This window comes from Misgurnus anguillicaudatus, chromosome 16 (assembly GCF_027580225.2).
Source record: "Misgurnus anguillicaudatus chromosome 16, ASM2758022v2, whole genome shotgun sequence".
NCBI lineage: Eukaryota > Metazoa > Chordata > Actinopteri > Cypriniformes > Cobitidae > Misgurnus > Misgurnus anguillicaudatus.
In genome coordinates, this window is record NC_073352.2 from 30,831,681 (window position 1) to 30,953,067 (window position 121,387).

Genomic DNA, 121,387 nt, shown 5'->3' on the forward strand with positions numbered 1-121,387 from the left:
GACGTGTCGTGTACTGTATTGCTGGTGATCACGCTGCTTCTTTCAGACTATGACAACTTTACAATAACTTTCATGGCATTTTATGTCTTAAATAATAAGCATGAATACAATTTGGAGGATTTCTTGAAGAGTTTTAATTTATGTTACAATTAACACAATAGTAAACAGTGTGGCGTAGATGAAACAGTGAAAACCACACACTTTTTTAGTATTCAACTTTACTATAGTGAATCTTAAAGTATAGGCCTAGATTTTCATGTGGGAATCAAAAAGTGTATTTAACTAGAGTTTGGTACTACTAATAAATCTACAGATGTGCCTCTTTAAATAGGCCTAACTGGAGAAAAACGAAAAAGTTTTTACAAAATTGTTTTAAACAAAGCGTTACTTTAATAATGTAGCTATCAAGTGCTACAATGAGCCTTTAGGCTTAACGCAGTATTACTTCCTTCCAAAACTTAACGAAGCCGCAAATTTCCTTAATTTGGGTGTAAACCCCTAAATTAGACTCGGAGTGACAACTTGGGTACAAAGAAGTGCGTCCGTACCTCAGGGTGGATCGGAATAATTACATGGAGCTGAGATCAAGGGCTGTTTTCAGATATGCACCGCGATTTTCACCGTTTCTCTGTGATATTGTCCATTGTGTGAAAAGTGGAAGCGGTCGATCACTGCGGGTCTTTAATTAACTAGAGCAACAACAAAAAAAGAACACAGCCGAGCCATGCGCACCCCGGGTCAGATGCGCATCACTCACCCGCGCTTGAGTGACCTCTGAAGAAAGAAGCCATCGTTTCAGCCTCACCCACCAAAACAAGAGCACCACGACACATCATTTAACGGAGACGTAGCTTAAAAATAATAAGTGGAAGAATGCCATTTTTTATTACCTTTTAGTCAAAGCAATGTTGTTCTGGATGTTAAAGGTTCTTATGGAACCATTACTAGCCGACAAACTTATCAAGAACTTTAATTTTTACTAAAAAGTGTTTATTTAAGAGTAAATATCTGACCCTAAAATAAGCTAAGCGTGGATAAATGCGCACCAATTTGTTGAATTTGTACAAATATTTCCAAAAATGGATAAAAAACAGCATTTTTATAGAGAGAGTGCCGTTATTCACAATCTGCAAATGTGCGCTTTTTAACAATTAGCATTTTTCGGTCGCAAAATCCTCTCTGTACGATTACAAAGACTGTTATTCACTTATCACCATTCAGCATTTTTGGCAGAAACGTGCGTAAATAGTGCATCAATTATCACGACGCCATGGGATCTCATAAATTGACCTTTGATATGCTCGCAACACGTTCCTCGGTTCTCCTCCGACATGACAGTCTCAGTCTACAGCAGATGGAGAGTGCGCGGCTGTCTTCTCAGGGCTGCAGGCTGTTGCGCTGGCAGTAGGGTAGCGACAATTAAATATTCATGTACAGAAATGAATGGAGAACCCCTGGACGGAGAGCGTGCCCGTTTATTCAACTCAAGCAAGCCTCATTAACCCGATGACTGGATAGCAGGTCACGCTGATTTTCTTACCAACATTTAACATCTACCGCCTGTCCCCAAACACATACACCAACACAGAAGGGGGGGATATAAGACTTTCTATTCGAGTTTTAGAAAATAATGAGCCTCTCCAAATCTTCAAAGAAAAGTTTCACCGTTGATGCTTATTGTCTGCACAAATATATGTTATTGACCTTAAAGAGATAGTTCACCAAAAACATAAACATTTTGTCATCATTTAATCACAAACCTGTATACATTTCTTTGCTCTACTGAACACAAAGATATTTTGAGGAATGTTTGAAACCAAACCGATCATGAAGCCCATTCACTTCCATTGCAGGCCTATTGTTTATCCTACTGTGGAAGTCAATGGGGTTCATGATCTCATAAGTAAATGATGACCGAATTTTCATTTTTTGGTGAACTATCTTTTTAATTTAGTTATTGTAAAAATTATTCTTCAGCATTTTTATAATTTTGATTTGGTGTAAAGCAGCTTTACAGAAAATATATATTAAGAACAACCTATAGCCTACTTTATTTACAGTAAATTGTATTGAATGGTATAGCTGTAATTATGCAGCTGTTGCCAGTAACTTACTGTAGACGATAAAGACTGAAAATGTTTCATGTTCATTTAACTTTTAACAAACCGTTGCCAGTAATTAACATAAATGTAAAATCTACAGTAAGTTACTGGCAGCTAGTTGCCCAGTAATACTGTAATTTCTACAGAAATATTTTACAGTGAACAAACTCTTGCCAGTAAATGACATACAAAGTTAAATAAATTTTAAATATTAACAAGTCTTTATCTTTACAAAATAAAACTATATAATAACAGCCTCATGCAAAGCATTCTGGAAACCAGAAATCATCTTCAAACTTTTTCTGTTTTTGCTTCAGATTTTGTTTCCCAGAATGCTTTGCTTGATGCTGTTGTTTTAGTTTTATTCTGTAAAGACAAAGACTTGTTAATGTTTATGTTCATTTAACTTTGAACAAAATGTTGTCATTAAATAACATAAATGTAAATCTACAGTAAGTTACCGGCAACCAGCTGCAAGTAATCACTGTAAAAAAAAATTGCTGTAATTATGCAGCTGGTTGCCAGTATTTACTGTAGAAGATAAAGACTGTAAATGTTTCATGTTCATTTAACTTTGAACAAACTGTTGCCAGTAAAAAACATAAATGTAAAATCTACAGTAAGTTACCGGCAGTTAGTTGCCAGTAATATCCAGTAATACTGTAATTTCTACAGAAATCTTTTACAGTGTATGTCATTTACTGGCAAGAGTTTGTTCAAAGTTAAATGCATTTTAAATATTAACAAGTCTTTATCTTTACAGAATAAAACTATACAATAACAGCATCACGCAAAGCATTCTGCGAACCAGAAATAATCATCTAACTTTTTCTGTTTTTGCTTCAGATTTTGTTTCCCAGAATGTTTTGCTTGATGCTGTTATTTTAGTTTTACTCTGTAAAGCCAAAGACTTGTTAATGTTTAATGTTCATTTAACTTTGAACAAAATGTTGCCAGTAAATAACATAAATGAAACACTGTAATTTCTATGAATTTTTTTTACAGTGCACTGTAAAAAAATTGCTGTAATTATGCAGCTGTTTGTCATTAACTAACTGTAGAAGATAAAGACTGAAAATGTTTCATGTTCATTTACTTTGAACAAAATGTTGCCTGTAAATAACATAAATGTAAATCTACGGTAAGTTACCGGCAACCAGCTGCAAGTAACACTGTAATTTTATTTTTTTACAGTGTAGTATTTTACATTGTAGTAGCCTAGAATATAGACTACTAGAGACTACTAAGCCTATTAACTAGTGAATTGACAAACTGTAATATTTGTCATTGTAAGGTTCAAAAACACTACAACTACAATTTTACTACAGTTTACTAAAGTAAATATTTGAATATACTAAATAATTTTCATGTAAAACAGTATGACATAAGAGAAAAAAAAACATATAAATATTATAAATATATAATGTACTGTCAAAAATAAAAATTATAAATAATGTACTGTCAAAAATAAAGCCGCAAAAGATGTCATTTAGGTACAGCTATCTAGCTTTGAGGTACTAATATGCAACTTTTAGGTACAAAACTGTACTTTTTTTGAAGTGCTACATTATAAAAGAATTGGTGCTAATTAGCTAGCACAAACAGCTCATAATCATAGAGAAACCATATATAGCACCTATGAAGAACCATATAGCACCACTTTAGCACCATTTTTGGTTCTATTGAGCACAATATGGTTCTGCGCAGATGCTATATGACACTTAAAATGGTTTCCCAATTATGATTACGAGCAAGTGAACCAATTTTAGTGCTATTTAGCACCGTTTGTTTTAGCTTTTGTATTTTTATATGAGGGTACATCTCCAACCTAAATTTGAACTTGCACTGTAAAAAAAAATCTTCAGAAATTACAGTATTACTGAGTATTATTGGCAACTAGCTGCCAGTAACTACTGTTGATTTTACATTTATGTTATATACTGGCAACAGTTCGTTCGAATTTAAATAAACATGAAACATTTTCAGTCTTTATCTTCTACAGTAAGTTACTGGCAACCAGTTGCATAATTACAACCATTTTTTTACAGTGAAATGTATTTACACTGATTAGCATCGCCCAAACAAAGGTAGGCTTCACTCTTATTTGTTATATTTTGACAGAAGTGGGCCTATCAGTTCTGTAGCAAGCAGAAACGTTACCACAGTAAACCGAAGTGAAGATGCTGCACGATGATGAAAGTGCGAAAGTTAAACGATCCCGGGACGCGTCGCGGCATATGGGAGACGATAGCGCGGGGCTCTGACTGTGAGACGGGTGCCAGGGGACAACAGCTGACCGGGCTGAAGTTTGCTACTCTATTCAAGCTTCATTAGGTGCAGTCTCACATGGGGCCGCCACTGTCATAATGCTCTCTCTTCTCAACACCCCCGAGCTCCCAACAAAGCAGTCTCGTGTCCAAAAGACGTCGAATTGGCTGTCAGGTTTATGTTGTTGAAGCTACTGAAAAGAAGTAAACGAAGAAAATGTAGATCACGATGTTCCCATAGTCCTGCTGTTCGAAACAGGCATGCAGTTTTTAGGGCGGGCTTTAAATGTATCTGTGAACTGACTGAATTGTATCATTGAAAAAAAGTGCAACACTTTAACAAAAGCATTTTCTTCCACATGAATAACTTTGACGTTATTTAAATTAGTATAGGCCTAGTATAGAAATAATTGCATGTAGACGCGATTAAAATAAATTATTTAAATAGGTTTAAGTTTGTAAACAAATAAACATTAAACTTTGTTCCTATAATAATAATAAAATAATAATAATATACTATGATCATTAAAAACAAGCAATTCAACAACAACATCAAAATAATAACGTTATTTTGGTTTAGGTTCGTCGTCTGAATCTCAATAAATGTCTCTACTTATGATTTGACCAAATATTGTTTTGCTTCATTGCTAAATGATTTATGGCAAGACTAAAGACACTTATCAGCTTTCCTGGACCTCTTTGACGACAGGTGCGACCCAGGACGTGCTTTCCACCTGCTCGTTTTATTACCGCAAATTTTACAGTTTATTTGAGAAGTTTATATGACGCTGCTATGCAAGTTTCTCGCTAGATTTTATTGGTTGGCAATTCCGTTGCTTATCTTGAATAAAGTGGATAAGGATGTTGGATTAAATCCTCTGAGGTTTGAGATTTACATATTATATTTTTAAAATGTATAAGAGTGGTCATTATGGTTCCAAACCACAAAAAAATAAACTAAATTTTTTTTAACCTTTGTTTTTTTCCAGGAAAGTCCCATTAAGAGTAAGAGGATTTTTTTCTTCCTGTGAGTCGTGGTCAATAAAAAATATACTATACTTAATAAATAATAATATTTAAAAAAAAACGCTCCCATAACTTACAATAATTACTGAAATGTTCATTAAATCTTTAATTTTATAAATGCTAGATATTTGTATATAATATTTTGGCATTTGATATTAAAATAAAAATGGGTTTGAATTGATAAATGCTAATCTATGTTTTGATCAGTTTAAAAGAGCATCCATCACTCTGTCATATCATGAAGAAAAAGGCCTCTTTAGTCTATGGGAGTTTAAGGTAGATTTTCTATTGGCTGTAAACATTAAGGGGAGGAGAGAGGAGAGGTGAAGCCACTATAAGGTCAAGAAGGATCCAGGTTGAAGTAAAAAGTCTAAGCAAGACAACCAGCTCCAGTCTCCACAAAGCTGAACCAGGACATTAATTAAATTTTTTACTTAACAAATCTATTTTTACTACTTTTATTTTTGTTACTACCCTAAAGCAATGACTGCAAAAACGAGACAACTGCACTGGTCAGATGGGAAATTTCGGGAAAGACTGGAGGATTTTACTCTTTCTGAACACCCGAGGCTGACCCGCAGTGACCCGCGGGCGTGGATGACCTCTGCGACCCCCGCGTACCCATCCACAGGTGAGCACTACGCTCGCATGTCAGTGGATGTCGCCATGGACGCGTACATCTCCGGATCCAACAGTCCTCTAACAGCGCAATCCGAATTGGAAAAAAACAAACAAAATCTCACCGGTCCTCAAAAACACAGACGCGTGGCTGCCAATGCCAGGGAACGGCGCAGGATGCACGGACTAAACCGAGCTTTTGACAAACTGAGGAGCGTCATTCCCTCCCTAGAGAACGAGAAAAAACTGTCGAAATATGACACACTCCAGATGGCGCAGATATACATCACAGAGTTGTCCGAGTTGCTGCAAGGTGTTGTGCAGTCCGAATGCATAAGTTTGAGGGATGGATGCTGCGCATCCGGTAACCACGGTAACCAGAGGAGTTCGTCTGCAATGAGGACCAGCGCATCTTACCCAGTGGACGCAACATCGCCAAACTTTGTTTCGGATAAAAGCGACGTGACCTCATCATCTCACGCCAGCGACGGGGAATCGTCTCATTTCAGTGACATTGAAGAGGGGCAGACCGCTGGACGCTAATGGATCGGGACTGTAATACTAAGACCATTAATAATCTTAATTTATTTGTCTGTGTTTTAGTAGACACTAAAAGAACCAAATAGATAGACACTATTGGTTAGTTTTTCTAGATATTGATTAGGCTACGCTTAACATTTATGAAAGCTTACAAAAAGGGAAAGAAAATTGTACACGCCCTTTAGTTGCACTTTATTGACAGATCCTTGCCTAACTTTGGATTTTTTCATATCATATGTCCATTAATAACAGACTGTGCTATTTATCTGATTTTTATTACCTCAAAAATTTTAATAAAGAGTTGTTTTTCATACATTTTTTCAAATTATTTATTTTTTGGTTAAAATAATAATAAAATAATTTAGAAACATAAAAATAGGGTACAGTTCGGAAAAGTATCTGATTTGCTGAAAGTGTTGGAACATACACTTACAAATACGCACATTATTTACATAAAAAATCAGAGCCCTGATTTTTTTTTAAATATATAACTATATATATAACTATATATATATTCAACCTAGTGTTGGGGCAAAAGGGATGAACCCAACCTGTTGGGTTTTAATTTAACCTATGCTGAGTTGTTTTAACACAAAATACTGGGTTGTTGGGTCAAATATAAATATTTTCTGGGTCATTATGACCTAACGACTGGGTTTGTCTCTTTTTGATCCAGCTTTGGGTTGAAAATAACCCAGCATATTTTAGTGTATACATTTTAATGTTGGGTTATTTTCAACCCAGCGTTGGGTCAAAAAAGGGAGGAGCCCAGCAGCTGGGTTAAAATGAATCCAGAAAACTTTAATATTTGACCCAACAAATCAAATTACAACCCAGGGGGCTGGCCTCTTCTCTTTTTGACCCAGTGCTGGGTTGAAAATAACCCAGTATGTTTTATATTTCAAACATTTTTGCATGTATACATTTTCATTTGGCAGACTTTTATACCAAGCGACTTGTGTGCTATATATTTTATCAGTATGTGTGATCATTGGAATTGAGCCAACGACCTTTGCATTGTTAACACAACAAACTAAGCTACAGGAACACCATTTTAATCATTCTTAGGTACTATAAAAATGTGTCCCTGTGTATTTAAGCAACACCCTGGCCACAAGTTTAAAAAACAAAAAAATTTAATGAGTCATCTCATCGTCTTTTCTATCTAAGCCATCAGAACTTCCTCCAAGTGACCTGCCAGGATATGATGATGGTTTTTTACACTGCTCTTTCAACAAGATGTTGGACAAAGTCTGTTTAAAGTCGACAGGGATTTCAAAGTCAATGGTGGAATTGATAACAGAAGACTGCTGGTCGACGTTAAAACGCTCTTGACCATCAATATCAGCATTTTTATTCTTAACCTTTGCTGCGTAATTCACAGTGCTGTATATAACATCAGTATGAGGTTGGTCCTGTTCGGCATTGGTCTTAACCATCCAGTTCATGTAGGGATTGTCCTCATCTTTGTTCTCGGATGGTTCCTTTTGATCAATTCTTACATCTGTATCCTCATTGGTGTAAACTCTAAAGTGTGCTGTTGGACTAGGAGGTGTTGGAACCTTCGGGAGATTCGTATTTGATCTTGGTGTTGGGTTTATGCTGGCATACAAGACATCACCTTGGCAGTTCAGAGGGGTATTGATACAAGGAACAGCTGGCAAGGAGAACTTTCTTCTTGAAACGGGCACACAGGGTAGGGAACGAGGGTCGGATTGTGCCTGAGGTTCTTGGACATTGCTGTATATGTGAGCATTTTCATCTGAGCTGTTCGTCAGTTGCGTTTGTGTCTGCATTACCGGTGGGCATAGTCTTTCCTGTTTCGGTGGATGATAAGTTACCATAGGTTTGTCCTTACGTCTGTCTTGTGTTCTGGGTTTGGCTGAGGGTGGTGGAGGTAGAGGATCTTTTTTATGAGTAGTGGATGGTGCCGGCAGGTTTGCGGCACTTTGGTTTGTGAGAGCATCTTCAATGGCTTTATGTATTCTTTGCCCTTTTTTGCGTGGCACTGCCTGGCACGGTCTGTTCTGGTTAGTTTTGATTGGAGGAAGCTTATTCACTTTAGATCTGTCCTGTGTTATCTTATTAGGGGGGGGCGGCTGGGGCGCAGGCTCTTGTGGAGGAGCAGAGGCTTCTGCCAACAGTTCCTGGACGCTGTGGTGCATGACGGCCTCTTCAATGGTCTTGTGAATGTGTGAACTCTGATTGGACAAAAAAACAAAATGACCCGCCCCCGTGTGACACTGACGACCGACCTCAAATGCAATCCCTCCCTGGAAAGATATAAAAAATAGAGGTTATTAAAAGAAAATAATATACTTGATTAAAAGATTCAGTTTCAATAATATATTCAGAAAATTTCAGCAAGAATGTAATACTTTTAATAATTAAAACTTCAGAGAAGTACCTTGACTTGGCCAAATCTCCTGAGAACCCTATAGGACCAGCTGTGGATGGCCTGTCCCGTCTTGAGATCCAGCAAGGAAATAACATCTTTCTTAACAGAAAGCAGGTATGAGCCAGACAACCCGCACCTCTGAGATGCATCTGTGCTCTGTACCTTTACCTGGAACTGGCCTGTGGGTGGTAATAATAATAATAACATTATAATAACAATTAAATATTAGTTTTTAATAATAAACTGAAAAAATGTGCGTGAAATAGACCTTTTGCATGTTTGCAAACAGAGATGACGTTTTTTGTGGGCGGAGCCCAACGGGTGGCAGAACGTGACAGGGGTGTGATGTGTTTTAGCGTTAAACTGTGATTTTTATGGATCCGGTTTTCTGTAGAAGTCTGTTTCCCTTATATGTCTCTTTAGTGTAATGTTTCTTATAACGTTTTCACCAAGTTACGCTTATTTTTTACATAAATTAAAAGTTTAAATGGCTTGGCTACTGATATGTGTGCATGTATGTAATGAATATTTATTGTTCTTTATTGGTAAATCAATTATTTTTAGAGTATGAATCGCTGAAGTAATTATAAGAACAATACTATCATGTATTCTGTATAATATAATGTATTAAATATTTCATAATTTTCCTGTTTTCAATTTCTTCCTTATATTTATAGCCTACGTGTTTTTTCTAAAACTATTATGTTTACATACAAATTAATAGGTATAGGCCTGTTTATATATTATTAACACTTTACATCGTGTGGGTGTGTGTGCTGGTGCTATGTATATATTTATTAGTAAACACCATAATTTAGAACAAACAGGAAGAAGACATAGGCTAAGATAGAAGGTAAAAGGAAGTAATAGAAAACGAAAAAAATATGAAAACTTTAATAAATGGTAATATTATTGATATTATGAACTCATTCAAATATTTAATCTTTCTAAATAAATTATAAACGTAACGTGATAAAAACACTATAAGAGACACATAGAGGGAACAGACTTCAACAGAACACCGGATATCTTCTCTAATTATTTTCTATTCTAATTATTAAAAGATTTCTAAATGATTTCATCACTCCAGTCTGTTCGGTTGAGGGCTTATTTCAACCATAAACACCTACGTTTATCTTCAAATGGTGTCTTCGACGACGGTATACTATAAAAATGAAGGTCATCTATTTTGGCATTCCTATTCTGACACTCAACAGCACAACAAGACATTTTCTAGTAAGTTATATTGTTTGTTTCACTCGTGTCTCATTCATTTCCACTGTTTTTCTGCCACCACATTGCGCGCGTGACGTAACTGTGACGTCGACTCGCAGGACAATACTATAAGAATTTAACTATAAGATTTGGGGAAACAAATGTAATATTTTGCAATGCAATTTTCTGGAGTATTTATGAGGTGGCTAATTCATATTCATTCGTATTAAAATACTCTTTAATATTTTGTATGATTTTCGCCCTTGTGGGTTTGGGGTGGGGACCAATTATTATTATTTTTTTAATAATAATCACTTCACATCATACAAATTAGCCAACTTGTAAAATATGTACAAATTCCCATGAGATCAGGCTGAATAACATTGTAATAATGTTCATAATTTTAAGGGAAAAAATGCTATCTGTTAAACATTTCTGTAGAAATTACAGTATTACTGTCAACTAGCTGCCAGTAACTTACTGTAGATTTTACATTTACGTTATTTACTGGTAACAGTTTGTTCAACATGAAACATTTTTAGTCTTTATCTTCTAAAGTAAGTAACTGGCAACCAGCTGCATAATTACAGCATTTTTTTACAGTGTACGTTAAAAACCTGTTAATTGGCTAACTCTAAAAAACTACATTTAATTTTACTGTGAAATAAAGTAAATTGTAAGCTTTTTGAAAATAAAAGGTTTTAATTACCATATATTTTATGGTAAAAATCTCTATAAAATTCAACTGGATTATACATTCAGTATTACAGTAAAATATTGTTAAAATTATGGTTTCTGTAGATTACAAAAAATCAATATAAAGTTAAAAAAACGGTAAAAAGGCATTCCCACCATTCCCTGCGTCACATTTGATGATTTTTCATTTAATTTGTTTCCTCTCATTTTTATCAGTTACACATATTCGGGGGCTTATATAATATCAGTTAATTAAAATCACAATTATAAATAATACAGTTAAGGGGGACATTTTACAAGACTTTTTTAAGATGTAAAAGAAATCTTTGGTTTCCACAGAGTACGTATACTCATATAGACGTTTCGTCTGACGCACTTGCGCGTCTGGACAGAACTTTACTACCGATTTCTGTTTGTTTATTGGTCTGACTAGTTGCTAAATTGAACTCTTAAACAAATACCTCATCGAAAATAAAAAAAATTGGTTTCCTAGGTAATCTACATTGTTGTTGTTTATTTTGCTTGTTATATAAATAAACTACTTTAAAAGGACTTTGTTGTTATTTATTCTTAGGGGAGTTTACCGGAAGTTACACGATGACCATGAAAGCCGCTTGTTTATGTTGTTACTTCTGTCATTTTTGGGTGTGTCCTTTAAATGCAAATAAGCTGATGAAATGCAAACAAACACTGATCGCAATGATGATGGTTTGTGGAAATTGAAACTCAATTGTGCTGTCAATAACCTTTTCTATCTCTCTCTCTCTCTGCACTAAATGACAGTGCCGTGGTTGGATAGTTGCAGATTAGTATAATAAGATCCATTTCTGAGAGAGACGCCACTAAGAGTGGAAAAAGTTTCGATGATTCAAAGGGCCCACGCACTTTTGGGGCCCCCAAAGATTATTTTTTAGTATAAGTAGTATTATTAGTAACAGTAAAAGTAGTAATGCAATGATATTACAAATAAATGTATTTAAAAAAGAATTACCAATAAAAGAAACGTATGGCTTGTATCTGCATTTCCAGCAAACCTCCCCCCCTTCACTGGATGGTTTCGTCCAGTCTTAAGTAGCCTGAAGACTTGAGGCACGTCCTCAGACACACGCGGGTAATCAGCTGAGACTCGTTTCATGGTGCGGAGCAAAGCACAAGTAATCAATGTTGCGTTCACACCAAACCCAAATAGTGTCTGGCGACTGATTTCAATGTTAAAGAGCCAGTAAGATGCCAATTTTAAGCGTCTTATCACTGTTTATAAGTTTCAGTAGCCTACTCTGCTCTGATTGGTTAACTGACAGAGTCTCCGCACAGACCACAGATCAGTGGCACAGACCAACAATAGTGCAACATGTATTGACCTAGTGCTAACATGATTTACTGAGAAGACATTATCGACATCAATACATATCATTAATCATTAATCCAAGCAATAAAAACGATGATAGAAACTAACATTATACACTTATTTAAGCATTTATGTATGCTAACTGAGTTAGCCGCTTGCTAACGTGACACTCTGACAGTATATTAAGAGTTTTTAAAAAATATTCATACAAATCATTCATCATTAGTCCAGGTTATAAAAACGACGACAGACATTAATATTTTTACACTCATTTAAGCAAGTATGTAGCTATAATCATACTTACAGGTTGTGGTTAGGAGATGCATGTTGTTCCAAATAAAGTGGGTACTGAACCATCTTTCATTGCCAAACGTTTAGTTAATCCCTCCATGAAAAAGTCATTTTAACCACTGATTCTTCACAGTCAAACATCTAGTAAATCCCTCTGTGAAAAAGTAATTTTAACCACTGATTCTTCACAGTCAAACGTCTAATAAATCCTTCAGTAAAAAAGTAATTTTAACCACTGATTCTTCATAGCCAAACGTTTATATCCCTCCGTGAAAAAGTAATTTTAACCACTGATTCTTCATAGCCAAACGTTTAGTATATCCCTCCATGAAAAAGTAATTTTAACCACTGATTCTTCACAGTCAAACGTCTAGTAAATCCCTCTGTGAAAAAGTAACTTTAACCACAGATTCTACACAGCCTAACGTCTAATAAATCCCTCAGTAAAAAAGTAATTTCAACCACTGATTCTTCATAGCCAAACGTTTAGTATATCCCTCCGTGAAAAAGTAATTTTAACCACTGATTCTTCATAGCCAAACGTTTAGTATATCCCTCCATGAAAAAGTAATTTTAACCACTGATTCTTCATAGCCAAACATTTAGTATATCCCTCCGTGAAAAAGTAATTTTAACCACTGATTCTTCATAGCCAAACGTTTAGTATATCCCTCAGTAAAAAAGTAATTTTAACCACTGATTTTTCATAGCCAAACGTTTAGTATATCCCTCCTTGAAAAAGTAATTTTAACCACAGATTCTTCATAGCCAAATGTTTAGTATATCCCTCCGTGAAAAAGTAATTTTAACCACTGATTTTACACAGCCTAACGTCTAATAAATCCCTCAGTAAAAAAGTAATTTTAACCACTGATTCTTCATAGCCAAACGTTTAGTATATCCCTCCTTGAAAAAGTAATTTTAACCACAGATTCTTCATATATCCTCATCCTTTGGTAGTGAGAACAACACAAACTAAAACTCAGCTTGATAAGACGTTTACACACTAACTAGCTGAAGTCTCTGTGTGCAGGTTATAGTTTTCGTTTCTGGGGCAAGGCTGTAGGCGGAGATTATTATGCAAAGTGTTGGTATTACGTGGATAAAGACAGGCAGGAGTTTCAATTCATATAACGACTCGTTTCAGCGATTCAGAGTCGACTCCCTACTTTAGAAACCAATAACTTTATTAATCGTGAACTTTTTGGTTCAACTACTTTGCACATTGTTTACATTGATGGACAGCTACATGACACACTGCAATACAGGTCATTTTCGTTTACATGCGTCTGGAAGTCTCGCGGCGCGAATTATGCGTTTACCGTGGCGCGGTAGACACGAATTCGCCTCATTCGCGTGTCCAGTTCGCGCAAATTTGACCGCATGGTCCATTCGCATTTGGTGTGAACGCATCATTATAAACAAAGCTTAGAATAGGTCTGGACATCAGAAACTAAAAAAGAGACTGCAGAGGACAGAGAGAGAGAGGGAGAGAGAGAAAATGTGCTGACAATTACACAATATTTTTTAAATAAAGGTAACTTATGTTTAATTTTTTTCGTGGAGCTTCCTTTTGGAGTAATGTTAGCTTCAGTTTTATAGGCAAACCTAATGGTCAGTTCAATAGGTTATGTTTATCACCGCTAAAAAGGAAAAGGATATAATTTTGTCCAGATATAGATCTTAATTTTTTGCCACTTGCCAGCATTCTCCTGTTAACACATATTGCTAGCGGACATCTAAACATGTGAGACTCTGCCTGTGAAAACCAGACTAATCTAAGTGTGAGAGAAAGTACATCACAGTTGGATTTCAAACATCTATTTCACTCTGATTTTAATTGCTGACATACACTTACTCAGACAATGTTAAAGATATCAAGTTTATATTTTCAGAGAATGTTCTTTACATTATGTAGGATAATGTTATGCAGAAAACAGTAAATTAAAAATAAATACTTCAGCTGGGTTTTCACAGGAAGGCTCATAATTATCTAGCAGATGAAGCTAAAGGTTTTTGGGTTATGGTTCATACAAACCATATTATGTTTGTTTAATCTTTGTTTAAGAATGTTGCATTTTCTCTGAATATTTGATTACTGTTCTGTATTTTTCTGTAAAATTTGCATTTTCACAATAAATCATCTTATAGCTATACATGGTAGGTTTCTGACTAAACACTGATTATAGTGGTCAAAAACAATAGCAAACGTTATAGGTATTCTTTCATTGGGCCCAGAATTGCTAGTGGCGCTTCTGACATCACAAGGGGAGCCAAATTTCAATGATTTATTTTTTCACATGCTTTACCAAAACTAAGTTACTGTGTTGATCTTTTACACATTTTTTAGGTTAATAGAAGCACTAGGGACCCAATTATACCACTTAAACATGGAAAAAGTCAATCCAGTTTAAAACTGTCGTTTCGACGCAGCTTCTAAAGACGATCCAAAACGAGGCAGAAAGGGTTTTATCTAGCAAAATGATCATCATTTTCGGCACGAAAAATAAAAAAATATGTTCTTTCAAACCACAACTTCTCGTCTTGCACAAATCCGGTGACTCGGCAGCGTGACCTTACATAATACACAAGCACGTCGAAAGGTCATGCATGATGTATGCAAAACTAGCGCCCCAGTGTTTACAAGTATGGAGAAAGAGTAGCGTTCAGCCTTCGTTGTATGTGGAATGATTCTTATTAATGTCTTTGTGTCAGTTTATTGTTTTTAAAATGGTCCGCAAGTCATTGTGCGTTTCACATTTGTGATGCATGACCTTTCGACGCCATTACGCATTACGTAAGGTCGCGCTGATGCGTCACACAGCTGGTGCAAGATGAGAATTGCAATTGGTTTAAAAGTGCATTTTTTTTTTTCTTGCAGAACATGACAATCATTTTGCTAGCTGCATTGAAACTGCAATTTTGAACTGCGTACTGTAAACTGTTGGGTTTCAATAAAGTCTATTAAATTGAGAAAAATCCTGAAATGTTTTCCTCAAAAACTTAATTTCTTTTCGACTGAACAAAGAAAGACATCAACATTTTGGATGTCATTAGGGTGAGTAAATTATCAGTATTTTTTTTAAGAAAGTGGAATAATCCTTTAATGACGATGCGATAGAAGAACTATTTTAGGTCCTCCAAAGAACCATTCCTAACCTTTGGACAGCTCTTACATTTATTTTAGTCTAGGACTAGGAAATTGCCTCAATATATTTTTGTCTTTTCTGATAAACTTTGCCTTATGTAATTAGACATTGCATGCAACAGTAACTTTAAGAAGAATATTCTTATGAATTCACCAACTCATAAAAAATGTTCGAATTCTCGTGAGACAGCTTTGGTCCATACAGTAATAGCCGACAGAGTGACTGTCTGAACTTCTCATACATAGAGGAACTCAAACATTTCCGTAATAAAAACCATAAGTAATGGTAACACATATTAAGACATTTCCTCTTATTCAACCACACCAAACATTTGGCAACAACATCTTTTTTACAGCAGATAAGAGTTATAACAGATCAGTCTGTGTTAGGAGTATTTTTGGAAATGTGTTTGAAATGTTCTCACCTGCACCCCAGCTGGAATACAGTTCATTGTCAGCCAGAGGCATGCATTTATCTCTCTGGGATTCCCCTGTATCTTCATCCCTCCTCTAAAAATACAAGACATGATCGATTGTAAACGAGCATTTCCTCTTTACGGTGTAATTTTGAAGAAGGGTGCTCTTGTGCAAATTCAAGAAAATTCTTATCAGCACTTCCTCTGTTAAGATGGGTGTGTTGTTTTATAAAAAAATGAAAAATTTGAAGTGTGTCAAACTAAAAAAGAGCAAAAATGGTTACAAACATATTCACTTGTGATTTACACCTTCCCAAAATTCTCACTACAAATCAGATTGTAAATATAAGGAACGGCTTACTGTGGGTTTACACCAGATGCGAGTTCAGCGTTTTGGGCGAGTAGATTACATACAAAGTCAATGCAAAGACGCAATCAAACGCGTCCTCGCGTGGGCCGATGCGAATGACGGGACATGGGCAGTGCGTTTGCTGCAAAAACATGCGCTTTACCTTAAACGCTTCTTCGCCCAAGTTGAAAATATTCAACAAGAGCGAAAAATTAGCATGACACGAAATTAAATCCCTTGAGTAACACGATGACCTGTGTTTGGTGTGTACGCGCATTAGCATTGGGAAAAGAAGCTTAAAAGGGGATATATCATGAACTTTTTCCATGTTTTAAGGAACAGTATGTAGGATTGTGGCCAAAACTGGTATTGCAATCACAAAACTTGTGGCTAAAACTGGTACTGCAATCACACAACTGGTGGCCAATACACAAAATGTCAACATAAACATCAGTTGAGGGATGCAACTTTACTTTTTAAATGACAATATCCTGGCCAGATAAGTATTTGAAATGAAAATGATTTCTTAATGTCTAGTGACATATCAGGGCCATTTTATGATTAATTGATATACATTTCTTACATACTGTTCCTTTAAGTGCTATGATTGTGCATTCTCCGCAAGGATGTGAAAAAAATAAGTAATTGAAATTTGACTCCCCTCGTGATGTCAAATGGGGATAATAGCGCCCCCTTAGGGGCCAATTACACCAAACGCGCTTTAAACGCTTGTAAACGCAAGGCGGGCTTTGGTCACTTTAAAAACGAGCAGTGCAGCGTGACTTTTTATATTGCTAGGCAACCACAGAGTCAGATGTCTTGTCAATCAAATATTGACGTGTAAGCTCTTTTTGTCTGTTATCTGTCATATTAGCAGAAACTCAAAAAAAGAGGACACTTGCTCTGACCTTGATCAAGGGGTGCACAAACACACAGGAGAGAGTAAATAAGTGCAGTCCGGTTGTTCCAAATTACTGTAAACCTCCTTCACCACAACGTAAAGCGCACCTCTCCCCTTATTCGATTGGACAATGGAAAAATGCCAATGACGTCGAGCACTTTTTCACTCTCACACTCCTTTAAAAACAGGTGCTGCAGCAGGTGTCAAAAAAACGCAATGTGTTTGGCATGCATAACCAGCGCATGCCCATAGAAAATCATTTAAAAAAGGCGCCTGCAACTGCCAGAAATGCGTTTGGTGTGATCGGCCCCTTAATCTGCACTATCCAACCACGGCACTGTCATTTAGTGCAAAAAAGTGGCAAAACCTACAAAGTGGCAATTTTAATATTATAATAAATTATCTATACGTTTTTACCAAGGAGAAACCAAAGATTTTTTTGACACCTTAAAAAAGTCCCCTTTAAACAAAATTTTGATTAACCAATCGTTTTCTTCTAATTTTAGGGCTACTTTGTTTGTAGAATACTAAAACAAAGGCAACACATCCTACTATGCAACATCACATTCACCCCGTCTCCATACCTGGAATGCCAGCTGGCACAGAGCCGACATCCAGCCCTCTTTGGTGGGTGCAGCGAAGGTGTAGGTGCGCGAGATGGTGTTTAAAAAGAAGGCGGAGCAATCAACAGGACAGCTTTCATCTGGGGCCGGGGTAATGCTCAGACAGTCCGAAAGGCGAATCATCCGTTTATCCGTCTTCTTGAGTCCGGCAGGTCTCGAAGTGCCAGACCCCAAAAGTCCCCTTGCCTCACGCGTGTCATACAACTCTATTCGACCAGTCCCAGGAGCGCTGGGGTCAAATAAAATCAACCAAGTTTTCCTCCATACCTTCTGCAGGAATGAGAAGAGAAGTGCGTTATAACTGAGACATTATGTGGAAGGGCTTAACATCAAACTGTTTGGTTCCACTGAGACCGGTTAGACATCTTGTAGAGTATGCAAAAGAAAGAAGTTCTGTAACTAGCCATCGATTTATCTCCAATACATGATTCATGAGCAATAAACACCCATATATGAAATCGGAGACACCTCAGGTGCTTAACCATCTGCTGCTTTCTCTCTTTTACAGTTGAGGATTTCTCTGAACTCATTACACTCAGGGCAGGACGTTAATAATTTAGGAATAGTTTGATGCTTTTATAACTAAGCAATGTGTAGATACACCCCATGGTAGAGTGTGACTTTAAACAATAAGCACATTACTTACTGTAAAATCATTCATAATTTTCCCATAAAACGCATTAAAGAGACAATACGCCATTATTTACTCACCCTTATGTCATTGGAAACGCAAAGACAGTTTTTTTGACGGGTCACTATATAGGCCACTATATGGTGACCACCTCGGTCACCATACTCCTATACACTCTAAAAACAAACGGTGCTAAATAGCACTAAAATTGGTTCTTGGCTTGTAATCATAAAGGAACCATTTTAAATGCCATATAGTACCGATTTAGTACATATTGTGCTATGTAGAACCATATGTGGTGCTACAGTGGTGCTATATGACCCCCGTATGGTTCTTCATAGGTGCTATATAGCACTAAAAATGGTTCCTCTATGGCTACGAGCCAAGAACCACTTTTAGTGCTATTTAGCACCGTTTGTTTATATTAGAGTGTAGTAACCAAAACTTCAAAATTAGATAAAATGTTAAATAACTCCACTCGACCATATATCTTAAGCAAGGCTTCGAACCGGTTCACGGAACGAAAATGAAAACCAGAAACATCTGATGTTTTGCAAGGAACTGAAACGAAACCAGAAACTTTCAAAAATATATATGAAAAGTTTAGTTGCATTTTTAAAATTTTTGTCAAAACATGTTTATGTTATCATGTTATTATTTTGTTTTATGGTGCTACTTAGCTGTATTTTTTAAGTTATGACGGTTTAAATCAAAACAAACCAACTGCAGTTGAACGTATATTAATTGGAATGCACAACCAAAAAACGAGATTTCTGTAAAATTAAAATAACGGAGTTATCTCATTTTGCAACGAAACTCTTCATATGTTCCATGAATGAATCATTTATTTAAAATAATGGTAACCAGTTAATACAGTTTTTTGTTCTTTGACAAGATTTCTGTGCAATATGACTCAGTGATGTTCACTTCCGGTCGTTGTTAACTCATCGTAGAAATGAGAAGTTTGCCACCAGCAAGTAGCCTACTCAAGCCCAAGTCTCTAATGCTCAAGAGGCAAATATTGTAGTTTACCAAGTATCTGAAGATGTGTGTGTTTTTTAAAGCTAATTAGTGGTGTATCCGATCGCAGTTGATTCGTAGAGATCACGACCCACATTTCTCCTCGCATGCGATTCGCGGATTAATACGCAAATTTAAATAGGGTGAAAGTTGATCATTTGCATGTGTTTTAAAGGCTTGCAAATGTTAGCACATAAGTGATTTTACACAATTTAACCACAAAAGGCGCTAAAGTGAGCAATTTTCTGTACGCACCGACGCACATGCGTTGAATGTGTCCGGCAGAGTCTTGCAACGGGTCGGGTACCGGCGGATACCCGGATAAAAGTGTCTAAAACGTAATATTCACTTTATGGAGAGCGACTGTTTATGCTGCATCTTCTTCCCGAAGCGCCATTTGGAATTTGTCCTCCGTGTGTCTGTGTGCGCATGATTAAGTGCACTCAAAAGTGCATACACGTAGAGACGCATTTCAAAAAGCAAGCAAACAATCTTTCTGTTCTTGACAGGACACATACAAACAAAATGATCTCAAAATGCCACAGTATTTTTTTTCTAATAAAAACATTTAAGTTGTTTGCCAATAAACGACATGCAGAAATTGTCCTTGTCTTAATTCATGTATAATGCTGAAACAAATGTAAGCATGTCAGAATTACAGCTTTGCCGCTTACATAATGTAGCCTTTTGTTTGATGATAATGTAGAGAAAATTATGTAGACTAATAATTAAGTTTATTACACGGCTCTCTGGAATGCTTGATTCTGATTGGTCAGTTGAGACATTTGCAGGTTCGTTCTTTTCAAATAATAACCGCTCCAAAGTAATAACGCATAGCCGGTACTACTTGTACGATTAAAATAGCTCCGCGCCAATAAAGATTACTGTTTGGCGCCATCTTGTGACAAACACTGGACAACCACAATTAAGAATGGAAAATTTTGACATTAATTTTAACATGTACGGACAAAACATTTAAACAGTGGATAGAAGAACGAACAACGACAAGACACAGAGAGCTTACTGAGACTGAACTTGACAAAACAGAGCATGACATCTACGAAGCCAACACACAACAAATACATTATGTGCATTAAAACTTCTAAAAGACTGGCTATAAGAGAAAAAAATGGAGACAGACAAGTATGAATCAGAGGATCTTAATAAGTTATTACGATCATTTTATGCATCTGTGCAAAGTTTTGCTGAAGGATGAAAATGTTAATTTAAAACAAGTATGCCAATAAAATGTTTAAAATTCATTTTCATGTCCAGTTTTTTTCTTATGTGGCAAGTAGCCGTGTAATAAGCGGGATAATGTAGAGGCAGCCGGTAGTTATCGGGAAATAAGCCCCTTCAGTGTGATACAAGACCCTCCGCTTCGTGTCGGGTCCTGATCACACTGTTCGTGGCTTATTTCCCCAAAAACTACCGACTGCCTCTACATTATCCCTTACTTAATGTCCTAATGATCAGCCTACTTATTTGTATGTCCCACAGCTGACATGGAACGTTATTAACCAGTTCTGGAACTTGGTTCTTTTTTTCTAACTGGTTCAGGAACCTCAATTTTAGGGTTGAACCAAAAACCAGAAACGTTAAAATACTGTTTCTGTTCGGACCAAACCAATTGGGAAAAAATCTGGTTCAAAGCCCTGATTTTAAGTTTCCTGAAGACATTTTCTTCTCTTACTTGCACAGTTGTTTCAGTTTTTGCACATTCATTAAAAAAGTAAACATCCTAAAGACACAGAGGATGCTAAAAGAGAAGTAACACTTAAAAAAAAAAAAAAAAACATTTGGGCTCTTACGAACAAAGAAAAACATTGGGGGTTCAAACGACATGAGGGTGAGTAAATAATAAAAAGTTCATTTCTGGTATTTCCTTTAATCATCACAAGTAATAAATGCAGCAAAAAAGCATTTAAACACAAAAAAACAAAAAAAAAAATCTTTTAAAATACAACAAACAAAGTTATTCACATGCGATTAAAAACTCACCTTCCCAAACTTGACTCCTTGTAAGTAAAGCGCACCCTCTTTAGTGATCACATCCATTGCGCTTGTCTGTTTCAAAGATGAGGTTGTAATAGTTCCTCTGTTTCACAAAAGTAATACTAGAGGGGGAGGTGTGCAGGATGTCAAACCTTATATTAGACAAGTTTCCGTCGAACTGCATGCAGTCATTTGACTAAAAATGGTTCAGGTTGTTTTCTACAAACATTGAAAAGTTCAACACTGATGCTTACTGTATTAATCACTTAAACATGGCTGTAAAGATCAGAGATAATCTCAAGACAAGATTTTATTGTATCATAAAACAAACAGGAGTTGTAGTTCACCTTCACATTTATTTACACTGGATGTGAAGCAAACAAGTTATCAAAAAACGCATGGGTGTGATTCAGAAGAAAATGTCAAACAAAGCGCATCGGTAGGAATTATCACCTGTTACAAACTTTGCATTTAATATATATATAAATGTTTGACCTGCATTATTTTAAGCAGTATTTTGAAACATACAGGCAGCATATGTCATTCCCCAAGACAATTTCACTGAAATCAATGAAAAAAATAACACTGTACACTTTTCACATTAAAATACATTTTGTATAAAATAAAATGACAGTGGATTCGGGCAGGTATGTAGACAGCATTAGAAGTCCATCGAGCTGTTGGCCAAGTAGTCTTTGCGGCCAATATTGGTGACCTGTTTCGTCTGCATGGCCTCCAACTTGGGACAATCTGTAATCCTGTGACCCAAACCGCCACAAAATGTACAGCCTCTCTCTCCTTGCATGAGGAAAAAATAAACAAAATATGTTTAATTTCACAGCAGAACCCAAAAAAAAGTTGCAAAACATTTATGTCATTTGTACCTCCAATATCCAACATCGTCTCATCACCCGTCTGGAGGACCTGCAGTACAGGAGGAACTTTCTGCTTGGCTTCCACCAACAAAGCTTTGAGATCCATCAGCACCGACTCATCTGAAAAGAAATCAGGGACATTTAGACTTTTAATTACAACTTTATATGCTCTAAACATGATTTATATTGTGTGCAGTCATTTTATTTTTGGAAAAGAAAAACTTTATAGGGTGGTACGGAGACCCTAAGGGGACATTAAATAAATTACTAATTAAATAAAGTCTAGTTTCGCGTGCGCACGTGAAACTATCACATGCACACGTAAAACTATTGTTTCACGTGCGCACGCAATAGTTTCACGTGAGCACGTGAAACTAAACATTTAAAAAAAAATTCTGCACAATTCTAAAACTATCGCGTGCACATGTAAAACTATTGCGTTTAGTTTCGCGTGCACACGTGAATGTATCGCGTACACAAGTGAAACTTTCACGTGCGCACGCAATAGTTTCGCGTGAGCACATGAAACTAAACTTTTGATTTTTTTACTCCAATTTAGGGATGGGACTAGGGCTGGAACGACGCGTCGACGTAGTCGATTACGTCGATTACGTAATTACGTCGATTTGCCGGAAATGCGTCGATGCGTCGCATTGTTTACGTTTTCAAATGAAGGCGGCTTCAGCTCCGACCGGATAATACAAGTGTTATACCAAACAGCCAGAACGTGATCAAAAGTGTGGGAATACTTTAAGCAGAGACCAAATAAAACACATACTGTGTAAAACTGAAATGGCATACCACAGCAGCGCAACATCTGTGCATGATCATCTTAAAAGAAAACAACCTGGAGCTCTCCGACCTCAGAATGACGCGACGGCAGCGTAAGTATTTGAATTTTTACAGTAAGTTTTTATACAACAATAGAATCAATGCAGGCATATATGGTGCTTAATACAGCTGTGTGATTACATCTTAGTTTAATACGAGCTGCGAGACGCCTGACAGACACGACATTGCATCGCGTCTGGGCAGTATGTTGAAACAGTAAATAAAGAGCGGGACATGTTTAACTTTTTATATTAAGAAGTTATGAAATAATAAGTTACTGTGTTACACTGAGATAGGCATGTGCCCGCGTGCACTGAAAGCCAGCTGGCAGCGCGGAGTTCCCATAGCTTATTTTTTTGCTATGTGCGCAGATATTATAAAAGCTCGTCTCGTTAGGTATTCCTGACATGCGTTTATTTAAAGTAACAGCAGCGTAAACCCCGTTTATAAAATATTAGAAGATCATGCTAACTAAATTTGTCTTTACCCGAGACTTAAGAAAAGTAAAATGTTAAAGTTGATGCTAAATGAGAATGCAGTAACGTTACTACTGATAGTAATAATATTAACAGTAATAATATAATGGTTACATTTTATAATAAGGGTTCATGAATCACAATGAACTTATTTTTTACTTCAGTCTGAACTAATGCTGAGTAAATGCATGTACTAATCATAAACTAATGAAGAGTCATCATTAAGTACAACATGACATGTTTTTTAGTTAATGTATTAATAAACAATGATTTCATGTGAGTCATTTTGTAGTTAATGATGACTCTTCATTAGTTTATGATTAGCACTAGGGCTGGAACAATAAAGAGCGGGAGATGTTTTTATATTAATAAGGAGTTATTATTCAGTTTGATTTATTTTTATTTTACTTCTTTAATATTAATATATTTTATTTGTTTAAGGTGAATAATGCCCCTTTTGCACTGTTTATGTTAGGCTGAATTAATGTTGGACTTGTTTTTATGTGATTTGTTATATTTTCCTTGGCACTGGCACTGTTTGTGTATTTGTTTAATTGAGAAAATGCTTCAATAAAATGTTGGCATTAATAGCAGATGTTACATTTATTATTTGTAAAAAAAAATCTTTAGACTATTCGATTAATCGAAAAAATAATCGATAGACTAATCGGTTGAAAAAATAGTCGAAATTTGCAGCTCTAGATGGGACGGTAGGAAAATTTCATATCATGATTATAGTGACCCACGGTTATCAATATTATCATGGTTTTGTTAAAATGAGATGGAAATGTTCAAAAAGAGCTGTTACACACTGAAAGTTTTATTTTTGAAAATCACATTTTAATATTTCATGTCCTTGAAATTATTTCTGTGGTAAAAAAATAAAATAAATTGTCTAATAAGTTTACCGTGAATGAATACAATACATTAAATGCCTTCTTGTGCAAAAAACTATGTTGCATGTGCGCGCCTGCGTCAAACTGATTCTAGCTGGACAGGATTTACCGCGAGATTACAATATCTAGAGGTTGCAGCAGAATTGCTTCGCGTTGCTTCAGCCATTGTCTCAGTGTATATTGTCTATTGTGCTTCATTCACATTGAAGCTTTCTTGCTTTGAAAGACATCACAACTAAAACACGAGTTTTACTTGCATGGTCAAATAAGTCCGTTGCTGCCATAAGTATATATTATGAAACATTTATACATGCTAGCACAAAGTATCACATAATACGCAAATTTTGTAAAACTTCAAAGGTCCTGAGCAACCTTTAAATATTAATTAATATTGAAAAATATTTTATAAATAAAATTATTTATTCAAACATATTGGTATGAACTTTTAAAAGTTGAAAAATAAGGACCACCCTAAACCATAAGCTATGAAATCACTTAATTAATCATTTTAAATACTTACCACATCCTTTGTTGATAAATGTTGTGGCTATTCCAGTCTTTCCTGATCGACCTGTTCTTCCTATTCTGTGAACTGTAAATAACAAACCGGACATTACAAACCAGGACCCTAAAATACATTTAGTAGAAACACCTATAGTTTATCACATGATGTATAAACAAGAAAATAAACACACACCATAGTTCTCGATCTCCTCTGGCATGTCGTAATTGACCACGTGTTGGATAGCTGGGAAATCCAGACCCTTCGAAGCAACATCAGTAGCTACCAAAACATCCTTCTTTCCCCCTTTAAATGCCTCGATGGCTTTGGTTCGCTCTTCCTGGTCTAAAAAAAAAGCACAGCTGGAGTTTAGCATCATCATAACAAAAAACCCTATAGACTTCATTCACACTGCAAACATTAATGCTCAAATTCAGATTTTTTTGTTTGACTGTTCACATTGCGTGGCTAAAATCGGAAAGCTGTGTGAACTATTCGTGGTCCTGAACCGCAAAAGAACAATAATGGGTGATTTTCGCAAAATTAGACTTATGAGGTGTCATGAAACATTTTGATAAAAAAATAAATGCTATAAAAAATAAGCAGCATACAGTTATAAACATCTCTTCGTGTACTATTTTGCACATGATTTCAAATGACATCATACAAATTTTGTTGTTTTTCCACATTTAAGGAAAACATTTTCATTACCGCAACGTGTGCATGACTGGATTTGCGTTCTTTGACATGGAAATATTTATAATTAAAAAATCTAAAAAATAAAAAGCTTCAGTGCATGTTATACTATAAACATTTACAGTAAAGAAACATGTGGTATTTGGTGATCATTGGTCAATGTAGAGACAATAATAAGGAATATAAAAATGTGTCCAAAAAAAATTTCTCAACCTCTGCAACAATTTTCAATTCATTGTTTAAGTTCTCAAGGAACTAACATTTTCAAAAAAAACAAAAAAAAATGTTGCAAGGGACATAATTGACTGTGACACTCAAGATGGCTACCAGGTAAGCAATTCTTATTTTTCTCTCCAGATAAAAGTTGAAATTTTGTTTGTCATAGTACCTGACAACTTTTTAGTTCTCATTACCGAAACATGAGTTTATAAATGCATATATTTATGTAATGATATTTTTTGATAATGATAATCTAAAAAATGTAAATAATTCTATAGGAAATATTTTTTAAATCCTTTCAAAATAATGGTTATAGTAAGTTCAGACCTTTATCTTATATGTGCCAAAAAAATTGGCTTTAAGGGCTTTTTAAAAAAATCTGATGCTGGACACCTTCTAATGCTGAGTTTACACCAAACGCGTTTTGGGCGTCAAAATCGCGTCTACCGCGCATAGTTTGCCGCTTGAACACTTTGAATGCATTCGCGCGTGTAGAGCGGAGTAGACGCGCGGAAAAAGCAAGCATTTGACGCGCGTCCGAAGCAAAATCCACTTCTTGTGGGAGGGGCAACTGCTGTGCGAGTGTCTGTTTGCAAGATGACTGATGTTGATTGTGCATTTATCAAGAGAGTTACCAGTTTGTATTGGGTAACCTTACTATAGGGGGAAATAAACGGCGCGGGTCGATAAACGTCACGTGACTCAAAAGTGAAGTGTGTATTACAACTTACCAGGTTGCCCAAAGTCCTTACTGACACTCTTCCAAGCGAGGTCCTTTTTATTCCTGTCTCCTCTATAGAAATAACAACTTGTGTCATATAGCTTCGAGTGACTGCTTGAGTGAGTGACTCCGGGCGGGGCTGCCACCACAGCAGCAAGCAGGCTCCTGATTGGTTAACGCGGCGTGAAATTCCGCCACTTTTCAAATGTTTCAACTCGGGCGCCAGCCGCAAATTCGCGTGAAGCGCAAAATGCACAAAAAAGCACTATTCGCGCGTACCGCGCACAACGATCAATTCGCGCCTTTCGCGCGAGCTTCACGCGCGAATGAGGCGGAAACGCATCTTCCACTCCGCGCCGAACGCCTCTTCCGCGCCGTGGGACCTCCTGACGCGCGTCAACGCGTCTGCACATTGACTTAACATTGAAATCACTCGCGCTTCACGCCTCTACCGCGGTTGGTGTAAACGCACCATTAGTCTGGATTTCGTGAGAATCACCCTAATACGTCACTTGCAGCACGCGGGAACGTGCAGACTACCGAGCGGGTGTGGTGGACCATAGATATGTATAAAGGCTAGATGTCTCGCCCGCGCTGCTGGCCAATTGAGTGGAAAGTCTGCATTTTGGCGGCCATCTTACCACAGGGCGCTCGCTCACTCGTAGCATTGAGTTTTAATGATGCAGGTCCTTTTAAATGACCATAACTTGCTTAATTTTTTACCGATTTTCAAACGGTTTGGTTTGTTATAAACGTCAAAGATGTACTTATGACACTGCATACTTATACTAAAAATAAATAAAAAATTCATGAAACATTATAAAGCATTTGTTAAAAAACCAAACCGTTTGAAAATCGGTAGAAAATTGGGCACGTTATGGTCATTTAAAAGTACCTGCACCATTAAACTCAATGCTACTAGTGAGCGAGTTGTCTGAGGAAAGATGGCCGCCAGGTGATGACGTTAGAGACTACGCCGTAACACATCTAGCCTTTATACATATCTATGTGGTGGACCAGCCAGTTGACGCGTTTTTTTCCATAAACTGTAATAAAATATGGACATAGTGTCCATTATGTCACCCATAGGTTTCTGAAGATCATTTTTGAAGCCAATTTGATGAATTTAGGGATGGGACGGTATGACAATTTTATATCATGATTATAGTGACCAAAGTTATCACGGTTATCAATATTATCATGGTTTTGTTAAAGCAACACTATGTAGTTTCCATGTAAAAATTACTTACAGCTCCCCCATGTGGTTGAAAAGCAACACCAGTGCCTGTATCAGACACTCTTCTGCAGGCAGGGGGAGGGGCGGGGCTGTGTGCTCTACCCTCCACCGCCACTTTCAGAGTTTGCTTGTAGCAGCTAGGAGGCTGCTCAGGTTGCAGCAACAGTACAATTTGTCCAGTTAAAAGTTGTTCTATCACTGAAATAATTTTAGAGACATTATTTAAAGGTAAAAAAAACTACATAGTGTTGCTTTAAAATAAGATGTTCAAAAAGAACTGATACACACACTAAAAACATTTAAACAAGTTTTATTTTTGAAAATCACAATATAATATTCATTGTCCCTGAAATTATTTCTGTGGTAAAAAAATAAATAAATCTGTCTAATAAGTTTACCATGAATGAATACAATATATTATCCTTTAAATGCATTTTTGTGCAAAAAACTATGTTGCATGTGCGCAACAGGATTTACCGCGAGTTTTAAAAATCACGGTAATCAAACGCGGTTGTTTAGATAATTACATTTTAAACAATAATACTAACTGTCAGGACATTTTATCGCAGTTAATCGTGAAACTGGTATCATCCCATCCCTAGATGAATTGCAGTTTATATCACTTCTGTATTGGCTTTATCAGAGAGGTCGTAAGGTTACCCTCGGTTTTATCTCAATTCCGTGGGAGCCAGCGATACGAGAGCATACGAGCCGAGGCGGTCTTCAGGTCACGTGCGGGTCGGTCATATGATTTAGAACCACATATGGAAGTGGCTCAAATCAGAATCGAAAAGATCAGATTCCATGTGGTTTGTGCTGTTCACACGGTCAGACATGGGTCACATATGAACAGAAAATTGGATTTTAATGGCAGCGTGAACGTAGTCTATGATCAGAAAAACATTACAAGATGACACCCAGTGGATAACTTGGGGGATTCAGCCCGTACGAGGCTGACTGATGATGTTTGTACTACAAAAAGACTGAGATGAATGAGGAAGTACCTTTTCCTCCATGTATAGCCACGGCCTCCACACCTTTAAGCAGCAGATACTCATGTATTGCGTCCACATCTGCTTTCTTCTCAGCAAATATTAACACCTAGTATGCAATGTGGAAAGTGTGAGAAATTAGATATTCCAAAGAGATTGTGATGAAGTGAAAATGAGATGAAAGGTCTACGCACTGGAGGTGTGGTCTTCTGGAGACACTCCAGCAGATAAACCATTTTGGCCTCTTCTTTGACATACTCCACTTCCTAAAAACACACAACTTATCGGTATCACATCAATATCCTTTAATCTGTCCTTTCAGAAAAAAAGTTTGTTGTGATTGTTGCAGGCAAAAAACCTTGATCTTGCGGCACGCTTTCTTAAAAAATGCGATGGAATATGCGAGATATTTATGCAATAAAATTGCAAAAACTTGCAAAAATTGCTTGCAGCTTTTCAATGATGTTGACATAATCACGTCACTTCATAACGTTCCCATGGCAACAGGGGACATGGCTGTGCTTGTGTGAAGTAAATGCAACATTTTTCTGCTAAGATATAAGTGACTTTTTGCTACGAAAATGCGGGATTATGAAATCATGCAAGCCCCATATTTTGCGCACGGAAATCTGCAATTTATGGTGCAAAAGTGTGGCGTATTTGAAAAAATGTGCCCCCCGCATAAATATGCGGACTTTGGTTGATCATGCGTTGAATTATGCGATCGCATAATCGCGTTGTTCTGGAGGGACTGTGAAACGGAGTGGTTTAATGATTTTACTTAAAAAATAATATGTAGCATGTTAAGCATGTTTTCTAAAAGCAACAAGGCTCTTAAAGGGGCCATGGCACAAGACTTTTTTAAGATGTCAAATAAATCTTTGGTGTCCCCAGAGCACATATGTGAAGTTTTAGCTCAAAATACCATATAAATAATTTATTATAACATGTTAAAATTGCCACTTTGAAGGTGTGTGCAAAAATGTGTCGTTTTGGGTGTGTCCTTTAAAATGCAAATGACCTGATGAAATTCAAACACTGATCACAATGATGGTGGTTTGTTGCAATTAAAACTCAATTATGTTTTTCTCTGCACTAAATGGGAGTGCTGTGATTGGATAGTGCAGAAGGGGTGGTATTATTATAATAAGCGCTCCTTATGACATCATAAGAAGAGTCAAATTTCAACAACTTATTTTTTCATGTGCTTGTAGAGAATGGTTTACCAAAACTAAGTTACTGGGTTGTTATTTTTCACATTTTCTAGGTTGATAGAAGCACTGTGGACCCAATCATAGCACTTAACCCTTTAACTGGCGCAGCCCTTTTTGAGTGGGGGGTTGGTGAAAAGGTGATATACACCTTTAAATTAATATAACTCTGGCAATTTTTTTTTTTTTGGTCTAGAAGCCTAATTTTGGTTTTAATTTTGGTAATTTTTGTTTTAAAGAAGACACTTCACATTTTTGTGTCTGGAGGTGAATATATTCATTTTTTTTTAAAGCAGTTTACATTTATTTGTAATAAATACAAATGCAATATAGTATTATTTTTAAAGGTTTGTGCTGGTTTGCTTTGAGGTTTGCTGCATACTTGTGTCACAAATGAATAAATTACAGTTACTGCATTATTATTACTGCTAAAAGGTTTTGAAATATGAAAAATACATTTTTAGACCTTTCCAACAATATATAGTTTGCCGTGATAGATTAACATTTACATAGAAAATACTGAAATAAACGTAGGTGTCCCGCTCACGGGACAGCGCCAATTAACGGGTTAAACATGGAAAAAGTCAGATTTTCATGCCATGGCCCCTTTAAAATGAATCGTAATGTTTTACCTGGATGACGTCCAAGCTTGCAGCTCCTGCTCTGCCAACATTAATAGTGATGGGCTTAACTAAAGCACTCTTGGCAAAGTTCTGGATCTTCTTGGGCATAGTGGCACTGAACAGCAGCGTTTGTCTTTGACCCTAAACAAAACCATCATAATGAGAAAAGGTTGCTCACCTGCAGGTAGAAAATCCTGAATTCATAAAGATCTCATTTATCCAAACTTTCATAAAATGTAAAAAAACTATTTTTATGTGAAGTCTCCCTGTAGTGCATAATTTAAATAATTGTATCACTTAAAACTCTTTAAGCATCATAATAGGGTGTAAAAGTTTTCCCTTGACAGTAATTTCTACATGCTTTAAAATCACTTGAATGTAATTGCCTTATTTATGTGGATCTATGAATATTCAAACTAGTATCTGCCTCTACTCAAATTGCATAGAGACAGAGCGCAGTTATGCAAATTTGAAAACCACGCCCACCGGGGGGGGACGCAATCCAACCATCTCCATTGACTTTGTATTGCGAGAAGCCGCCTCCTTGTCATTTCTGGCTTATAACAAAAAACTGAATAATGCCTAAAAGCTGCTGTGTGACAATATGTACAGCTAACAAGCCAAAGAACCCAGAAATACGTTTTTATAAGCTGTCGAGACGTAAAACTCAGCCTTTAAGGAGAAAAAAGTGGATCTCTGACTACGTTTCCCCCTATTGGGCGCAGTTTTAGTAATAGAAGTACTATGAAAAGTTGCCTGTATCCATTTTTGTGTCTTTAAACGCTCGTTTTTTGGGGTCGACAGCTTATAAAAACGTATTTACATATTAAACTTAAAAACAGAATAATACCTAAAAGCTGCTGTGTGACAAGGTGTACATCTAACAATCCAAAAAAAACAAATACGTTTTTATAAGCTTTCGACTTCAAAAAACGAGCGTTTAAAGACACAGAAATGGATTTCCGGAGGGGAAAACAATCCAACCGTCTCCATTGACTTTGTATTGCGAGAGGCTGCCTCCTTGTCATTTTTGGCTTACAACAAAAAACAGAATAATGCCTAAAAGCTGCTGTGTGACAATATGTACAGCTAACAAGCCAAAAACCCCAGAAATAAGTTTTTATAAGCTGTCGACCTCAAAAAACGAGCGTTTAAAGACACAAAAGTGGAAAACAGGCAACTTTTCATAGTACTCATATTAACTGCGTCCACTAGGGGGAAACCCTAGTGAATATTTTCATTAGAAGTTAATCTATTTATGCCTTTCTAGCATGTTTTTATGCACCTAAATATATGATATGATCTATACTGATATTACCAGCTAAATAATGTAGTCTTAATTTGGGTGCATTTAAAGGTCAATCGCATCTAATCTAGCTAAATCGAGTACAATTACTCAAATTAAAGTCATTTTAGGATGCCAAAGTCAAATTTAATCATATAAAATGTATTTTACCAGCAACAAAATTGTGGCCAGTGAAAATGCTGAGTGGCTAGTAACTTTGGAAAACAACTAGCCACTTTGGTTGCTGAGCAAAAAAGTTAATGTCAATCCCTGCACCTCCTAATTGAAAATAACAGTATGAGATGTGCAAGAAAAATTACCTTGAAGTAAGAGAAGATGGTCCTGATGTCTTCCTCAAAACCCATATCAATCATCCTGTCAGCCTCATCGAGAGCCAAATAACGGCAGATGTCCAGACTCACCATTTTCTTGTTCAACAGATCCATCAGTCTGCCTGGAGTGGCCACCATCATATGCACCCCGCTGCAGTGACATGATCACAAGTATGAAAAACAAGCATGTCAAATGTGTTTTTTAAATATGCAAAAAACTGACTTACTGTTTCACCACCTCCATCTGCTCTTTGACTGACATTCCCCCAATACACAAAGCACACCGCAACTGTGGAGCCCCCTCATCTTCCAGCAATTTACAGTAGTACTCAATTATAGTATGAGTCTGTCTCGCCAGCTCCCTCTACAGGCGGAAAGAAAAATGCAACAAATCTTCACACGTTGCTGGCTGTTTGGAGCATTGTGAATAACAGAAGCTCAAAAATCTGTAAAAAAAAACTTACAGAAGGGCAGATGATGAGGCCGTAGGGTCCCTCTCTCTTACAGAAAGGCAATCTTTTCTCCTGCTCCAGACAGAACATGATGATGGGCAAAGTGAACACGAGGGTCTTTCCTGAGCCGGTGAAGGCGATACCGATCATGTCTCGTCCAGAGAGACTGGACGTAGCAACAAAGAGAATACATTTCAATTACAATTCCAAACAAAAGTAAAACCCTAGCACCGTATGACAAAGATTCTAGCAAAACACCCCCACAGGCAGACTTACATCGTCGGTATCCCCTGAATCTGAATGGGTGTCGGGTGAAGGATTCCTTTCTTCTTCAAACCTTTCAGAATGGCTGCAAGAGACCATTAAGAGAAGGCTATTAGCGTGGTGCTGTGAATGAAGTGTCGCATGTAAACCAGCTAAGATGAATCTTACCCTGAGGAAACTTCATCTCTCTGAAGCTCTTAATGGGAGCTGGAATGCCTTCACCCTCCACGAGAATATGGTACTTTTTCCGGACTCGCTCGTGGCGCGCCGGTGGCATGCCGAGAATGTAACGCGGTGGTTTCCAGCTGGAGAGAAGAAAAGGAAGCTTGTTTATACTGGAAAACAAACAAGGCTGCGGACGATCTAGCGGGCATTGAAAGTCACTCACTATGTTTTAATCGGGTCTTCGTATGTGATGCCTTTGGCCATTTCCTTTACGGACATCAAAGCTGATAAAGACAATTAAAAAGCAGAATTATTTTTTAAAAAAAATGACATACTGCTTATTACATACAGTATAAACAAAAACTTGTTTGATTCTGCGTTTGCTTACCTCTGCCTTCAGCCACGCTCTCCAGAATCTTTTCTTCCTCTTTTAACTGTTTCTCTTTAGCTGACTCCTTACGAGCTATAAATGTTAATGAAAATATAAATACAGGGTGTTTTTATTAAAATAAGGAAAGTGAAGAACAAACAGGAAATTGTTGGCAAGAGAGAGGGAGAGTCGGATCAGACAGCACATATCGACCACCAAAAGCACCAATGGCTATTACACCACAGTCATTACATCAACATGGTGCCTGCGGGCACCAGGTTGCCCACATGGAGCCTGTAAGTTCCCGCCAAACCACATTCTACTAATAGCCTCAATTTTAATAGCCTCAATTTTAATATTTTTTATTACATATTTTTTATATTAGCTTGGCTTTTTTATGAATGTTAACATTTTAAACAATGATAAAACACATTAGCATGTAAAATAAAATAAAATCAATAAGTAAAACAAAAAAGTTTTGAGTAGACTACCCTACTGGAAAATCCAGCTAAGACCAGCATAAGCTGGTAGCTGGCTTAAAGTGGCAGTAGCTGGTTTAAGCTGGTCCTCCCAGCCTGACAAAGCTGGTGGGTCAGCTGGTCTTCCAGCCTGACCAGCTAAGTCCAGCTAGACCAGCTTAAAAACTGACCAAAACACAGCTAGATCAGCTTGCTACACCAGCTAAAACCAGCGCACCAGATTATGCTGGTCATAGCTGGATTTTCCAGTAGGGTATATAAAAAAGTAGCCCTTCAGATTGTTTTATCCATTGTGGTAGCTAACAAAAAAGTTGAAGACCCCTGCACTAAACACTAAGCAAAAAAACAGGTTATACATTGTATACACTGTGATGTAAAGGACAAAGACCTTCAGCTTTTTCCTTGAGGTGTTGGTGCTGGTCCAGTAAACTGACATTGGATCGTGGACCAAGACCTTCATCCTCATCTTTCTGCTCTCCTCCACTGTCTTTCTGTTCCTCCTCCGTGAGCCCTTTTCCTCGCAGTCGCATCATCTTCTGAAACTGTTGTGGGACACATCACACAATGAACTTTATTTCCATTACAAGGTAAATACTCATATATTTGATCAAAGAGCAAACATTAGGAAGAGAAAGAGTTCATCCAGAATGACTGTGACAGTGTGACATTTAATATTGGCAGACACAGAAAAACACAATTTGTTTAAGTGAGCGTTAATGTTGAAATTTAAGAAGGGGTTACTTACCATCTGCTGTTTTCTGATCTTAACAGGAACATACGGTACATAGTCATCATCCTCTGACCCCTCGGATCCAGACCTCTCCTCACTGTTGCTTCTCTGAGAATTTGCATGGGGGGGTTATGTAATTGCAGGTACATTTGGTGTCTAATGTCTATTTTTCAAATGGTTATTTATGGCTGGGAAAAGATTAATCGCATACAAAATAAAAGTGATTTTTGGCATAATATACGAGTGTGTGTTGTGTGTAATTATTATGTACATATAAATACAAACACACATTCATGTATGTAAGAAACATTTATATGAGTATATATTTATTTATATTTTTATATATTCTATATTAAATATAAATTGATATATAAATAAAAAAATCTGACATGAATATATGTATGTGTGTGTGGTTAAATATAGACCATAATTACACATAGTACACACACATATATTATGCAAAAAAAAAACCTTTTATTTTGTATGTGATTAATCGCGATTAATCTTTTCCCAGCCCTATTTTTAATATTTAAATAATTTTCACAAGATGTTAGAGGTCGTAATATATATAATACTTTCTGCGAACAGACTTTTATATAGCTAAAAATTATGATTTCCTGTTGTCATTTCTGGTACTGCCAAACTTGATTTTGTCTTGATTTTCTACTATACAAGACACTTTTTACAGAAAATATTATACTGTTATGATCTGTTGTGACCTCTTGTGTGTACCATGAATAAGTATTACTTTAATTATTACAAATAACAATTTGCATAAAATGACTTATTTGACAATAAATGTTCCTGCATTTATATAATCATCGATAAACATTAAAACAATCGCCCAAATTACACAAATACAGCATTAAAACACTTACAAATGACATACAAGTTATATAGCAGTTTAAAAAATACAAATATTGTTCTTATGTGGTTGTAGTGAAATACCGAAAACAGATTCGTATCCATTTGAATTCATTGTAACTTACTTGGGTATAAATATAACGTCTTCATGTTTTCTTTATCAACATCAAGACTTTACACAAATATATGACAGAAGGTGTCTTCATAATTTTTTATTTACGTTTACCCTTACAAGTTAACTCTAAATGATCGTACTGTGTGATAGTTAATTTTAAAAAGTACAAGTATGCCAGTGTCATAAAAGTTGCACATGTAAACTTATGGACATGTAATACGTTTGTTGGATTCGTACACGTTTTGCTAGTTAACGTATATAAACATCTAAAACGATAATCTATATTGAATAAACATATAACATTTACTACACAAAAATAATTATAAACACAATAAAAATATAAGGTTTGAACAGGAATGTCGCTCGAATGTGTTTTACTGTATTTCAAGCTAACTGTTACGTTAACATGTTTATTTACGAGCTACGACCAAGTAACACTCACCTTTCTGGATCGGTTTTCTGCGTCCATGGTGGTCGAGTCAATTAAATACTTCTAGGATTATAATTTAGAGATAATGATTAGTAAAAAATAACGTTACAAATAGACGTTACATTAATTTAAACCCAGCATTGTTTATACTAGCTAGCATGCGACGCTGCTACTGTGAACAACGGAAGAGTGACGTACAGATTACGTAGACTACGGTGGCCCAAAAGGACGTAACGAAACAAAGCGTTCGGCGATTGTTTAACCTTGAAAACAATGTAAACTACTAACTTGCGTTTAAGCCGAAAATGTCAATCTTTTGTGGTCAGAATTGTTTCTCATTTGTCTTGGAAATTTTAATTCCTGTTAATGCCTCATTTACACATCATTTAATCAAAATTCAAGATTAGAAAGCAAACAAAACACATCAGATTTTTTTTTTTCAAAATTGTCATGTTTTAATCTTTCGTTCATGAAAGATTTTCACAGTATCAAAAGTGAATAATAATAATTATAATAATAAAAAACAAAAACAGGAAGCCAACATACACTTGGCCGATAATGGTAAGTATAAATCTACATTCCAATGTTTAAGATGTTTCTAGTTTAATATAACCTGGATAGAGTCAAAGATGTCGAGAAAAATGAAAACAAAAGCTCAAACTGGTTAAAAAGGATCATCATTTCATCTGAATCCTTCAAAGTAAATGTACGTTGTCAATCACATACCCTACCCAGACCCTCATTAGCAACAAAATGTCAATTTTAGTTTGGCCTTTAACCAGAAGGGGCTGAACTCCAGGGGTACACATTTAAAAAAAGCAGCAGACATACAAAGCAATGTTATAAAGGGGCAAAAATGTGTGAGTGCTTGTACCACTGTGGTAAAAATTTTAAGCCCCTAAAATCATAAGAAATAGCCAATGTAACAGACACTGAAATGGATAAAATAAAGACAGGTCTGAAACTTTACACACCAGTTGACTCAAAAGTGTCTGGATGTCTGATAGCATCATGCAGCTGAAACAAGGGTGATGCTGAAAACGTACAAACTGAAACTTACAACAACAGCATTGATAATGTGGTCACAGCACAGAACTACATCCAAACCACCACATGTGAGAATAGGCAGGGATATTACCATAAGACTTCAGTCAAGGAATCAGGGAATTTCGGTCTTCGACAGCATTCCATACAAAGTGAAAAATCATGGGAGATTTGTAGTAGCCTATACTTGTCAGTTTTAAGCATCATGCAAGGAAAATCACAACCTCCTCAGTTTTCTTGTAGAAAAGTGATAACGGATACAGGTCTTAAAAATCAATTTTAGTGTTGTATCTTTTTTTAAAAACATCCAAAATTCTTTTCACAAGCAACTGTTCTTGCACTAACGGACCACAAAATCCACGTGCACAGTCATCTAAACCATCACAGGTGCAACTTAAGCACAGCCTTACACAGTCGGCTGTGAAATGACATGGGTGTAACATAATTTCCAGATCTGTTTAGCTCACACAGACATTTGACAGTTCTACAAACTAAAACACAACAGTCTTTGCTGACTTTACCTCCATTATGAATATCAGACATAATACAGCAATTTGAATTTCGTATAAAATGTTTTCTTTGCATCTATTCTAAGACTACAGTATATTTGCAAGGTGGATGACTTTACGTGGAGAAGTACCTTTAAAACACACATGAGCAGTTTAAAAGAGGGTTGACAGGGTCAAATCTCACCACTGTTGTGAATAAAAACTTTTTTTATTGTAAAATAACAGTTAACATACCACATATAAAGCATATAGATGGACTGGACCGGTACCCAAATGTGTTTTGCGATAACAAGATGCAGATTTTAGGACTGAGGTCACGACGCTGTGTAATCCCTCGCCGACAAGGTAAAAGAAAAGATGTTTGATGATGGTGATCAAAACCCATGGCTTAGAGGCAGAAATGGCTGTGAGAGGGACAACAACCTTTGAGTGTTAAGTACAGTAACCAAAGGCCAAACTGGTTTTTAGTACAGTCTTGCTGAGGGAAGGGGCGGGGTCTCTTTACCATCACCCATCTGTTACTGAGCTGCATTTGAGGGCGTCTTTTTGAGGCTGAAGTTGGACCAGTTCACAGCCACCTTCTGACGGGTTTGTTTAGCTGAGTCAAGGCAAAACCTAAGAATATGAAGAAATTAAAGACACAATTAAGCAACAAACTCTATTATTCAAATATTCCCAATACAGCGGAAGCATTGATCCTTGCCTTTTATTTTTTAAAGTCCCCCTGTGGTGAAAATCAAGTTTTTGTTCAGGGCTCGAAATTGCGACCGAAATTTAATATGTGCGACCTTAAAATATATTTGGGAGCATTTGTGCGACTGCCCATTTTGTTGTGACGCGAGTTGATTGTGATCCTGCGTGCTGGCGCTGTCCCAGGTTCAGTGTTCTCTCCAACGATACATAACCAATTAAATTTCACCATTAAGTTCTTGCGTTTAATGAAGACCACAGATTGGCTAATATCAGTGTCAGTCATTCCTTGTTGCTGTGAAGGGCGGAAATGTGAAAAGACGAACGCGTCGCGAGCATGAAGAGAGCGAGCCGATTACAGCCAAGGTTATTACTGTATTTTTTGCAGACGATCCGAATTCAAATGTAACTCCACCACCGGAAAATACGAGTTGACGTTAAACCTTTCAGAGAGAGTGGCTTAAAGATTTCGAGTGTCTCCGCTATGAAAATGTAACTTACTGTGTTTACTGTAAATCCTGTAAAATGGCGTTAATGGCGGAATCAAAACATTTTAAGCGCCAGACGTACCTTGCTTAAACATGGCGAAAGTGCCAAAAACACGTGTCATGACAAATGTGTTTATTATTGATGGATACGCCGACCTGTCTGTCAAAGTGTGTTTGATGGTGTATGTGCGCATGCGCTGGTGAATGGACATTCGACAAACATCCTTGTGGTCCATGTTGCTGTGGAATACGACAATGCTGATGGTATGTTTTTGTTGTAATTTTTAAAACATTGCCTATTTAGTAGTAAAAGCATCCTGGTAATGCAGTTATCAATACCAATATATATTAGCCTTCTATATTAGGGTCACTTTTGTAATGTCACAATTAATCAGTGTTTTACGTGTTTGCTAGATTTTCTATGTAATCTTAATCATGTTACCTGTAATTGTTAAATTATTATTGCTGCTATACTATTTCAACAGCATTAATTAAGGAATTTATGCAGCAAAAAATAAAATAAAATAGAAGACCAACTTTTAAATACTGGCCATAGGATGTGTAAAGCCCGGTGGTGGTGTTTTATTTTTAATAAAATAAATCTATTAACATTTACATTGTAGTTGTGGTGCTTTTTAATTTTTGGATGGATGCGCCTAAATTTTTGCTGGTGCTCCTAACTCTTTAAAGTTGGGAGCACCAGTGCTACCAAATAAAAAAGTAAATTTTGAGCCCTGTTTGTTGTTGTTGTTGATGTCTATGTAGTGTTTTTAATATGCTTAAATAAGATAAACCATGTGCAGTCTGATTCCCAAAGTGTTTGAAATCACGTCACAAACACGCAACCAAATCACATCATCACAGTTGAACAAGTGGATAAGGCAGTCCGAGCCATAGACATGGATGCCGCTTTAACGGCTGCGGCACTGCTGCTTTAGCTTTGCGTCATCGACATGCAGTATGAATGCTCTTACAAGTTAACATCAGCCTAGAAAAAAATAAGTGCTGCAATGCGCAACTCACGTATGCAGGGTTTGAAATGAACTTTTTGCTCAGCCAAGGTGGTCGTTTATTATCTCAGATGAAATAAAACTACTATTAAAAAAAAAATTACATTCAACTCACCAAAGTGGCTAGTGGGAGTGGCGGTCTTACCCGCCAGAGATGAAATCTACCCGCATTTGGCGGATTATAATTTCAAACCCTGCACGTATGCATTGTAAAACCATCAGCTACTTGTCTGGCACTGCCAATGTGGCATCTATGTACATATATATCTATGGTCTGAGCTGTTGCACGTGAAAAAAAGGCAGGAACTAATTTGCATATTCAAATCCATGGTCAGGCATGAAAAAATTACTGTCACATGAAAAACGTTTACATATGCAAAGATGAGTTTTAAGTGAAAAATTGTCAACTACAGAGGGAGTTTAAAGGGGCACTCCACTTTTTCTGAAAATATCATTTTCCAGCTCCCCCATAGCCAAACATTTGAGTTTTTCCTTTTTAGAATCCATTCAGCTGATCTCCAGGTCTTGTGCTACCACTTTTAGCATTGCTTAGCAAAATCCATTAAAGGAATAGTCTACTAATTTTCAATATTAAAATATGTTATTACCTTAACTAAGAATTGTTGATACATCCCTCTATCATCTGTGTGCATGCACGTAAGCGCTGGAGCGCGCTGCGACGCTTCGATAGCATTTAGCTTAGCCCCATTCATTCAATGGTACCATTTAGAAATAAAGTTAGAAGTGACCAAACACATCAACGTTTTTCCTATTTAAGACGAATAGTTATACGAGCAAGTTTGGTGGTACAAAATAAAACGTATCGCTTTTCTAAGCGGATTTAAAAGAGGAACTATATTTTATGGCGTAATAGCACTTTTGGGAGTACTTCGACTCGCCTGAAAAGTCCGCTCCCCTTCTCACTCTCATAATGGGAGAGGGAGGGTGTTACTGCGCCGAGTCGAAGTACTCCCAAAAGTGCTATTATGCCATAAAATATAGTTCCTCTTTTAAATCCGCTTAGAAAAGCGCTACGTTTTATTTTGTACCACCAAACTTGCTCGTATAACTACTCGTCTTAAATAGGAAAAACGTTGATGTGTTTGGTCACTTCTAACTTTATCTCTAAATGGTACCATTGAATGAATGGGGCTAAGCTAAATGCTATCGAAGCGTCGCAGCGTGCTCCGGCGCTTGCGTGCACGCGCACGGATGGTGGAGGGATGTGTCAGCTCTTCTTGGTTGGGGTGGTAACATAGTTTGATGTTGAAAATGAGTAGACTATTCCTTTAATTCTGATTAGACCATTAGCATCGCACTAAAAATTAACCAAAGCGTTTTGATATTTTGATGTAGTTACATCGTGTACTATTTTCGGGTGCTGCGTAACATCACTGCGCCTCCTGCAGCCATGCTACAGCAGCAAAGTCCTTGATTATTACGCCAGAATGAGAGTATAGCTCCTAGCCATATAGGCCTAGAAAATCGAAACTTTTAATTTTCTGTTGGTCTTAGTACACAATGTAACTACAGAAGAGTCAAGTTTTTAATAGGAAAAATATCAAAACTCTTTGGTTATTTTTAAGCACAAGCTAATGGTCTAATCAGATTCAATGGATTGTGTTAACCTATGATAAAAGTGGTAGCGCCAGACCCAGAGATCGGCTGAATGGATTCCAAAACGATTTCAATATTTAACTCTAGAGGAGCTGGAAAATGTGCATATTTTCAAACAAAGTAGAGTGTCCCTTTAAGTAAATCTTTTATTTGTTAAAAACGTAATAAAAGAGCAGATCACTGATCCATACCTCTTGAAATACTCAACCTCGCGATCAATCTCATCCATTTCTGTCGGGTCAAGGTCTTTGGGAAGGAATACGTCATCTATCATGGATAAAATAAAAATTAGATATTGTCAAGATCATGAAACAGAACAAGACACCTACAGTAGCATCAAGTTGCTAGCGGCTAGTTCACGTTATTGTAATGGTCACTTACCAATTGCGCTTTTCGATTTCTCCGTCTTGTTTTTGTTTTTATTTTTAGTCTTTCCCTTCGGTTGCTGTGTCTGCTGCTGTGCACTGGGAGTATTTGTGGTTTTAGTGTCTACGTCAGGCTCCGACCTGTTACCCCGTGTGTCCAAGAGGTCGTTTTTCGATCTCTGTGTGTTGGACCCTGTGTTATGGTGACCGTTTGAGGCTCCATTGGATGACTGCTTGCACGTTTTACCCTCTTCTGCCCTTTTATTTCCCGGTTTTTGTGAGTCTGCCTGTTGCTGTGTCTGGTGGTTCTGTTTCAATCCACCTTTCGACCTTTTGTCCGCATCTGCCACCCTTGTTTCAGGCGCTTTCTGCGTCTCGGACGGATTCCTCGTGCTTTTCGTACCCGTCACTTGCTCCGAAATCAACTGGTCCTGCTGTTTCTGATTCTGCTGTTTCTTAGCTTTCTTAGTCTTGGATCCAGCTCCAGCTGAGGCCTTGGTTTCAGGGATTTCATCCTTGGGTTTAGGTGTAGAAGCGGGGCTGGGTGGAGCGGACTCCGAACCCGCTGCCGGGCATCTTTCCGGGGAGCGGACACGGATGAGCTTGGACAGACTGGGCGTTGTGTGAAGCCTCTGAATGTCTTTGGCCGCAGTGGTGGTATTCTCCCAGCCGTTGACGATATCCAGATCTTTCTTGAAGTTCCTCAGCGAGAGCGGTGCCAGGTCCAAGTCTATCTGCTGTAGATCCGAAGATCCGTTGAGATGAGACAGCAGGTGGTTTCCTTCGAGCGTGGCCGCCTTCTTGGGGAAGTCATTGACGTCCAGGTTGAGGTCGTACATGCTGAAGGAGGCACGGATGGAGTCTTTAATGGTGTTTTTGATCTCCTCCAGACGGCTGGTCAGGAAGCTGTTGACCCTCTCCAGTTCCAGCTGAGGCCACTCCAAAAGTCTGTTGGCTTCTCCGTCCGAAGTGGAATCTTCTAAAAGGTCGGGAGGCGATGCGGAGCGAGGTTCACAGTTGGCTACCTCCACGCCACCCTGAAGAGCCCTCTCCTTCTCCTGATGAAAACCAGTGGAAATCAGTCACCGTCATGTAATTTGGTTATTTCTGACAAGACTATAACAAGCAAGATGACTATTTTTGGATATCAAACAAGCGCCAGAACTTCAAAAGGTACAATCTGTATAAAGAAGCTCTGGTCATAAATTATTTGATTCTGAACAGAAAAAATTCTCAGTTATTATCATCAAGTTTTCTTTGCCTCATTTAGGGATGGGCGGTATTGAACTAACTTTGTATCTTGGTTATTTGGAGACGAATTATGGTATTTAATAACCATCTTGGTATTTTCTACAAATAAATGGAATAAATGTTTACATGCAAGTCAAAGTATCATGTGAGATGTCACATTCAGATTTATTAAAACAGCAATATGAAGTAAATAAAAAACTGTTTAACAATATACTGCTGCACAACATGCGAGCTGGTTGGAAAGCTTACGTCTGAGCTTTTGTTGCAAAGAACAAGAGCCATATCAGACCATACTGATATAAATGGTATTGTCTCATCCGATATCATGTATCCCGTTGGGGAAAATACTGATATTTTACCAAAACTTGATATGCCACCCAGCCCTACATTCAATTTCTGAAGATTTTTTAAAAATATAAACATTCACACAACATGACGGCTGGAGGCAGGTGCACTGGACAAAGGAGCTATTATGAAAAAAATCCAGCACACTAATTATTGATTTTATCATTGATTATCGTTTTATCATTAAAACGGCGAGATACTGGTCCTATTTGTCAGGCAAATTTTGCCCTTATAGCCACTGGTAAGTAACATGAGGATTACAGTTTAAAGGTTAAATTTGGGTTACTCAATTTAACCAAAATTACCTGTATTCATTTAACCCAACCCAACTAAACAATTTGGATTTTTGATTGGCTATTTACACAGCATGATGCATGCATTCATGTAAAACACAACTGCTGCACAAATAAAATTACCATGGAGGATTAGGGCCAAGCTAAAAAACATCTCAAGATTTAAGTAATTATAATACAAGATATAACTAGTAGTTTCTACTTTAGAAAAAAGTGAAAATAAGTAAAATCACGAGAATAGTGTCAACATAGCGAGAATAAGGGCAACATATCGAGAATAAAGTCAATATAACGTGAATAAAGTCGTAATATTTCGAAAATAAAATATTACGCCTTCATTCTCCAAATATCACAAATTTATTTCTGCAATATTAAGACTTTTATTCTAATTATATTGACTTTTATTTTCGTTATATTGACTTTATTCTCGCAATACCATGTCTTTTATTTGCGTTATATTGGCTTTATTATCGCAATATAACAACTTTTATTCTCGTTATATTGACTTTTATTTTTGTTATATTGACTTTATTCTCAGAATATTACGACTTTTATTTTTTAAATATTACAACTTTATTACCATAAAAAATTCCCCCAAAAACTACAAGTTAAATCTTGTATAATAAATGATTTTAATCTCGAGATGTTTTTTATTTTAGCTTGGCCCTAATCCTCCTTGGTATAAAACACTCAAACACACCCAAATTATGTTTCAAATGACTTAAAATTGCCAAACAAACAACATCGTCTTACTTTAGAAAAAAAGTGAAAATAAGTTAAACCATGAGAATAAAGGCAACATACCGAGAATAAAGTCAACATACCGAGAATAAGGTCAGCATACCGAGAATAAAGTAAATATAATGCAAATAAGATTATAATATTTCGAAAATAAAATATTACGCCTTTATTCTCTAAATATTATGAAATTATTTTTGCAATATTATGACTTTTATTCTTGTTATATTGACTTTATTCTCACAAAATTACGACTTTTATTCTCGTTATATTGACATTATTTTTATTATATTGACTTTATTCTCACAATACCATGATTTTTTTTTATTTTCGTTATATCGACTTTTATTTTCATTATTTTGACTTTATTCTCAGAATATTACTACTTTTATTCTTGAAATATTACAACTTTATTCCCATATAAAAAATTCCCCCCAAAACTACAAGTTAAATCTTGTATAATAAATTATTTTAATCTCGAGATGTTTTTTTATTTTAGCTTGGCCCTTATCCTCCTTGGTATAAAACACTCAAACACACCAAAAATGTTTCAAATGACTTAAAACTCCCAAACAAACAACATCATCTTAAAAAGCATAGTACCTTTTTCTTCTGTTTGTGTCTGGCACGCTTGGCAGCCTTGGCACTGTTGACGGGTTTGGGTTCTGTGCTGTTGATGAAGTCCAAAAGCTCGTCCACATCTCGATGGTCTATGGCACTGGGCGCTGTCGGGTCCAGGTCCTGTCGCTGAGGAAGCTCCTCTTTACGTCGGGTCAATCTGGTCCGAAGCTTCTCCCTAATCTCAGCATAGTTCCGACTGGTGGGTGCGGCTGGCGGCTGAAAAGCATAGAACAGTATTAATTACAACATGCACGTGTGCACATACAAATGTACAATAAAGCCAAACATTAAGACAAACTAACCGCATTATGGCCGAAGAATTCGCAGTAGCAACAGTCACAGTATTTCCCGTCCTTCTGATTGGTGGAGGAGGATGCACAGGAGCTTCGCTCTGAGCTGCTGTCCTCATCATCTCCATCTTCAAGCTCACAGGGCGGGGCGTGACACAACGACCCATTGGACATCTTGTGCCCTTTACATGCCTGGTCCCTGCTCATACAGAATAACACAACTTAATACAACCATACAGCCTAAATACAGAAGTCTGTAAGTTAACTGAAGCCATGCTTACCTGCATGACCCGGGCGTTAGATGTCCAGCATTAGGGGATGCTACAGAGCTGCCGTTACTGTGCCCGTTGCAGGGGTGACTGCAGCTTACGAGCGAGTTGCTGAGTTTACCGTGTTGCGTGTTTACAGCAGGAATGTGGGAATTCTTGCAGGCGCTGGGTTTGTGAAGGGCAGCCGGACTGTCGGCCCCATTTGAGTGCTTGACTGTGGGAGCGTGAATGTTTGGTACCAGGGGGGAAAAGGGTGCGTGTGACGGCAGGCCCGTGCCAGGGGAGTTGACGTGAACGTGCTGACTGGAGTTTTGTTTGGGGGGCAGCAGCGAGGAATGCTGGGAGGAGAGACCTGTGGGACTGTTGGGTGGCACGGAGAGGTCTGCAGCTTGGTGGTGATCGCCTGGGTGGAACGCTTCACCTGTTGAAAATACAAAAAACACAATTTTTATTGATCTTTTTATGATGGGAGTTTTAAAGCGATGTACCCTTAAAGATTAACATAAGCAATTTTGTCACTTGGTTTCCTTTTCATTAAGGACTTTTGGAAAGACAGACAAAAACAAGCCTAGTCTCACGAAATTTCGTTGTATACAGCAAAAAATGATTTTCAAGAAAAAAATTCTTAGTATTTTTTGTCTTATTTTCAGTAAAAATATCTAAAAATTCTTAAATTAAGATGAGCAAAACGACCCAAGAAAATAAGTCTAGTTTTTAGACCAAAAATATAGATTTTAAGTGATTTTGTGCATAAAACAAGCAAAAAAAATCTGCCAATGGGGTAAGCAAAAAAATCTTGAACATTTTCCTTAAACCCTAAATTCGAGAAAAATTAGCTTACCCCATTGGCAGATTTTTTGCTTGTTTATGCACATCATTGAAAATCATTTTTTGCAGTGAAGTCACATAATTTTTATTCTTTATTCGTGATATTATCATGAATTTCCACGTTTTTTCGTTATCGTATAGCAAATTCGTGCTTTCGTGTGATTATCACATATTGGTTACTCAACTGTTTTGTCCTATTTTCTTACCATTGTCGCTTCGATTTAGGGTTAGATTTACATAAAACGACATCCCTACCCAAACCCAACTCTAACCCTAACGCCAGGCGACATATAAAAAAATAAATCAGAAAAAAATAGTATAAACCAATATATAAAGTGACATTCTAATGCAAGCGCCAAATCTAACCCTAAACCGAAGCGACAATGCTTTAAAAATAGGAAAAAGCAGTTTAGTAACCACGTGATAATCACACGAAAACAGGAATTCGTTATACAATCATGAAAAAACGTGGAAATTCGGGATAATATCACAAAAAAGAATCACAAATTTACGTGACTATATCACGAAACCTCGTGAGACTGGGTAGCAAAAACAAACCGTGTCATGTTTTATGATTACAGCCATGTGTCTCACATTCAATAATTGGATGCAATATGCAGTGCAATATGATCATGTGATAAATATTGCATAAATATTGTTCACATTAAAACGATAGCACATATTCCATCAACATTTTATCTACTAAAACTGTGTTTCTAAAATTAGAACAAACGCTTCATCTTTCAAGATAAAAAACATTTAATGCTTCTATTAACTAGCACAGTATTTGAACACATCTACACAAAGTAATAAAACACATACGTAACCCAGTCTGTGAAATTCCAGCTAAAGTAATTTACTGTTTTCTACATAAATTCATCCTGCATAATGTAAAGAACAGTCTGTGAAAATAAAACCTTGATATCTTTATTATTGACTGATTCAGATCATAAGCAAGTTCAATCCTTTCACAGACAGGGTCACGCGTTTCATATTGTCTTCTGACCTGGAGGTGTTGGTCGTCGACACATTGTCTTGAAGTGCTTGGGGTTGGTCTTACATAGATCAGATGAAGCAGAAAGTGACCCAGGAGACGCACTGGAATTCTGGGATGCGGGGTGACTGTAGGGACAGACTTTGGTCCCGAACGTTTTAGCAGCCTTCCCAGGAGCGTCATGAGAAGATCTTTTCTCATGGCAAGATGGTCCCAAGGTCCCACCTGTCATGATGAGAAATATTATTCTTATGTTGTACAGTTACCCATTACAGAATATCCATTGCTAACCTAAAAAGTTACAAAAACCAAAGCGAAGAACGTACCATCAGCCAATTACAGATCATTTACTCTGTCTGACTGACACGCGTGAAATAATGAATGCGTTTACGGAGGTAAAATTATTTTGCTACGACTGACCAATCAGAATCTAGTATTCCAGAGATCAGAGAAATAAACGCAGGGTTTCTTAACAGGGGGCCTCAACAAACTTCTAATATTCAACATAAGACAAAACAACAAAAAATATAGATATTTCTTACTGCTTGATGATTTGTAAAGAATGCATATCTATGAAGTTATGTCAAATTGTGAGTTGGGGGCCTACAAATACTGTTGTGGACAATAGGGGGCCTTGAAGTGATAATACCTGAGAACCCCTGAAAAAGAGGATACACAGGGTTCACCTTAGCTAACTTCAAATTCAAGGACCTTTCAAGGACGTTCCAGTTCCAATACCCTCAAATTCAAAGATTAAATATAGGGACACATTTCAAGTGAGAGCAAGGTTACATTGTGTTGCCTTTAAAGATACATTAAAGATACATTACAGTTCCATTTCGAGGGAACTTGTGCTGCGTCACTGCAGTGACACTTTGGGGACGCCTCCAGTGTTAAGTGCGTCTGAATATGTATATCAAATTCAACCAATGGTGAAGCTTAACAAGAAAGAGAGGATGTCTGAAGTATATCGCTATCTGAAATATTGCCAAAGACAGCGTCTTTTGACAACCTTCTCATGGAACAACAGTTACATACGTAACCCTAAATGTTTTCATGTGTCAAACACAACTATGCAAAAAAGCATTTTGGTATGAATCAACATTCGCATACAGAAGATATAAGCATCTAAAGTGAACAGTTTAGCATGTGTGCTTAATAAGTCTAGAATTTTATGATATTATCCTACACTACACAGGGAATAATATGGATTTTTTTCCAGAAATCTTTCAAGCACTTTCAATGACCTGTATCCAAGTATGTATATTTTCAAAAACTTCCCAGGGCCTTGAATTTTTTCCCCCAGATTCACAAACTTTTAAGGATCCGTGGGAACCCTGGATACAGGAATCAGAGGTCCGTACCTTGTTAAATCGTAGATGTGCTGTGGTTACAGTGAGATCCTCCGTTCGAATGAGCAGAATTCCACAAGCCGGAAAGTTTGCGTGCCGACAGGAAGGAGCTCGGGTCCCAATCCACTGAGCTATGCTCTGGATAACCATTACCACAGTTCTGAGACTTACACGAGGAGGAGTGGGACAGTGGTACCTGGATAACAAAACAAATCCATCGCTTTAGATGTCAATCAAACTGTAAGCCTGTGAAATTCTCAAACTATACAACCAGAAAGGAGATTATATAAAAGTAAGATCTCTTTGTATGAACATGAACTGTTTGCCCTGAGCTAAAGCTTACTGTACTGGACATGTCAGCTGTATCAGACTGTTTTGTGTGTGGTGTACACAGGATTGCCCTCAATGAGACACTGAGCTGAGCTCTGGAACTAAATATGAGGAGTTTCGGCCACAAACAGAGTCTAATAAAAGATCAGAAGCCCAATCTAAATATTAACAAACATGAATGAGGATTACGCAACATTGCTACCAACTTTATACATTACATTTGCACCTTTCTGCATGTCTGGTTAAATTTAAGCCCTTTTTACATGGAGATAAGGAAAATGCGGGATCGTTTGATCTTTGGTTCATGCCAATGATTTTCCGTAATCTGTGTGTGCATTCACACACATACCGTAAAGATCCCGTAAAAGACACGTGACGTATATAAAGTCCTGCACTTGGTTGTTTTTTTCACAGCGTGTAAAGTTAGCAAATTATCCACGATTTATCTCTCGAGAAACCACACGCATGCATTTGTTTATGACAATGTTATGAGGAGCGCGTGATGCGCTGTTTTGTTATGCTGGTGAATGATCTCAGCTTCAGCACAGATAGTGACGAGCTTCCTGATCCCTGCTTCAGTCCAGTTTGCCGACATTTTTTGATGTGAATGTTGATCTGCGTTTAAATCCCTGTGTGAAGCTGACCTACACTGCAAAAAAATGATTTTCAAGAAAAAAAACTCCCAGCACCTCTGTCTTGTTTTCAGGAAAAACATCCAAAAAATTCTTAAATTAAGATGCTTTTCCTTGATGAGCAAAACAACCCAAGAAAACAAGTCTAGTCATCAGACCAAAAATATCGGGTTTGGGTGATTTTGTGCATAAAACAAGCAAAAAAATCTGCCAATGGGGTAAGCAAATTTTTCTTGAATTTAGTGTTTAAGTAAATGTTAAAGATTTTTTTGCTTTGCCCATTGGCAGATAGCGTTTTATGCACAAAATTACTTAAATTTGATATTTTTGGTATTGAAGTTTACAAAACTAGACTTATTTTCTTGGGTCGTTTTGCTCATTAAGAATAAGCATCTTAATTTAAGATCTTTTTGATATTTTTACTGAACACAAGACAAAAATACTAAGATTTTTTTTTTTGAAAATCATTTTTTGCAGTGTATAACTTCTTGTTGCGATGACACGTGTATCCTCACTATGGCATAATTTCTGCGTCTTGTTCACACAAAATGCTTTCCATGAATGTTACGGCAATGTTACTAGGTCCTCTTCATGGGATCGATCCCAGAACGTCTGACAATTTTACAGAAATTTTCCGGGAACAAAGTGCTGTGTGAATGCGGTTTTACATAAGCTATTTGAAACCCACGACCTTGGCAATCACAGCACAAGCACATTTTGAAACCCAGACAAAAACAAGTTGTTGACATTATAAATTTAAAAATAATTGGACACATACGTGAACTTGGGAGATAACTGATTTCATACGTTTAATGAAAATTATCTTGATCCCCGTTTGTAAAAAAGCTAATTGCAATGGCTAAGATAAATGGTTAGTTGGTTTGCACACTTGGTTTGATAATGCACTAACATGCATACATTTTTAATTGTGGCCTAAGTGTCTAAACACATTTGCTAGCACAGTGTACCCTATTTTAAAAATTGCAACTATTTTAGTGCACTTATTTAAAACCAATGCTACTTGTAAATAAAGATCTTGGCCTTAGCATCACTTTAAAAACATTCAACTCATAAAGCTTTGATCAAACAAACGTTTTCTATGCTTGATCCACACACACATATGCATCGGTTTTCCTGCTTTACCTGTGTGGCCTGCTCTTGAACAGTTCTCCTCTCCTCCTCTTCCACACTTTTCCTGCAGCTCTGACAGATCCAAAGCGGCACTTCGCCCAACAGCGACTGGGACAGCGAAGGCACGGCGTCTGCCAGCTTGCGACCCGGAACCTCCCTCAGCAGGGCCTGGGAAAGCGCCGGCACGGCCTCTGCCAGTTTGGAGCCGTGACCGGGGAGCCCGTTCACCTGGCCTGCCCCCCAGTCCTTAAATTCCCGATGGCACAGCAAACAGCAGGTGTGCATGGACTGCAAGATAACAGCAAAATATTAAATGAACGAACATACCTGCAAACAGTAATGAGTGCTTTGAAACAGGATGGTGGACACATAAACAGGCGACGTGAGTGGATTCATTTATAGCAAATAAACAGGCTAGACACGGACATGAATGCATTTGGCATTTTTGGAACAAATAAGAGTTGTGCTACCAAAACTGTGCCTTTTTGGCTAATAAGAAATGAGGTTTTCCAAAATCACCACATGCACGTTTTCTATTGTCAAATATATTTAGTAAATGCATTAGAAAAATGAATGACAAAAAAGCATGATGCATAGTAAATAAAACTGTCACGTGACTTTCTACATTAGAAACGTTATTTTGCATTAGCAAAGCTGTTAAAGTGATTTAAGCTGTTATAATGATTATACATGTTTGCCTCTACAGCAAACAATACACACTGATACTGCAACCTACACAATCCAAAATAAATGTTTAGGTTTCCAACAAAAGTTTCCATTTCAACAGTATTGGATGACGTTGTACACTGTAAACGCATACAGTGTACAACGTAACGATAAACATAACATTTACAGATATGCAACAATGTTAGCAACTGGTCAACCTGACACACAGGAATAATGATTTTTAAGTCATGGGGTGCACCAGCACATGGTGGTCACCATATCTGTGCACACAGTCTAGTCGGGTAAGTAGCTCCGATCAGCCCAGGCAAGAATAATTTAGTAGCCAAGCAGCCATCGCTAGCTTTGTGCTCGCCCGTGGACTTTTCGTTTCGCTTTCTTTAATCCGAACGATCAGTGTCACACAAACATCCAATAGTGACACAATGCCTTATTAGTGCCCACGAGAGTGCTTTAAGGGGGATGCGTTTCTTTATTTATATCGTTGCATAGGTGGAGAGCGAGCTGATGCCGCTCCGCCCGCACAGCGATAGTACAGACGCATTAAAAACGCGAGATCAGAACGTAAAATAAGCGCGAGAACACAAACTACCACACGCGCCACATAAACCAAGTGGAATCGACGGTTTAAATGGTTACGAATCCAATCGCCCGGGGCGCGAAACAGGTCCAGAAGTCGACCGCGGATGGAAGCGTTAGCATTAGCTACCTGATTGGTCCTGCTCGCTCCTGCATCTCCTCCACCGCCAGCGTTACCGCCGCCTGCCGCCGCTGCTCCCGCATCGCCGGGCTTCTTCGACAGACTCTGCTGCTGCTGCTGTCCCGACGTTAAATCCTTGACCGCGACGCCCTGCTGCTTGCTCTTTTTCCTCGCCATCGCTTCGGTCCGCGTTATGCCCGTCGGACGGTTCCCAAGTCGCGTGTAAAAACACAGTTTCGGTTCTAGTCGCGAACGCTCTGTGTGCTCGTTCTCAAGGCGAGACAACAGTGAATATGGCGGAGGGCTGGCACGCGCGCACGCACACACTCACAGACAGACAGACTCGCAGTCGAGCAGCAGCAGGTTCAGGGGTCACGCGTACTGATGGCAAACGGATTCAGTGAAGTTGTGAGGACTCGTCGTGTTTAATGAGGTAACGGTGCGGTGGAGTACAGTATATCAAAGTACAGTACTGCAGAGAAATGTCAACAGAGTAAACACGTGGAGATTAAATACATCATTCACGCGTGTTAATAGTAACACCTATGAAGCTATTCATAGTTTCTGGGCTTGTTTTCGATTTTTGGGGGTTCAAATATTATTGTATTTTAATTTTTAATTTAAATATACAATCTTTAATTGATAAATAAAATAAACTTACGTTAAACAATAATGATTTATAACCACCAATGTTTTATGTTTATGGAATATTGCGTTATATTCTAATTATTTACAAACAAACTAAACATTCTGTTAATTTCTTAAATTCTACGAGCATAATGTAAACTGACTAGATAGATAGATAGATATGCGCGCACACACAATTGAGGAGCTCAGATGCAAAAGCCTCTAAATGCCCTCTCTGTCAATAATGATATAATAACCAAATGGTCTCTGCACGTCAAATACTTTCGCTTACAATCTGCTTAATTACAGTCTCAGGTCATTCAGAAATACTGGTTTACTGGCGCAATTTTTATTTATTTATTCTTATTTATAAGTATACACTTCAGATGCACTTTGAGGGTTTTGCATCTGACCTAATCAATTCATTATCAGATTAATACATGTACCGATAACCCGAATTTAGACAATTAGTCAATCAAAATAACAATGGTTTGACTAATACCTTACTAAAAGGTGCTTCTCTGTAGAAATGGGACAATTATCTTCCTCCCCTGTTTCTGTTACTTGTGGGGTGCCGCAAGGCTCCATCTTAGGTTCAGTTTTATTTGCTTTCTATATGCTTCCGCTCTGCTCCATTTCTAAATTTCACAAGGTTCTTCATCACATTTACGCTGATGACACTCAATTCTGATGGTTGGTTTTTATCATGCCCTATATGTTGGTGTCCATCACCTTTCTTTATCACACCTGCAACTGTTTCAAAATACCATAGATTGTTCCTTGACGAAAACAGAGATCACCCCATTTTAAAACATCTGCACTGGTTCCAGGAAAGATTTGAATCTTTGTGTTTAAAGCATTGCATGGCCTGGCTCCAGCTTAGAACAAATTAGTTATTAACTGTCCCATTGTGATGCCTGAAGTTCAAAGGTGATAGGAGCCTTTTCAGTATTGGCCCCTAAAGCTATGAATCTCCGCTTTATTGCCTGCATTCAAATCATCTTTGAAATTATACCTTTTTCTCAGGACTTTTTATAATTTGGCTATGTTAGTTTTAGGTTTTATTAATTGTATTACTTATTATGGGTTTAAATTTTAGTCTTAAGATTTTTATTTATTTTTTTGCTTGAAGCACCTTGGTCAGCCTTCATTTTGGGTAAAGATGTCATATAAATGACTTTGAATAAAATACGACAATCTCAATATTTAGATATTTATTATTATGTTAGGGTGGATAAAAAGAAAAATTAATACCTCATGATGAATACAGTAAACACATGATGGACCAGAGACATATATGTAGTATGACACTTAATGTTTCAGTCTTTAAACTGGTTATTGATGCATTTGGCAGTGATTAAGTAGATTGAGAGATAACATAAGGCATGAATTATGAAGGATGTAGTTTCACAGAGAAGTATCTGAATTAAGTCTATTTCTTGCCACAGATTCAGATTCTGTGAGGATTATGTAAACTGACCTGATAGATATGCATAGTATTACAGACCATGTAATACTAATTTCTCAAGATTCAAGTAATTAAAATATCTGACTTTATCCCCTTTAATAGAAGATGACTAACCATTTCACTGATGCAGCGTTTTATAAAAACAAGCCAAATTTTACTGTTCTCTTCATTTTCTTAAAAATTAACATTGTGTTCTAAAAATAATGACATTTTATGTTTGTGAAACAAAAACATGGATTGCAACAGTTTGGAAGCTGTTCAGGAAATACACAAAAGGTTAAAACAATAAACATGTACTGGTGATCGTATACATTAATTTGTCCTACAATTCAAAACACAAATTTTATTCTTTAACTAAATGCTAGTTAAATAAATTAAAGACACCTCGATGTGTGAGTGAATTATGGTTGTGGAGGCACATCTTTGTCTCAAGTTTTGATAATTATGTTTCAATCATGTTATACATAATCAAAGACAGTAAAGTTAGGAAGACGGGGTTTGTATAGTTTAGGTACAAGTGTGCATTGCCTTTAGGTCAGTTTGAATATTGAGATGAACTTTACAGGTCTGTCATTACACAAACACCCTTAAGTGCCTCTCTTTGGTAGCACCAGGTTGTTAGTTTCAGTGCATAAAAATCATGACCATCATATTCAATTAATTTTTTCGTCTCCACCTCATACATTACAATTCGTGTTGGTAAATCCATGGCTATAAGCTGGAATACTTCTGAAGAAACCGGTCGTATGCATCATAAATTGCTCGCCTGGGGAGTGTACACACATTATAAATAAAATGAATGTCAATGCATACATCCAGAATTCATGGATCAAACTATTTATTTACTTTATTAATAGTAGTAAGCATGTCCTAAAATTTGAGCTTACCGAAACAGTCCTTGTTTGAAAAGGTAGGCGCTGATATGACCTCCATTGAGGTAGCGAACCTCACAGCCAGGCCAGATTTCCTGTAAGCTGCGAACTCCAGTGCGGGGAATGTAAGCATCTTCTTTCGCTTGGACTATAATGATCAGACCGGGATCTACAGGCACTGGAGGTACGAGAGAGACGGTCAAGCCCATTTATTGAACAAAAAGTCAAAAATGTATCCAAAAGCAAATTCTCACATGAAAAATTAGCGATGTGTGTGCATTCATCCATAACTCCCTTCATGAAGCACAAAGATTCCCTCTGTAGTGACTGTCGTTGACCTGATTCATAGGTGATGTTCTTAGCATGTAGCATGTCCAAATGAGGCCCGCTGCTGCTTACCGCAGACAGCATCTGATCAAGTCCATCTCTTTCTCTCCGCCCCATCAACAGGGATGAGTCCGAGCCGTGACCTCCAGCTGCGGTCCGGAGCTCCATCTGGTCACCCGCGGGTGAGTGGAGGTTAAGCAGGTCGTGGGTGAGATCCAGGTCTGAGAGGTTGTCGAAGCTGCCTGGGGCATTTTTTACAAACTCCTGGCCCATCCGGAAAGAGTCTGTCTGAAAATCAAGGGCGTGTGTGTTGTGAGTTATCTTTGAAAAATGTTGCACCTTCGACATTTATAATAGTCACGTGACAAAACAAATTCAATGTGTCGTGTTGGTTTTGTGTATTTCTAACTATAAAGTCATGAGAAATGACAGTGCCTGCAGAATAGCAAACCTACCCCACAATACTCCAACATATTGATGATTTCTTCTTCATACACTGTATGTGCAGCATACTGCTTTTCAAGTTCTCTCCAATTCACAGCTCTACTTAAAACACCCTGTGGACAAGTAAAGATTCACATGTATTGCATATGTAAAGTTTAAAGTTATTAATACGAATATGAAACTGAGTCACTTGACACAGTTAGTCACATGACTGAACAATGGCTTTTGTGTTGAAAGTTTTAATGGCTCCCAGTCATCTGACGAAGGAATGAAGGTATTGTGGGTAAAGTTATTAATAGCTACAGTGAAGCTGAACGATTAAGAGTAACAAATGCTGCCCGAGTCCACCAGGAAGTTTCTATTTATAGGTTTATGACATAATGAGCGTAATTCTGATGTCAAATGTGAAGTCATTTTAAAACATTTGAAATTAAATGTTTAATTAAGTGTACACAATGCAAAAAATTCTTAGTATTTTTGTCTTGTTTTCAGTAAAAATATCTAAAAAATCTTTAATTAAGAAGTGATTATGTGCATAAAACAAGCAAAAAATCTGCCAATGGGGTAAGCAAAAAATCTTTAAAATTTTTCTTAAACACTAAATTCAAGAAAAATTTACTTACCTCATTGGCAGATTCTTAATTAAAGAATTTTTAGATATATACACACTGCAAAAAATGACTTTCTTACTTCATATTTTTGTCTTGTTTTCAGTACAAAAAAAAAATAAAATTCTTAAATCAATATGTATTTTCTTGATGACCAAAATGACCTATGAATATAAGATTTTTTTTCTCACCCCATTGGCAGATATTTTTGCTTGTTTTAAGCACAAATTTACTTAAATTGTATATTTTTGTCTAAAAACTAGACTATTTCTTAGGTCATTTTGCTCATCAAGAGAAAGCATCTTAATTTAATAATTTTTTTATATATTTCTACTGGAAACAAGACAAAAATACTAAGAAACTCATTTTGCAGTGTATTAGTATATTTTTATTATTATATGTTATAAGTTATGTTGTTGTTGTTATAGGATATATATTAAAAAGCATCCATTTTCAAAAAAAAAAACTTCTTGCATCCAGTATTTTGTATATTTTAATTAATGAAAACTCATAATTTCTTTTCTAAATTTAAAAACAATTGCAGTTTTACATAGCCAAATGTTAAAAGTTAAATTATGAACGCTGCACAAAAAAGTGCAAGTGTAAATAAAGAGTTTGGTTCCAAAACGCAATAAATCCATTTTGAAAAATTTTGGTAAAAACGTGTTTTCTATACCAAGAAAGTGACGAGATGGAAACAACTATTTTCTGTTACAAACTTTCACACAGCATCTTTAGGTTATAAAATCATAAAAAATTCAAATCCATAAGTTGATTTTCAAAGATTTATTATAAAAACGGATAATTTTTTCCACAAAATGCAATAAATCCATGACAAGTTTTTATTCAAAATGCTATAAATCTATTGAATCAATAGCCTATATAAATGTGCATTCATCTTTGCCATGTTATATTCATTTAGTTGACTAGTTGTACACACTAATTAAAAATATAAACATTAATGTCATTAATCAAAACACTTACTTTGTCATATTAAGATCACTGTCATTGCGGTTACTTGACGTCCTCGCTTAACGTCTTTCACAGAGATCAGCTGTAAAATGTTTTTGGTCCTGCTCGATTTTCGTTGACTTTGAGTAAAATAATGGAAAGTTTTTCATAAGATCCTCTGGGGTCAATGTGTTAGCATGAGAAGCTTGATGCTGTCGGGAGAACAAGCACCCGTCTCCCGAGTGCCTCTCAGGGAAAATATTAGATGCTGATGGCTTACGTTTCTTTCCCATCACAGAAAACCATCACAGGTTTAGCGATGCAATTAAAGTATTATTTTGTTTTGTTTGTTGATCACGAAGTACAAAGTAGATGAGGAAAACTAGGGCTCCGTGGACTCAGCACGTCCGCCATTGTTTGTTTACATTGCGTGAACGGTGGGCTGTAATATCAGAAATGGATTTATTGCGTTCTGTAAAAAAGGAGCAGTGGCGTTTATCGCATTTTGGGAAAAAAGGGAGAAAAGATGACAGAATAACACGGCGGATATTGGATTTTGCGTAAAATTAATTATTTACTTTTAACTACTGACCTGATATAATACTGATTTTGGCAGTAACTCATTTTTTTCAAAAATGGCGTTTATCGCGTTTTAGAACCAAACTCTTCAAATAATCAACACATGTACTTTTGTATAGCACTATCCAGAGCTCTTAAACTACTTTTGTTTATAACTGTTTAAATTTCATTAATTTTTACACTTTAAGTATTTACAACATATAGCCAGTCTTCTCATAATGACTAAAATTACACTTAATGTTTTCTTTTTTTAATATTTTAAAGATATATAGCCTAAACCGCCGTTCTATTGTACACTACATGCGGATGCGACTGTAGGACTTCGCCCCCTAGTGGTAAATTTCAGTTTATTCGTAAATCTGTGCCACATGGGAGAGAAGCTCATTCCAGTGCAAGAGCCTTTAATCTAGGAATATATTTATAGTTAATAATTTCTTTATCAGTAATCAACCGCTTTTAAATGATTCAAGCGTTACTGATAAAGTTAAACCAAAAAGAAATAATAATTTTCACCTTGCACAGTGTTTTGATTGAAACACACAGAAATACATGTGGTTTTGATTCTCTTGTTAATGTGATGTCACACAAACAAACCCCTCCTACGGCCACTGACTGACTGGTTAATTTAGCTTTCTAAATGTGTTTGTTAGCACGTTGTAGCACTAATGCTGCTAAATATACTATTGTCTGTTGGAAGGGAGTGAGGGTAGAAGGTAATTTGCATTTAAAGAGACACACATGAAAACAGAACTTTTTGCTTCTACCCAAATATGTGCATTTTGGACATGCTGTAAAAAATGAACTGTGGGGTACTTTAAGCTGGACTTATTTTACGTCTTGTAAAAATGTACACTTATGCATTTGGCAGATGCTTTTATCCAAAGCATTACAAGCTATACATTTTATAAATATGTGTGCGTTTACTGGGTTCAAACCAATGACCTTTTCAACTGCTAACGCAGTGCTCTACAACTGAGCTGCACAGACGCACAATCATTTAAGGAAAATGTCGAAATCTTACTGTGGTAAAAACACTTGAGGCGGTCGTCCAGGACAAACAAGGAATCAGAGGAATTGGTTTGGGCCAGTTAGTTACAGCTAACGATGCCATCTAGAAAGCCAATAACAGATTTCAGATTAGGACAAACGACAGGTTCTTGTAAACACAATGACCTGTAAATGACATGAACATTACAGCCGAATTAAACCTACATGTCCTCCCATAGAAATGCCAGTCATCCCCAGAGGCCAGAAACCCTCCCGCTCCAGCCAGTGTAACAAAACTGCTGATTCCAGAATAAGAGCTCCACCCATCACAAACAGGTCTGATACGTTCTTCAGGCTGGAGCGTCTAAATAAAACCACAGGTCACGCATACCGTAAATATACTCAAATGTTTTGTTCACGCCATGTAGACATTGTTATAACAATGTGTGTCTATATGGTATATCATATACAGTAGAAGGAAAATATAAATAATAAAGAATATAACATGTAATGATATCAGGTACACTTACAGTTGGTCTTTAGGTTTCCTGTATCCATGTACAGCTCAGAGTCAAGGAAGTGTCAGATGATGAGATCTACAAGTATTGAAGTAATACTTCACAAAGTGACAGGTTTATTTATTTGGTAAGGATATAATATGGATTTTCCAACAGAAGAGAAGCCATCCCAGATTCTTTAATCATTGGTCTGGCCATAAGGGTTCTCCTTCTCCAGAAAAACTGAAAATTAAAGTCAAAACAATGATGGTGACATGTTTATCCATTCTGACATCACACTCACAGAGATGAGATTATCTACATCTTGACACACTTACGTGATCTCCTGTTCCTGCCAAGTGGATACAGACCGGCCTGTGCCTCTTCCATTTCTTTGGTACAATGAATTGGAATCTATAAGACAAAAATCATACATAAAGTATGATTTTTTTTATTTAAAAAAAATCTTTGAATGCACAGGTTACACAGTGAGTAGCATTTATTCATTGTGGGTGATTGTTTCGGTTACCGGGCTTTGATGGACTCCGCCGGCAAGATGCCTGGGACATAGTGCTCAAGCGGTGATATGAAATGACCGTTGTGAATTTTGCAGTCAGTCTCATCTTCTACCTGCAGATACAGTATTAACACATCTACTGGGTTATTCTCTGATTTCTTTTGGAAAATGTGCATACTGATAAAACCATAAAACCTATTTGCATTTATTTTTCATGTTTATACAAATAAATTGTAGATAATATTAAGCTTTACACAAGAATCTCTTACTTTGTCAATAAATATTGGGTAATCCTTTGGGACCAGATCCTTGCATCTCTCCCTGTTACCAATGATTTTACGAAACTCAAATATTCTGTAAATCACAACAAAATTCAAATTAAACAGACACATTTAAGAAACACAAAACCAGATATAATTTATTTATTATATCATTCTTGAACCCCATTCACTTACACAGTAGGAAAAAGAATACTATGGAAGTGAACAGGGCTCATAAACTGTTTGATTATGAATATTCCTTTCATTCGTGTTTCTAACAGAGCAAAGCCATTTGGTCTGTAACCACATGAGGGTGAGTAGATCAGTCGATCACTTTTAGTCTTAACTTAAGACATTCTTCTTTAACAAAGTATTCACATAAAATGTCGAGTAAATGTACCTATACCGCAATAGTTAGTTTGTCCAGAACAAAGCATTCACATAACTCATCTGGGTAATATACTTATGCCGCAATAGTTAGCCTGTCTGGAACCGAGCAGATTTTAAACCACAATACTGTATGACACTTGCATTACATGTGAACGGCCCCTACGCTAATAGGATTCTGTTTTTCTCTCCCTGTCTCATCCTCGACCCCGAGGACAATGCGACAAACAGACCCAGTTCCTGATGCTGTGAAGGTCATCACACCACTGATCTACTGGCTGCCCTTCACCGTGATGCCCAACCAATGCCTCACCAGCGACCACTGGCTGTACCAGTTTAATCCGCCAACCAGTTTCAATATCTCTATCGTGTTTTATATATATGAATATATATCTCTCTCAAGGGTTTTTCTCCTTCTAGGAGTTTTCCCACAGGGTTTTTCTCCTAGGGAGAGTCAGCCAACATTAGCTTAACTTAGCACTTTACTGTATACTTTACATTATTACTACGCTCGCTTGTACGGTTTATTATTAGCCGCTGTATTCTGCTTCTTATATTATCTATCAATTTTTCTGTGTTTTCCCCTACATCTATTCATGTAAAGCTGCTTTGAAACAATTAACAATTGTGAAAAGCGCTATATAAATAAAATGTAATTTTTCGGGTGAACTATCCCTTTAACCTCCTAAAACCTGGTGGGTCCACATACATAATACTTGTGTAACTGGAATCTGTTGTACACAAACGTGGACACTAACACTGCTTCATGCTCAAAGAAAAATATTTGGTAATTATATTTATTGGTTCGTTCTAACCCAAAATAGCTGGAAGAAATCTAAAAATGCAAGCCAAACCAAAGCTTGGGTCTTTAAAGGTTAATGTCAATATGATGCAGTGCCTCTATTCCCATAACTGAATGTGATGAAACCAGATGATGGACTAAAATTTGTTTATTGATTTCAATCACAGTTTATGTGTTTTTATTGTACAATTTACCTTTTCAGGTCCTCTGGCTTCCCCCATCCTTGGATAAAGAGTTTGGTTAGGAGAAGCCTTCTATAAAGAACATCAAGCCGGCTCACACCCATTGACAATAAACATTCTCCTTTAAATCACAAAATAAATCATAACAACCTGTTAGAAATTAACAACTGACTAAACAAACAACCTTTTGTTGTCACTTTGTTGTATGGTTTTCCACATTAAAACAACAAGCCTCTTGGACTCAAAATGTTTAATACTTAGAAAATTATTTTTAATAGAACATCTTACAAAAAGTAACTCATTTAAAATAACATTTTAAAACTTGTTTTGAATGATTTATGGACATTTTGAAGGCCAATAAGCATTTCAAATATCCTCTTTCGCAATATTTTAGGATATTTGACTCACCAGCACAGTTAAAGCTGAGTAAGCTGAACGCACACGGAAACACCTAACGTTAAAGGAAACTAACTGTACACCTGCAATGTAATGCAAATGTGATATCTGTGTGGACATGTAAGTGTAGAGGGCGCATTTCACCTTAAATACACAAAACAATCATTTTCGGTATCCTTGTCAGAAATGTATTTTATTAAAGATCATGTTTTAGTTCTGAAAACACAAAAACTAACATTAAACACAAGTTACGTCAAGTTTGAAAAGGTACTTCGATGAGTTTGTTAACGAAACCCTGTTTTTGTTTAATGTTGACTTCAACATGATCCTCCTTACTTCGTGCTTTAATTTGAATGTGCATTCACTGTATAAATAAGTTACATCTTATCAACTGTCAATGATTGACCAGCATTAATGTCACGGTATCTAAACTGCTGCACGCCTCTCAAAATTTAAAAAACAATATGTAAACAAGGTACAGATAAATGATCACACAAGAATAAGTTTATACCTCAGACTAAACAGACGAAGATATGGGTGTTTTAGAAGTCAGCACACATGACAGAGGGCGAATTCCGAATGCGGCTTCAGCGCCATCCCAGCGTTCACTGAACACCGGAAGTCTTCTTCTTCTTCTTCGCTTATGATCGCAAGCCATGCTGTACACGGGTGAGCCAGCAGATGGCAGTGTTGGACAACTTACTACTTGTTTATTTTTTTGTATAAAAAATCACAAATCAATGTAACAATGACATAAACCATGGTAATTATCTGTACAAAAGGTCAGATGTAGCTTTATTAATTAAAGCATACAAAATGTTATGTGAAACATTTCTAAATAGCTATTACATACATAGATCGCGTCACGTTTTGCAGAAATTACTTCAGTCATGTCACCTCGAATGGATGCTATAGCAGAGACACTATAATTATTTTAATTATTTCTTAAAATGTATAATAAATACATTCAAACGAATTGTTTAATTGTTGTATTAAATAATTATAAATTAATTGTATATTAGTTGCTGTTCGAATGTATAGGGTCACGTGACTAAATTGTTTCTCATGGTTTTAAATATCTTTTAATCTGAAGGTGTATGCTTACAAAATTATTTTAAAGAAAAAATATAATTGTGCCAAACATGCTCCATTGCAAAACTAAAATGTTACGTAAAATGTTTTTGAAATGGGCTTGGGATGAGGCAGCCAATAAGAGCCCAGCATATAGATAGAACTCCTTCAATACTGTTTAAAAACATATCAGGGTGAGACCTCAAGAAGCTGCTTGATAAAATGCATTACAATACTTTCTTTCTTTTTTAGGCAAAGGGTGTCTTAAGATGCTAAATATAATATATAGTTTGATTTATTTTGGATGCTACATAATTCCCAAAGTTACATTTGTGTAGTTTTGAGTTTACTTTTATTCTAAATATGACCAAAATATTATTATAAAAAAATTAGTAAGTGTGCTTAATTGTGTACGGTGTTGTATATCGTTTGTAAGGAAAAGTATTATAAGTATTTGACATTTTGCATTTATGTTCACTAAAACTGAGACTGAATAGTGCAATAAAGCATTGTCATTTGCAGACTCCGCCCCTTCCTTCATTCATAAAATAAGCAATAAATTATAAATGATTAAAATCCGGTTGGGGTCAAGCACTAAGCATTGCCATAAACGACAATTGAAGTTTAGGCCCTGTTATTCTTTATTTCCCCCACAAATTATGTACATTGTATCATTTCAGTTAGTAACATCTGTATAAACGTATACTGGGCAATGTAACCTGTAAAATAACAAATAAAAGTCTTTTTGCATTGTATAAAAAGCCATGAAATTGTTTGCTCGGACTTGTTTGTGTTTCATAAAAGTTTTTCAACAATGTTACTGGTTGGATTGTTTGTTTGTTTGTTCATAGATTGATTGATTTATTTGTGTGTGTGAAAACGAGCATTAGTGAACTGTGTGAGGAGAATGGAGGGTGGATATTTGCCCTGACACCGCCAATACTAATAATACTGAAGAAATAATTAACCTTTTTAAACAGCTCTTATCTTTTTTCTTAAGATGCAACTTTCCTTGTGTTTCTATCGTGTTAAGTTCAGTCCCGTGGAGTCGCGCGCTGTTTCTCTGATCTTGATAATCTCGTGACGGACGGGGCATTAAAAACTTTCCCCTGTTTGTGCTTCATTGGGGTCTCTTGCGATAGAGACGCGTGCTCTGTAAGCATGGCCGGCATTTGCAAATCCTTGACTCAAGTTTTTATAGTTTTTCTAGCGACTGTAATCTCAGGATTTACAACCAAGTCGCCGCAGAAAGACTTCTTGGAGAATATCGTTGCGGTTTATGGAGAAAACGGTTCGCTGAATCTCAATGGCATTAACAGTTTATTGGATGCAATACAGAAAAAACCGGCGGATTTAAACATTCCTGTGAATGCGCAGGTAAAATCTGTTTAGTTTATTTCTTTGACATTTTAAATGTTATTTACAAGCATTTCTGTGTCAGCCATACAGTAGATCGGGATTTCCCAACAGGCTTATTTCTTTGCCTTTTTAACTGTGTGACAGTGTTTATCCGGAGAAGAGATCCTGGTCCACTATGGGCTTAAGAACCTCACTTATCTAACAGAAGATCACCTGGTCCAGATCTGTCCAGCCTTGCTCAACCAGGCGGTATTGCCACCCTGTCCTCCAGAAACATCAGGACTCAATGACATAAAACCTCACGGTGAGTCTAAAAAACAGATCTGATCATGCAATAGGCTACTCAATGAACTTTCTCCTTATTTAAACAAACACTTTAGACTTTATCCTGTTTCCATACAAAGCAAAGTATTGCAGAATGGGAATGTATTGTATTTCAACAATATTATCATCAATCAATAATCCCTGCTTTATATTAGATTAGTCATGAAAATAATAATTTGCCAAAAATATAAACATGGCCAAATATAGTCTGCTATTGGATAAATATTGAAGTCTGTAACACAACAGTGCTACAAATCATTTAAATAAACTAGCATAGACGAAAAGCTGATTTAACTAAAGACAGATGGAAAATCCTTAAAAACCCAGTGTTAAAGCTAATAATTTCAAATAAAGAGTCAAAATACTATTAATATATTGTTTTTAATTTATAAGACTATCAAAAATTATTTACAACTGTAAAGGGAAGGGAAGGAGTTCATATGGGAAGATTATAACATATATATAATGTATAGAATAAATCAATTAGTATAACTATGCACGGTAATTGTGATCAATGAGTCATATCGATATATATTTTATGTTATTTTAAACTGATCAAATTAGGTTAAGCAATTTTAACTTGTTCTGTAGGTTACATTAATGCTTCACAATCCCAATATATTAAAATAGTAAGTTGAAATGACTTTAACAACCAGCTGATTAACTTAAAAAATAAGGAAGCAAGGTTTTTTTTTACACTGTTAAGGTTAATGTTGGACATATCACATGGGTTTGTGGATCTAAATTATGTTGAATGAACATATATTTTTGTTATTTTAACTTAGAAAAAATAATTGAAACCATTTCAACTTGTTATGCCAACGAATCACAAGTCAAAACTTGTTGAATTGACATGCAAAACCAAGTTGTAACTTCATGAGTTGTTTTAACTATGTGCTGCATTTTTTACAGTGCAAATTTTACAGTAAACAATTTAAACTTAATTTTATAAGTTTTGTCAACTTTTCACAAACCAAAACTTAAAAAAGTAGGTTGTATTGACTTGCAAAACCAAATTGTTTTAACTTCATGCTGCATTTTTATGATTATGGATGTATAATTTTTATGATGAATCTTTTTCTTTCTACACAGTATGGGGATATGGCTTTCTGGCTGTAACTATTATTAATCTGGCTTCACTGCTGGGCCTGGCTCTCATTCCCTTGACTAAAAAGTCCTACTTTCCCAAAGTGCTTACATACTTCATTGGTCTGGCTATTGGCACGCTCTTCTCCAATTCTGCTCTCCAACTTATACCTGAGGTGAAAAGTTTCTTTCATAAGCTTATAAATTTCTCCCCATAAGCTTCGTGCCATCTGTAGGATTTTTCCACCATATGACCTTGTTGAAGGTCACACAAGACTGTGAGCTCGGTAACTTACACTGGCAAGTTCTTCATTCATAAATGCAATGAGATCACGATTTACATCATTTTAAATGTAAAAGATCACAGCTTTACAGTTTTACCAGCATGATACTGGTGCAGATGTTCAGTTTGCACCATAAACTGTAAGTTAAATGCAATGTTTTCTTTGGACTGGACTCCCATGCAGAGATATTATATATTGTGAATGCTGTATATGTTGTGGTATACAGTGCTTGTGCTAGAGTTTTAAGCTTGAACATGCATTGTGCATGTGCGCACATGTCTCAATTGAAACTATGGGAGTCTCCCACTAATAAATGAATATATGACTATACTCAAACAGGCCCTCGGGTTCGACCCAAAAGTGGATAATTACGTTCCTCAAGCCATCGGGATTTTTGGCGGATTCTACCTCCTGTACTTCACTGAGAAGATACTGAAGATAATTCTTAAAACAGATGAGGTGGGATTCATTTTAAAATCATATTGCATTAGACATCAAAATGCTTTATAAATATATAATAATACCATTATTGTACATTATTGAATAGCTAATAACTAAATAAATGTGTTGGATGCTTTCTTGGTGTATAGTAAATTTGTTTTGTTTTTTACATAAAATGATTTTAATCCTGTCCATTTTAGCATGGTCACGAACACAGTCACTTCCACCCCACAAAGAGTGTTCAACAAAATGGTGTTACCATTATTGCAGAGACGGACTTCAGGTTTACCACCAACGATAAGAACGGCATAACCACCGAAGCTCAAGAAAAACAGGTATAGCTGCTTCAGCCCACAAGAAAAATAATCTCAATTTATGAGATGTGGGCTAGAATATCCATGGGATAGATATATCCATTATTTGGAGTATGAATGATATAAATACAGCAAACTGTTTTAAAGAAGATATAAATTAAATGCCTTTATGCACTGTAAAGTAAAGATACAAAATATTTGTTCGGGTCAACAAGGTTATTAATCTGAATAATAATAGAGACTCTTAATATGACGTCACTTGCATATGCGACTAAATCTTCACTCTGGGCGACGAAATAATGTCTAACATTACCCATAAATTCCTACATTTTACTGGTCAGTGTGTGAGTTGGAGGCTATGTATAAGTTTAGCAAAGATACAGTTTCACTACTATCTAACTTGTGTCAAACGATCAGTACCATCTGTACAGGATGGGTGCGCACGCGCACATGTAGGCTATTTGTCTACCGTAAACTCCAGTGTTAAGGCGCACGCCGCCGTCACTTTGTTGAGTGCGCTGTTTCTCACACACGTAGAGAGAGAGACCAGAATGACACACCACGCAGAATTGTAACGATATCCTTTGTTGTCTCTTCCTGTCAAAATAGCGTAGATCATTTGGGATTATTCTGCTTTTAAGAACGAGCTTACGATACTACCGGGTTCGCCGGTAGTGGGCGGAGCTAATGCGTAAACGGCAATCTCATTGGTTGGCGCTCTTTTGTTTCCGCCACTGTTTTATTTTCAGCAAATCAGTACGAGCAACAACAGACAGCCTGATTAATATTCATGAACCCCGCAGCTCATTAATCCTTAGTGCGTTTAAAGTGGTTATTATTATCTTATCAATATTGTTATTATATGTATTTATTTTAGAGAAGCGGAATAACCAACAATATCTTAAGCGCAATCAAGTAAAGTGTGCTTTATTAAATCCAGTTAAGACCACATGGTGAGCTGGTTTTATCTGGTCCCCCAGCTTGGTTTTAGCTGGGTTTGCTGGCGTAGCAAGCTGGTCTAGCTGTGTTTTGGTCACTTTTTAAGCTGGTCTAGCTGGACTTAGCCGGTCAGGCTGGGAGGACCAGCTTAAACCAGCTTTACTACCACCTTAAACCAGCTAAAACCTTAAACCAGCGTATGCTGGATTTTTTAGTAGGGTTGTTATTCCACTACATGTAGAAACAAACGAAATGTTGCATCTCTTAGGACCACTGTGTTTACAAATAGTGAATAAACAACGTATAAAACAGTCTAAACTAATACTACACTGCAAAAAAATATTTTTAAGAAAAAAAATCTTAGTATTTTTGTCTTGTTTTCAGTAAAAATATCAAAAAATTCTTAAATGAAGATCCTTTTTCTTGATGAGCAAAACGACCCAAGAAAATAAGTCTAGTTTTAGACCAAAAATATCAAATTTAAGTGATTTTGGGCATAAAACAAGCAAAAAATCTTGAAAAAATTTCTCAAACACTAAATTCAAGAAAAATTTGCGTACCCCATTGGCAGATTATTTTTGCTTGTTTTATGCACAAAATCACTTAAATTTGATATTTTTGGTCTATAAACTGGACTTGTTTTCTTGGGTTATTTTGCTCATTAGGAAGGAGCATCTTAATGTAGGAATTTTTGGATATTTTTACTGAAAACAAGTTTTTCTTGAAAATCATTTTTTGCAGTGTAATACTACTATAATTCACAGGCTACATAAAAACTGTACATATATTCAAGACATTTGAATAAGACATTGTGCATAAAAATGGTGTGTAAAATAAGGACGTAAGGGCGACATAAACAGGGAGTCGTGCAACTTGAGTTAACTTTTAAAGCTTAACTTTAAAGTGTCCGAGAGAAGAGTATTACCACAGGTGGATGGTTTGTACAGCCAACTTATCCACTTTCATACATTCAGTATTGCACGTAAGAGTTGTAAACATGAGGACATAGTGTATTGTGTGCATAAAATACATACAAGGCAGATGGCATAAATAAAAAAATCTGCAGCCTGTGTAAATTCCTCAACCTGACTCAAGGTGAACAGTGCGCATAATGAGAAAGGAGTGTTACCACACGTAAGATAATGAGAGAGGACTGTGTTACTACACGTTAATGGTTTGTACAGCACATTCATCCACTGTGGCACGTAGAGTTTGGGAAGGACGGAAGTGATTTGTGTCCTGAGGTGAGAGGGTTTTCAGAGACGGGAGGGCGATGCTGAGGCTTTGCGGGAGCAGCGTGAAATACATGTCCAGGATGAAGGGAAGAGTCCTAAGTTCAGTCACACTCTTCTTCGGACTATCACCAGTCCTAAGTTCAATTAAAATGCCAAATATGCATTCATACATGGCCATACTAAAGTTCTAACATTGCTTCATATAAAATCATACTCTAGCCAACGGAAATTGCATTGCTAAGGTAGAGATTGTGAATATAGTCAATGGTTAAACTAATAACCTTGGATGACATGGTTGGCCTTCAGCCAGATCAAAAACCAAATATATTCCTTTCAATATGCCAATGCCAACCAACCAGCTGCTTAATTCACACTACAAGCAACATGATAACCACTTATTTCAAATTTTAAAAGGAATATCATAATAAAAACCCCATCAGTCTGACAATGCTGTTTTTGAGTACAAAGTGAAGCACGCAGTGTTCATGTCACCTCGACCTGTCATACACAGCTGTGTTTACTTTCATCCGTCACAGCTGCCAGCAGAAACAAGATTATCGTCTGACCATTGACCTAAATCACCAGCATCCTGTCATTTCGACCCTATAACAATAAAAGTTGAATGTCTTGGGGGTCAAAGGGCTTCATATGTGAAGTTTATAGTATTGGCACTTAAATTGGTTTTAAATATGTTTTTAAGATCTATTTGGTGGTTCAGGGTTTTATTGTTGTTGTTGCTGCAGGGGTCCTGCAAATGGCTCAAAGGAAAACAGCTGGCCAAGGTCAAGACGGTGGCATGGATGATCTCGCTGAGTGATTCTCTACACAACTTCATAGATGGACTGGCTATTGGAGCCTCGTTCACCGTGTCTATTCTCAATGGCTTTAGTACCTCTATCGCAATCGTCTGCGAGGAGTTTCCGCATGAGCTGGGTAAGACAAATACATGAGTACTGGTTCCAGGTCTGCCCAAATTGGATCACAAACAGAGAGAGAAACAATGCTAAATGTTTATAATAATATAATAATATGCGACAAATCATATGATCGTAAGCAAAATTCAAATGCATGTCATTGTATTTTGCAATAATAACATAAGCCTCTTTTTATATAGGCTTGTGCTAATATGTATTTACGGTAAAGCTGCTTTGGTACAATGGAACATTGTGAAAAGCAAAAATAATTTTGTATTGAACGGGAATTTGGTAAACTTTAAAAAGGCTTAAACTTATCGCAAATCCCTGTAAATATATGTGACCCCATCTGTGCAATCCAGGCTAAAGTCTCATGAGCATCAAAGTTTGACTTGCTCCATCAGGTTATATTTCCCCAAAATTTTCTTTACAGTAAATCACAAAGAAATGACTTTAGCTGGATTTTCCCAGACTGGGTCACAGTTAAGCAAATACGCTAATCCTTAAAATACATGGTTTGTGCGGTAAGGAATTTTCTGAATGCCAAGAAACCAAATCCTTAAATCATCTACACACACATAAACTATAATTTACACTTCATCCAAAGCAACATTAAATGTTTGCATAGTTGACAGAAAGGACTGCTTCACACGGTTTTTGTTTGATACAACCTCTTTTCTCTATCTTTCTCTGTAGGTGACTTTGTTATCCTGCTGAATTCGGGCTTGAGCGTTCCACAGGCCATTTTCTTCAACCTGCTGTCTGCAATGTCCTGCTACGTGGGTCTGGTTTTTGGCATCCTGCTGGGCAGCACTTTTGCCCCCAATGTGATCTTTGCCCTTGCCGGCGGCATGTTCCTCTACATTTCCTTAGCAGATATGGTGAGATGCGGTCAACAAAATAAACGTTCAGAGCCCTGCGGTTGTCATTAAAAAAAAGTGTTGTCCTGTCCCAGCTTAATATACAGAGACAGCTACAACCTTCACTTCAAAAAATGATTTTCAAGATAAACTTTTCTCAGTATTTCTGTCTTGTTTTTAGTAAAAATGTCTAAAAATTCTTAGATTTAGATGCTTTTTCTTGATGAGCAAAACGACGAAGAAAAATTTTCAAGATTTTTTGCTTACCCCATTGGCAGATTTTTTTGCTTGTTTTATGCACATAATTACTTAAATTTGATATTTTTGGTCTAAAGACTAGACCTATTTTCTTGATTCGTTTTGCTCATCAAGAAAAAGCATCTTAATTTAAGGAGTTTTAGATATTTTTACTGAAAACCAGACCAAAATACTAAAAGTTTTTTTCTTAAAAATCATTTTTTGAAGTGCACTCTTAACACTGCAAAAAATGACTTTCTTACTTAGTATTTTTGTTTTGTTTTCAGTTCAAATATCTAGGACTTCTTAGGATGCATTTTCTTGATGAGCAAAATGACCTAGGAAAGTCTAGATTTAAGGAAAATTTTGCTTAAAACAAACAAAGAAATCTGCCAAAAATCTTAAACTTATTTCTTAAACAGTTCACTGCAAAAAAAAAAATGATCAAGATTTTTTTGCTTACCCCATTGGCAGATTTTTTTGCTTGTTTTATTCACAAAATCACTTAAATTTTATATTTTTGATCTAAAAACACTGAAAAAAAATGATTCATTCAATTTACTCAATTTTTTAAGGTAAGTGGTCGCAATCAATTTATTTAAGCTACATTTAAACAAAACAAAACATTTTTGTTTAAATGTAGATAAAAAAATTGATTGCAACCGCTTACCTTAAAAAAATGAGTAAATTGAATGAAAAAAAATTTTTCAATGAACTAGATTTGTTTTCTTGGGTCGTTTTGCTCGTCAAGAGGGGGCATCTTCATTTGAGAATTTTTGGATATTTTTACTGAAAAAAATAAAAAAATTTTAAGATTTTTTTTCCCTAAAAATCATTTTTGGCCGTGTAATTCAAGAAAAATTTGCTAACCCCATTGGCAGGTTTTTTGCTTGTACAATTCACTTAAATTGTATATTTTTTGTCTAAAACTAGACTTTTTTTCTTAGGTCATTTTGCTCATAAATAATGCATCTTGATTTAAGAATTTTTTGATATTTGTACTTAATACAAGACAAAAATAGTCATTTTTGTAGTGAAAAAGAAAGGTGCCCAAATGGTTCTTCGGAGCAATAGAAGCACCATTCACATAGAAGAACCATTTCACAAGACTTTTTAAAGATGTCAAATGAATCTTTAATGTCCCCAGAGTACCTACTTAAAGTTTTAGCTTAAAACTTGCTGTGGTTGGATAGTGCAGATTAAGGGGCGGTATTATCCCCTTCTGACATCACAAGGGGAGCCAAATTTCAATGACCTATTATTTCACATGCTTGCAGAGAATGGTTTACCAAAACTAAGTTACTGGGTTGATTGTTTTTATGTTTTCTAGGTTGATAGAAGCACTGGGAACCCAATTATAGCACTTAAACATGGAAAAGTCAGATTTTCATATGTCCCCTTTAAAGAAACAGAAAGGTTCCTTGCACTGCAGGATGTGATTTTCAGGAGAAGAATTCTTGGTTTTTTGCCTTGTTTTCAGTAAATATCTAAAAATTCTTAAATTAAGATGCTTTTTCTTCATGAGCAAAACGACCCAAGAAAATAAGTCTAGTTTTTAGACCAACAGAATCAAATTTAAGTGATTTTATGCATAAAACAAGCAAAAAAATATTTTTTCTTAAACACTAAATTCAAGAAAAAATTGCTTACCCCATTGGCAGATTTGTTTTTGCTTGTTTTATGCACAAAATCACTTAAATAATTTGATAAAGACTTATATAGGTTGTTTTGCTCATCAAGAAAAAGCATCTTGATTTGGGAATTTTTGGATATTTTTGCTGAAAACAAGACAAAAATACTAGGAATTTTTTTCTTGAAAATCATTTTTTGCAGTGTGGATGTTAATGGAAACAGTCAGCCAAAAAAAGTTCTTCTATGGCATCGGGAAGCACCTTTATTTTTAACAGTGTATACAAGTGAGCTATTAGTCAGCTGACCCGGTTCACTCCCATGACTTAAACATGATATCAAAGGTGTGCTGGTGGACTCAAAACTGACCTTTCTCTTTTCTCTCATGCAGTTTCCAGAAATGAACATGATCGCCAGAGAACAAGTAAAAAACACGAAGGGAGCTATCATTTATTTCATGATTCAAAACGCTGGACTTCTGACAGGATTTTCTATCATTCTCCTCATCACCATGTATGCAGGAGATATAAACCTAGGCTGATTTCCTCAACATCAGCAGTTTTCAACTGGTTTTGCCTCAGGATCCAAAGTTTACATTGGGCATCAAGTGGCGACCCAGAAAAATCAAAAGTAAACAAAATGTATTAGTATTAGCATAAACTGCATTGATCTAAAATGCAGAAGTATTAACATGACGCAGGCTGAATAGATAAATTGATTTTGTACATGCATACATATGAAATAAAAAGTGTGATTTAGCAGCCTGACAAACGGATGAAATCATGTCAATGAATTTGGGCCAAAAGAGTTGCATAGCATAGACAATGCATAGCATTCGTCAATGACAAAGAAAGGGGACCCCACCCTTTTAAAAATAGCCAAGCTTATTTATTTTGCTTTCTGAACTATGCACCATTATATTGTTGAATTGCATTATTTGCATTGAAGCAGGCCCATTTTTTGGGTCAATTACCACACAAAAATATTGAATTATGTGCCTATTCCATTCTTAAAGATACTCTCATATAAGTTATTTATTTGAGAAAAAACTACTTCATTTCATTTTTTATAAATCATTTGTATGGAAAAAACTTGAAATCATTAGATGTAAAATAATTATTAAGATTGTTGATGTGAAGTTGATTATTTTAACATTCTGTACTGTTGTAAATAAACTGAATGGACCTATTAAACTAGGTTATGTAGAAGGCACAATGTGTGTTGTATTTATTGCTGCTTACTAAGAGGAATACAAGATGAAGTGTTTTACAAACCTGTAAAAATCATGCAAAATAAACAGAAACCAGACATGTATTAAAAAGTCTAAATTTATGTATATATATATTGGACACATCCATCTGTTATACAGCTTACTGATATATCTATACATTTAGTTATTTAATATTCATTATACATATAATGTACACTTATAATGCATCTTGGAAACAGTACAGTCAGTGCAATATTCTTTACAGCCTAAATTAAAAACAACATTTCTCTTAAAAAATATACATCTATATAGTTGTCAGAACATTAATACTACATTATATATATAAGTAAAAATAAACTTCAATTACACCAGGAGATTACATTTAAACAAACAGTTTTGACCAAATAAAGCTATTGGGTGAATCTCACAAAACCTCAAGAATACGTCTGGGTCGCATCCCCACTCAAAATCATAGATTAGAAAGTTTTCCTTAAAAATGTATATGTTTTGCATTGCAATTGTTCTTTGAAACATTTAAATGATCATGCAAGAGATGCACTGATATATCGGCCAATAATCGGTACTGGATGTTAAAAGTGTATTTTTTTTAATTGGCCGATTATTTCTGTCAATAAAAGGGGGCCACGAAACGCATCAAAGTTTGCTGTGTGAAAGGAAATGTTAAAGTCGCCATGAAACGGAGGTATTGATTACCTTATTTGTCCCGTGGTGACGTATATCCGCCGAGTGAAACCGGCTTCTGAAATGAAATAAGACTAAGGGCTGGATTGGAATTTTTCAAACATTGTGCACTCTGCCTTTAACCCGTTAATTGGCGCTGTCCCGTGAGCGGGACACCTACGTTTATTTCAATATTTTCTATGTAAATGTTAATCTATCATGACAAACTATATATTGTTGGAATAATGCAGTAACTGTAATTTATTCATTTGTGACACAAGTATGCAGCAAACCTCAAAGCAAACCAGCACAAACCTCGGTTTTTTGACAATTTTATGTATTAAAAATTATACTATATTGCATTTTTATTTATTACAAATAAATGTAAACTGCTTTAAAAAAAAAGTAATATTTTCACCTCCAGACACTTCCCTAAAAAACGTTGAAGTGTCTTCTTTAAAACAAAAAATTACCAAAATTAAAACCAAAATTAGGCTTCTAGACCAAAAAAAAAAAAAATGCCAGAGTTATAATAATTTAAAGGTGTATATCACCTTTTCACCAACCCCCCACTCAAAAAGGGCTGCGCCAGTTAAAGGGTTAAAATAAGATGCTTTTAAGTATTGTTTTTAGACCAAAAATTACGGAGCCCCTAAGGGGACATGGAGCGTGAAACCATGGTGCGCGCACGTGAAACTATCGCGTGCGCACGTGACACTTTCGCTTTCACATGTGCGCGAAAGTTTCACGTGAGCAAGCGAAACTAAACTTAAAAAAAAATCTTAGGGGCTTTTTAGTGATTTTTGTGCAAAAAAATCTGCCAGTGGGGCAAAAAAAAAATTCTTGAATTTTTCTGGAATTAAGTGTTTAAGAAAAATGTTCAAGATTTTTTTGCTTACCCCATTGACAGATTCTTTGTTTTTTGTCTTGTTTTATGCACAAAATCACCTAAATTAGACACATTTTCTTGGGTCGTTTTGCTCATCAAGAAAAAGCATCTTAATTTAAGAATCTTTAGATATTTTTACTGAAAACAAGACAAAATTACTAAGAAATTTTTTTCTTGAAAATCATTTTTTTGCAGTGTGAATATTATTAATTCGTAAAATTTAAGAAATACTATTTTAATATTCAGAATTTAGTCCATGCGATTTAAGAATGATAATTTGAGGAACAACTAACATCAGTTACTTTGAAACAAGTCGTTTTTATTTGCATTTCTTACAGAATTGTGTTATTAATTATCACTATTTTCAAAGAAAGTATGAAAGGTAAAACAACCAAACTTATTATAATCGGTATCGTGGTTATTAGAGAAATTTAGTATCGGTGCATTTCTAATTTATATGTAATGCGAAGCTTTATACAATTCTGAATAGTCCTAAAGCAGACCTTCTTTAAAATCTATCGTTTGCTATAATGTGTTGGAATGAAACAAGACCTAGATGTCTTTTTGAGAGATTCACTCTTTTAGGAGGCACATAAACGATCAGAACAGCACAGTTTTACTTTATACTGAATCAGCAGACGAATAGAAGGGAATGGACGCAGATAGCACAGAAGATCCAAAAGCACTTTTATGAGGCACTGCACGCAGAGCTCGGGCTAAAACACAGAACGGCACGTTAGCTCGAGGTGTTGTCATGGCAACAGGCACAACCGATGCAAAAAGTCATTATCGTACACGTCACTTGCAAATACGACAACAGGAAGGGTTCATAAGACTAAAGATACTTTGCAGTGTTTTAGTCAAGACCAGAGACCAAGTGTGGAATGGAGCTCTGTCTCGAACACTGATACTTTACATCTTCTGATCTGTCACCGAACCAAAGCACAACGACAGTGTGACCTAAACCATCGAACGAACTCACATCATCATGCTTTAGACATGATCACAAACTCTCTATTTGTTCAGAAAGATATCCATCTATGTTACAAAATAATAAACTGGGTACATCCTCTGGGGCTCTCCTTTTTGTTAACCCACCATATTTCAAGTTTTTGGGATAACTTGGCAGAACTTTATTCGTAAAGCGATGTGTTCAGATGATGAGGTAGATGAGCTCAGACAGCTGCCCCATAGGTTACCATTGTAAAAGCCTCCCAATACTGAATGCCCGACAGGGAACGATGCATCTAACTGATCAAACATATATATACACAGATCTATAAGGCCAGCCTCAAAAATCCATATTGCTGAAGCAGGGCTGACCAGTCACTGTACAGATACATCACATGCGCTATTTAAGATGATTTACTAGCCAAATATTATAGCACTACTACGCTCGCCTCTAAAGTAAGGCGAGTAGCTTTACAGTACATGACTGGCTATTATGTCACATATAAGACAAACATATATTTAACGAATTATTTCAAATTGTAACACGATTCACGATTGAAACTCTTGACCTAAAGAATCATGTAAACATGACTAGTCAATGAAGATAAATGATTGATGTGACCAGTTAAACATACTGGCAATTTGACAATGATAAATGCCGCAACTGGCTACATGATCACGGCAGGAATGTCTATATTATTTATACAAAAAAAAAAAAAAAACACAAAGTGGTTAATCTGTGCCAATACACATTGTCATTTACAAACATTCATCTTCTGTGAATTGTGCTGAAATCCACATCTGTTCATGTTTTCACAGTATTTATCGGTAACCTATGTTTCGAAAAGCTTTTGTTATTTAATCTTGCTTAACTAGTACTTTCTTTATCTCGTATAAACATACATACATACATCGTGTGCATTGTTTTGGTGTTAATACTTGTATAAAGCTACTAAGGGACTTCTATTGCAAACAGACGTTAACGCCAACCGTCAAGCATTACTTTTCTCTAAAAAGGCAGTCATCATTTGCGAGATAACAATACCAGACAGTCCAATCTCACATATTGATGCATTGTCAATACTACACGTGCATTTGATGTTACAGTGATGGACTACTTTAAAAATAAGATAGCAAAAATAAACTATCAACACATCTAAGGCAAAAACAGGCCGTGGGCAGCTGAAGTCCTGAGAAACTGCAGTGCTGTTAGCCTTTGAACTTTACAGACTCTGGAGATGGCAATAAAACATTAACGTTACATTCTACCTGTAACATTTAACACTGTCCATTTAGGAGAACCTGTTAATAAAGCGGATGAAGTTATGGTGCGCCTGCAGGGATTTGTTATGGTACGTCACCGCACCCCTCACTGGGAGCCGGACTCTCCGACCGGACTTCCTTCAAACTGCCCGATTGTTTCTTCTGCTTGGTTTTGGCCTTTCTCAGCATGCACACCTAACACAGGAAACAAAACTAATGTAAACCTACAGAATACCGCGGTGAAGGAGAATAGTCAAGATGTACATTAATGTATATGCTTATGTAGTCTTTATATTTAAAGTATGTGTCAGAGAATGGTTTCGATACACATTATATGATAGAAATGTATTGCTGAAACACGTTACACGTCTTGGGGTTAACCAAATACCGTAAAAAAGATGGACGTAGTGTCCGTGACGTCACCCATAGGTTTCTGAAGATGATTTTTGAAGTTTAAAGTAGGCATTGCCTGCCATCGCCATCTTGGCCGCGCGTCACTGCGCATCACGTGGGATATGTGAAAATGGGTAACGAGGCGGGACGTGGGTGAAGCTGAGGTGACTGGTTGCTGAAACCACGCCCGCCTAGCTCGACTCTAGTGATGGCAGTGGCTGTTCAACCGCCACTCAAGTGGCCACGCCCTTAATTATGCAGAACTTTAAGACTTAATATAATTTAAACGGATGAGTCACCCCCCTCACAGTTGTCATGAAGGGCAAAATTAGCTATACCGACCAAAAACACAGTTTTCTACTGTAAAGTTGGGCGTTTTTAACATGGAGGTCTATGGGAATTGACTCTCTTTTGGAGCATGCCTCTAGCGGCCAGTCGATGAATTGCAGTTTAAATCACTTCCGTATTGGCTTCATCAGAGAGATCTGAAGGTTGCCCCTCGGGGTTAACGCATTACAAGTAGCTTGCATTATGTAATAATATTACTTTTCTGAAGTAACAAATAAAGTAAAGCATTACTTTTTAAATGTACACATTAATATTTAAGTTACTTTTTTAAAAAAGTAATGCAAGTTACTTTTCCGTTTAATTAATTTGATTAAAAAAAGAATGTACTGAATTAAACTGAACTCATACCTTGGGTCTGTGAATGCTTTATTCTGATTGGTTAAGAAATATTCCATGGGTGTTGATTATTTTTCTGTAAACCGCACACCTAACCTGTCAAATGTCTTAAAAATAGGCACCAGAGCGATGTTTGTGGTAACTGTGGTGTAAGAGGAATAATTGACTCTGGTCCTTTAAATAAGTAAGAAAAAGTAACGCAAAAGTAACTTAAGCATTACTTTCCATGAGAAGTAACTAAGTAACGCAATTAGTTACTTTTTGGGGGGAGTAACTTAATATCATAATGCATTACTTTGCAAAAGTAACTTTCCCCAACACTGCTGAATTGTGGAGGTACACCGTTAAACAATTTTTATACCTTTCTGTGTTCAGGATTATTTGGGCAGGGTTAATAATACTGTGGCTTGATGACGCACCGGAACCACCAAGCATGGCCCCGCCCCTAACACAATCGTGAGCATCCATTCAAGTTGTAGCGGTACTTAAAAGTTAAAAGAGATGGTTCAGTGCCAAAAACCCCCAGCGTTTGAGAGCAGAGATTCTGGTAAACCCCAAAAATACCAAATATCCCCACAAAGAAAGTAATTCCAGTAATTTTTGACATTTCTTGCTTCCTATGAGGAAAACTAAATGATGTTCATTTGAAAATGTAAAGTGTAAAAGGGTTTAGGGGTTTGGACAGTATAAAAGTCATTATGTCTATAGAAAGTCCCCATAAAATATATAAAAACTGTGTTTGTGTATGTGTGTGCGTGCGTATGTGACCTTTGGTCCTGCGGCTGAGATGATGATCTGTCCTGGTGACTGAATCCAAGGTTCTCCGTCCACCTGCACTGGAATGGGTTTCATCATAGTAATGCGAATGTAACTGCCCTGAGCGATACGAATCCCAGAGCGAAGCCCACTTTGAACCTGACCCTGATGCACAAACACAAAAGAGAGTTTAAAAAAAACACATACTTGTGAAAAGTTTAAGGCCACTTGACTGAAAAGTTTTTTATGATCTTAAAACTGAAGATGAATGCTTAGAAATTTGAAAATGTTTTGTAGACAAAATTATAATTGCAGCAAGATTTTATTTTACAATTTTATTTATTTATTACAGGGCAGTCAATAATAAAGAGTCCAGAACAAATGTGAAATCCTTCAATAATCTTTAAAAAGTCATCTCAGGGCGAAACCACAAGAAGCTGGCTTTATACAATAACAAGATAAGCAATACTACACAAAGCTTGACTACGCTGACGTTGCTAAACTACAATCCTATAGGTTTATGTTATGCTATAGTGTATAGTACACACACACATATATATATATGTATATGTATATGTATGTGTGTGTGTGTGTGTGTGTGTGTGTGTGTGTGTGTGTGTGTGTGTGTATAAATGTGTATATATATATAAATGTATATAATATATATATATATATATATATATATATATATATATATATATATATATATATATATATATATATATAAATGTATATAATATATATATATATATATATATATATATATATATATATATATATATATATATATGTAATGTGTATATATATATATATATATATATATATATATATATATATATATATATATGTATATATATGTATATGTATATGTATATGTATATATATATATATATATATATATATATATATATATATCTCAAAATATGATACATTATTGTAAGAAATGTTGGGATGTTACACTTCAGTGCATGCACAAATAATTTTCACTAATTACCATTTTACGAGAATATTTGACCAAAAATGTATATTTCCAATACATTGAACACACATAAGTAAGGTGGGCAGTGCTTAGCAAAGGTTCAATTATCATGTTTGAACAGTTGAGTGAACATAGGAAGAAAGATAAAGAGATAGAAAGATTATCGAGACTCACCATATGTACCACGCCCGTCACACCCACAACCTCCAACATACCATCATCGATCCTGGGCCGCCCGAAACGAGAGTCACTGTCTGAGCCCCATAGATCAGCACCAGAACCCCAGCTAAACGCGCACACACACATACAAAACAACTGTGCTTATTGGTTGTAACAAAGGAAGTCAATGACATCTCTCTGGTGTGCTACATTATTTATCAAAACGCAATCTTATGGTTTATATCTCACTGGGGCCGGACAGGGCTTGTCCCGGTCTCAGACTTAAATGTATGTTTGAGCTGCCTTAATTTGAAAACACCCTGTACCGACATATCTTATCATATATCAGCGTCATTGTTTTGTTTCAAGATGCACACAAGCATAAGGTATGCTTGTAAAAACTATTTAAATGTCCTAATATGACTAAGGCCTAGTCCTCCTGGATTAATCCAAACCGTGTCCGGGAAACCACCCCATATTGTGCATTATAAGGACATTTAAAGATTTAATTTCATAAACAAGAGCAGTATTTGTTCATGTAGCTTGTGTTTACCTGGGAATGTTGAGGAATATTAGTCCCTCTATACTGGGAAGCTCCACGTCTTGTTTGTCCACCTGCAGTCGGATGTCTTTATGAAGGTTTCGCGTGTGACTCAGCTTCTGTAGGCCCACCTTCACATACACACCTTTATTGTGAAACCTGAAAGAGAACAACAACACAATAAATGCACATTGTGGTGCACGCGTTGCCGTGCGCTCTCCACGTGACCGATGCTGCTAACCTGCTGTTAAACTTGTCCGGCTCCTCCTCACGTGCGTGATGAAAGTCAAGACTCAGTTCAGCGTCGATGCCCAGGCCAAAATAGTTATTCATCTGCACAATCTGTACACAAACGTAGACATTTTTGTAACATGGACTATGACTTCGTATCACACAAACACAGAACAGCATTATTAACTTTTTGATTGTTGAAAAAAAAAATTAAGAATTTAGTATAGACGTCTTGCTGTGTTTGCTGGGTACAGTTTAGAGTCAAAAGGACTGATGGGGACGTACCTTGGGTGGCTCCCGAAAGCCGTTCTCCGTGCCATCCTCTGTCATTTCCTGTGCGTCCAGAAGAATGGTCCAGCGGTCAATCTGCACTTCATCTGCTTCATCCACCGACACCAGGATATTGTGGGGATCCTCGCCACTGTAACCCGCCCCCCAACGCAACACCCGAGCCAGATCGTTCCCTGACAACACACATGAACATATATAACTGATCATAGTAGACATTTCATGCCAACAAATTGAATATCATCACACACTCACAATAACAGAATGATCTCACAAAGTCAAGTTGTGACAAAGTGCTTGTTTTCACTCACCGGTGCCCAGCGGTACGATGCTGATCGCTGGCTCAGGACAGACGATTTTGTGCCGAATGGACTCCAGAACGCCCAGCACCCATCCCACCGTGCCATCGCCTCCACAGACCAGAATACGAAACCGGGGGACATCCCTGAACGTGTGCAGCCTGTATAAAAAAAGGGAAATCTACACTAGCCCACCTCTCGGTTAAAGTTCATGCAAATATGAATATTTTCTCATGGTTTATGCCATCCAAGATGTATAGGAAATTCACAACACAAACAAATCATTTTATATGAAAGTACAGTCATGTTATTGTATGCAAAAGCTACTTGTATATGAAAGCACAATCATCCATCTTTAAATGATCCAATTGACTCCAATGGGTTAATATATCACCTTAACCGTAAATGTGCGAAACAATACATTTGTGACCCTGGACCACAAAAGTAGCATGATATACTATTTGTAGCAATAGTCAAAAAATACATTGTAGGTGTCAAAATTATAGATTTTTTAATGCCAAAAATTATTAGGATATTACACTGCAAAAAATGATTTTCAAGAAAAAAATTCTTAGTATTTTTGTCTTGTTTTCAGTAAAAATATCAAAAAATTCTTAAATTAAGATGCTTTTTCTTGATGAGCAAAACGACCCAAGAAAATGTGTCTAATTTAGGTGATTTTGTGCATAAAACAAGACAAAAAACAAAGAATCTGTCAGTGGGGTAAGCAAAGAAATCTTGAACATTTTTCTTAAACACTTAATTCCAGAAAAATTTGCTTACCCCCATTGGCAGATTTTATTGCTTGTTTCATGCACAAATCACTTAAATTTGATATTTTTGGTCTAAAAACTAGACTTATTTTCTTGGGGCATTTTGCTTATCAAGAAAAAGCATCTCCATTTAAAAATTTCTAGATATTTTTCACTGAAAACAAGACAAAAATACCAAGAATTTTTTTCTTGAAAATCATTTTTTGTAGTTTAATAGGAGGGCTTGTCTAACCCAGGTAATGGTCCTCCACTGCTGAGTTCAAACACTTGGTGAGGGTTTAGTAGTTTCCGGAAACTGTATAAGATCTCTCTGCCCTTTAGTCCTCCACTTTTATGGTTGACAAAGACCAACAGAGGACAACTTCCTTTAGGCAGCGTGCTTTCCTGCAGGGACACAACAGGACATCAGAGAGAATGGTAAAGTAAATGCACATTGATGTACTGCAGTTTCTTTACTGACCACTAGAGGGCAGTGGCATCTAAAGCTTGGACCAGGATGAAAAGTCCTCTATTGTTAATGCATTGCACATCATTAAACAGCAGTTAAACACACTGAAACATTTATACAGTTGTCAAAATTGAATAAACCCACTTGAGACCTCAAACATTTATTCTTTGGTAGATATTCAAACCCAGTTGCATCTATTGTAACACACAATGTAGCACAAGCACTTACTTTACAATGTATTAGACAAGGTGACCAGATTTTTTAAATAAAAACCGGGTACATTACCTAGTTCAATGGTCAAAATATCATTAAAATCTCATTTGTTGTTATCTATGAATTAAAAAATGGTGATATTTGTGGTTTCAAGGCAAAAAATATCTTTCTTGCTTAGTATTTTTATCTTGTTTTCAGTACAAATATCAAAAAATTCTTAAATCAAGATGCATTTTCTTGATGAGCAAAATCACCTTAGAAAAAAAATCTTGTTTTAAGACAAAAAATTAGATTTAAGTGATTTTGTGCATAAAACAAGAAAAAAATCTGCCAATGGGGTAAGCAAAAAAATCTTGAACATTTTTCTTAAATGCTAAATTCAAGAAAAATTCACTTAAATTTGATATTTTTTGGTCTAAAAACTAGACTTATTTTTTTGCTCATCAAGAAAATGCATCTTAATTTAGGAAATGTTTAGATATTTTAACTGACAACATACGGAGCCCCTAAGGGGAACTGGAGCAAAAATTAAATAAAGTTTAGTTTCATGTGCTCAAGTGAAACTTTCATGTGCAGAATTTTTGTTACGTGCTCACGTGAAGCTATCGCGCGAGCATGTGAAACTATTGCGCGCGCACGTGAAAGCAAAAGTTTCATGTGCGCGCGCGAAAGTTTTACGTGCGCGCGCGATAGTTTCACATGAGCATGCGAAACTAAACTTTGAAAAAAATTCTGCACATGAAGGTTTTGAGTGAGCACATGAAACCAAACTCTAGATTCCTTTTACTCCAATGTCACCTTAGGGGCATGGTCAAAACAAGACAGACACAAATACTAAGAAATGTTTTTCTTGAAAAAAATCTTAAATCAAGATTTTCTTGACGAGCAAAATCAACTTAGAAAAAAATCTTGTTTTAAGACAAAAATATAAAATGTTAGTGAATAAAAAAACTGCCAATGGGGTAAGAACTTTTTTCTTGAATTAATTTTGCTTGTTTTAATCACAAATTTTATATTATGGTTTAAAAACTCGACCGATTATCTTGGGTCATTTTGCTCATCAAGAAAATGAATACTGATTTAAGATTTTTTTACTTAAAACAAGGCAAAAATACTAAGTAAGATTTTTTTTTGCAGTGTTTTTAATTCAATTAACTAAACAATTTCTATAGCCTAAATTTATTTTGTCATATCCACAGATACGACATACCTCATTAAAGTTACTTTTAAGGTACTACTTCAGCTGATTTCATAGCATTGTAAACGTGAAGAACAGAAGGAATAATGCAAAATGTAAACATTTACACAAAACAAATGCTCAGTTACACTGGTTGGTTTATTACTTTAATTTAACATGAGTTGTAATATCTTATCCACCACTAACTTTGACTGTTTTCATATCTTATGATAACTTAATCAACTTGATGGACGCACTTTCACGCATGTTGTAGTAAATTCTTCATAGCTAAATCAGTGGCGCGCAACTTAGTAATCAGGTTAGCTCGCGGTCCCCTCTGCTGGTGAAAATAATCATTACATGATTGCTCGGGTCTGGGACTCCAAAGGCTAAATGTTGTTTGGGTTTTTCAGTGTATTTGCTTGTTGTTTTGGACGTGCTGTAAAACTGGAACAGAACACCAAAAACGGGACTGTCCCCCTTGGAAAATGGAGACGTCTGGTCACCTTAGTATTAGAGAAAGTATGTATGATTGACAAGGTGTTGTACCGTGATCTCGGGTATAACCAGTGAACAGAGCTGTTTGCCATCGATGCTGATGTCTTTAGCAAGCATGTAGATCCTCTCCGCCTCTGAGAAACAGCTGATCTGCAAAACCACCGCACCTGAAAACAACACAAACATCAAAAAAACACTTGCGTACACATCGAAAGCAATAGCCATATGAAATTAGCTAAGCATACAAAAATCTTACTTAAAATGTCATCTGTCAGTACATTTCTGTAGCATTTAGTTAGCAGCGCAAAACGTTGCAAAACACACATGCTACACTGCAAAAAATGACTTTCTTACGTAGTATTTTTGTCTCGTTTTCAGTATAAATATTAAAAAATTCTTAAATTAAGTTGCTTTTTCTTGATGAGCAAAATGACCCAAGAAAATTAGTCTAGTTTTTAGACCAAAAATATAAAATTTAAGTGATTTTGTGCATAAAACAAGCAATAAAATCTGCCAATGTGGTAACCAAATTTTTCTTGAATTTAGTGTTTAAGAAAAATGATCAGGATTGTTTTGCTCGCCCCATTGGCTGAGTTTTTTGCTTGTTTTATGCACAAATTCACTTAAATGTGGTATTTTTGGTCTGAAAACACGGCTTGTTTTTTTGGGTCGTTTTGCTCATCAAGAAAAGCATCTAAATGTAAGAAGTTTTAGATAATTTTATTGAAAAAAGACAGATTTTTTTCCTTGAAAATAATTTTTTGCAGTGTACTACTGTAAAAAGTCACTGTAGTTAAAAGTGTCTGCAAAATGCATGAATGCAAATGCATTTATTTACAATACTAAGTTCAGAAAATGATGGGAACAAGACTTGAAAATTGCGAGCCAGATTCAAAGCTGCACAGTCCATGTGATCAACGAACAATTATACCAACAAATAAGAGCATTATAGCAACATCCAGAGCATTAAGGTGATCAAATCGGTAGGGACGTTGGTGACTGAGGACAACAGTCGGATCAAAAGCGCTCGTGTGTGCGAAACAACGGCTCTCATTTACAAAACACTGCGAGTAGGCCAGGACTTCAGCGGGTGAGCACACAGCGAGCGGTTTGTTCTCATGCATTAACCACCTTCAGCATTATCAAATAAACTCCTGCAGTCAATGCTGTGCTATGTGCCCAAAACAAAAACTGCCTTTCTGAAGCAAAAGTATTAACAATTTCTGCAACAAACCCCATCATTTACAAAGCCCTTACCTTGATCGGCATAAAGGTGAGTGATTGTGACCAGGTGACCTGCAAGACAGAGAGAGAGAGAGAGAGAGAGAGAGAGAGAGAGAGAATCAGTGTTAACCCTTCAATTGCATTTCACTGGTATGATAGTTTAAAGCAAGTGATACAGTGTTGCAATAACCACATTTTTCATCAGTCCAATAAGAATGATGTCATCTTAGTGTCTTTATGGATTGCTTCTTGATAATACAAATAAAAGCCCAAAGCTTGATGGGTTGAGCAGTAAAAACCTCCTAATCTAAACAGTAAGAAAATCTTTATGGGCTTACTCTTTATGGTGAGATGTTCAGATAGCAGGTTTGTGTACTCGTCTTGGCCGAGTTGTGTTGGAAGACCTCCTAACAACAGATTGACCTGCACCACTCCATTCCTGCGCTCCTCGATGTAAAACCGTGTTTGGTTCATCTGCCGCAAGGACGTCTGAAAGTCAGAATTCACAAACGTCAGTTCACACCAAACAAAAAACGAAACACAAACAAATTACTGTATATCTACATCCCTGGACCATATGGGTCAATTTAAGGGAATTTGGATTAAGGGAAGTTGAGATTTATACATCATCTGAAGGCTAAATAAATAAGTTTTCCTTGATGTATTAGGACAATGTTGGTTTGTATTGGATAATATTTGTCTGACTATTTGAAAATCTGGAATCTGAGGGTGCAAAAAAAATCTACATTTTGAGAAAATCTACTTTAAAGTTGGCCAAATGAAGTTTTTAGCAGCTGCATCCACTCACAAAAATATTTTTTTTATATATTTATGGTAGGAAATGTATTAAATATCTTAATGGAACATAATCTTTACCAGTGGCGGCTGTTTTTTTTCGAGGGCGCTCGATGCAAAGTTCGTCACAACATGTATGTAAGCCCGTCATTTGTGTGGTTTGTTACTTTTTAAAAATATGTGTTCTGCGCATCGAGTGATCCTATGCATAATGTGTTTTGTCAAAATAAGTGCCTGCTGCTGATGCGTCTAAAGGGTTTATGATAAAAAAAGATGCTCGCGTTTGCCAGATACTCGCATAATCTCATGCGTAATCAGAGTTTACTGTTAAGGGAGTGTCTTGCGTGTATTTTGTGAACGTGAGCGTATCTTTTATCATAAACGGTTTTGATGCGTGTGCAGCAGGCACTTATTTTGACAAAACTCATGATGCACATGGTTTACATGACGCAACAAACACATATGAAGAGTTTCGTTGCAAAACGAGATAAATCCATTTTTTTACATTTTTGTCAAAACATGTTTATTATTATGTTATCATGTTATTATTTTGTTTTATGGTGCTGCTTAGCTGTATTTTTTAAGTTATGAAGGTTTCAATCAAAACAAACCAACTGCAGTTTGCATTGAAATTAATTGGAATGCACAACCAAAAAACGTGATTTCTGAACAATTAACAAAATGGTGGATATCTCGTTTTGCAACGAAACTCTTCATATATTGAAAACGCAAGCAACACACATGACACTCCAAACACATATTTTGAATTAGCGCCCCTCGGATGAGCAGATGAGCAGTCACAAGCCGCCACTGATCTTTACATAATATCCTAATGATTTATAAAAATCTGTAATTTTTGGCTTTTGCTACAAATATAACCGTGCTACTTATGACTGGTTTTGTGGTCCATGGTCACACATATGCACTACCAGTCAAAAGTTTGGAAACATGTATTCAATCTACATTTAAGTATGAAAGTAAACACATCAGAACTATGACATAATTCAGATGTGACTATAGGAATTATGTAAGACACCTAAAAATATGTAAACTCAAAGCACGCGTGGCATTGTATCAAGAAGTGGATACTGAAGAATGTTTTTAAGAATACTGAAGTGAATATCGTTCACATCTATTCTGGGCTATTTTTAGCTATTACATAATTCATCTATTTAAAAAAAATTACACATTTTTGTTTTCGAATGTAAGAAATGACATCAGTATGACCCTACATACTTTCCGTATCTCCTGCAGTTTGTCCAGAAGAAGTTCCTGACCGTCGAGAACTTGCCGTTGAACTGAAGAAACATCAGATGAGCATCACACACATGCACACAAACCCATTTCTAGAATCACATGTTGAAATGGTTCACAATAAAATAACTGTAATTATCCTTAACTTATTAAAAGATGATCAAAATAGGCTATTCAACTTTCCCTTTTATTTATATTTAGTCAACAATTTATAAATACATTTACATTATATATACACACATTATTTATTTATATATTTTGTTATGCCCAAATAACACATCCTCATCCAGGTACTGTGAGGTGTTCAGGTAACTGTGCAATTTAATACTTACAAAATAAACGAAATATAAACACGTATAGTTAATAACATTTATAAGATTGCATTTACAAATGATTAGATCGAATGCATGTTTATCTTGTTTGTATCTTGGCTTAAAACCACTAGGAAACATTTTTGTTACACAACAGCTAACTCCTGTGTCGAGAAGTTGTTTAAAAGTGTATATTTGTTATTTTTATTGTCAAAAATGACAATCATTTCGCTAGATAAGACCCTTATGCCTCGTTTGGGATCGTTTATAGTCCTTTGAAACTCCATTGAAAAAAACTGTTATGTGTTGAGTTAAGTGTTAATTGTTGGTGTCCATTAAAGTCCATTAAAATGAGAAAAATCCTGCAATGTTTTCCTCAAAAAACATCATTTCTTCTGGACTGAACCAAGAAAGACATCAACATTTTGGATGACATGGTGGTGAGTAAATTATCTGGATTTTTCTTTTAAGAAAATGGAATATTCCTTTAAGATGCCTTTTCTTGATGAGCAAAACGACCCAAGAAAATAAGTCTAGTTATTAGATCAAAAATATCAAAGCAAAAAAATCTGCCAATGGGGTAAGCAATTTTTTCTTGAATTTGTCTTGAATTTAGTGTTTATGAAAAATGATCAAGATTTTTTTGCTTACCCCATTAGCAAATTTTTTTGCTTGTTTTATGCACAAAATCACTTAAATTTGATATTTTTGGTATAAAAACTAGACATATTTTCTTGGGTCGTTTTGCTCATCAAGAAAAAGCATCTTAATTTAAGAATTTTTGGATATTTTTACTAAAAACAAGACAAAAATACTAAGATTTTTTTTTTCTTGAAAATCATTTTTTGCAGTGCATAACCTAAAGATGATTTCAGTAAATGTGATCTCACCTTGTTTGCTGCTCATCCAAACTTCCACAAGTTGGAAATCACCAGAGTTTTCATTCTGAAAATAAAAGAAGAAATCAGAAGTATTAATAACACGATCTACATTGCTCAATAATGTACAGTATAGGTTTGTTGCTAAAGTGCAAGTGTTGTGGGGGATTGCCAGTGATTTTCTATGGTATTCTGTCAGATGTCATGCGCGTTCCTGTGGGTGTTTTGGGGGTTGTTTACTGCTCCATTTGATAAAGTATCATTGATATAAAGTTCCCAATTTATGACTCAGATCCCTCCTTTAATGTAAATCTATGGGAATATGGTAACACTTTACAATAAGGTTGTACTTGTTAACATTAGTGTATGCATTTAGCCTGGGTGCCAGCCCATCTTAGCCCCGCCCACAAGATTTTGTAAACGGGAAGATGGGTCTGGGGTTTCTCCGTTGAGGAGCTACTATGCTAGAACAAACACTGGTCGAACCAATCAAATTGTCAGGGCGGGCTTTATACGATGATGGACAGATAATCAACAGTAACGTAATGAACCACGTCACCAAAGAGCGCGTGTGTTGAATGGCTGCCGCTGTAGAGTTCAGATGTGTGGATTCTGACATTGAGTCTGTTCTAAAAGATATCAACAGAGCATTGATTTTAAAAGAGGAACAGAGAAACGCAAGCAGGGCATTTGTTGATGTTTTTGCCATCCTTCCTATTCGGCAAAAGTTGGTCGCAACTGAAATGGCTAACGTTATCACGGCGATGCAACTCAGCGTGCACGACGAGATGGATATAATTAGCGGTCGTTGCCAGTTTCTTTTCGGAAGCCCGGAATTGTGGTTGCTGAATAAGTGGAGGGACATGCTAGGCTCCAATATTTTCAAGCAAACGTAATGGGTGTCGTCGTGGATGAAGTTCACCTAACGTACAAATGGTAAGAGATAGTCTTACTCTATGACTTAGTAAATACTTCATGTTGTGATATAAACGAAATGTTGTAAACATAATAGGTGTTGATGTACATTCGCTAACTCAGTATAATCACAATGTTAGTGTCATTGTAGCGAAATAACTATCAGTTCGGTCAGGCTGCAAAGACGTAATTTCAACATTCGTCACACACTCCGTTGCTCTGATTGGTCGTAGGTCTATCCAATTGAGTGCAGAGGCATTTTTCGGTTGAGACACGCCTCATAATTATAGCTCAATGGAGCGGTATCAGACTCAAATTCTGACTAGAATTGAGTATGACAACGTCAGGCTAGTATGCATTAGCTAATGAATATAAATATAAATATAAATGTATGTATATTGGCATTAACTAACATTAACGTTAATACATGATGACAAACTACATTGCTTATTGTTAGTTCATAGTATTCGCGGGCTGTGCCCCCCCAAACATGTTGTTGTGCCCCCTACATAGTTTTTTACTAATTTAATATATATCAAGAATAATTAAAATAAATTAAACATTGAATGTTTCATGACTTTTAATGTAATCAAATGAGGAAAATATAGTTGATATACGTTTTCTTTAATTCAAATAGACCAGTTTCTCTGATTGGTTGTATTGCAGCGTCTTATGTGTCTTTACGTCTTTATTTGTTACTTGATACTAGCAACGTGTTTTTTTTGGGCATTTTATGGATCGTGTGAAATATGGATATTAGAACTAGGGATGCACCGAATCCAGATTTTTTGGGTTCGGCTGAATACCGAATTCCACTGTTTAAGAAACCGAATACCGAATCCTACTCGCATCCTTATTCCATTAACACAGTAAAACACATTAATGAAGTAAACAACAACCACAGCAGTGGATTTTTCATTTTATTGAAGGAAAAAAAAGGATAGGATAACATTATGCCAGGATGACAAGTGGGAAAAACTATTTTGACAATTACAATAAGCCTACGCATAATGAAAGCGATGCGGTGTGATGCGCTAGTTTTTTTCCAGGTGCGTCCACGAAATGTGAACCACCCCTAAGGCTCACCGAAAAAAAAGTTTATCTCCGTCAGCACCCGATGTGTGTAATCAACGGCCGCGTAATGTCAACCAGCGTAGCACAAGCCTAGGATTCGGTTCGGTGGAAAAAAAATCTAAGATTCGGCCGAACCCGAACCCCGTCAAAAAGCCCAGTATTCGGCGAAATCCGAATCCTGGATTCGGTGCATCCCCAGAACATTTAGAATGAACCAGCACCGCCTGCTTCATCTGACTTCATGCAAACACCGATTGGCTCAAACTCGGAGATTAGAGGTCGAGGTGGAATTTTCAAATCTACAGGACACTGTTTTAAGGAAGTTCGTACACGTCGGCTTCAGCTTTTTTAAAGGTAAGTTAGCATTGTTTTAATTTACGTAAGCTTAAATGTGAAGTGTGGCTATGGACCGTTAACAGAATTGCGACGTGATTATGGTAAAGCGGCTTTTAGAACGCGGTGTGGGCTGCGCTATGAAACCCATTCATTTCAATGGCTTGCGCCGCACGAGGGCGGTTTGTTATTGCGTCGAGCCTCCGCTCACGCCGCGATCAAAGTTCAAAATAGTTTAACTTTTGCGCATAGTTTGTGATCTTCTGCACTTTATACAGGAAATGAGCTGACAGTCTGTACTAGTTGTATGAGTGTGTGCTTGCACTGTATTTGTTGTTTTAATGCCTTGTTTTTGCAAGTTATTGTTGCTAATTGCGTGCCCCCCCATTGAAAGCCACGTGCCCCCCTGTTAGTTATGGTCTGGCGCCAGCTCTGAGTGCAACACAGTGATATGTAAAGTTAGGGGTCTGTTTAAATGCCTAAACTCCAAGTATAATCTATTGTCAATTTTTTTAAAGCCATTGCAAGGACCACTAAAAGCCCTTCATTGTGTCTGAAGAAGCAAACTCTCAAGATACCTGTTTTCCGAGCTGTGAAAGCACTTCCTTTATGACCGAATCTACTGTGCTGCTTTTCCCGGCAGTAATTGAGATGTAGTTAACACCAACCCTAAAAACATACAAGGCAGACAATATCACAATATCATTAGAAAATGTAAAGCATCAAACAACTTCCCACCCCATGATTCACACTCATCTCCCACCAAAACTTCAAATTTATGATATACCATAGTCAAATATTATATACGGAAATCAGTGCGTAACAAATATGACAATGAAACAAAATCCTTAAAACTAAATATAATATATTCGTGGCACCATTAAACATTAAAAGTCTCCTGGTGAGTTTTGGGAGGAACCGAGACTCCATCAGCATTTATGATCGGTTTTCGTGTTACCATGGCAACAACGTCTAAGGTAAACTACGGATGCTGTCGCTTTATCTCTGTGGCAACCGGACACACACAAGCTTGGCATCAGAGACGAGTGTTTTATATAAACACTTGCCCACACAACAGGACTATCGTCTATCCCGGTTTGGAAATGATACATGGTTTGTTTGGAGAGAAGAACAAATATCCTAATAAATCCTTCATTAAGTAAACATGAAGATCACCCGGCTGTGCTGACTCAAGTACTGTATGTATTTGAGAGTCGGCCTTTAAAAGGATAGTTCACCAATAAATTCTGCAAATTCTGTCATTGTATCACCCTCAAGTTGCTACAAACCTGTATAAATACAGTAGATACAGTATTTTAAAGGATTACTCCACTTTCATAAAAAAGAAATCCTGATAATTTACTCACCCCCATGTTATCCAAAATGTTTATGTCTTTCTTTGTTCAGTCGAGAAGAAATGAAGTTTTTTGAGGAAAACATTTTTCTTAATTTCAAGCAACACTAAAGAGTTTTTGCTCTTTGCTCCCCCTACAGGTTGGAAGCAGAATTGTCCATTACCACTGTCGTAAATAATTTAGCCTACTGCAGCAAAGCTGGCTCTGATTGGATTGTAGGTCTGCCGTAAAGCAAGTTTTTGTAGTTTTCACTCGAAATACAAGACCGCGACCCGACGGTTGGAAACTTCTTTAGTGCGGTTTTGGCCGATAGAGGGCTGCAAAGCGAATGTGAAAGTGCCGTTCAGCCTGTTTTAAGTGGATGAACCACTGAAACTTTTTTGGAAATGTTATTTTAAGGTAAAAAACTCTTTGGTATTGCTTTAAAGGCGCTCTAAGCGAATTGAAGCGTTTTAGACCATAAAACATTTTTTGTTACATACCGGAAAAATCTCCTCACTATCTGCTTGCTGCCTGTCCGCTGATCAAACTGTAAAAAAACGGCATCTCTGTAGACAGCCCAGGCTTCACAAACGGCAATATCAACATAGTGGCCAAACCTAGCATCACATAACAAAACAAAGTATTCCAGCCAATAAACGACAAAAAGGATTTGGGGGTGGGGGCTGGGCGCATTCATGAAAGCACGGAAGGGAGGGGGAGGGGGAGGAGTTAGCTACACTCCGTCTGTTTTAATTTTGTATTTTTCTTTTAAAAATGACAATCGTTTCGCTATATAAGACCCTTATCAGTTTTTTTGTGATTGTTGTGGGCAAAGATCCTTGATCTTGCGGCACGTTTTCTTAAAAAATGCAATGGAATATGCAGGATATTTATGCAATTTTATGCAATGGCATTGCGGGAACTTGCCAAAATTGCGGGAACTTGCAAAAACGACGTGAACTTGTAAAAACTGTTTGCAGCTTCTCATTGATGTTCACGTCACGTAATTACGTCACTTCCTAACATTCCCATGACAACAGGGGACATGGCTGCGCATGTGTGAATCAAATGCAACATTTTTCAGCTTTCTGTTAAGATATATATGGCTTTTTGCTACGAAAATGCGGGAATTATGAAATAATATATTGTGAGCAGAAATCTGCAATTTATGCAGTGAAAGTGCGGCATATTTAAAAAAATGTGACCCCGCATAAATATGCAGACTTTGGCTGATTATGCATTGAATCATGCGATCGTATAATCGCGTTTTTCTGGAGGGACTGCCTTATGTCTCGTTTGGGATCATTTAGAGCCATTTAAAGTGGCATTGAAACTGCAACAAAACAATAAAGATCCAATAAAGTCTATTCAACTGAGAAAAATTCCTAGATTGTTTTCCTCAACAAAAAAAGCAATTTCTTCTTGACTAAACAAATAAAGATGTAAACAACTTGGATAACATGAGGGTAAGTAAATTATTGTGATTTTATTTTTATGAAAGTGGAGTAACCCTTCAGCCATATTTATAACTAAACTATTTTTGAGCACCATTGACTTCCATAGTATTTATTTTATCAGTCTGAATAATCAGCTATCAATGTAAACCAAAGCCCCATGTGAGAAGTCACTTTCGCTTATATTATTAAAACAGAGTATGATAAAAATAAAATTCAAAGACAGGGGTTTCCTCTCTGTTTAAAAATATACAGCTGCAAGCTGGTTGTCTGACCTCAGTCTACATATCTACACAGTTTCTGTTGCAAAGAAGCAGGGTCATATCAGACCATACTGATATAGATGCTATCGTCTTCATCATGTATCCCATTGGGAAGAAATAGTGATACACTCAGCTAAAGGATTATTAGGAACACCATACTAATACTGTGTTTGACCCCCTTTCGCCTTCAGAATTGCCTTAATTCTACGTGACATTAAGGTGCTGAAAGCATTCTTTAGAAATGTTAGTCTATATTGATAGGATAGCATCTTGCAGTTGATGGAGATTTGGGGGATGCACATCCAGGACACGAAGCTCCTGTTCCACCACATCCCAAAGATGCTCTATTGGGTCGAGATCTGGTGACTGTGGGGGCCATTTTAGTACAGTGAACTCATTGTCATGTTCAAGAAAAAATTTGAAATGATTCGAGCTTTGTGACACGGTGCATTATCCTGCTGGAAGTAGCCATCAGAGGATAAGCACATGGTGGTCATAAAGGGATGGACATGGTCAGAAACAATGCTCAGGTAGGCCGTGGCATTTAAACGATGCCCAATTGGAACTAAGGGGCCTAAAGTGTGCCAAGAAACATCCCCCACACCATTACACCACCACCAGCCTGCACAGTGGTAACAAGGCATGATGGATCCACGTTCTAATGCTGTTTACGCCAAATTCTGACTCTATCATCTGAATGTCTCAACAGAAATCGAGACTCATCAGACCAGGCAACATTTTTCCAGTCTTCAACTGTTCAATGTTGGTGAGCTCGTGCAAATTGTAGCCTCTTTTTCCTATTTGTAGTGGAGATGAGTGGTACCCGGTGGGGTCTTCTGCTGTTGTAGCCCATCCGCCTCAAGGTTGTGCGTGTTGTGGCTTCACAAATGCTTTGCTGCATACCTCGGTTGTAACGAGTGGTTATTTCAGTCAAAGTTGCTCTTCTATCAGCTTGAATCAGTCGGCCCCTTCACCTCTGACATCTAGCATCAACAAGGCATTTTCGCCCACAGGACTGCCGCATACTGGATGTTTTTTCCTTTTCACACCATTCTTTGTAAACCCTAGAAATAGTTGTGCATGAAAACGCCAGTAACTGAGCAGATTGTGAAATACTCAGACTGGCCCGTCTGGCACCAACAACCCTGCCACGCTCAAAATTGCTTAAATCACCTTTCTTTCCCATTCTGACATTCAGTTTGGAGTTCAGGAGATTGTCTTGACCAGGACCACATCCCTAAATGCATTGAAGCAACTGCCATGTGACTTGTTGATTAGATAATTGCATTAATGAGAAATCGAACAGGTGTTCCTAACAATCCTTTAGGTGAGTGTATTACTAAAGCTCGATACACCGCCCAGCCCAGTAAAACCTAAAACAGTAAAAGAAGCAGTGCTCACCTCAGCCATCCAGGGTAAATCTTCAACACCTCTGTTTCTCTGGGTTTCGCTCTGAGGATACTGAATTCGGGAGCATTGTCTTTAAACACGGGCTTGTTGTCTGTTGTGCCGTTGCGGTTGATGATGTCATCGGTAAACAGTCCCGGTTGGCTATAACTCTGAAGCTCATAATCCTGCGGCTCATCTGGGATATAAAAGGCTCTAAGTGCCGCTTCCTGTCAGGACAGGATGTAGACATTAGTACAACACTTAGGCCTACTGTGTCTAAAACCGCATACTTCCATACTATAGTAGGCAAAGTAGTGATTTTCTAGGCAGTTTCGGATGCAGCGACTGAGATTAAAGTTGCAATCTGTAATTTATGCCTCTCTATCGCCATCTCTGTTTAAAGGATAAAATTGCACATTACTTAATGTATTTATTTTTGTGTCAGTTAAGGTCAAATTACATTTTCAGTGACATCTTAAATTATAAATCATTATACAACTTCTGTTGTGAATCAGGGTATGGTATTTGATATGCTTGCTTAATTGATTTTTGTTTATGTTTAAGCAATAAAAGGTACAGATTGCAGCTTTAAGTATGATGTGTACATACAGTAGATGTTGTAAGAGCTTTTGAGAGGCACACTGATCAGATGAAACCTGATCTGGGAAAAACATCTCACCACTACTTCCTCATTCTTGATTATTCGAGGGATTGCAACCAGACGAAACTGATTCCGCTTGGCTGCATCGTCGCCATCGAAAACTTTGAGCGTCTGTTTCCCTGTAATCCCAGAGATGGAAGATTACTTTTGTAACAGGGGGAATAACCATCAGCACTGGTGTTATTTTTGGTCAGCTGTTTCCCTGTGTCAGGTGATCCCGTCGACTGAGTCTCCTTTGCTGTGGTTGGACTCTGAGTGTCGACATCATCCAAGGTATCTGTAGAAATCACACTTCTCTATGTGAATACAACAGTCATGTGATATATGTGATATCCAGTATCACATTAAAATAATGTGAGTTTCTACACTCCCTTAGTTTGTAAAAACAGGAAGAAACGTAGAGTACCTGTAGCATGTTTCTGTCAACACTAAGGTTCCATGGTTGGATTAATAAACCATAATGCAATTTAAGTCTCTTTGGAAATAGTTTTTTTTTGTACAAATGCTGTTCAATCAATCTATCAATCTATCTATCTATCTATCTATCTATCTATCTATCTATGCGTCCATACAGTGTGTGTTCCCGTTCCCGTTGTGCTGCGTGCATTAAACATGCATCTATTTTTTTTTAAAGAATTAAGTCCCGTGCGCAGGGCTTACCCATCTCTCCATGCTGGGAATTCTCAGAGATTCTGTAACAGTGCATTTTGCTGAAGTTTCGTGAGCACATCCTTACACAGCTGGGGTGAAGAATCATATTCCTCAGACGGCCCAGGCCGCACTCCGGAGAAATTATTATATAACATGACGCATGTGCCTGCAAACATATAAACACAGATAAGGGGTCAAGCCAATAACCCTTTAGGGCAAATCTTCAAATTGATGTCAACAGCCACACTGCTTAAGACACTGTAAGTCATTAAAGAATTTTTTATATTCAAATGTAATTCAGAGTTAAAGGCGGGGTGCACGTACTCTAAAGGCCAATGTTGGCCAACTTTTAAATTCATCCAAACAATCTCAGCTTTACCCCAATAGAATCTGGACCTTCTTTTAAAGGAACACGCCCAGATTTTGGGAATGTAGCTTATTCACCGTATCCCCCAGAGTTAGATAAGTCCATACATACATTTTTCTCATCTCTGTGCATGCTGTAACTCTGTCTGACCTAGCCCCTGCTAGCTTAGCTTAGCACAAAGACTGGAAGTGAATGGCTCCAGCTAGCAAACTGCTCCTAATAAGTGACAAAATAACGCAAACATTTTCCTATTTATGTGTTGTGATTTGTATAGTCACACCGTGTACAAATAACAAGGTGATATGAGACACAGCTATCTTTTAACAGTATACATACTGGGAACTATATTCTCAGAAAACGAAGCACAGGTAAATGGGCGGAGTGATTTGCTCGCAGCACCCGAGAAGCCCCTGGTGAGGAGCAGAGAGTTCGGTCAGAGTTGTGCAAATCACTCCGCCCATGGAGCAGTGCTTTGTCTTCAGAGAATATAGTTCCCAGTATGTATACTGTTAAAAGATGGCTGTGTCTCATATCACCTTGTTATTTGTACACGGTGTGACTATACAAATCAAACACATAAATAGGAAAATGTTCGCGTTATTTTGTCACTTATTGGGAGCAGTTTGCTAGCTGGAGCCATTCACTTTCAGTCTTTGTGCTAAGCTAAGCTAGCGGGGGCTAGGTCAGACAGAGTTACAGCACGCACGGAGATGAGAAAGGTATGTATGGACTTATCTAACTCTGGGGGATACGGTGAATAAGCTAAATTCCCAAAATCTGGGCGTGTTCCTTTAATAGACCTACAAGTGTGTTTTGGTACTTGGCCTGACTCCCTTTTCCAAAGTGTTTATCAAAAATCATGCACCCCGCCTTTAACCTAATACAGGTACAATCCCTGATTATTAACCTGAGTTAAAGGTGCCAAAGAATGCATTAAAATATTACGTTAAATTGTTCTCTGATATCTACATAAAAGGTATGTGGCTTTATTAAGTGCAAAAATTATGCCAAAACATTTACAACCCTAAGATTTGCACACAGAAAGAAATAGTCTATTATTACCTTATTTGAAAGGGTCATGAATAATAATGTTGAGCTCTGCTCTGATTGGCTGTTTCTCAGAGCAGCTCATTTCAGTAGCTCTGTGTGCAAACTGTTTGAGTCTGTATCAGACAAAGATACAAAATTTGAGGAATAATCAATTGTTTGGAGATTGTTAATGGACGTTTCTGAGTGGTAAGTTTGTGTTTTTTTCAATATAGACTTGCAAAACGTAACTGTTCAGTCAATAGTAGAACTTCAGCCTAAACGCTAGCATATAGCATTAACTAGCATATAGCGCTAAGTCAGCAGTCACAACTTTTTTGCATGCACAAGGTTCATATAAGAAGGGGTAAACAATCATGTTTGAGGCTCACGATATGTCATTACCATGCACAGAACTCTTATTCATAAATACTGTTTTCTATTCTACGGCACCTTTAAAGTTTGTTCAGTTCATGGATGCATTCTTAAAAATAAAGGTGCTTGAAAGGTTCTTTACAGTGATGAATCTGTCCTCAAATAACCTTCTGCTTAAACATATACAGTATGTTGCTGAAGGTAATGTGAAGAGTGGTGCTCTGCCGCCCACAGCTAAATAAAACATAATGTAGAGAATAAGTGGTGGAGTACCAGCGGGACGTCATGTTGTATCCTCACTAATGCTGCATGAGGTTAATGTGCCCACCACCTGCTTCAGAGCCGGGAAACCAAAGCAGAAAATGGAGAAACAACATCCGGTGCCAAAGTAACGGAGGGCTAAAAGCAGATACTAGACTTTCATCGACATTTTTAATTGATACATTTGGCTTTCATCCAAAGCAACATATGGTGCAACTGGGTAAATGTTTAACAGTCCTGCACTCGCTGGGATTCGAACCCACGACCTTGACATTGATACAGTACTACAGTAACCTCATTCATGAACTAATACAATTTTGTGAATGCTGAAAGATGTTTCATCCTACACGACGATTGTTAAATAATTAATCTACTTTTTGTGAGACATGACAGCAGGAGAGCCCATTTATCTGCATTCTTATCATTTAGTAATAAAGCCAATTTTGTGATGCATGCAGCTGAATCGAAAGCGTAGGAAAGGTTGGGTGCACTTTAAAAGACACTTACGGTAATGCCGCACCATTCGCACCTCACGCCAGCAAGGATGTCCGAGGAGCTGCACGTGCGCCGGCAAACCTCACAGCGGGCACCTGAGGACATGTTGCCCTCCCGCCAGTGGTGTTGATACATGTCCTAAAAAGAGAAACATGGAGTTAGGACCAACCATGTGACAAATAACAGAGACACAAAACTGACAAGCCCACAGAACCAAAAAACGGTGCCTAACCTGCATGAAAAAGATAATCTACATCTCAATCAGCCATAGGCGGAGTTTGCCGTTTGAGTTTTAAAAAATAAATTAAAATCGTATTATATCTCTACTAGATTTATTTTAATACAACTGTGGTGCTCACAAAGGCAGCTTTGCTGGAATGTGCCATGAACTAAATCCAATTTATTATTATTAGGGCTGTCACAATGATTAAATAATCGTCAAACAATCAGGATGAGACATCATCGCAATGATTTCATATCACCGCAATGATTGCACATCTCTCTAAAAACACAAGGGGCAGCAGCAGCGCTCTTTATTTTGAACCGCCAGGTAAAACATACATTTCCAAAACACAATTCCAAATTTAGGGAAGTGAAGGATGCTATTCTTAAGGATCTGTAAGGAATTTATTTATTTTTTGCAAAAAATAGGACATGTGGTCCAGTACTAATATGACCTTTAGTAGGATTGGCTACGATTTAAGGCCTGTTCTGGTATAGTCAGTTTATTTTGATATAATCTTAATTTTCAGTTATTTTTCAGACACTTTATTGTGTTAATTTCTTGTGACAAATTTTCAGTATTTAAAGTTTAAAAGTAATTATTTAATGAATATATATATATGTTATGTGTATTAATATTTACTGCCAGGTAAACCTTGCAAAATATTGAATTTAAATAATCACAACAATGTGTGAAAAGTATTTAATGAACAAACAAAAAAATGTATGAGAATTAAATGTCAAAACATAAAAACAGACAATTAATCATCATAATTGTCAAAGCCCTAATGGTGTGTTTACACCAACTGCTGTAGAGGCGTGAAGCGCGAGTGATTTCAATGTTAAGTCAATGTGCAGACGCGTTGACGCGCGTCAGGAGGTCCCGCGGCGCGGAAGAGGCGTTCGGCGCGGAGCGGAAGACGCGTTTCCGCCTCATTCGCGCGTGAACCTCGCGCGAAAGGCGCGAATTGAGCGTTGTGCGCGGTACGCGTGAATGGTGCTATTGTGCATTTTGCGTTTCACGAGAATTTGCGGCTGACGCCCGAGTTGAAAGATTTTAACTTTGGCGGAATTTCGCGCCGCGTTAACCAATCAGGAGCCTGCCTGCTGCTGTGGTGGCAGCCCCGCCCGGAGTCACTCACTCAAGCAGTCACTCGGAGCTATATGACACAAGTTGTTATTTCTATTAGGAGACAGGAATAAAACGGACCTCGCTTGGAAGAGTGTCAGTAAGGACTTTGGGCAACCTGGTAAGTTGTAATACACACTTCACTTTTGAGTCACGTGACGTTTATCGACCCGCGTCGTTTATTTTGCCCCTATAGTAAGGTTACCCGATACAAACTGGTAACCCTCTTGATAAATGCACAATCAACATCAGTCATCTCGCAAACAGACACTCGCACAGCAGTTGCCCCTCCCACAAGAAGCAGATTTTGCCTCGGATGCGCGTCAAATGCTTGCTTATTCCGCGCGTCTACTCCGCTCTACACGCGCGAATGCATGCAAAGTGTTAACGCGGCAAACTAGGCGCAGTAGACGCGATTTTGACGCCCAAAACGCGTTTGGTGTAAACTCAGCATAAAACAGGCAATGGGGAGGATCTTCTCCATAGTTATTTTCTGACTTCATGGGCACTTCAGTGGGCCTTTAAATGTCAGGCTAACCGATGCAGTCTTGGTGGTACTCACAATGTCCTGACCTCCATCTTGGTGGCAGATACGGCAGTCGCTAACGCTGAAAGGGGCACAGTCGCTGTGAACGTGCAGCTCGCACACTGAAACACACACAAGCCAAAGTCACACACACAAAAAAATGTCTGCATAACATCACCACAAAGCAGGTTTCTTCTAAAGGTAAAGCAGTCAGTATTTTCATTCCTGTTTCCCAAACAGTGGAGAAGTCATGAACCCATGATACTCGAAAAGGTCTGATCAGATGAAAAAGCCATTCAATTTAAACGTATCAAATGTTTGAAACAGCTTTTCTTCAATGCTCCATTTGCACTTTAGAGAGAGAGAGAGAGAGAGACTGAGTGTAAGAGAGAAAGCGAGACAGAGCGAGAGAGAGACATAGTGCTGCAAAAAGGCCATTCTGCAATTTCCATAGCAACAGCTGCTTCCCAAACATGACATCTAGTGCACATAAATGAGCAACAACAATAAAAAGAGGCACGACAACAAGAAATTGAGGAAACTGAACGAATTTAGGGAAAAGGGTACGGGCTGTTTATAAAAAATAGGATGAAAAATATTAAAAATCATAAACAAGCATAGGATCAGATGAACAGAGCTTGTCAAGCCATATTATGCACTTTTCATTTTCTTCCTCGGCAGTTTAATTAAGAGGCCGACCGATAGTGCATTTTACAGATACCATTAACTAAGTTGGTCCCTGCTTGCCGATAACCGATAAATCGACCGATAGTTTTTAAAATGGATATTGGATAAAAAAAATCAAACATAAGACTCAAAGTGAAACAGTACTGAAATGTATTACAAAAGTAATAACGCAACAGTACTGAACCATGAAAATGTGCTAAATGAATAAATGTACAAATAAAAATATATCAATTATATTAATAAGTATTGAAGTAAATACTTCTGTGTAATACTCCCACTGGTAAAATTCAAATGACATAAATGTCTATTATAGGTGTAGTCTTGTACTTTATTTGCTTCGGTTTTAACACTTAATGATTATCTAATCAAAATAACAAAAGATGTATTGCAGTGATGATATAAAAGCACTGAATTCAGACTTTGATTGGACATGTTAATGTAGCCATCAACTGCATAAAGTTTGCTTTCTCTCGTTATTAACTTAAAATATATATAAATCATGGATAAAAGTAACCAGCTGGATATAAACTAATGCAAATTGATGGTAATAATCATGTCATTAAACATTTGGGTTAGATTTATCTGTGTGTATTTTTGTTTGAGGTACTATTAATATTAGCGTCCTGTCAGCCTTGACAACAAACTTGGGTTTCTGCTGTTGTTCCTCTGCTAATGCAGCATCTATTTAGAAAATTAATTACTTCATAATGATATAAAGCAACGGACACACTCGGAAAAACTATCGGCATGAACTTTTTGCCGATAGCCGATTGTTCCACCAATGAACTATCGGTGCCGATTATTAATCTGTCTGGCTCTGGTTTAATGTTATACACTTCACTTACTCACTTCTCTTAATCATTTACTCACTTTCATGTTGTTACAAACCTGCATAACTTTCATTTTCTTCTGATAAACATGAAGGAAGATATTTTGGGAAATGTTTGTAACCAAACCATTCGTGGACCAAACCAAAACGAATACTATGGAAGGAGATGTGGTCCACGAACGATTTGGTTACAAACATTTCTCAAAATATCTTCCTCCGTGTTGATCAGAACACAGAAATGTATACAGGTTTGTAACAACATGAGAGTAAAAAAATGATGACAGAATTTTCATTTTTGGGTGAACTATCCCTTTAGTCATTACTGGAGGGAGTAAAAGCATAGTAATAAAGTAAGCAAGCTTTATTTGGCCACATCATCTTCCCAAGACCCAAGCTTTGGTTTGTCTTTTTTTTCAGATTTCTTCCAGCTATTTGGGGTTAGGAAAAACCAATAAATATAATGACCAAATATTTTTCTTTGATCATGAAGCAGTGTATTGGTCCACGTTTGTGTACAACAGGTTCCAGTTACACAGAATTAAAGGTGACATAGAATGATTGAACGGAGTATTTATCCTTGTTCTGTGATGTGACATGTAGACAAAAAAAATTTTGTTTGGGTCTGTAATGCCTTAGAAGCTTCCTTAAATCCTCTCTCAGATAGCTCTATTAGGGTGGGGGATTTTAAACAAGTGGTTTTGCACCTATTTTGGCTCCCCCTACTGGCTTAACTTGCAATCTCATTACTGATTGGCTGACTTTGCTGCCACTCAAAAAATGTAGCCAATTATTAATATAAGTGGAGGGGCAGTTAGATGCCTGTGATGTCATAAGCATCAGTTTTTCAGATTGGGCTGTTTTCTGGCTGACATTTCTAAAAGAGGAATTTCTATGAGACTGAGATGTTTAACATGTTTAGCACTTTTTGTATGTTTGTGAATGCGGGTAGACTGCCATTATTTTACAAAGACAAGGTAAAAATGGTTTTTCATTCTCTGTCCCCTTTAAATATTATGGTGCAAACAACAAAAAATGTGATGTCCACATATGTGGTCTTAAGAGGTTAAAGGGATACTTCACCGATTTAGCATTCAGCTTTGTATCTGTAGAAACCCGGCAGTATTACTGAATGACCATGTTTCCCTCCCTCATTTCCCCCTGAGAGGAGAGATATCTGCATTTTGGTTCTGCAAAAAAGTCCTCCGATGATGTAATATGACGATTTTTGCATCATCGGAGGACTTTTTTGCAGAACCAAAATGCAGATATCTCTCCTCTCAGGGGGAAATGATGGAGGGAAACATGGTCATTCAGTAATACTGCCGGGTTTCTACAGATACAAAGCTGAATGCTAAATCGGTGAAGTATCCCTTTAATGCTGTATTTTTTCATTAATCTATCGCAAACCTCCTCATTTATGCTTTAATAAACACAAACCTTCACAGCGCAGGGCCGAGCTTCCTTCTAGATGCTTCCGACACACACAGCAGAACCTCTTCTTCAGACCGGCTGGACCGAAGCAATGTGCTACAGGAACCTAAAACACAGAGATGAGCGATTAATCGGTTTACAGTACAAATTACTATTTACATTATTGCCAAAATAAAGGATGTTCAGGGGGTTGCTATGTGGTTTGTTACTGTATAATTGCCCAAAATCTCTCTTTTTATTTTTTTGATTAGTGTTTTTTTACTAACAGTTAGTCAGTTATTCATAAACTGATCGTATGTCATAAAGCGCACTGCCAACTGACACGGCATATGTGACATCACTTCCTGTCTGAGTGGTGTGAACGGTGTGAAATGTGCCTGCTTTCTTCCTCTTGGGGGATGGTTTAGACTTCTGGAGGGTATTCATGCTTTAAATAGACATATAACATGGTTTCCCTTTGACCTCCTGTGCTAACGCAGAACTGTGACGATACAGTAAAAAAACACCAACATCCAGTTTCACATGACACCCAAGCATATCTATTTGCATATCTGAACTCGGTCTCATACAGCGATACCAATGCTTTTCAAGAAAGACCTCACATATTTAATGTCTTGCTTATCTGACACACATTTATGTCTTCCTGTACCAACTAACTAGTGCATCAGTCATGTTTGATTAGAGATACAATCAACATGTACGGTCAGTAGCATGGTTGTAGTACATTGCGGTTACAGTAACAGCGGCCTATATGTAATTGTAAATAAAACTTTGTTAAATTGTACACTGAAAAAAATTATTCATTCAATTTACTAAATTTTTTAAGGTAAGTGATTGCAATCCATTTATTTAAGCTACAATTAAACAAAAAATAAAAAAAATTTAAAGTGACACTTTGTACTTTTTCAACCTTCAGAATATATTCTCAAGACCCTTGTGATGGTACACTGACTTAAAGGTATAGCGGAGGATTTTCTAGAATTTTAGAAAAGAACCGCCTTCTCCACTTTTTAAAAAAATACAATTGCGCAACACTCCTGATTGACAACTAGGAGGACCAATAGTCTTTATGATCCATCCGGAAAAAGAAAATCCTCCGCAATACCTTTAATGACATGTCTACCATAGCCTGACGGGGTCTCTATCGCTTTTACTCGTACTTTTAAACGTGGGGTTACGGGTGGTAACCCGAGCACAAAAAGAACTACAAAATCCGACTTCTTTATGGCATACGTCACTTCCTCAAATTCGGACGTGAGAGCGCAACTATTTATTTTCCTGATGTTTCTGTCATGACCAAAGCAGCAACTAAGTAAAAGAAACCTAAGGTTTTGTCGGAGGAGACCAGAAAGAGAAAACGTGAGGGTGACAGAATAAAATGAAGGACGATGATCAATATCGGTCCACCGATGCTCGCTGGCGTGAACTAAAGAAGGAGTAGAGGTTCCTGACCAGTGATGCGCAGGTCAATGTATAAACAACCCGCACCCGACCAACGTTTTCAACTAACCAACCGCACCTCGGACCGCAAAAAAAAAAATATATATATATATATCGGGTACAATATATATATTGTACCCGACCCGCTCCCTGGCCTGCATTTTTTAAAAGTAGTAATTGTTTAAAATAGCTAATTGGCATCTTTATTTCAAACAACCCGACCAATCGCGACCCGAATATCATACAATTTTTTTTTGGATGACTTGTAAACCGGGGGTGACCACAGGCCCCCGCTCATTTCGGATGAACCCGCGCATCACTGTTCCTGATTGATGCTGACTTGGTCGTCATGCTTTTGGACTAGTATGTAATGTTATATTACTTGCATATATAAGTCCTGTCTTGCGCCCAAACACGATTTTTTTTTAAACGTGAATTTTGCTGGAGGCTATTTGGGGAGTGTAGAGAGTGACTTCTATCACATGACTCTGTGGTGTCGTGCTAGTTTCATGGGCCTACGACACGGGCGAACTGGGTTTGATTCCCCTATAAGGCAATTTTTTATATAAACTTTAACCAAGCGACCACCATTACAACTGGCTTGTAAACATGAGCTACGCGATCTTTTGCCGTTTGAAAACCATGAAATTATATTCATATGACATGCTGGATGGCACACTTTGTAACCTAAAGAGTTGTCTTCTTTTCCTTTGCGACAGTGCTGCTGCGCTTGTGGCCTCTAGGGGCGCCAGACGTGAAAAATACATGTCTTGCGCCCCCTAGTGGCCAAAAAGTTCAGTGGTGGCCCATTAAAAAAGTTTTGTTTAAATGTGGCGTAAATAAATTGTTTGCAACCACTTACCTTAAAAATATTGAGTAAATTTAATGAATACATTTTTTCAGTGAATTCATTATTGTTTTCAGTCGATAAGATATGATTTTTGATTACTTACATTTTATTTAACTATATAAAGCAGAATCTAGAAAAATGAAAATGGAAAAACGGAATTTGAGAATAAATAAAACGGAATTTTGGAAAAATTAAATGAAAAATTAAATAAAATTAATTTCATAGAGCCCTAAATGAGCAAATCTTCTATGCGGGTCCTGTGCCTGCTAAACAACTTAAGAATGAAGCTACATCCGAAATTGCCCACTTCCGTAGTATGTGAGTAGTATGTCAGTATTCAAAAAAAATAAACAGTTAAATTTCGCAAGTTAACTGCGCATCTCATGTGCTGTATCAACACTGAAAAAAATTGTTCATTCAATTTACTAATTTTTTTTAAGGTAAGTGGTTGCAATCAATTTATTTAAACAAAACAGAGTAGTAAAGTAAAATACTTTTGATTAAATGTAGCTTAAATAAATTGATTGCAACCACTTACCTTAAAAAATTTAGTAAATTGAATGAATCATTTTTCTCAGTGAACATGGCGGATGCAGTACGTCCGAATTTCACACTAACCATATTCATACTTTATATAGCGTACTGTTTTACCGGTCGATGAGTCTGTCACAATATTTATATGTAGAAGACAACGTCTCACACATTAAAAATGAGACATTTTTAGACCTTAAGCCTACAGAAACAAAGTATAAATTGAATAGTGATAAAAGCCTGCCAGAACATGGCAATGAGATCCTATCCATCCACACTCAAAGTGCACTTAAGCTTTAGATTTAAACCTGTTGACTTAAAGCATACTAATAACTGCACTTTACAAAAGCATAAGTGATCTGAGAGTGGTTCCTCCACACCTACTCGCATTCTCAAGCAAACTGAATCACGACCACGGCCGGAAAATGTTGAAATATATTCAGCGAATGAACGCAGTGACGAGTCGGGCTGTCACGACTCACTATGTGTGTGTGTGTATGCGTCTGTAAGTGATTTCATGAGAATAAGATGTAGATTAATGCAGCTTGTTAAGAAGAAGAACCTGCCTGATGGCTTTTTGTCTGTGGCTCTTGATAAACATCTGAGGGTACTTGGCTGCATGATTTGTAGGTTTGTAAATGGTTTCTTTCTCTACAGACACTTTGCTGGGGTGGTAAAATACTGATGGGGGTCTGCTCTGTTTCAAGAAAGGTTCACTGTTTGAGCCAAAGGAATTATGGGTAAATGAAGAGTTTGGGAACGAAGGTTTATGATCTTGCTGTTCTGTCATGCCCTTGAGCACTGGTGGTTAAGGATTGTCTCTGTTTGCCTACTGCAAGTCATGTTGAATTTAAGCATCCTCTGAACAAAACAAAAAAAATCCAACAAACAGGAAAAACTCCCTTTCTTTGAGGACACAACTCCCTTTAGGGTATCTTTGTTGCAACGATTTTCTTTCAGCATTTTCTTTTTTCTTGTTTCTGTGTCTGTTTTTAGTGAGGGTTCTTAAACAATTAAACACTTTTAAGGAAAATTATATTACATTTTTATATATTATAAATAGGGCTGTCAAAATTAACACGTTAATGCAAATTAATTTTAAAGATCACGTTTTTCCTGATCCCATTTTTCAAACTTTAGTTAGTGTGTAATGTTGCTGTTAGAGGATAAATAATACATGTAAAATGATAAAGCTCAAAGTTCACCGCCAGGCGATTGGCGATAATTTGCATGTGATTGTCATTGCACATCTCGTCAGTAAAGCCGGTTCCTTGATTAGAAGTAAATCGTCATCAGCTGCTTTCAGATGGAGCGGCATTTACTACACAAAGCTGTAGTTCACTGACAATCGGGGCAATTTCGCATTAATTATCGCGAACGTATCGCCTGCGATATGTATGCGATATGACCCAGTTTGTCAGTGAACTACGGCTTTGCATAGTAAATGCCGCTCCATCTGAAAGCAGGTGATGACGATTTACTTCTAATCAAGGAACCGGCTTTACTGACAAGATTTATTGCCCATCCCTACCAGCCGATATATTTTCTTTAACAGAAGACCCCTTTCAAAGCCTACAGCGAACAGCCGGTTTGGACTACAGCCCTCTACTTCCGATTAAATGACGTCAATGTAACAGTTTTTGCCTAAACTCCGCCCACAGGAATACGCCACTCGCCGGCTAAGCTCAAACGGCTCTCCTAAGCTAAGCTGGCTCTCCTAAGCTAAGCTGCTGTCAAATCACAACGCACTAAACAAACTACACAATCAGAACTCGATACGTATTTCTGAAGGATGGACTTCATAGAACAAGAAAGACATAAGCCCGTTTGTAGGACAGTGAAAACAGCGCTATACAGAAAAGAAAATTGTGTGAAAAATGCTGCGTGAAACATGAACACGTTATATTGCTTACTGTAAATACTATCACAGCTTCAAACACAGGAAGAAAGGGACCCTTAAATGGCATTAATTTTATTGATGCGCGATTAACGCAACGCACAATTTCTGTTTGACGCTTGGTCTAGCCCATAGTTGATAAATTAATAAAAAAAGAAAATGAGGCTGTCATCTAGCGAATACAATGCTCTAAATGGTCGTTGAACATCTAAAATGATCTTTTTTATACGTTTTCTGAGATGGTTACAGTCCTAACTAATACACCAAAGATGCGTGTCAATCCTTTTGTGTGTCTCATTTTGGTTTGGGTTTTAAAACATGCAGGAATTAGAAAATAGGGAGCAGGACTTGCTTGATGTTAAAATAGTTAAAAAGTTTGGGACCTGATTGATGTTAAAAGAGATATTAAGAGTGACAAGACTCAAAACTATCTCGTGCTGACTGACAGATCTAAAGCCTGTTTAATAAATTCTTGTTTCATCAAAAATTCACGCAGATATAATCTGTTATGTCTTAAGTTTGGTTTACTGTTGAGGAAAAATATCTGTTATGTAACAAAATGTGCATTATAGTATATCTAAAGCTGTCTGTCTCAATGTCAATCAAACAATAAAGGAAAAAAGTTGAGCATATATTGATTTTTTTTACTTTGTGTGTGGTAAATCTATTAATTTTACCAGTGATTTTAAGGTATAGTAATTTTTGATTTTTCTCAAAAGTAACTTCGCTGACTCTGTCAACTTCAAACAGCTGCAGTTCTGTCATGTTCTGTCAGATTCCAACAAAACATGCATTGTTTTGAATTTTTTGATAGAGAATATAAAATAAATAATTTTTGAAACTTTGCTCATTCCGACTCAATTTGCCAGCACGAGTCACAAACAATGCAGCAGCAAACAGAAATAAAGAAAGAAAAGGGTCTTCTGAAAGGAAAATTCATATACAACACAATGGCTGATGGTTTTGTTGAAAATGTAAACAGGTTGATGTAAACACACATTTGCATAAAGCATCTATATTTGTTAAGGTAGTTGTTAAGGTTTTAAATTAAGGTAGATTTAGAACAGATAAAAATTTGTGATACATCGCAAGTTAACTCATGACAATCATGCGATTAATCTACATTAAATATTTTAATCTACTGACAGCCCTAATTATAAATTATACAAATGTACACTGCAAAAAATTATTTTCAAGAAAACATTTTCTTAGTATTTTTGTATTGTTTTCAGTAAAAATATTTAAATATTCTTAAGTTAAGATGCTTTTTTTAAATAAGCAAAATGACCCAAGAAAATAAGTCTAGTTTTTAGACCTAAAATATCAAATTTAAGTGATTTTGTGCATAAAACAAGCAAAAAAAATTTCTTGAATTTTTCTTGAATTTAGTGTTTAAAAAAAATGTTCACAATTTTTGGCTTACCCCAATAGCAGATTTTTTTTTTTTTTTGCTTGTTTTATGCACAAAATCACTTAAATTTGATATTTTTGGTCTAAAAACTAGACTTATTTTCTTGGGTCGTTTTGCTCATCAAGAAAAATCATCTTAATTTAATAATTTTTATATATTTTTACTGAAAACAAAAAAAAAATACTAAGAAAATTTTTTATTGAAAATAATTTTTTGCAGTGTATTGCTTTCTTTTTATCTTTTTTTTTTAAAAATAAAATTGCCTACTAAATGCCTAAAAGTAAATGTGAGTGTATGTATTTAAATTTTTATTGAATTTAGTGCTGAACACAAGTATTTAAAAAACTTTATTCGTAAGCGTTTCTGTGAGTTGTCAACTTCAGTGAAAAAAAATTATGTGATATTTAAGAGACAAACATATCATGGCGCTGCGCATGATCTGACAGCTCTGCGTCACTCAGGATTTGGATTCTTGGGAACACAAGGAAAAATAGCTTGACATTTGCTCAGGCAAACCAGAAAATTTAGGTGCTTGTGATGGTGCCAGAAATTGAACATACTGATGTTTGCAAGCTCAGACATGAGACGGCAAATCGCTTCGCTTTTTCCTTATTCTTGTAAGCCGCTTTTGATAAAATGCTCTGATAAATGCCACACACACACACATCTATTTGTGACACTAGTACTCCCTACTGAAGTCAGCTATGTCCTGTCCAACGAGAGGAGACATCCTCACTGACCCTCACTACAGTAAACTGCAAAGCATCCTACCGGACGTGACCTTGTTTCCTGTCGCCAGCCACCCTTGCTAAGATCTTAAAGGTGATTTACGTATAAGGGATAATACAATTTCATTGTGGATCAATGTACATGAGGTCAATTAAACAGATCTTTACATCTTTTACTGTAATAATGTGTCAGATGGTTGTTTCAGTTTGTGTTTGCATTTCCTCAAATGTAGTTCAGAGAGGTTGTTAAGTAGAGGCTAATGGAGCGATTGGCTCTAAGGCTGACTCACTACAACAACCATCCACACACCCACACACAGACATACAAAACACACACACACACAATACAAACACATGCACACACAACCTCAGTGAATACAAAAACACACTTATTTCCTTTTCAAACTAAACAAATCAATCTTACAAGAAAAAAAACACACACATAAAATCTATTATGTATTAACAAAAACTACTGTAGTAGTTTCTAAAGTAATCTTTTTTTATCCAGCTCTGAAGTTTATTTTCCCCTTATTATTTATTGGTCTAAATTTAGTTTAGCTGTGGTTTGGTGTTCTGGGCGTCTGTTATCACATCCTGCGGCAGCTCTGACGCGATTGGCCAATAGGCATCAATGCCATACAGCTAAGTGTTTTGTTTTCTGTGAATTCAACCCTGATGAACCAATGAAATGATGCCGATTGTAAGCAGACAGCATGGTCTGTGGTTACTTTATTTTGAGCTGTGAAGTTTATGGCTACACATACATCCTGTTTTAAGAAGAACTATAGCAGTTTTGCCCCAAGTTACAATATCTTTTTAAAGTCATTCGTACTATATGTAATATCAAGTTATATTAAAGAGGACACTTCACAGGACTTTTTAAGATGTCAAATAAATCTTTGGTGTCTCCAGAGTACTTAGCTCAAAATACCATATAGATAATTTATTATAACATGTTAAAATTGCCACTTTGTAGCTGTGTGTTTTTGGGTATCTTCGTTTAAATGCAAATAAGCTGATATCTGCACTAAATGCAGTGCCGTGGTTGGATAGTACAGATTAAGGGGTGGTATTATCCCCTTTAGACTAGGGGTGTGCGATATGACAATATTTGACCGATATGACAATATTTTCGGAAACATTGTTGTATCGTGATTCGTGCCTACATCAAGTATGCGACAAGGGGCGAGGTATGGGCCAGGTATACCTTTGTCCTTGGAGCTTTCAAAGTATACTGACTACGAGCGGATGGCCGTGCTCCGACACATACGCAATACAAATAATTAGTCTACCAGGCCGTCAGGGCAGCTTTGATTTGCAACATTTACAGTACATTAAAACATTTAGGATCAGTGAAGAAAAGTAGCTGATCCACCATTGCAAAAAAGTTTAGAACAAACATCAAGAAAACAAAGAACAGGAATCAAACATTATGGTGACGCAAATGCTCCACAGCTTTCTGTTCTTGGAAGAATTGAAAATAAAAGAAAACAATAGTGTTTGTGCAAATGCTGTCTATTTTCTTTGTGTAATTGTTTGTAGTGGAGTGTTCTGTCTCAATATTTTCTCGTGCATGCTCGTGCATACGCTTATTGTCCGTGCACTTTCCGTGCATATATTTGTTACCTTGTAGGACTGCATTTTTAAATGGGGGCATTGTTATGGCTGTATTAAGGCCAAGTAATGGCAAAATAGTCTTTAAAAAAAAAAACATGGAAAAGAATGGTGATAAAATCGTGATTTTGCCTAAACCAATCGTGATATGATATTTTCCCCATATCGCCCATCCCTACTTCTGACATCACAAGGGAGCCAGATTTCAACCTTAAGCTATTTTTTCACATGCTTGCAGAGAATGTTTTACCAAAACTAAGTTACTGTGTTGATCTTTTTCACATTTTCTAGGTTGATAAAACACTGGGGACTCAATTATAGCACTTAAACATGAAAAAAAACTTTAAGCTCTGTCTATGAAATCCAGGCTAAAGTGTCATAATCTAATTTTAAGCATCAAAGATTTAATTCATTGATTTCAATTGATTTCATGACCTCAGTCAATATTAAAGATATCAAGGTGATTCACAGAATGTTCTTTGCATTATGTAGGATGATTTTATGCAGAAAACAGTGCATACATTTTTTTTTAATGAAAAACCCGGCCCGAGGCAACCCGACCCGAGAAAATAAGACCCGAGTCTGACCTTACCCATTGGCAATATTTTGATAACCTGACTGGACCCGAATGTAAATGGCACTGATGTACATGCAGTCTGCATCCCTGCACACACCAGTCAGACAGAATAAAACTAATTTGGCCCATTGCTCCATTTATTTCATTTGTTATCTGACGACAACACCAAGTTAACCGCTAAAATGTGCATTTAAAATTGATTGACAGGTCTGGCTCAACAAAAAATTACATACCGCATTGAAAAATGACTCGATGAACACAGATGAGATTTGGGTCTTCTAGGGTCAGTTCTGCAAAAAACATTTATTTTAATCTACCCGAGACCCGATGCCGCTAATATTATACCCGACCCATGTCAGAGGCATGCACAAAACATTTAGACCGGAACCTGCTCGGGTCTCGGGTCGGATCTCGGGTTTCGGATCTAAGTGGACCCGTGAAGACCTCTATTTCACAGACTGGGTCACATATTTCTATATCTAACCTATAATATGTCCTACAACTAACTGTGTTTTGATGTGCTCTGTTTAAAAACACAGGCAGTCGTCATCCTAACCATTATGGACCCTTGTGACCACTTCAAAAATAATTCAGTTCATGCTCACAATCACGGTGTAATTCATTAAAAAAGAAACTTCCCATCTTGGTGGTTATAATGTAGCTAGATCGATCGTAATCAAAGGCACAAATGCCGACTGACACTTGGCCTTCACGAAACGCCACATCACATCAGGAAGTCATCAGTAATTCATTATGAAGGACAGACAAAGGGCTACACCGACTGCTGTGTTACTGAGCAAAATGGCCTCGGTCAATACTTCTTAAATTATTAAATGTGAATTCAGGGAATAACATACTATGTTGTTTGTAATGCAAAGACCACAAAGACAACAGTTTCGGTGTAAACTGCTAATTATGATCTTTTTTGTGCGATCATGCTACACTAAACTGCTTGATCATTCTTCATTATCTTAATAACTGTTCAAGACTTCATGTTCTGTATAATTAGAGCATCCTTTAAGTGTTCTCAACAATGCCGTGTTAGTAATAGTAAGTGTTATATACATAGATGCATGTCCTGCACGTCCAGCATGGTTTACTTACCCGAACCTGTGTGGGAGCCATGCATGAACACACAGTCCTGACGTGCTTTAAACATTTCTCATGAGACATGAAGTTACACACTGCAAAAAAAGAGAGAAAGGGGTGGTTAAAGAAGGTCAAATACAAACAATAAAAAAACAAAGAATTTCATATTGTTGTAGCAGTGACCTATAACTATTGGAACCATAAAATAATATCAGCTTTGCAAAAATGGTGATTTAAAGTGAATTACAAGTGACTAGGAAGCAATGTTGTAGTCAAGACCACCTAAACCGAGACCAAGACCAAAGGGTGTTGAAACTAAGACATGACCAAGACTCTGAGGGGCCGAGACCAAGACTCTGAGGGGCCGAGACAAAGACTCGTAGGGGCCGAGACCAAGACTCGTAGGCCAAGACTCGTAGGGGCCGAGAGACCAAGACTCGTAGGGGCCGAGAGACCAAGACTCGTAGGGGCCGAGAGACCAAGACTCGTAGGGGCCGAGAGACCAAGACTCGGCGTGGCCGAGGCCAAGACTCGTAGGGGCCGAGAGACCAAGACTCGTAGGGGCCGAGAGACCAAGACTCGTAGGGGCCGAGAGACCAAGACTCGGAGGGGCCGAGAGACCAAGACTCGCCGTGGCCAAGACTCGGAGGGGCCGAGAGACCAAGACTCGGAGGGGCCGAGAGACCAAGACTCGGAGGGGCCGAGAGACCAAGACTCGGAGGGGCCGAGAGACCAAGACTCGGAGGGGCCGAGAGACCAAGACTCGGAGGGGCCGAGAGACCAAGACTCGGAGGGGCCGAGAGACCAAGACTCGGAGGGGCCGAGAGACCAAGACTCGGAGGGGCCGAGACAAAGACTCGGAGGGGCCGAGAGACCAAGACTCGGAGGGGCCGAGAGACCAAGACTCGGAGGGGCCGAGAGACCAAGACTCGGAGGGGCCGAGAGACCAAGACTCGGAGGGGCCGAGAGACCAAGACTCGGAGGTGCCGAAAGACGGAAGACGGAAAAGAAGATATTTAGATGAATGATGGTAAGCACACAGTTGATATACCCACTGAATTCCAGAGTATTTGTTTATACCACAGGTCTGTTGAATGCTGTATTCTGACTGGTTGAGAAATGTTCCATGGGTATGCATTATTTTTCGATAACCGCACACCTAACTTTTCAAATGTCTTTAAAAAAGGCACCAGAGCAATGTTTGTGGTAACCATGGTATAAGCGGAAAAATTGACTCAGGCCCATCGTCAATTATTCCTTACTAATCCTACTATGGAAGTCATTAGGTACCATCAACTATGTGGTTACTATCACTTATCAAAATATATTTTCTTAACCAAAGAAGAAACTCAAACAAATTTCTAAGAACATGCGCGTGAGTAAATAATGACAGAATTTTCATGTTTTGGGTAAACTATCCCTTTAATGCTAATGAATACACTGACCAGACTACTAGATCCTGATGCATTAAGCAGACTGCAAGTGTTTGAGGTAAAACATGCGCACCCGTTTATGTTCTGCTCTTATTGAATCTGGAGAGAGCATCTGCCTCACCGCTCCATTGGGCTACGTGTTGCCATGCCAACCCGGAAGAGTCGATCACGACTTCACTGCAGCGCGTTACGTAACAGAAACATCTCATTTCTGCCTAACTCTGCCTGGTAACATCCATGCTGTCAATCAACACCCTCACAAAACAACATTTATCCAAGACGTGTTGCTCACAGCCAGAAACAATTGTAAAAAAAGCCTGTGATTCGCATCACGTTGTGGATTAATCTCTGTCTGAGAATCAGCAACAGGTTTTAAATAGGCAAAACCAGCTCTAGTTAACATTCTTTAGTGTGCATATAATTCAAATAAAATCAGATTTTGCTCAATCACTGATGACTATTTGTGCTCAGACTTACATCTATGTGCAATATGTATAAAAACTACATCATCAAGTCAGCGAGTTTACTAAACAGACGGCTGCCAAAAGCCTGTAAATCTACACTTGTTTCAGGTTCAATATGCTATGGACTGAAAGTTGTTTTTATCTATCTATCTATCTATCTATCTATCTATCTATCTATCTATCGGGGGGAAAAATAATACAGAATTTTACTATGCTATCCTAGCCTCTGCCAATCTCTGACCATAATATAGCCCTGACATATGCTAAACTGTTGAATAACAACTTATTTACACCAATGAGCAGCTCTGTAAAACTGTAAACATCTGACTGACAGAAGTGAGAACAGTTCTAACACTGACAAAGATCTCCATCAATTAGATGGATCTCATCAAAGTGTCTCCAGCACAAAACTGGACAATTACGGATTGCTGTCCAACAGGAGAAGTGTGCTGGATCGATCGGGATCAATCTGTCTTCACCGGTTTAAAAACTAGCCACATTATTGAATCATTCAGGAGAGAGAGAGAGAGAGAGAGAGAGAGAGAGAGAGAGAGAGATGTGTATTTTCTAACATTTCAATTATCCCTTCTCTTTCCATAATGTTAGGTGTATAATATGCTGTCAATCAAAGTGGGTAGGCAGCCCTACTGAAAAATCTTGCTAAGACCAGCATGTGCTGGTTTAAGCTGGTCTCCCAGTTTGGTTTTAGCTGGTATTGCTGGTCTAGTTGTGTTTTGGTCACTTTTAAAGCTGGTCTAGCTGGAGTTTGCTGGAAGACCAGCTGACCTACCAGCTTGACCAGCTTTGCCATGCTGGTAGGACCAGCTTAGACCAGCTACAGCCACCTTAAACCAGGTAAAACCAGCTACCCTGGTCTTTGCTGGATTTTCAATAGGGAGTATATTTAAACAAAATCATGAACTTGCTCTTTAAATCGCATGGCATGGTTAGCCTAACTGACCCTAAAAATGCATAGCATGCACATATATGACGTAACATTTAAGATGTTCATAAGGGCAAAAAGATGGATGGCATTCTCTTAACTCCCAAAGTGGACTTTACCATTGTGAATCATACCTTTATCGCAGTACCATTGTATTTAAACCGAAACCATCTCGAATCACTTCAAACACCTATTTTTTTGTTGTCAATGTTTTACTGTATTACTCAAGCATCTTACCTTCACAAACAAACCCGACAATGCCCCATATAAAGTCGCTGCAGTGATGACAGAATGTCGGTTTAGTCAGGGTCACTTTCCGAAAGCAGTGTCCGGGAGCGTTGACCGAGTACCGAGTCTTTGAACTGGGCGACTGCTGCTGAGCCTTCTTCCTCCCGGGTCCCGGGCTCGAGATCGGGCTGTCGTGCTTCACCCGACCGCCGTCTGCCATCTCATTCACCTCTAACTGAAATCCAGCGCAAACCGCAGAGGAGAATCCTCCACGAGATTCGTTACCGAAGACGTCTCGTGATTTGGCCGCTATGTTAAATCAAACCGAGTCATTATTGAATACAGTGAATGTTTCTTCTCTCCCGCTACAATGTATCAACGCGAATCGGAAACGCGGCTACAATGTAACAGAATGTCGGAAACGTCCAATCACAGCGCGTCTCTGTTACTGTCTGGAGCTCCACTGTATGGCCATCACACAGAAAATCAAATCAATATGTCAAACATCCCGACCCCTTTTAAGCAATGAAAACAAGCAGAGCTTTAACAACCAGATGAAAATAAAAAATAAAGCCGCCACGTGCACGCATATGACGCGTACATCGGCATAAACCCGGGCTCTTTTGTGATGGTTTTCACTTTCTCAAAGATGAGATTTTGTTTAAGCACAAACAGAGCCGTAACTTCCGCTTGTAGTGGAGCTCCGGTTTGACGTGATGTGTGGCGAGCGAGGGTTCAATACACGCCCTCTTGTTCACGCGAACACCCTGTACATACAAATAGGTTGTACTGTACACACACCTTTGTGTTTTTCAATTGTTCTCAAATTTAACTACTTTCCAGTCATAACCTTTAACAGACAACATTTTTTTTGTTTTTATTGAACATGCACTGTTAAAATTCATGTAGAAATTACTGTATTACTGTCCTCTGTTTTTCGAAGTATAATGACCATTAAACATTAACAAGTCTTTATCTTTACAGAATAAAACTAAAATAACAGCCTTATGCAAAGCATTCTGGGACCCAAAATCTGAAGGAAAAAAACAGGAAAAGGATGATGAGGATTTCTGGTTCCCAGAATGCTTTGCATAAGGCTGTTTTTATAGTATTATTATTCTGTTAAAACAAAGGGGTGGTTTCCCAGACATGGATTATCTTAAACCAGGACTAGGCCTTAGTTTAATTAGGAAATATAACTTGTTTTAAAGGGGATATATCATGAAAATCTGACTTTTTCCATGTATAAGTACTATAATTGGGTACCCAGTGCTTTTATCAACCTAGAAAATGTTAAAAAGAACAACCCAGTAACTTAGTTTTGGTAAACCATTCTCTGCAAGCATGTGAAAAAAATAGGTCATTGAAATCTGGCTCCCCTTGTGATGTCAGAAGGGGATAATACTGCCCCTTAATCTGCACTATCCACCCAAGGCACTCCCATTTAGTGCAGGGATCATCTCATTTGCATTTTAAAGGACACATCTAAAAACAGCACACATTTTGTGTGTAATTTTTAAAAGGATCTCTTGACAGAAATGCTAAATAATATACAAAACTATATTATCAGGGGTGTATAAAGACCTTTTTATAATGACCCGTTATGTTTTTATTACCTGAGACGTTTTTATCTACATACACTGAGGGTCCCCTTACGTGGAAGTCGCCATTTTGTGCCACCATGTTTCTACAGAACCCTTAACGGACAAACTTTTTTGCTAGTTGTCTCCGTCAATTACATGTTTTTCCGGTGGCGGCTACCGTAGCTTCTCTATGCGTTTCAAAAGCGAGGGGTGAGCAGTGGACTGAGCTGTTGGTTGCAATTCGTAACCTCACCACTAGATGCCACTAAAATTTACACAATGCACCTTTAAAGGTGCAGTGTGTAATTCTTAGAAAGATCTCTTGGCAGAAATGCAAAATAATATACAAAACTATATTATCAGGGGTGTATAAAGACCTTTCATAATAAACCGTTAGCCTATTTGTTTATTACCTTAAAACGAGACCTTTACATACACAGAGGGTCCCCTTACATGGAAGTCGCCATTTTGTGACAACATTTTTCTACAGAAGCCCTAAACTGACAATTTTTTTACTAAATTGTCTCCGACTATGACATGTTTGTCCGGTGGCGGCTATCGTAGTTTCTCTAAGTGTTTCAAAAGCGAGGGGTGAACAGTGGAATAAGCCGTTGGTTGCAATTTGCAACCTCACCACTAGATGCTGCTAAAATTTACACACTGCACCTTTTATGTTTAATGTTTATTTAACTTTGTTAACAAACTGTTGCCAGTAAATAACATACATTTAAATCTACAGTAAGATATTGGCAAACAGCTGCATAACTAAAATGTTTTACATTTATATATATATATATATATATATATATATATATATATATATATATATATATATATATATATATATATATATATATATATATATATATATAAATGTATATTTAATTGAAACCGCCCTTACGAAAATTAACCGTTTTTTGTGTTAAAATGATACTATTAGACAAACTATGGTTTTACTACAGCAACCATGGTTTAACTGTGGTTGGTTATTTTGCAGTAACCATGATTTATAAAACCATGGTTAATTTTTATAAGGGTTCTATATGTACTTTTTTATGTTTGAGCTACCCCGATGACGGGCTTTGTCAGATTTAGTTGACTTCTGAGAATAATTTTGTTTCCAGAGTATAACAACGTTAAGTACACATTAAA

At 37.0% G+C, this 121,387-nt stretch overlaps 7 protein-coding genes across 7 annotated transcripts; 2 read left to right on the top strand and 5 right to left on the bottom strand.

The window, feature by feature from the left end:
- Positions 1-5,668: 5,668 nt before the first annotated feature.
- Positions 5,669-6,826, top strand: atoh1b (atonal bHLH transcription factor 1b). The gene has a single exon (XM_055177552.2). The coding sequence runs from the start codon at positions 5,879-5,881 to the stop codon at positions 6,554-6,556; it is 678 nt and encodes a 225-aa protein (XP_055033527.2). The 5' UTR covers positions 5,669-5,878; the 3' UTR covers positions 6,557-6,826.
- A 241-nt stretch (positions 6,827-7,067) lies between these two features.
- On the bottom strand, positions 7,068-21,729 carry dok3 (docking protein 3). The gene is made up of 5 exons (XM_055177550.2): positions 21,591-21,729; positions 17,900-18,208; positions 16,075-16,159; positions 8,961-9,130; positions 7,068-8,826 (listed from the first exon to the last, which is right to left on the bottom strand). The coding sequence occupies exons 1-5, from the start codon at positions 21,645-21,647 to the stop codon at positions 7,690-7,692; spliced, it is 1,758 nt and encodes a 585-aa protein (XP_055033525.2). The 5' UTR covers positions 21,648-21,729; the 3' UTR covers positions 7,068-7,689.
- A 191-nt stretch (positions 21,730-21,920) lies between these two features.
- LOC129421941 (probable ATP-dependent RNA helicase DDX41) lies at positions 21,921-36,554 on the bottom strand. The gene is made up of 17 exons (XM_055177549.2): positions 36,362-36,554; positions 34,956-35,048; positions 34,599-34,752; positions 33,750-33,824; positions 33,585-33,645; positions 33,365-33,501; positions 33,209-33,281; positions 32,945-33,098; positions 32,708-32,844; positions 32,469-32,631; positions 30,873-31,004; positions 29,224-29,295; positions 29,042-29,138; positions 25,360-25,509; positions 25,183-25,254; positions 22,469-22,579; positions 21,921-22,382 (listed from the first exon to the last, which is right to left on the bottom strand). The coding sequence occupies exons 1-17, from the start codon at positions 36,386-36,388 to the stop codon at positions 22,246-22,248; spliced, it is 1,845 nt and encodes a 614-aa protein (XP_055033524.1). The 5' UTR covers positions 36,389-36,554; the 3' UTR covers positions 21,921-22,245.
- Positions 36,555-36,923: 369 nt separating this feature from the next.
- Positions 36,924-52,951, bottom strand: fam193b (family with sequence similarity 193 member B). Its single transcript, XM_055177546.2, is given in 10 exon segments — positions 36,924-38,517; positions 41,899-41,974; positions 42,089-43,130; positions 45,303-45,536; positions 45,623-45,809; positions 45,892-46,300; positions 47,714-47,926; positions 49,066-49,249; positions 51,159-51,434; positions 52,540-52,951. Coding segments are annotated over 10 exon segments (2,886 nt in total). The 5' UTR covers positions 52,708-52,951; the 3' UTR covers positions 36,924-38,420.
- Positions 52,952-54,356: 1,405 nt separating this feature from the next.
- Positions 54,357-63,096, bottom strand: abhd18 (abhydrolase domain containing 18). The gene is made up of 13 exons (XM_073854497.1): positions 62,946-63,096; positions 62,051-62,159; positions 60,677-60,761; positions 60,420-60,520; positions 60,229-60,304; positions 60,047-60,133; positions 59,924-59,949; positions 59,619-59,757; positions 59,428-59,517; positions 56,280-56,381; positions 55,752-56,112; positions 55,513-55,675; positions 54,357-55,391 (listed from the first exon to the last, which is right to left on the bottom strand). Exons 2-13 carry the CDS (start codon positions 62,140-62,142, stop codon positions 55,337-55,339), a joined length of 1,377 nt encoding a protein of 458 aa, XP_073710598.1. The 5' UTR covers positions 62,143-62,159; positions 62,946-63,096; the 3' UTR covers positions 54,357-55,336.
- A 1,295-nt stretch (positions 63,097-64,391) lies between these two features.
- On the top strand, positions 64,392-74,342 carry LOC129422104 (metal cation symporter ZIP8). The gene is made up of 8 exons (XM_055177803.2): positions 64,392-64,882; positions 65,009-65,168; positions 66,281-66,450; positions 66,898-67,017; positions 67,200-67,334; positions 70,231-70,420; positions 71,098-71,282; positions 73,519-74,342. The coding sequence occupies exons 1-8, from the start codon at positions 64,667-64,669 to the stop codon at positions 73,666-73,668; spliced, it is 1,326 nt and encodes a 441-aa protein (XP_055033778.2). The 5' UTR covers positions 64,392-64,666; the 3' UTR covers positions 73,669-74,342.
- Positions 74,343-74,439: 97 nt separating this feature from the next.
- On the bottom strand, positions 74,440-119,370 carry LOC129422103 (diacylglycerol kinase theta). Its single transcript, XM_073854496.1, has 23 exons — positions 118,662-119,370; positions 115,600-115,679; positions 105,454-105,553; positions 102,537-102,622; positions 100,636-100,761; positions 98,109-98,265; positions 97,643-97,725; positions 97,467-97,559; positions 96,800-97,014; positions 92,923-93,013; positions 90,035-90,089; positions 88,816-88,877; positions 87,123-87,273; positions 86,818-86,856; positions 85,612-85,727; positions 83,457-83,608; positions 82,464-82,612; positions 82,150-82,328; positions 81,875-81,975; positions 81,646-81,792; positions 81,108-81,219; positions 79,967-80,119; positions 74,440-78,316 (listed from the first exon to the last, which is right to left on the bottom strand). Exons 1-23 carry the CDS (start codon positions 118,870-118,872, stop codon positions 78,206-78,208), a joined length of 2,769 nt encoding a protein of 922 aa, XP_073710597.1. The 5' UTR covers positions 118,873-119,370; the 3' UTR covers positions 74,440-78,205.
- Positions 119,371-121,387: the final 2,017 nt, after the last annotated feature.

Excerpts from the sequence above, each read along its gene's own strand:
- LOC129422103 (XM_073854496.1), bottom strand. The coding sequence starts at position 118,872 with ATGGCAGACGGCGGTCGGGTGAAGCACGACAGCCCGATCTCGAGCCCG. Across the intron at positions 115,680-118,661 it reads TGTCGGGTTTGTTTGTGAAG|TGTGTAACTTCATGTCTCAT; the intron begins GTAAGATGCTTG and ends CTTTTTTTGCAG. Across the intron at positions 82,329-82,463 it reads CATCGTACCGCTGGGCACCG|GGAACGATCTGGCTCGGGTG; the intron begins GTGAGTGAAAAC and ends GTGTGTTGTCAG.
- dok3 (XM_055177550.2), bottom strand. The coding sequence starts at position 21,647 with ATGGATGTGATCACTAAAGAGGGTGCGCTTTACTTACAAGGAGTCAAG. Across the intron at positions 18,209-21,590 it reads AAGGAGTCAAGTTTGGGAAG|AAGGTATGGAGGAAAACTTG; the intron begins GTGAGTTTTTAA and ends TCATTCCTGCAG. Across the intron at positions 9,131-16,074 it reads GTATTCCAGCTGGGGTGCAG|GCCAGTTCCAGGTAAAGGTA; the intron begins GTGAGAACATTT and ends TACCACCCACAG.
- LOC129421941 (XM_055177549.2), bottom strand. The coding sequence starts at position 36,388 with ATGGACGCAGAAAACCGATCCAGAAAG. Across the intron at positions 35,049-36,361 it reads CAGAAAACCGATCCAGAAAG|AGAAGCAACAGTGAGGAGAG; the intron begins GTGAGTGTTACT and ends GCAAATTCTCAG. Across the intron at positions 33,825-34,598 it reads CCTCAAGGAAAAAGCTGAAG|CTCGTAAGGAGTCAGCTAAA; the intron begins GTCTTTGTCCTT and ends TAACATTTATAG.
- LOC129422104 (XM_055177803.2), top strand. The coding sequence starts at position 64,667 with ATGGCCGGCATTTGCAAATCCTTGACTCAAGTTTTTATAGTTTTTCTA. Across the intron at positions 64,883-65,008 it reads ACATTCCTGTGAATGCGCAG|TGTTTATCCGGAGAAGAGAT; the intron begins GTAAAATCTGTT and ends ACTGTGTGACAG. Across the intron at positions 67,018-67,199 it reads TAATTCTTAAAACAGATGAG|CATGGTCACGAACACAGTCA; the intron begins GTGGGATTCATT and ends TGTCCATTTTAG.
- abhd18 (XM_073854497.1), bottom strand. The coding sequence starts at position 62,142 with ATGGGTGTGAGCCGGCTTGATGTTCTTTATAGAAGGCTTCTCCTAACC. Across the intron at positions 60,521-60,676 it reads ACCCAATATTTATTGACAAA|GTAGAAGATGAGACTGACTG; the intron begins GTAAGAGATTCT and ends CTGTATCTGCAG. Across the intron at positions 60,134-60,228 it reads TGGCAGGAACAGGAGATCAC|TTTTTCTGGAGAAGGAGAAC; the intron begins GTAAGTGTGTCA and ends TTTAATTTTCAG.
- atoh1b (XM_055177552.2), top strand. The coding sequence starts at position 5,879 with ATGACTGCAAAAACGAGACAACTGCACTGGTCAGATGGGAAATTTCGG.